The sequence below is a fragment of the Vicugna pacos genome, chromosome 36 (genome assembly GCF_048564905.1).
Source record: "Vicugna pacos chromosome 36, VicPac4, whole genome shotgun sequence".
NCBI classification, from domain to species: Eukaryota; Metazoa; Chordata; class Mammalia; order Artiodactyla; family Camelidae; genus Vicugna; species Vicugna pacos.
The window spans coordinates 511,576-625,077 of record NC_133022.1 but is presented as its reverse complement, the minus strand read 5'-3'; the positions used below and the strand labels follow the sequence as shown (position 1 = coordinate 625,077).

At 52.3% G+C, this 113,502-nt stretch overlaps 1 protein-coding gene across 5 annotated transcripts; it reads right to left on the bottom strand.

Moving 5' to 3' along the window:
- Positions 1-352: 352 nt before the first annotated feature.
- IKZF1 (IKAROS family zinc finger 1) lies at positions 353-85,600 on the bottom strand. Of its 5 annotated transcripts, none has more exons than XM_072955505.1 (8): positions 85,353-85,600; positions 72,211-72,264; positions 64,781-64,900; positions 23,790-24,050; positions 18,010-18,177; positions 14,489-14,614; positions 9,920-10,054; positions 353-4,338 (listed from the first exon to the last, which is right to left on the bottom strand). In XM_072955505.1, exons 2-8 carry the CDS (start codon positions 72,248-72,250, stop codon positions 3,623-3,625), a joined length of 1,566 nt encoding a protein of 521 aa, XP_072811606.1. In that variant the 5' UTR covers positions 72,251-72,264; positions 85,353-85,600; the 3' UTR covers positions 353-3,622. The 5 variants fall into 5 exon arrangements, with proteins under 5 accessions (XP_072811606.1, XP_072811607.1, XP_072811608.1 ...); XM_072955506.1 differs by lacking the exon at positions 85,353-85,600 and adding an exon at positions 81,614-81,739; XM_072955507.1 differs by lacking the exon at positions 85,353-85,600 and adding an exon at positions 76,249-76,375.
- Between the last annotated feature and the right edge of the window lie 27,902 nt (positions 85,601-113,502).

The window sequence follows — 113,502 nt, the reverse complement described above, 5'->3', positions numbered from 1 at the left end:
CTTCTCCAGACGGGCTGGAGGACCTGGGGCAGAGCCGGGGAGTCTGCGGCACTGAACCCCCTCCCCCGGCCCTCCCCAAGTGTGCAGCTCTGCGAGCAAAGCGCCACTAGGGCGTTATGCAGGGTGCTCTGCGCAGACGGCACCTACCACCTCCACCCCGCCTCGGATCCACACCCAGAGATCAGAGACGGAGACTGAGGGCCCCAAGCCCGGCACAGCTTGGACAGCAGGTGGTCAGTCTGCCAAACGAGCTGACGCCGCTGCGTGCAGAGCATCCCCAAGGACCCCCAGCCCCCTGACCGGGACGTCGCCGCTCTGAGGCTAGCGTGGGCTTCACGGGATGGGCCAGACAGAGTATTCGTTGTCTTTATTCGCTCTACCACTACAGACGAAGCATTTCAAAATGTGTACAAAACTCTACTCTATTCCTCCAGAGTGGGTGGGGCGCACACCCGTCGTTCACAGCGAAACAGAAATAATTTAACATGATCATAGAGGCAGTTTTTTTCATTTACAGTCCTGTACATGAATTTGCCAGCTGAACACTGAAAGCTGCTCTGGATACAAACGAAGCCGACCTTAACAATCACCACACACAACTTCGTAAAAAAGTGTATTAGAAAGGGCTGGCCACGTTATTGCATATTGAAATCTGGTTACATGTGTTCACAGTGAATGTTACGTACCAACAGCATTGTGCTTTTTTTTTTTCCTCTGATGTCTGTATATCTTAAATAAGTCTAATCTTGGTTCATTTCAAAGTTAAAAACACACACACACACACACTTGAACTGAAGGAGAGATGTCTGGGTTTGGCATAGAGCTGACCTTCCGCTTCTGCTGGAACTCAAGAAGTTCCTTCATGTTCCTTCATGTCTCGTCTACACAAGTCCACGCCGTCTCGCTTTTGTTTCGGCAAGAAGATGACGCTGTGAGAGTCACAAGGTAATCAAAGCAAAACAAGGAAAAGAAGCACAAAGATAGAAGACAAAAGACACAAAAGAACTCCCGTCTTCCCATCTCCTTTAAGGTGTTTCTCCATGAGGCTCTGAGATCTCATTCCATGGCTGATGCTAAATTGGAAGTGACACACGCTGGTACCCGAAGTGATGCCCTTTGGTGACAAAGCAATGATCACGCAATTTTTCTTCAGTGAGTCTTCAACTAAGACAAGCCCTCGTTCTCAGGCACAGGATGCAGAAGGACCTGGGTAGGGAGCTCTGCACGGATGGACGCTGGGAGACCGGGGAGGGGCGGGAACGGCAAACGGGGATTTCTTCTTGTGATCCACAGATCCGTGTGCCACCAGCGCCCCTCTTTCTGCAGATGCTCATTTTAAACCCCACGAGAGTGCACGAAACCTGGGCACACTTCGGTACCCAGCGGTCCCCTCGACACACACTCACACCGTCAAACAGCAGAGCAAACCACAGAACAAAAGGGTGTCAGGTCATGCAAAATCCTACTTTTTTACCAGCTAGAAGGAATCCTTGCCAAGCTTTCGGTACAGAACCTGGTCAGCTCGCAAACATAATTTAATTCTTTGTCGACATGATATGCAACCTTACTTTTAAATACAATACTTTCAAAGAGAAATGGCGTTACAGTGTAAAACCACAACAAAAGATGGGTAAATAAATGGTCATCTTGGCTGTAAAAAGCAGAGGGAGGAAGGGGGAAGCACTGGAGAAGAGAATTGCTGTGGCCACTATTTACAACTGTGCGTTAAGCTTTTGTTTGAAGCCACGGTGGGGGGGAAACACCTCCTTTCAATGAACTGATGGATGGGAAACACCAGGGCAGGCAGTACTGGCCAGCGAATGGGAACCTACGAAGTCTCTCACCTTGAACCTGTTCCTCTGACTGTAATTGTCAACAGGTCAGCTCTCAACCTGCTCCTTTACCCAGGACATCCGTGTGTCAGTACCTCAATTATCACAATGCTGTCTCTTTCCAGTTTCAAAATCGCCATAGCGTTCTGGAAGCAAGGGGACCCAAGACTCAAGGATGCGTCATCTCCGGGGAAGCCGTCCCTTCAACAAAACTCAAATGCACCCGAGCAGGCATGTTTCCAAAGAACTTGTCTAGACCAGCGGTTCTCTCCAGGGAAAAGCTTTTGGCCCCCCGGGGGACATTTCTGGTTGCAAACGAATGCTGTAAACATCAGAAATTGGACAATTTTCCTGCCTATGAGCCAGAGAGGAACGTACTTAATGTACTTAATGAGAGAATCATCCAATTCTATTATCTTCCTGGTGGCGATCAGAACCACAGACACCTTTGTGGGGTGTCAGAGAGCAATTAGGGTCCTCACCTGCCTCTGTCCTGTCATACCTCAAGGGCTGGTCACGAGAGTGTCCTGAACACTCCCATCCCCCAGCAAGAATGGGTTCAGAGCTTACGTCCTTACTGCAGAGAATTTCGGATTGTCTGAAAGTTTAGTTTCAAACAGGGAGCTGCTATATGTCAGCGACGTCTGCTGGCTTTCCTTGACCTGAAAATGAATGGTCACCCTGAATCACTCTTCTCTGGGTTTTAACGTGAGAAGATCATTCACAGCGGCCAGAGAGAGAAATCCACTGATGGGAAGAGATCCAGGCCCACGGCTGGAAGCCAGACATCAAACGAGGTCTGGAAGGGGCCTTTGGCGGGGGAGAGAGGTCACAGGTAGATCCTGTCCCGGGAAGGAGTGGATAAGCAAGGAAATCAGTGTGGAATTTAGACTAAAGGTTGGTTTCTGAGGAATGCCATCATTTGAGAGTTTCAGAAGGAATTCAGGGCCAAATTTCAGGGCTGGTGGCAGAAATGTAGTGACAGCCCTTGGGGCCATCGAAGGTCTGGCGATGTACAAACAGACCACAGTGGTGTCCGGATGGGCCCACAGGAAGACTGAGTTCACTCTGCTTGGCCACGGGGACAGAGTCACAGCCCAGGACTTTGGAAACTGCGAATGAGTCTGAAAGGGTCTCAATCGCAGCCTCCCTTGGCCCCAGTAGCCACTTTCCCCCAACAGCGAATTTTCCTGCGCAGAACAGGACCTAGAGTACCACTCGCTTTTAGAAACTGTGGCCTTTGGCCCCAGCTACACACACACACACACACACACACACACACGCGCGCGCGCGCGCGCACGTTTCCAGGCTCTGCTGTGTGGGGCGCCTCCCGGGCCGGTTCACCGTCACGGCCACACCTGAGGGGTTACGCTCCGATGCTGGGACCCTGGAAGCCACACGTGCTGTGTGCATCCCCCTGCGGAGGCCGGGAACCGGTTCATTCCTCCCCAGGCTCTGGCCGGCTTTTAGAGAATTCTCTCCGGAAATGCCACGCGGTTTGGAGGGCAGGGATCCAGGGCGCCACAGGGGAGGGGATGCCAGCCAGCAGTGTCCAGACACATCCAGGAAGAGGTCGGTTTGGCGAGGAGGGGGGTGGGCTGGGGGTGGGGTCCGAGTGTAACCCAGCATCCAGCACGGAAGCCTCCGCGTCTCCCCAAGCAAGAGAACGAAGGAAAGGGGCGCAGCGAGCAGTCGAAGCGGAACGGCGTGGTCCGGTGCCGGCAGCAGCCGGGTGGGCGGGGCCCGCTGGCGGGGCCCCGGGCGCGGGGCGCGGGGCGGCGGGGGATGCTTTAGCTCATGTGGAAGCGGTGCTCGCCGCGCGTGATGTGCGACGAGAACTCGTACCTGTCCTGGCTGTGGTGGCCGCACATGTTGCACTCAAAGGGGTCCCGGAAGCCGTGGCAGCCCATGTGGATGGTGTACATGACGTGGTCCAGGAAGAGCACGCGGCACGGCTCGCAGCGGTACACCTTGAGCGGCTCGCCGGCCGTGCCCAGCACGCGGAACGCGTCGTGCGCGCCGTCGGACGCGGCGCGCAGGGCCTCGTAGGCCGCCTGCTCCTCCTTGACGGACAGGCCGTTGCGCGCGTGCGCGCCGATGTGGTTGGTCAGGTAGATGAGGCCGCCGCGCTGCTCCTCCGCGTTGCTCTCGGTGTCCGTCGAGTCTGGGCAGCTGTGGCTGGGCGACGCCTCGCGCTCGGACGACGCGGCCTTGGCCTTGGAGAGCAGCAGCAGGTGCTCGGCCGCGCTGTCCTGCGCCGCGGGGCCGGCGCGCGCGGGGCCCCCCTCGGCCAGCGGCTTGTGCAGCGGGAAGAGCGGCCCGAGCGCCGCCACGGCCTCGGCGCCGGCGCCCGGCGGCGTCTGCACGAGCGGCCGCAGCGACTCGGCGCCCAGGTAGCTGATGGCGTTGTTGATGGCCTGGTCCATCACGTGCGTCTGCATCGCCTCGCTCTCCTTCTCGAAGCCGGCGCCGCCGTCGTACGGCAGCTCCGACAGGCACTTGTCCCCTGCGGGGAGACGGGGGGGGGCGGTCAGGCGAGTCCACACCGGCCGGCGCCCCCCCCCCCCGCCCCCCAGCCCCGCGGGGCCGGCGCCCCCCGGGCCCGGCGAGGCCGGCACAGCGCCGCCCCGAGGGCCCCTGGCACCGGGGTCGGCGCTGCAACCAGCCAGGCCGGACACGCGATGCCCGAGGGGGCGGCCCACACACCGAGCGTCGTTTAAGCAGCGCTTCCTCGGGGGCGGAGCGCGTGCTTCGCGCGCGCGCCCCTGGGCTCCATCCCTGGACCAACCCGCGCATACTCAAGCGGACTGAGCCCATCCCCACGTCTTGTTAAACCGCTTTTAAAGTTTAATTTAAGGTGCCTATTTAGATGAGCGAATGTATTGTATTTGTATGTATTTTCAATACCGTGTTCTAAGTAATTTGCCGTAACTGGTCCGTGTAGCATCAGTTCATTTAATTAAAATACTTAACTATAGGATCATTCATGAGCGATGCACTTATTCCAAGGGCTACGGCATGACGGATTTATTAAAGTCGTAACTGTAACACCCTGGCAGACAGCTTAATAAAAATACAGTAACTGTATACTCCTTGCGGGGAACAGGGAAACGGTAGAGGGAAATGGTGTCAGCCTTGCCCGTAACACAAGGCGGGCTCGGCCTTGTGGCGGGAGGAGAAAGGGTCTCACACCGTTCCCACATCCTCCCTCGCTTCACACCCCACCCTCTCCTTCCAGTCATTAGCAGCCGTGGACCCCGGGCTGCGCAGACAGGTGGCGGAGAGCTGGGAGCAGACCGAGGATGCTACAGGCAGTGGGGTGACATGTGCTTGTTCTTGCAAAAAGAAAAAAAAAAAAAAGACAGAGCCTGAATGATGCCCCAAGAATGACTGTCGAGGGCCCACCAGCAAGTTTTGCCTCAAGACACATACGCTCTAATATCATGGTTCATAGCAGAAGGCAAGCTTGCTTCTGCCAGAACGCCCCACACCGACACCTTTAAGATGTTAACATTAAGATGGGACATTAAGATCTGCGGCTGGTTCTTAGCAGCAGAAGGGTAAACTGCTCTATAGTTCACTAACTTAATTATTATTGTTATCAGTGACCACTGATAATTGTCCAAGAGTCTGCCCCATCGCACCTTAAGGTACCATTACGTCTAATTTCTTGCTTTGAAGTGGATGTTTATTGCACAATGGCCTGGCTGCCTTTCAGTCGACTCTCCTGGTGGTCCAGAGGATGCACAGCCTGACAGCAGTGCCATGGGACCCTGGATGACACAAAGAGACTTGCCAGTGGCCAGCCACGCCCTTGCAGAAACCGAATGGAATGGACTCTCTCTGCAAGTTGGGTGGCAGGGGTCAGAGACGTGGTGCTTCTCTCCACTGAAGCTTAGAAGTTACAGAATATTATCAGAGAAACCGTGTCATCGTCTCCTGTTTTTGTGCTGAGGATTTAAGCATCTTCTTACATTCACCCCAGCGGGATCTCAGTCCATCCTTCCCCCAAACCCCGGCTGGGAGAGGAGGGGAGTGCACTTTGCGGACAATTTTAATCAGTACAAAAGTGCTTACAGCCCCCCCAAAGTGACGCTTTCCCACTTAACCGCCTCGTGTCTCCCAAAGTCATGGTTCTGTGTTTTCCCAAAGAACCCCTGGCATCATTTGCTTTTGAAACCAGGAATCAGCAAGAAACGGAGGTAGGGAAAAAACAACGTGTATTTCAGATTAACGTGGCATATTGGCATATTGAAACCTCCCACAGAATCTATCTTCCTTAATATGCTACAAGGGGAGAAAAACCCCACAAAATTCACTTTGGCAAGAAGCTAAAGAAAGGTACATATTCCAATGAAATATATACTCATAAAAAAAAAATCAAAGACCAAAAAAAAAAAAAAAAGAAAAAGAAGAAAATTCTGGCACAACATGTTTAGCAAAGCTTCCCCGCTGGTCGCACTTACAAAAATCTTAACTATAAACCAACAGAATGCCCAGCAATTTCCCTAAAATCCCCATATCTGCAGAGAATCAATTCAGATAGTGTCTTTTTCCACTTCTGATCAAAAAAGCAGCTGACACTTCTGCTGATGGGAACCAGGTGACCCTGGACTAGTGAGTGGTGAGGCTGGTCTCCAGACAGGAGACAGGAGTTAGGCCCTCGATGCTACATGCAGAGAGGAAACAGCCCAGTGTCCAGAGTAACCCCCTGCAGGGCTGGAAACCACACTTCTCAACCAGGGACAGGGAGAAAGTCCTTTATCAAAGACTGCCCTTCGCCTCCCCTGAACTTCCCCCAGTCCCATCCTTGGTATCCTTTCAGGATTTAGAAAAGTTAACGTAAGGGGTTAAAAAAAAATCTGATACAGTGGGAAGAACGCTGACATGTATTTCCTATTCATCCAAGGGAATAAAGAAGAGAAACACAGACCAATGAGGCCATCCTAGGAAAGCAGCTTAGTTCAAGGAGGAGAAGAAATGCCTCATAATGGCTTTGTGGCATAGATTCAATTTAAAAAAAAATACTGAAACACAGCATGCTAAAGCAACAGAGTAAGGCGAAAATGGTGATTTTGGATCTCAGGAGATAAATGAAGTCCAGACAGCATTATTATAGTGTTATACATACGTGGGTTAGAAACAGCAAGACACAGAACATAAAGTACCAAAAATGGAATGACTGATGTAGAGGAAAAAACATAAGATACTACAGGGAATCAATGTGAGAAAGACAAAAAAATAAACTTAGAGAAATGCTAACAGATGTGGAAGACAAACTCTCCAACATAAGGACAACTGGTATCTCTCACAGCAGATGGAACAAAAGATATGTTTATAAATTAAAAAAAAAGACTTTCCAAGAAATAGAAGAGGAAAAAATAAAAGGAAATCTCCAGATTAAAATGTCAGGGAATTTTTTTTTGTTTGTTTAATTCAGAATGCAGAAACACCAAGCCATGTCCGAGTCAGGGTGTTTAAACTCTCCAGGCGTGCAGAGAGAACATGGAAGTCTTGCCTTCCATCCTCAGGGCAAAATTTAGAAAATTCTCAGGGGAGGAAAAAAAAAGTGACCAGCATCATATACTCGCCAAGAAGTTCTTCAAGCAGAAAGGCAAAAGCAGAGAGCCTCAAACGCAGAACAGTGGAGGAAGCAGAACATTTGTAGAAGCTTTTTGAAAAGTCCAATGAATTAAGGGATTACTCAAAAATAAATGGAAATAGTAGGGCAAGAGCTACATCTGAGCCTTGACTTTACTTATAAAATGAATAACAAACAGCTAAACTACTTGGAGAACTAATTCAGACTAAAATGTGAATAGTATGCAGCTGGAAAATGTAAAAATCATCATATAACCGAACACTGGGAGGCAGAGTAACACCCTCGCTTTTCAGAGCAGAGACTCAGCTGACATTGTCTAAGTGGAAGCAAACAGATTTATTCTTTAAAAAATTTATCTTTATTTATTTATGTTGGTGGGGAAGGGATTAGGTTTATTTACTGATTTATTTTTAATGGAGGGACTGGGGATCAAACCCAGGACTCCACCACTGAGCTATATGCTCTGCCTCCCAGAATCAAATAGATTTAAAAATGGTTTGAAGATCTTCGCGTTTTTCACAGCACAACTTTTTAATCGTAGAGAAATCCTTTACAAAAGGATATCTTTCTGGGAGGAAAAATCTATTTGACGACAAGCCAGCCGTCCAATTTTGTTTGGTGCTTACCAAACTCAAATTCAAATCGAAATAACAAATCCGCCTCTGAAATTTAAGACACATCTAAATGTGACACTTTCATTTGAACCAGCATTTGTCATATGCCAGCGTCTTTACGGAAGTCTTAACTTCACGTTTATCGATCCACCTCTGCGTTGCATCCACTCACAATTATAAGCAAGAAAGATAATTTCCATGAGGCTCAGCTACTCTTAATGTTGGGCGTTTTCTGGATGATGGATTTTGTGGTGATTTTCAAACATCTTTGCATTAAAATTCTTGACATTCACCATGCGTCATTGTAATAATAAAACAGTTTTTTTTTAACTTAAAGAAGAAGAAACTATACCAAGGAGGTTATGATGGGTGGCAGGAAGCCGACCACAGTCATAGTCCTCTTTTGGTTCCTCTCTGTATTTAAAGCGTCTTCCCACCCTCGCCACGTGGACTCAAGACAGCAGTTAGCAATGCTGAGGACTGCTGTCCCTTTCCTGATGGGCGTTGTCGGTCACATGCACCTGTGTCTGGGTATCTCAGAGCATCAGCTCTTTGACGACACAATGGTGAGGGAGCTTATCTACACTCATGCCCAAGTTCAAACACTCTATTCAGAGATTGTGTGTCAATAAAGCAAAAATGTATGCCCCTCTGAGCAAAATCATACCGCCTTATAGGTTCCCCACCACCATCACCAAGCGGACATCGGGGAGGAGCCGGGGACCACTGCCTTCTCACCGCAGCCTGGCCACCTGAGACCCCACCCCCGCGGGTCACCTCCCTCCTGCCCTGCTGGGGAAATGGACCGCCCGCCTCATGCTCACGGCGCAGGGGCTCCCATCCACGTGGGGTCTCCTGGCACTGTCTATCTGGCCGGTGGGTGGTTCGTAAAAGTGTTCTGCAACAGAGTCCTAATCCTCTCCCCTGGACGTGACCCTCCCCCAATGGCATGACCCTCTCCCCACGGTCCTCTCCCCTGAGCATGACCCTCCCCCCATGGTCCTCTCCCCTGGGCATGACCCTCCCCCCACGGTCCTCTCCCCTGGACATGACCCGCCCCCATGCTCCACTTTCCACGTTATCTTCATGGTATTATCATCACACTGAGGGTTTCTAAATGCTCTCACAGCCTTGCTGTTCATCTGTGTGCACAAAACCCTGTGAGATGCGTAAAGAGGGGGCCAAGGCTCGGAGAGGTTGAGTACCTTGGCCACGGTGGTAGTGCAGGCAGGTGGCTGCGCCTCCCCTCCACTGCCCAGGTGTCCTGCTGCCTGCACTCCACTGTCTGGCCTGCATGGGGGCGATGGGTGCGTGTGTCTGTCACCCACAGCGGACACAAGCCCCTGGAGGCAAGGGCTGCCCCGCCCTGAAGGCACCGGGCACCGGGAGAGACGCGGTGGCGAGAACAGCCACCATGGCTGTGTCTCCTCTTTACCGGGCACCTCCTGGGCCAGCTGCTGCGATGCTCTGCCCTTTAAACCTCCAAAGTCGCCCATGTGGGGATATTATGAGCTTCTTGTGAAAAATGGGCACCTGATGCTCAGAGAGGTTGCTCAGGTCCGGGGGGGGGGTCCGAGCCCTGTGCGCAGCACCCCGGGCTCCCCCAGGTGGACACCCAGCGCCCACAGGTGACTTCCCCGGACGCTGCAAACCCACGTCTAAAAAAAAATCCTTGGGAGGGAGGTTTGTTATTTTTAAGAAGCCTATTGGAAAAAAAAAATGAATTCCAAAATGGTACGCTTACCAAATTTTGCTTTTTTAAAAAAAGGAGCTACTTTTTCCCTCTCTTCTACCCTCCACTCATTACGGCCTGAGGCTAAAAGCACCCGCGTGGTGGTGGTTTTAAGGGACAGCAAACGTTTAACTCTTACCAACAAATTTCTGAGGCATAGAACTCTTACGTTTGGCGACGTTACTTGCTAGCCTGTCCAGCACGAGGGAGCGCTCTGGTCCGATCTTGCACAGGTCTTCTGCCATCTCACTGTGGTTGGTTTCTTCTTTAATGACTAAAGACAGAGACAGTTAGAGAGGCCGGTTTAGAAGCACTTACGGTGAGAGGATTCGGTCTCGCCCAGCGTTCGAACTGACATCGGTCTGATCAGCCCTCAACTTCTCACATCCTCCCCCCAGGCACCGATCCAGTCCATCCGGACAGCAGCAATCTTGAGGATCAAAGGACTTTCAGAGCTGGACGTGATGTAAGGGCCCCATTCTAACGACCAGCACCACAAACTAAGATGCAGAAGGCACGTGGCCACCAAGATGCTTCACCGACTCCCGGCAACGCGGGGAGAGGGCCCAGAGCTCCGGGGCCCTGAACACGCAGCCAACCGAAGACCCAATGACGCCGCCCAGCAGGAAATCGTGAAACTGGGGAGGCGGGCGTTGGTTCAGGGAGTGTTTCCAGCCCAGCCTTACTTCTCTGAATCCTCCCTTTCTTTCCAGAACTGCGGACACAGCTTTGAATCCCGCACAGTCCGGCTGCATCCCAGCTTTCTTGACTGGATCTCTGGAAAGATAACTCTGTCATCTCCCTGCAGTGGATCCTCACGTGTAAGAAGCGAGAAATGGAAACTGATATTGTCTTCCCAACGGCCAGTCAGTTCTTCTGACACCGGTTCTGAAGGGTCCACTTGGACCGCATTGCTGTGTGCTTCCTCCTGGCTCAGCCGGGATGTGCTGACCCACCCCGGGGTCTTTGGAGGGTTTACCCGTCTCAAGCGTTGATTTGTCTGTTCTTCAAAGACGTCTGTGACACAGCTACATTTTCATATAGCATCATCCTTCTTCTTTAAAAAAAAATGCCACTACCCTCATTTATTTTTCCAGATACACTTGCCAATATTCCACTAAGATGGACAAATCGATATCACATTAAACCCGGCCCAGATTCCAGAGGACGCACGTGCCGTGTCTGCAGGCTCCCCTGTGCTCGGCCTCGCCTCAGGATGCTTTGCTGGACTTCTCACCATGCCCTGCACGCTACCCGCTAAGATCGTTGCTAAAAATTTTTGTGTCTTCATTGCCTCATTCTGAATGTCGCCTAAAAATATATTTCAAATTGGTTATTACCAATGGTATGTGCGACTTTTCCGCTTTGGGAGTGTGTGTTTCCTATTAAGTGGGCGAACGCAAAAGCCCACACCCTGATTTACAGGAGGGGTATGTACTAAATCTATAGAATTCAGTTCCACTGGTTGTGTTTTGACTTATCAAATTAATACGTTCTCTCTCTTTTTTTTTTTTAAATTGAACTGTAGTTGATTTATAGTGTTGTGTTAGTTTCTGGTGCACAGCATAGTGATTCAGTTATACATATATTCCTTTTCATTATAAGTTATTACAAGGTATTAAATATAGTCCTCTGTGCTATACAGTAGGACCTTGTTGTTTATTTATTTTATATAGAATAATGTGTATCTGCTAATTCCAAACTCCCAATTTACCCCTCCCCCCACCCCTTTCCCCTTTGGTAACCAGATGACTGAATAGAGAAGTTGTGGTATGTATGTATATACAATGGAATACTACGCAGCCATGAAAAAGAATAATGCCATTTGCAGCAATGGATGGACCTGGAGATGGTCATACCAAGTCAGACAGAGAAGGACAAATTTCATATGAGATCACTTATGTGTGGAATCTGTAAGAATGATACACATGAGCTTATTTGCAAAATGGAAACAGACTCACAGGTATAGAAAACAAACTTATGTTAATATGCCTTCTAATGTGTCTACCTTCTCTGCAAAGTGGGGCATGGTGGCCTGCCCAGGGAGCCCACAGCCCCTCCAGCTGGGTTTCCTGTCTGCCAGGGCACAGGCCCTGCTGAGAGCTGAGACCCTCAGAGCCACCACAGTGAGGGACAGTGAGCCCAAAGCCCACCGACCATAGCTGCCCCAGCCTCTGATGAATTTCCCTCTAAGGGCTGGCAACACAAGCCGGGCGCCTTAGGCTCAAAGGAAGCTTATATTTTCCGTAAAGACATTAGGAAATACTAACAGATCACCCAGAGCCTTTTACAAAAAATTGTATTCAGAAAAGTGACATCTTTCCTCCCTGTTTGTACTTAAACCAAAAGAGTGGCCTCAACCGAAGGCGGACTGGAGAGGGAAGAGCCCTTGGGAGCGTCCACCTGAGCGTTCATGGGGGCTGGTCTTGGGGGTCATGGAGAGGCCGGGGGATGGGAAACACACAGAGGGCAGGGGTCAACCTGCCCTGGCCCCGCAAGACCCCACCCACTGGGGCCCCGAGTCCCCAGTGGTCAGGTAGGACTTGCACCAAAGTGCTTGCCGGAGAGAGTCTCACCCAGCAGTACCTGCGCGCGGGGAGCCTGCTCGTGGTCTGAGTCTAGGATGCAGCTCCCTTGTGTGAATTCCAATTGTCGGGTCACCAAGAGAGAATGACTGCATGGTTTAGGGTTAAATGGATCCCAGCGGGAGGGTGACATCTAATGTGTACACTCCTGACAGGGCAGCTCAGGGGGGAGAACCCAGTTTCGGGGTCCATCCGGCAGCCTCAGCGTGAATGTTCAGCCAGGTGCATGGTGCGAGCCTCTGCCCCCACGCCCCTCTCACAGCCTTTCCGTGGGGCTGGCCCAGGCGGGAACTGTCATCCTCCTAAGGGATGAGCCCTGGGTCACGGTGGTCGAAGCAGATTCCGAGACGGGCCTCAAATCTGGGTCTTGGTGAAACCAACTCTGCTTGTCCTCTGGGGGAACCTCTCCAACCTGCTGTGATGTCACGGCTTGTCACCTTGGCAACGAGAACGATGGAGAAGGCCAACCCCCTCTGGGCCTCGGGGCCACTTTGTCTCCTCAAGTCCACGTGTACAGTTTAAGGGGGAAATTCAGATTATTGTATTCGCTAGGACTTGGTATTTTCGGTAATAAGTCCTCAGCGAATTTCTGTTGAGGACATAAATGGCTTATTTAAACGTTTACTCGCAAGACCCATTAACTTATTTTTTACAAAGACAATATCTGATTGTTCACATTTTATTTGAAAGGAACGTAATTAGTCCCTCATCCCTCAGCCTCCAGCCCTAGGATCTGGCCACACATTATTCCAGCGATGCTGATGATTTTAACGTCTAGCGTTTCCTCTTCAGCTAAACCTTCAGCAGCTTTCCATTCCAGAAATAGACCTGGGACTCTGAAGGAAGCTAAATGGTAACGTAACGGAATCTGCCCATTTTACAGGTAAGAAGATCAAGGCCCAGAGAAACCTGTTAGCCCCAGGTCTCAGGCAGATCAGCAGGGGGGGACAGCGCCATGATCACAGTTCCCTCGAGGCCAGGACTTCGATTTTTACAACTCGTTCTAATTCTGACCACTCTCTCCGTCCGCTCCTGTCTGCTGTTGGTAACCCGAGCGGTCCCGAATGTACTTCAGAGCATTGAAGTAGACTTTAAAAACGGTGAGGATAGTAAGTTCATGTTATGTGTATTTTACCGAAGAGCAAAATGAAATAAAATTTGAAATTTAAAAAGAATCCTCCAAGAGCTGCCTGCTGGATTTTCCTTTCTGAGTCTTTTTTTTTTTTTCAAGTCAGAACGTTGGAATAAGACGAGATAAATTCTCCGCTGTTGACTGAACGTCCACCCCTCGGTCCAAGGATGGCTTTTCCAGGGGTCGGGCTAAATGAGTCGTGTCTTGAAAGAGGTTAGCTTCCCCTGACCTGCTCAGAAGGTTCTTATGTCTTAGGAAGTTAGGAAGGTGTCTCTGAGGACACCTGCCACCTTTCTGAGTAAATCCAGCCTCCTTCAACTCTCTGTCTCGACATCTTTCACTTCACATCGTCTAAGATGAGAACCAAGTGTCATCTGGTGATGCGTCGCACAGAGAAGCATTCGTGCCCAGGGGGCCAAGGCAACCTGCCCCCTGCGACAGCCACAACCCTGCAGATGCTCAGGGTCCCCCAACACGGGCACCCCACGTTCCGTACCAACGCGTGAAAAGACAGCCCGAAAGCTCTCATGCGACCCACCTCATGAGAAAAACAGTCTTCAAACCAAGACTTCAGACCTTATTTTGAGGACAAAGCACAAAGAAGCAATTGCTGCTCCAGGTTTAAAAAAATATAAAAACCAAGGAGGGAGGGTCTAGCTCAGTGCACGAGGTCCTGGGTTCCATCCCCCAGCACCGCCATTAAAATAAACAAATGAATAAACCTGATTACCTCCCCCGCCACCAAAAAGAAATAAATAACATTAAAAAAAATCAGAAAAAAAAAATTCCCAAGCTTTCAAGAGGCTTCCCCAGATTTCCAGAGCGCGGGGGTTTCGGGCCAGGCGCCCTTTGTGGGGGATGAGGGCTTGGAAGGCTGGAAGGCGCAGTGTGCGCCCAGCGGCCCAAGCTTCCCCCGACCCCCGCGGGGACGGCAGGTGGCCCTGCCCCCGGCGGCGTGCGGGGGGCGTCCCCGTCCCCGCCGCCCGCTTACCTGGGTACAGCGTGCCCGGGAGGCCCATGCTCTGCAGGTAGTTGTGGCAACGCTCTTTATGCTCCTCCAAAGAGCTCCGCTGCTTGTAGCTTCGGCCACAGTATCCACACTTGTGCGGCTTGCCGACTGCGGGAGACACAAGTGCGTTTAGGAGCCCCGTTAAGGGTCGGCGTCACGGGTCACGGGCAAGGCACGCCATACAGTGACCACTAAAAAGTCCGCAAAGTGCAGCATAACAGAACTAACTCTGCTCTTGATTGCTCAAAGCATGAAGGACTCGGTCAGAATTACTGAATTTAAAAATGTCAGTACCCAGGGGGCCCCCGATTGTACCAGGAACTGCCGTGATCCTTGTGTCATCTTACTGTGCCCACTGTCCGACTCGGTCGCTCTGTACGTGGGGGAAGCAAACGCGGGGTTTGTCCCCGGGGTGCTGGGCAACAGGGCAGAGACGCCAGGACCGCCCCCGCCTCGGCCGGATGCATGGGTCCCCCCCAGAGTCGGACTCCCATCCTGGGCCAGGTCTGGCGTGACACTGGTGCCGGATCTAAGGCACCCAAGGTGACTTCAACTCCAAGGCGTTCAGGTCTTTCTCCAAGAAACCCTCGGTGGACAAACACACTTTAAGGACATGAGCATTTGGCTTCCAAAATGTGTTTTTCTTTTCCTATCTTGGAAACACTCTGTTTTTTTTTTTTTTTTTGCTCCCCAAAGAACTTCAGGATGGCGTGGCTTCTGGATCAGCGCTGTCCAACAGAACGTACCCTGTGGATGGCCGTGTCCTCTCCCGGCACCATCCAAGACGCCAAGATGTGGCCGCCAGCCAGCCGTGGCTGCCGTGCCTTCCAAGGACGGCTGGTGTCCCTGAGAACTGAAGTTTACATTCCCGTTCGTTTTAATTGATTAAAATGTAAAATTAAACACCACATCTGGTAGTGGCCACGGTACTGAGCGGTGCCAGGACAGGGTTTTAAAGCACCTTCCGTTTCTTATAAGACACACATTTCCATCCAAAACCAGCATCTTTTACTTCCTTCTCCTATTGTTAGATGTCACATGTTTGAGAGCGTTATGTAAAAATCAATGCCCCCCAAATGGGGAACGTTTGGTAAAACAGATTAGCCAAAGCTTGTTTGGTTAAATAGCTTCCTTAGGTGGACAGAAGCTCCGGTTTAAGCCGACTAAGACAAAACCCCAAATCTGGAACATTTAAGAGAAGGAAAAACGGATTTTTCTTTATCTGGAGAAAGCACTTCATCCCAAATGTCAGAGAAACAACATTGAAATAAACAATGTTGCCTAAAATTGTACAATTTTTTGAGTGCGGCCTTTGGACACTAACTGACTGTTAACTAACCCACTCAACGTCCTTTCCTAGAAAGGCTGTAACTTTAGCAAATTCCTGTACACGTGGCCTGGTGTCTAAAGGCACATTTTTTTTTTCCTGATTATGTGATTGATTTCAACTCTGGAACGTAAGACGTTCACTGGAAGCAACTGAACTGCAGTAACCAAAGTATATCCACTCTTCTGCAGGAAAGAAAGTCTTTAGCTAAGCTTGCAACTCCACCCTCCCAGGCCACCCAGGCCCCTCTTGTTACGGGCGTGGGGATCTCAGGCCACCACCGGTCGCTGGGGGAAAAGCGGCCCGGCTGGTTGTGGTTTGTAGCGGAACAGGGGTGCGGCCAGTGCACCACGGAACAGAATACGACCCCGTCTGGCTCTGCAGACAAAGGCTGGAGTCCCCACTTCGTTCTAGAGGAAGCATCGTGTAGTGTGCCAGTGGTCCACTCAGACGGCAGGCTCGCCAGCAGCCCTGGAGCCACAGTTATCAGCTCATCCGTGGATGCATGATAGAAGTAAACTGTCCGAGGCCGACCGCTGCTTCGTGTGACGGCTCCAGACACTGGCCACACCCGGGGCCGGCCTGCCCGGATGACGTGAGGGAGCCAGGATGGCCCACAGCACTGCCTTAGATGCTTCCAGTGTCATGGCAGGACAGCGAAGGGGGAGGCATCGCGTTAAGGGGGGAGGACTGATACTCAGGAGAGATTCCTGTTGCAAAGCGGGGTAAACCCAGATGTCATCGGATTTTCTCCCAAAGGTGGGGGGGGCGTGCTTCCTGCCAGCTCCAGTGTGGAGTTACCGTCCCCTGCGAAGGTGTGGATGTGACTCCGTGTGAGTGGTCCGTGTGACAGTCTAGTCCCAGGATCGCCCGCTAGGCTCCACACACAGACCACGTGACTGTCACATCTGTGGCCTCTCTGAACCTGTCTGTCACTTAGCTCTCTGCACCCCCTCACCTCTGGCAGGACAGCAGGCATGCTCCTCCCTGCCCACACGTGCACATTTGCAAATTGTCCCCCTTTGGGGGGGCCGCAAAGCCCCCGATGACCCCCTGCAGGCGCCACGCGCGGGAGGAACATCTCGTTTTCATGATGCTCATTAACTGCCTGCCACACACTGTCTAGCACTGACGTGTCACTGCCATGTTGCACCGTCACCTCCAGGCTCACTCACAGAATTCCACGTCCGTCTGGAACTTTCCCAAAAGCCAGCTTTAGAAACTCACCTGTGGGCACGGACTCAGGCCCCTCTTTCTAGCGGACGTCTCCCCGGATGCCTCCCGCCCAAGACCGGCTGTCCCCTCCCCGTGCTCCCGCTGTCCCCTCTGACGCGTGTGCGCGTCGTGGTGCCCGAAAGCTCCATGGGGAGCTCGGTCAACGTGACAAGGAAGTGGAGCCCGGGGAGGGGCCCCCAAACCCCAGCACTGATGACTCTCATCATGTTTGGGGGACAAACCTTCCCCAAGGACCCGCCACCCCCTGCCCCCAGGGCTGCCCGAAGGCGGTGACGTCAGATATCCCTGGGGTGTGTGTGTGCGTGTGTGTGTGTGTGGGTGAGGGGAGGTGACATGATCGCATCTGCTCAGCGGTGGCTTTGTGCTCACAGGCTGGGGTGCTTTGAAAATTGTGGGGCCTTCCTGTGACCTCACTGAGGCTCTGATTTTTCCAGATGCGTTTCCTAAAATCTGGTAACAGCCCCCGCCGCTGGCCTCTCCTGCTGAAGTCCCCCCGGCCTCCGGTGTGACAATGAGACTCAGGCCCAGGTGGGGCGGGCCCTCAGGTACCAGGCGGCCCCCAGCCCTCGTCTCCGTCACCTCTGCGGCGAAAATGACCCCGGTGATGACTCCGTGTGAAAGCACTGCGGGTGGCTTGATGCTGGACGTCCAGGGCTGTGTTTGGGAACCGTGGGGGCCTGGGCCGCAAAAGCGGAGCCGGGAAAAAAGCCTTTGCAAGGGAAATCCACTCACCTGACAAGGACGAGGCCTCTTCTCTGAGGTGAGACTCACGCGTGTGCACGTGCACGTGTGTGTGAGTGTGAGCTCCCCCCCACCTGTTTCCTCTGTTTACCCGGGAGGTCGGGGGACCGGGGACGGGCAGCCAGTGCTGTGCTGTGGGGGGCTGCGTCCTGGACCAGGCTGGGCGATGCTGGGTGGCGGCCGCGCCCCGAGGACCTACCGGAGTGCGTCCTCAGGTGGCCGGTGAGGGCGTCCCGCCGGCGACACGCATAGTTGCACAGGTGGCACTTGAAGGGCTTCTCCCCGGAGTGGAGTTTGATGTGCCGGAGAAGGTTGCCTTTCTGGGTGAAGGAGGCCCCGCACTGGTTGCACTGGAAAGGCCGCTCTCCTGGGGGGGGGGGGACGGGAGGGACAGCCGGTGAGGACAGAGCTCGGCGCGGGGAGGACGCTGCTTCCCACGGGCCCGGTGACTTCCACCAGCCGCGGGTTTGATGGGACACGCGGCTTTCAGACTCAACCTGCCAGCAGCTCCTTAACGCTTCACTGGTTGGGTCAATTTGATCTGAAAATCTAATTTTTTTCCCCCCTAAATCAGAATAGCACATCACAATGCAAATTCAAACTCATTTAAATAAAGTGACTGCTACGTTTTGTGATGAAGAAGCACTCTTCCTGATCAGCAGTTTTGGAATAAACCAATATCCAATTCTGCGTGTTGTGGCATTTGGTGGGGTTTTTTTTAATGCGGCTTTTTTCAAAGGGTCTTTAAAATATGCCACTGAAGCATCGAAATAAAAAGGGAACTCATTAAAAATGCATTTCAGGATCAGAAGTTCATTTCAGCGTTACATTCTTATATTTAAATGAAAGCCACTTCATTATAGCAGTTATAATAAGTTCAATTCATTTACATTTTCCCTGTTTTTTCCCTTTCAATTTCTCCTCCATTACCTGTCTGTCCCTACGCGGGCGAACAGGAAAGAGACACAGAGGGAGAGAGAGCGAATGAAACGAGAAGCTGAGGGGCCGGGAGGCTCTGCATCGTCCAAAGAAATGTCCCTCACCTCCCCAGGAAGGTGCGTTTAAACCCCAGCTGCATGGACATGCCTGGCTTTTTGCTTCATTCGGGGTCCCCCCAGACCTTTAAGGTCTCATGGGTCCCCCTATAGCCACTGAGGACAGTTGCATTTTCAGAATGCATTTCTAAGAGATGCGAATTACTGGTTCAGAGTCCTCACAGGGGTGACGCCGCTGGAGTGGGGACCAAAAAAATAAAAAATAAAAAAAAAATAAAAAATATAAAAGGCCCCAAAAAGCAAAAAGACCCAAACCACTGGAATCTCGGGTCCCCAAACCCTGCACGGTGACAAAGTGGTAAATGTGTGTCTGCCAACAGGAAAGGATGCTGCAAAGGAGTCAGCTCTTGGAATCTACGTCGGTGAGTGTTTCTGTTAACTCTCACTGAAGACAGGGGTACGTTGGTCCTCAGTCAGTCAACACCTAAGCCCTTTCAAAACCAAATGTATTTTTTTTTTCTTTTTAGAAGAAGAGCTGTCTGCAGGACCACACTGTGTGGTGTTGAGATTCCATGAAAAGGCATTTCCCTAGGACAGTTTCTCCTTTGGGGGGTGGGGGGGGAAGAATGTGTTAAAATGTATATTTAGCCATTTCCCCAATTAACGTATACGATTTTGGGGAACAAGACAGAACCCATCCAAAGCAATTTAAGCAGAGGGATACTGGTACTATTAAAACAGGTGCCAGGTTAAATTTTAACAGTCTGTTTTGGTGCCTGAATTTCATGTTTAGCCTCATTTTTACTTTCTAGCGGGCTGGGGAGCTGAGTCACGGGAAAATTGATGGATCCTCCAACCACTCACTCTGGGAGGGGAGGCCTGGGGCGTTGGGAGACCCCATGCCATGAAAATGCTGATGCTAAGCATGGGGGACACTCCTGGTGGCCAGCGTGGCGTGGCGTGACCCGCACGCACCGTCGAGGGCTCCCTCCGTGCTGGGCGCCTGGCTTAATGGCTGCAGGGACAACCTGCAGTGCAGCTGGGGTCTGTGCAGGACAGAGAGTCAGCGGGGACAGCAAGGACAGGGCGTGACAGCCGGGTGCCCCTTCTGCAGAACAGGGCGGGAAGGACAGACAGAGGGGACCGTCTCTTCGAGAGTGAAATCTGTCTTCTGATTTGAGTCAGTCTGTAACTGGTGCCTTGCCTGGCAAGCTTTCCTGGAAATCTGTTTCTGATTGCCTGTGCTGGCCTGAATCCCTACACGAGGCTCGGGGACTCCTGAAGGGAGCCTTCCCCGAAGTGACAAACCCCCTCGGGGGTTTCCCTTTGCAGGTGTGAGCAGGAAAAGGGAGCCGGGCCCTGGAGCCTGAGGGCAGAACGCGGCCCCGTCTGTCTGTCGTGCTCTCGTTGGCCAGCCGCCTCCCTCCTGCAGGTGGCCAGCTTGCTCACGGCAGCCAAGTTACATCCAGTTTCTCCAAGGCTGTATTCCGTTTTATTTACGTGGGATGAGGACTTCCATGGCATGAATTCAAAATTCAGTTTTTCACCCCAGGGACCCTACACAGAGCTGCCAAGTGGCGGGGACTCTCTGTAAGGATGGTTCAGCTCCTGCAAATAACTTCACGGGGTCAAAAAAGACAGTCATCATGGGACTTCTGGGCGTGTATGAGAAGAAGGTGAATTGAACAAAGTACACGGAACTGCAAGAATTCGCTTGGGTCTAACGCAGCCACGCCTCGGAGCAGCATTCCAGTCCGATGCTGTGTTTATAAATCATGGTGACTGCGCCCTGTCGCCTTATAGATGGGGACCGAGGGGGCTCCGGGCAGCCCAGACTAACCATAATCCGGACACTTTCCTTGGCGTTTATTGTTAAAACTCAGATCATTTAGGAAATTAAGTTTGGATCTCCGCCTGGCAGGGATTCCCCTGCCCTGCAAGCTGCTTCCTACGTCTCTGGCCTCTGGTTCTCCCACTAACCCCAAGAGGCTGGGGGGCAGGAGTTACGATTATGCTTGGGTTTCAAAAAAATTGAAACTGAGCCGCCAGCCTGGGGAAGTGAAATGGTGGCACCAACGGACCCTCACGGAGCTGGCGACATGGGACACCGCCCCGGCATCCGGGAAGGACACCCGGGGACCGGCAGGTGCAGGTCCCGGCTTCGGGGGGGAAGTAAGGTGGCCCCTAAGCTCCCAGACGAAGAGCCCCCTGAAGTCACGCTGTGCACGGTCCGTTACCCAAGCGCGTGCCCCGCCGCCCACGGATGCTCCGAGCCTGTGCACCCCGGCATCCTCTGGGGTTGCATCAGAGTCTGCGTTTCTTGAAGACTTGAAGCTTTGAGAAGTGCTGCTCTGGGGGTGCTTTTAGGCCTAGAGGGGCCAGGGCAGAGTCGCTGATGAGCAAAGCATGCGCTTCTCGTGTCTTCCACTCAGATGCCAGGAAAACGGAAAGCTTTCTAGCACGTCTGTTTATTCAAACCAAGTTTGGCCAAGATATTTCTACACTCTGACTCCGTAATTACATGAGGGGAAAAACACTGGGACGAGAATTTAGAGGTTCTCTGTTTCAGGTTTTTTTTTTTAACCCAGAAATCAAGGCAAGAACCATAAACCTGTTGTGTATGTCCGTGTTTCTGGGATTTACTGGCCTGTCCTTGCCGCTTAGCTGCCACCTGGGGAGGAGAAGGCGGCAAGCAGCGAATGCTTCTCTGCATATCTGAACTTGGCAGGTTAATTAAATGCAATTCTTCTTCTTTTTTTTTTTTGTTTAATCCAGGCAGGCAGTCATTATATTCTGGCCATTTCGTATGCCAGGATTTCATTCATTGATCAAATATTTATTTAAGAGAATTTTCACTGTACAGCCAGGCTTTACGTGAATTAGCAGGAAAGTAATTCATTTGTGAAGGCTATTCCTCCGTCAGGAGTGTATTAGCGTGGCTCCCGGTGTATTCTGTTAAGTGTCCATCACCGGGAAACCCACCTTCACCCTAATTTCCACCTCATTACAAAGGGGGGGTGGGTGGGGGGAGCCTGACCACGCACGTGGGGCTGGACGTGACGGGGCTACTTCACCGGGTAATTGGAGGGTTAAGGGGCACGTTAGGGAAAGTCAGGCTTGCTTGGCTGTAGAGCTTAAATTTTTATTGAAAATGAATGTTTTTTGAAAATAAATGTATTTTACAGGTTTTCCAGCTGCACGACAGCCAGCAGGTTGTCGTCTGGGGGAACCTCCTGATTCAAATTAAAAAATGATCTGCATTTCTGGACAAACCGGTATTTGGGCTCAATGGATTTTCTGAATTCCTGCTTCATTTCCTGATAATCAGAAACCTGTCTATCCCCACATAAGACTTGTACGAAGCTGTGATTTTCAAGTCTTCCTCCTCACGTCCCTGGGGCATCTTTTAAAGTTTGTTTTGCCTCTAAAGTCTGCTTTTTAATCTGGTTTTTTTTTTTTTTGCCCTTCTCTTGTGGAGAACAGTGGTAGACACCGGCTTTGTGCTGACCTGCAATGCCATCCCGTAGGCAGCAATGTATCAGGGCGTGTTTTATGTCCAAGCTCTCAGTGACCACTGGACTTGGCGAATTGATTGTGTTTTGCCCCCTTTAAAAGTTTTAGGGCAGAAGGGCAACGTTTCTGTTCAACTCAAAAGACACCTCGTGCAGGCAGTTAAAGGTAAGAGGCGAGAAGGTGACCTGTTGATACTGTATTTTGAACTCTCCAGTGCCATCAGGGATGACCTGACAGTCCCGGTGGAAGAGAACGTGACAGGCCAGCCACCAGGACTGCACACTGGGGGACGAGGAGGGGACAGAACCAAGACCCTGGCTATATCCAGCCCCCAATGTGAGAACCTCTCAGGAGCCTGGGCGCAGCCATCAGACACAAGGCTCTCTCCCTTGTTTGTTTTTGGACACAGAATACTGTATTCTCTGATACGTGCAAAACCTCCATCACATCATCTACTAGACGGGGGCTTTGGGTGTTAAGTTCTTTACCAATCTGAGGTGAAAAGCGATGGCAAGCAAGCAGTCTCGTTGGAAGTCTCGCCCGCTGCAGGATAAGCCGTCGGAGAAACTGAGCACTTCCTGAAAGACTGAATTTTGTGGCCATTCCTTCATTCAACTCGTGCTTCTAAAACTCAAGCCGTGTTCATTTGCATCCCTCCCCAAAATGCATGTTTGACCCATGACTGCTCAGTGGAAAAGTCTGAGGAGTAGATTTCAGCATGTCAGTCTCCTCCCGTTTCATCTGGTTTTGTTTTCTTAAGGGTGAGCCATTTGGCACATGTGGGGTGACAGCGTCCCTGCCGCTGTCCAGCGGGTTTAACCTCACGGCCCTCGACAGAACTCGCGTGAGGCTGTTACCTTTTCTGTTCTGTTTTATGGCTTTAACTTTGTAGGATTGAATTGATTTTTTTTTTGTTCTGATCAAATTGAAGTAAGTATTTGTTTTTGTCACCTCAAAGCAGCACGTGGACACAGAAGGGAAAAGTGGGCTGAAGTAGCCAGTCTTGGCCCCCAGGCCGCCTCCCTGGCCTGCCAGATTGGTGACTCCCAGCTCCCCAAACAGAACCAGGAGCGAAACATTAAACAGAACTGGCTGCCAGAAAGCCTCATCAAATTTAAAAAACTCGACCACCGTCCAGTTCGCAGTACAATTTTATGGGATGGAGATCATATTAAAATAATGGAAAACAGAAACAAAAAAAAAAAAGAAAAAGAAAAAAGAAAAAAAGAAAAAGACCCAAGAAATCAACAACCCAGGTGTCTTTTTGGGTATGGTGCCAGGGAGGGTGGATTTCAGGTTCGGATTGCTCATGTAGGATAAGAAAGCTACGCCTCGCTCTGACTGGGAGCCACTGCTATGCTGCCAGTCAGTTGGCAACAGGATCAGAACACTTTGCTGAAAAGAGCATTTCCTCTGCTACACCCCACGGACCTCTCCAGGCCGCCAACGGAGGGTCTACGCCAGGCCTTACCCGTGTGGCTTCTCTTGTGGACCATGAGAACATTGGGGCCGATGCAAATTATCCCACAGACATCACACTTTAGTTTGCCGTTCGGAAGTCGAATGCCTCCGGCTCCTGACAAAGCTTTGTGGCCTTGGGCACTGTGGGAGCCATTCATTTTCTCTCCCGAGGCATCAAGCATTCGTAAATCCTCTGCACACTCTTCACCATTCATTTCACAGGCACGCCCATTCTCTTCATCACTCTGAGTCTCTACTTTAACATTACCGGCTGAAAGAGACAACACAGGGTGCCGCTCAGTGTCATCGCAGGAACAAGGCAAAACAGCACAACAGCAAAAAGAACGACCCAGTGGAAGCAGAGGGCTTCTAAACGTACAGCAGGGGTGACCGTGCAACCTGTGAGACCGTGGCCCCGAGCTCCGGGCGTAGCGACCCACCGGGAGATGTCATGGGTTCGGGACCACTCGCCTGTCCTTTCCAAAGGGCTGAATGGCAGAGTGTGAAAATGCACAAAAAGCCGTTTTATCAATTCTCGCTTTCAAGTTGGGGGACCTCTGAACACGTTCAGGTCACCGGGTGCACAGGGACAACCTTGTAGCACCTCCGGAGTGGCCTGAGGCCAAGTTCTGTGAGCCAAAAGCACCACTCCCATCAACAGGTGAGGACTGATCACATGACTCATGACTTCTCAGTGGAAACGTCTGAGGAGTGGATTTCAGCGTATCAGTCCCTTCCCGTTTCGTTCGGTTCTGTTTTCTTAAGGGTGAGCCATTTGGCCCATATGGGGTGACAGCGTCCCGGAGGTGTGTGTGACCTTGTTTGGCAAAAATCCCTAGAAAGTGCTTATCAAGCCTGAAAAAAACCTCACTTTCCACTGCTACCTTTTCTGTTTGTTTGTTTCATGGATTGATAAACGTAGGGACACAACCCAGTGAACACATACTCAGATTTCTGACCACGGATTCCTGAAAGAGTTCTGTTCTTTCGTTTCTTTGATGCACCATCATTCTCCATCCCTTTTATCACATAATGATAATAAGCCATGTGTCCTAAAGCAGACCCATGATTTCTTAGGTTTTCTTCCAGCTCCTGAAGGGTTGACGGGGATGGTTTGTGAACGTAAGAGGTCTCGGCTAGCTTTTCAACAAGAAAGACCTGTGCACGTGTGGGGCGAAGGGTTCCTCCCACCGAGTATAGTAACCACCGTCCACCCTGCTCTGTTTCCCCAGCGTCACAGTCAGGGTCATGATTCACGCCATGCACGTATTTTTCTTGGTAAAGGAAACAAGACATTTGATTTGCATTCTTCTGAAACGCTGATGCATGGCTGAATCCAACGCTGGTTGGGATAACCTGCAGTCACGCTGAAAGCCGTCATTTCCATCAGAGTCAGTAAGATTAGTAAGAGGAAGTAGGTACACTCTGCCAAGTAAAGTAACCAACGGGACCGACAGGAACCACGGTGACAAAACCTTCGCCCAACGTTGTGAATCATGGGGCTCTCCGAGCGTGGTCCCCGGGCACCACCACCAGCATCTCCCGAGATCCTGCCCAAGGAGCAGACTCGTGGGTCCACCCCAGACCCACTGAACCGGAAACCCCAGGGGTGGGCCCCGCCCTGGTGTTGCCACGAACCCCCCAGAGGATTCCAACGGACACTCAGATGGGAGGGAACCTGTGTTAGTAACTCCCCCCCAGGTTCATTTCACTCAACACATGCCTCATGCTGGGGAAGTCCAGAGCCCAGACTCTGAAGCCACAGTTTCTGGCTTGGAATCTCAGCTCCTCTCTCTCTCTCTTTTTTTTTTTTTATTTTGGCAGAGGGTGTAGAGGATGGGTAATTAGGTCTATATTTTAATTTATTTTAAGGGCAGTGCTGGGGATGGAACCCAGGACCTCATGTACGCAAGGCACGGGCTCTGCCCCTGAGCTACACCCTCCTCCCAGCTCCACTCGTCATAAGCTCTGGGATCTTGGGTAAGCCTCGTAGCTTCTTTATACCTCGGTTTCCTCATCTGTAAAAACGATGGGGTAACTGTCAGCCGTGGTCCAGTGGGGGCACTGAGAGGACACAGTGGGTGAAGAGATGCCGAGTGAGCTTACAACACTGACCAGCATGGCACGTGACGTCACGTTTCCACAGAAGGGGCGTCCGCCTCACCCCAGGAATGGCCACCGCACTGTAATATTGAACCCCGTAATATTTAACAACAGCCCTATAAGCAAGGCACTGCTACCGCATTTCACAGCTGGAGGAGCTCCCGCACAGAGACGTCGAGCAACTTGCCTGGGGTCACACAGCTGGCAAGCGGCGGAGCTGGGAGCGGCTCCCGCGCCCGCGTTCCCATCTGCTCTCCCACCCAGGATTCCCCCGAGCTCTCTGGAGAGAAGACTTGCAGACAAATGCGTGAACGGAACCATTGAGCTGGACCACAGCCCTCACTGTGGGCAAGAAGATTCCAGAACTGCAGGGCCACCTGTTCCCGTGCGATCCCTGCATCCCGGCAGACTGTCCTGAGACGTCCAAGATTCCCAGGAGCGGCCTGCATCTCAGCGGCCGCCTGCTGACCTCCCCCGGCCTCCAGAGACAAGGCACCGAGTCCTGCAGACACGGCGGAGAAGGGAGACCAGACAGCCAAGGATGCCCCCGGCCTCGGTCTGAGCTCTGAGCTCTCCGGACTCGCGTTCTCTGCCACGTGCTGGTTAGCTTCTCAGGTGGAGGCTAATTCTACACCTAAAAGACCTCTGCACCCCTTAGCCCGGGACTACGTTTAATCAGTCCATCGGCTGGCTTTTAAAGATGAGATGGGGCCTTCGCAGGGCCCAGTGGAGTGAGTTACTGGAGCCCAGACGCGGGGCTGCAGCTGGGGGACGGGGCCCAGGCAGGTGGACGAGCGCCCGGACAGCCCCCTCGGGATGGTCCTCCGCTCGGCTCCGCACAGAGCCGGCCCCTGCTTTCCCCCAAACGCACATCTGCACAGGCTCACCTGCCAGGGGCCCCCGCTGGCCCTGCCTTATTCAGACAGACAGGTGTTCTGTGACCCTTCGGGGCGCCCTGTGGCCTGTGTCGTTGGGGACGGCGTGGCGCCTTCCGGGGGAGGAGCAGGGAGCAGGCAGCAGGGACGCAGCGGCGGGCTTTCAGTGCTGACATCTCCCACGCTGGCAGAGGAGGGGACGGGTGTCAGGAGGGAAGGGGACGAGGACAGAGACAGCCAAGGGCAGGACAGAAGTCGCCTTAAACATCCCAGGGGCCCTCCAGCCAGAAGATTGACACCCGTCACTCATCTGACCAGCGGTTCTTGAAGGCATGTCTTTGCCATTAACCATGCCAGGCGACATCTTCTCCGAGAAAACTGTATTAATAGAACCAAAAAGAGGCTAGGAGATGGAAAGGCGTGGGGGGAGCTGGTTGTAAATTGCAGGAACAGGCAAGGTTCGAAGAATAAAGTTGAGGATGCTGTGATGTTCTAGGTTTCCGAGAAAAAGTGTGCCGACCGACCCCCAGAGCGTGGCCCCCCAGATCAAGGGACCATACATAAGAGGGGCTGGACCAAGGGCTCCTTACAAGAGACGCCACGCCAGGGCACGATGGGGCAGCTCTGTGGCAGGTGAGAGAGGGGACAGGACGCCTGCGGGGGTTACAGGTGAGGAGCATGTGGCTGCGGGCATTTCCGCTGCAAGCACGTGCGAGTTTTCCCTCCATGTGGGGAGAGATGTGTCCATCTCCATGGACAGATGCAAACTAGGCCCTGATTCTGCCCATCAGGGAGGGTGTCTGCAAAAACGGGGTCTCTCATCCGACGAGCAGGAGCAAACGGGCCACGGGCTTATAATTTTGGAGATGACAGACATCCGGGCGTAAAACTACCCTAACATGAGGCAGACACAGTCCAGGCCTCAAAAGGTGAACTTCACAGACACACGAGCCAGGTCCACCTGCGTTGAAGTGCACGCATTGGACACGTGAGCTCGGGACAGGGGTCTCTTGGCTTCACTTATGTCCGCGTGAAAATGGCTTTGAGGGTTTTAGGGGACGGAGAGCTAGGGCAGCGGTGTGGTCCAAGAAAAGAGGGCGGAAGATGCCATCTGGGGGCCTGGGTTAGTGGACAACCGGGTCTCCTGCACTGGCCAGGCAGGACGCCTCCTCGAAGACAGGCGAGCATGGCCCAGGCGGGTCAGCGGGAAGGAAGGACATCAAAGGGACACAGAAGCCGGTCCCCGGGGACGTCGAGGGGACGGGACGTGCGGGACTCAGAGAAACACGCCTCGCGCTAAGAGGGGTGAGACCCCGAGCATCTCGAGCAAGCAGGCTCCAGGAGGGAGGGAGGAGGTGGGGTGAAGGAGGGGTGGCCTCCACAAGGCGGTGGCTTCATCCAAGCCTGGCTGGCAGGCTCCCCTGCAGGCAGCTTGTCACTCAAGGAGCCGCAGAAGGGACGGGCGCTCGTGTGCAGAGGGCTGGCCCTTGTCCCTGCGTGTGACTTGTGTGGATCTGGGTGCCGGGGGTACCCATGATTTTGAGGCACACAAGCTGCAGAAGTCAGGCACCAGCGGCTGCCCGGACCAGGGAAGGGGGAGAGGGGACGGATGCCCGAGGCGACGCGGGGGACTTATTTGAGCTGCCCGTCCCTGGCACTGTCGTAAGCAGACGCCCGGGGGCCCAGCCAAAGGGACAGGCTGGCTTCTGACTCCCCTCGCTGAGAAGGCCACGTGACCAGGCCTTCAGTCTCCTCCCTTCAGACCCGCCCCGGGGGTGTGTGTCAGTTTCAGGAATGAGTCAGTCCCCCTCAACTTGGGTCCACCCCACGGCGGCTGTCCCCATGGGAAGTGGCCAGGGCTGATGTCAGCCTCCTCCCAATTCCCAGACCCCTCCCTCCGCCCCATCTCCTTGGACCCCAAGCTGCTTAGCGTCTGTGAAATGTTACACTTTCCTGAGTCGAAGGGTCATGCTTTTAAATCTTTTATAACTTCATCCCCCACCGCTTAGAAAAATGTCCGGCTCGGTAAGGTGCCGAATCGAACCGATGAAACATAGAACACGGATCGGAGACCTCTGGACCACCCTGGCTCGCGTCTAACCCGGCAGCTCTCCCTCTGACTACCGAGAGCTGACGGACAGGGCCCCGTGTCACTATTTAATCACGTGAAGACTGGGTGTCTTCAAACCCTGAGCCGAAGCCACGTTCCTTCACAGAAGCAATTCAGAATTAGGAAAAACTAAAGTCTCGCCGGCGTATGTTTCAGAGGCCGCGTTCACAGCGATGGTGTTAGTAACAGGACGGTCTTCAGGGCACCCTCCCCGCCCCCGGCCCCGGAACCTCAGCACATGGGCAAGTTTGGCACGGAAGATTCTGCAGAATCCGGGTGATTCTGGGTCAGCGGGGCCAGAGGCCCAGATTTGCCGCCAAGCATCGCGTGCAGTCACGAACGATTAAAACGTTTTAACGCAAAGGGCAGCCCCCGCCTTACAAATGGATGGTGTCTCCCCTTCATTCTCTTTTTCCTTTTAGAATGTTTCTTTATACTTAATTGCTCAGGTAAATATTTGGAACTCAGACTGCATTTTCCCATTGAAAAGACATTCCCCAACTGGCTCTGCAGTACGAGTTGAGGCCATGTGAACCTGGACTGCTCAATATTTTCAACGGCAAAACAAGAAACAGAAATATTCCGGCCACCGGCCACCACCCAGCAACACATTGAATGCAACAACAATATTTAAGGTGTAGCCTGAATGAGGATAACAGAATGAAGCTTTCAGGTGAAGACATGTTTCTGCGCTGCCTCTAACGGATTTAGGAAGACTTTTAAGCATTTTTAAGGCTCATAAAACCATTTATTCTAACTTATGAAATGTAGCGTTCTTTCTCCTTGCAGAGATGCATGATTAGAAATACGTTTATCCTCTTGAAGGATGGCCGTTCCGACCAGCGTGAGGTGGCACCTCGCTGCAGTTTTGATCGGCATTTCTCTGACAATTAGCGACACTGAGCATTTTCTCATGTGCCTGTTGCCCATTTGTATGTCTTCACTGGAGAATTGCTTGCTTAGGTCTTCTGCCCATTTTTGGACTGAGTTTTTGTTTTTGTTTTTTCTTATTAAGCTGTGTGAGCTGTTTATATATTATGGAAATCCCGCCCTTGTCAGTTTCTTCTTTTGCAAATCTTTTCTTCATCTTTTAAAAATATTTTTTTCCTATTCATTGAAGAACTGCTAGCTTGGGAAGGGATAAACTGGGAATTTACAGCTTGCAGACATTAACTGCTATGCATCAAACAGACCAACCAGGTCCTCCCGCAAAGCACAGGGACCTCTAGTCAACACCCTGTAGTAACCTGTAATGAAAAAGAATATAAAAATATATGTATGTGCACGTATGACGGGGACATGACGCTGGGCACCAGAAACTGACACAGCACTGCCAACTGATGATACTTCAGTAAAAAAAAAAAATAAAAGATACGTTTGGCTGCTGAAAAAAAATGTTTACCCTTCTTTGACGTTTTAAGCTTTTAAGTGGAGTGAAATCGGGGGGGGGGGTAGCGAAAAGAGGTGGCCAGTTTGTGTTATCAATTTTCAAGTAGTAAGAAAAAGAGATGAGGGGTCAGGAGGGTAATTCTCCACCGTGACCTCTAGGTGGTGATGTTGGCCCCAGAACAGCTGGGTTGCTGTTTGGGGGCGGGAGGTGGGGGGTGTGGGAATGCGGAGGGGGAGGGTTACAATTCGGGTACTCGGGAGGGGATGGAGAAGGAGACAAAGGGGTGCTTATACACTGTGAACCCAACTGTGTAATATAGAGACAGGCAGTGAATCAAAACATGGTCACCTGCAACGCCTCCAGACCCTGTATCTCTGTCCACGCCGTAAAGTGGGGTCTGAGGTTTTCACCAGAGGGTCAGCTTTGATGGTGCCAGATGCCCGAGCCTTCCTCAGACTTAATGCAAACGCGTCTTGGAAGGTATCACCTTGCTCTTTTATTATTATTATTATGTTTGGAGCGGGGAGGTAATTAGGTTTCTTTATGTATTTTTTTAAATTAATTTTTTGCTTGTTTTTTTAAGTGGAGGGGCTGGGGATGGAACCCAGGACCTCGTGCATGCTAAGCACGCGCTCTGCCCCTGAGCAACACCCGCCCCACTCTGGTATTAGCTTACTCTCAAGCGCACTTGACTTTTTCTCATTTCTGCAACGTGACTGTCCGTCTCGAAATTGAGATTATTTCTCTGCCCTGGTACCCTGGTGTTTTAAGTCACCGTATAGGCACACTCGCACATATACAGAGACACACGCACATTTATACAGACTTACGCATACGTCTCACAGTAAACATGAAGCTGTTGTTTTTCAGCGAACTCACAGAGACATGAGGAAGAGAAAGATCTCTGCAACTTTTACAGACTGGAAAAGCAGCCAATCGAGGTTATGAGAAAACGAGACGGCTCAGGCTGACAGTGCAAAACCTTGCAGGTACCAAAGAGTTTCTGATCACCGGGATGTCACAGACCTGTCTTAACTGTTACTGACATCTTTTAGGACAGTGTGTACTGTGAACGGTATTAACACGCACCATGTGCTTTCTCACGCTGCCTTATGATAATGCAAAATTCCCTGATGCAGAGTCTGGAGTCCTAAAGGGGGCAACCCGCTTGCATTGCTTTAAGCACCCGGCTCCCTGCACCTTTTAGAAAAAGCACTCCTCACTCCTTCAAATACTCCTTTAGGGATGTTGCCCAAATGTATTTATCGCCCTCTCTCAAACCTAAAAAGGCAAAATGAAAGCAACATCTGCTTTTGGTCCGACAGCTCAGATCAGGAAGGTCCCACCGGCCGCTGCTCGGGGGGCGGGGACCACGGGCTAACGGCCGCGAAGCCCTGCGATGTGTCCCTTCTCACTTCTGAAATGAGCACTGAAGAGCCACAGGGGGAGGGTGTGTCTCTGCCTCCCACCCTACAAGCATGTAAAACGCATCTTGAAAGCACGTCGTGTTGCTTAAGGGTGTCAGGAAGTCCGGCCCTCAGCACCGCACTCCATCCACAAAAAAGCAGAGAATCAGAACATTAAGAACAAGACGGTTTAACAGCATTTGCAGAGCAATAATTCTGTTAATACTATTGTCACTTCTGCCCTCACTGTTACCACCCTGCCACCACAAAAGGCATGCTTTCTACACCCATCATTTTTTTTTTTAATTGAAGGACCATCAGTTACAATGTGTCAACTTCTGGTGCACAGTGTCATGTCCCCGTCATGCACATACACACATACATTTGTTTATACATTCTTTTTCATTAGAGGTTATTACAACATACTGAGCAGTGTTCCCCTTGCTTTTAACAGTCTAAAACCTTGTGTACGTACCTCCTTGTGTTGTCATGCTCCTGACGGTAGACGTTTTAGTGAACAGCATGGTCGATATTTAATTTATCTCATTTTTTTAATCAACTATGAAGGCGGGTGATGGAAAAGCATGCATTCACAATATTTACAGGATGGACACGAGTATGAGATGAATACACACGACCGTTTTCCAGAAGCAAAGTGTATACTTACGAGAGAAAGAACTGGGAATTATCACACAAAAATCCCCAAAGCCGTCAGCCGCATAGGCAGCTGCAATAAAGAAGGAAAAGAGAAAACTGGGCTGTAGCAGCGTCTGAGAGGGGGAGCGAGAGTTTAAAAGAAAGCATTATTATTATTATTTGAAAGGAATGTGTTATTACTCAGGAACAGGGCTGGACTTCCCGGAGGGCCGCGCCCACGGCATTAAATCACGCAGATGGCGAGCCCCCTCTGGTGTACTGGGGGTCTTGGGACCGCCAACCCGGAACATTCTAGAACTCTGGGACACCCGCCAGCCAACCTGGGACAGGTGGGCCCCAGATCCCAGCATCACACCTGAGCTTCTCCCGGGAGGCACCTGCCTTTTCAAAAGCTGTGTGAACCGTCACAGGCTGTCCGCACAGCCGGGGTTCCCCAAGGAGCTTTTTCTTAGAAGGTGTTTGCAGAAAATTTAGAAAACGTTCAAGCCACGTATTGAGTGGGGGAACCATGAGTGTCTCCGTCCCCCTCAAAACGAAATACCGATTTCCGCGGGTCGTCTTTATCAGCTGCCCCCTTAAATGCAATCATCACCTCAGATCTCCAAGTTTCTGCTCCGTTTTGTAGGTCAGAGCTTTCCCGCGTGTGCCTGTGTCCTGAGACTTAACAGATCTGCACACACGCACGCGCACGCGCACACACATGCCGTCTTCCCTGCAGAAGTGACTCCCCAGCGACTGAGTTACGTGCACAGAGTAGCTGCTCAATTAAACGCGTTGTATGACCCACTGTATTAAGAGTTTCCTGCAGGACACAGACCTACTCAGATTTGCTTAAAACCAGTCTTTTCCAAACTTCTCTGGCCAAAGATCCTCCCCCGCCATTTTTTTTTTAACCGTGAAGAATTTATCAAAATATTAGGATAATGGGGAAGCATAGTCTGGGCTACACTTCCAAAGCTATTCCCTGAAGAACCTCGATTATTTGGTAACAAAACCTTGTTCTGTGATCATCCAAATGACACCGCCGCTACCCCGTGTCCCGTCCACAGAGCCGTCGCCCGGGGCCCCCCTGGGTGCACCTGCGGTCCAGGTGATGCTGACTTCACAGCGACCTTTGCACTGAGCTGCAGCCTTTTGTATCGACTTCTGGCATCTCGGTCGCTCTGGGTCATGGGGGCGCCAAGCCATCGCAGACAAGGAGGGGGAGGCGAAGGGAGGCGCTGACCTTTTCAAAATCACGGCCATCACAACACATGGCAGAATATAAAATTCCCCAGTTAGGTGACGGAACAGCCCCACTTCCCTGGGACACCACTGAGATCCCTGACAGGGGAGTCGGGCAACCTCCAAGGAGCCCCTCCGCGACGGGCCGTGCGTGCTGGTGACAGGGAGCAACGCAGGGAGGCGTGCCGGTCACTGGTCCACCGTCGGACGAGTGAAGGAGCGACGGGGCGAGACCTGAACACCGTTCATCTCAAAGCTGCGTTAGGGGGGAGGGTGGAGCGCGTGCTTAGCGTGCACGAGGCCCTGGGTTCAATCCCCAGCCCCTCCGTTAAAAAAAAACCCAAAACCTAACTACCTCTCCCACCTAAAAATAAAACAAATGAGTAAAATACACATTTAAAAAATAAACAAAAGGTGCCTTTCTCGAAAGCGTTCAAGTGCAGAGGTCTTGGGGGGCCAAGTCACAGCCCTGAACACACAGAGTTCAGTCGGAACTCCTTCCCTTCCCCCCACTACTGTTTGATATAAATAGCATTACAGGGCATCCTTAGACGCTGAATGCGAATTGTTAATTTTGTTTTTCCAAGAGAATCAGTTGTTTGGTTTGGGAGACTTGGAATTAAATGGAAAGTGGTTGCCCTCAAGAGTTGACGCTGTTAAAATTACAAAGAGCTTAAATAAAAAACACAAGACAAAGCTGTAACCATCAGGTCCCGGCACCTCCCTGGGGAAAAGGCGAACTGAGCCAGTCTCTCTCGCTGGTGCTCCCTCCGTGCACTGCAGAAGGATGCGAGGAGCCGCCCCATCCTGTCGTGTCCGCCCAGTCCCTCCCCATCCTGCCTCACTCTGTCTCGTCAGCCTGGCACCTGCTGGGAGGCAATCATTGGCCTGGGGTTTTGCAAACATCAGGGACTCGGGGAGCACTCTCCGTAAACCCCCTGCAGCCCTCGCCACGGTCCTGCGAGGGTGGCCACATCTAGGTCACCCGCCACGCGCTCTCCCGGAGCGGCTGGCCCCAGTGCCCTGGCCCGGGCGGCGCCCGCGCGCCTGCTGAGCCCTCGAATCGGCCGCACTGCCCCTCTGCTCGCTCACGTGGGGCGGGGAGCCCTGGCCGGGCCGGGCCTGATGCGCCCCGCACCACAGCCCGGCTTACAAGTCCAGATCTTGTGCCGAAGCATTTGTTGTTCTCAAAATGGGAGAGAGGAGGTCTGTCCCACGTTCAAGATGCTGGCGATCGCGGTGGAAATCTGGTGGCGATCACACGCAGATCTGAATCTGGGAGAAGGCAGAAAGGCGCTCTGACTTCCCCACGCACTCGTCAAGGCGGGTGAGCCCAGCGGTCACGGGCAGATCGCTAGCCTCCCGTTAGGCTGTGAGGGTCCATCCGCCGGGACCCTTGGAACGCCTGCAGGGGTAGCACTGCAGGGACTGGCGCCCTCCCCCGTCACGGCCCCAGCGAGAGGGTCCCCAGGTGAGAAGGCGGCAAAGGAGAGGTCCAGGTCCAGACCCCTGGACCTTGCTAGGGGTGGGGGGTGCTGGTCCTTAAGGCGCCTGCTGTGCTGGGGGAGCTCCCAGCTTTGTCCGAGGAGAGCGCGAACGCCTCCTGATCGCTCGCACCAGGAGCGGGTGTCCTTCCAGACTCACAGAAGGGGGAGCTGCAGCCTGAGCCCCAGACACGGAGCCCCGGGGTGTGGGGTGACTCTTGAGCTGGACCGGTTACACCCCGATTCCCACTCGGCCAGCCCCTTCCCTGGGACTCCAGGGGCCCCGGCGTCCGAGCCGGCCCGGGGTCCTGCACGGCCCCGGCACCACGGGGCACCGCTGGGTGCTCGTGAGGAAGGAGGCCGTGACGCACCGGTGTCCCCGACTGCGGGGATGTGCTGGACTCCAACCCGCCCCGCGTCCTTCCTTCCCTCCGCGTCGTGCCCGGTTCTGGGCCGGCTGTGTCTGCAGCCCAGCTCTGGGCTCAGATGAAGAGGCTCCAGGCACTGGCTCCTCTCTCCCCACTTCCTCTGCTCCTGCACAGGAGACGGGGCTCACCCCAGGGTCATCGAATCGGCCAGCTCCTTACTGTGACCTCGGAAGACAGCCACCGTTCTGGAACATTTTCAGAAATCCACGTGCATTAAAGCAGGGCTTGGAAGGGGTAAGGCCGAAAGAATCTGATTTCCTCTGGGTGCAGCTCCCAGGGCGCCCGGTCAAGCCAGTAACAGGGAGTCACTCTCGCCAGTGCTCCGGCCAGCGGACAGCGGCCACCGGCACTCGGGTGTGCGCATCCCAGCACACGTGGCCTGCGCGTGCACGCGCTTGTGCTCTGACACGCCCCCTGGATGCCTCTGCCTCGGGCCCATGGCATCCCAGCCGTCTCTGAACCTGGACCCTCATCAGCCTCCGGGAGGGAGGGGCAGCCGTGCCCTCAGACGCAGGGCTCCCCTCCAACGCCCAAACACCCTGGTGGGTCCTCGCCTGCCTCCGGGGAGAGGGGCCGAGTGACCTTTTCAAGGCCTTCACCCACCCGCACAGGGGTCTCAGGCTGACCGCCAGGAGGAGGGACAAGCTGGGTGGCTTCAGGTGGAATGGAACAAAATGGCCCAAGTCAACTTCGCTTTACTTCAAATTACAGCTGTCAGGTCTGTGGTCCAGAGCAGGCAACACACACGGGACTGAACGGGGGCCCTGACGGGCAGACGATGGGGATGAGCCAAACTCCATCCTCCGTCTCAATACAGCCCAGCTGGGCACCCGTCCTGTTCTGTCTGTGTTTCATCAACACACTTTTAATTGTGCACAGCGAACATGGACAAGCTCTGAATGATAAATCTCTAACTTAGAAGGGGGGGGCACTGAAAAGCAAAGACTCTCCTTCTGAAGAGGAAGACGGCAGACTCGCAAAGGATGCTCTGTTCAGGGGACAGCCTCATAAGTCACGGCGTGGACGCCCTCAGGAACCTTCCCTTCACCACCTGCTTAGACACAGCCCACCACTGCTCGGGGGAAGTATCTGCACGTGAAAACAGATTTAGGGATGTGTTCTGAATCTTACACCCTTCCTGCCTTTTCCTTTAATTTTTTGAAGAAAAATTTCTTTTGGGGGAGGGGGTGGGTAAAAACAGCATTTACCTATTCAAAGAGAGCCAGTCTACGGAAACACCAAGAAGAAGGGTCTAAAACTGACCCCCAGCTTCTACAATTTAAAGAAAACCAGGAAAAGGAGAAAATGGGAAAAAAAAATTTAAAAAAACCAGAGCAAGAAAACCGAGTTCTCTGAAAAGAGAGAAGAAAAGGACATTTTCAGGCAACACACAGGGTCTGAAGGAAACCGAGGTGCTGGAGACGTAATGAGAAGCCACGAAGGTCTTATCATGAACCAGGGGACGTGGAGACCCCGTGAGGGCCTGGGGACAGGTGAAAATTCGAGCTTTATTTTGTTTTTCCGTTCCAAATCTTGCTCCAGGGAGGGAGTAATAAAAACACAGTGGGTCAGACAGGCTGGAAGAGCAAGGGAGGGAACCTCTACCAGCTAACCGAGGCCGCACGCAGGAGCATGGCCGGTGTGGCCGGGTGGGGGGCCCGGCGGAGGACAGTGGGGACCGCCTTCCAATGTCGAGGTCCCGTGAGGACAGGGGGGACCAGGGGTGCTCCCCGTGGCCGTGGGGCTGGGGTTCCCCGGCCACATGGAGAGGAGGGATGGGGGACAGGTGGTGCACGGCCGTCTGGGCGTCTGCGGGCACGCGCATCAGTGAGTGTGACTGGGCACACGTGGCAGATGTGGCTTTCCCGTGCTGGCTCTTGGAGCACTCAGGCTGAAATCCAGCCCTGCCAACTAAAGGGGGTGCTTCTGGCTGTCAAACATGCCCGGCCTCCTGCACGGTCGCCATGTGAGCCTTTCACACACAGAGGAGGCACAGGGTGGGCTGCCCTCGGCTGTGGAAGGGGCCCGGGGAGGACTGCCGGCGGTAACCCACAGTGCCGCCTCCTCCAGGCTGCCCTCCGGACTCCGCAAGCACCCCGGCCATGCCCTCCCGTCCCCGCGGCTGGCACGCTGTCAAGCCTCCAAGATCCCAGGAGCCCGGGCCCTGCGTCAGGGAGGCCAGAGATACAGTAATCTCCCTCAGGACACACGGAGGGCGGGTCCCCTGCTGGGCCTCCCTTCCAGAAGCTCGGAGGGGGTCCCTGCCAGAATTCCAGGCAGAAGGTGACTCAGCAGACGAGGAGGAGGGCCTGGGGGAGGCCGGGACAGCGGCCAGGACGCAGCCTGCACGCGGTGGGGTGGGCGCCTCGGGCTGTGCACCAGGGCTCAGCCGTGTGCGCGCACATGCGTGTGTCCACGCGCGTGTGTGCACGTGCCAGTGGCAAAGGTCGTGCAGATCTAGCAAGGCAGCTCAGTGCAAGTCTCCAGCGTAACCATCCTGCTCTCACGGGGACTCGCACCCCACAGGACAGCAGTGCCCGGGTCTGAGCACCGGCGGGCCTCCCCCTCCCCACGCCGGTCACACCGCCCCCAACCCAGCCGGCAGTGAAGCCCCTGCTTCCCCCGCTTCTAAACCGGGGAGCATCCTGCACACAGTGGGGAGACACAAAGCCAGGCACGGGGCAGCGTCAAGCTCTCCAGGATCCGGTGGGAACGCCTGCAAACCTGGGGAGCCAGATGCCAACACTTTGCACTTTCTGCTCTTCCCTGAAGGAAGTCTTTCGCGCTTGTCCCTTTCGTTTCTCCTCTCCTGCCTCCCCGCTTCTCATCATGGCCTGACTTTCAGAGCCACGTCCAACAAGCACTGTTCGCCCGCAGAGCGCCGGTCCAGGGCAGGGCGCTGACCACCCACCCCCAGGACGATGAGATGGATGTGGACAAGGCGCCCCTGGCCCCGCCTCCCTCTGCTTCCCGGAATCTCTGCGACCCCAGACAGTCACCAGGCCACAGGCCCGGTCCCCTCGGACGTGGCCCCGGCACACAGGTTGGCCCAGGTCTCCGTGCGCTGGGAGGGGCGAGGGCCCAGTGGCCACGGGCCACGGACGCGTCACAGGCCTCCCTCATCCCTCGGCGGCCGGGACTTTGCCGAATCCCCGCGCCTCTCGGGAAGAACCTGAGGCATCGCGGTGTTCCTGGTAGGTGTCAGCTGTTTCCTAGGATCAGGGCCTCTCCAAAGGCCCGGCCCTCCCCTCACGCCACACTTCTTTGAAATAAGGAAGGTCCCCCGCTTCTCCCTGGCCTGCCCACCCCCGCCCGCCCAGCTTTATGATTCAGCTGTGTTTACTGAGAAACACGTGAGCAGGACCAGTTTAGGTCATGCATTCTTCCCATTTCAAGTCCACGCCACACCGAGCGCGCCACGTCTCGGGGCAGGGCGACCTGGCCCCCACCCCCAGCTGTGCCCCACCCTCGGTGAGCTGTCACCGGGCACGGTCACTGTGAGAAGTGCCATCTGGAACCCCTCTTCTTCCCTCCCTGGAGCAGCCCCATGAGGACACCCGGACCCCACTTTGCAAACGGAGAAACGGGGCTCAGACAGGCCGCCTGCTGGCACCGGGGCAGAGGGGGGGCCCCGGTCGTGAAGCTCGCAGGTGCACCCCTCCCTCCTGGACGTCTGCGACCCCCGGCTCGCCTGGGCCAGTCCAGGGCGCCATGTGTACCCACCGGATGTGAGGGCTCAGATGAGAGGGTTGTCCCAGAGAGATAACCTTCCTCTGCTGTCCCTTGAGGGCTGACCTGGCTTTTGCCGCCCGTGAGCTGTGACGGCCCCCAGCCTTCAACGGGTGGCCTGTGTTCCAGCATCACAGAGGGTGGGCACAGAGCCCGGGGAAGCGGGCAGGGCTCCGACCAGCCCCAGAGGGCCCTCCTCGGAGCAGGGTCGTGTCCAGCGTGGGGAGAGCCTGGCGGGACGGGCGACCCTGCCTGGACCCCAAGCAGGACAGCGTTCAACACGAGAGGCAAGAAGGCGGCCCAGTGGGCACGCAGGGCAGGAGTGTGGGTGCAGGGGTCCTCCCAGGGGCTCAGGATGTGGAGGGGGAGAGGGACCCAGGGTCCGGAGGTCTCTGGAAGCTGAGATGGGGTCCCCAGGCCACAGGGAGCCATCGAGGCTCAGGGCGCCTCGTGGTGGGCACTGGGCAGGTGTCAGGATGAGACGCTGCGGGAGGGGAGGCAGGCACAGGGGAGCAGACGAGGCCAACGCCCTGCAGACGGACGGAAGGAAGCCAGGAGCCCGCGGGGAGGCCTGGGGGACAGAGGGTCGGGGGTTCTGGCTCGGGAAGCCCCCTCCGAGGGACCCCAGGTCCTGAAGCAGAAACACACGCCTGCAGCTTTCCGCAGCCACCTGGGGAGCCCGTTAATGGGAAACTCTGGGCTTTAGGGGAAAAGCATTCCAGCTTTCGCCAGAACCTGGGTTTCCAGAGCCCCACTTCTGCATTCTGCCCCCTTCCCTCCTCCCGCCTCATCCAGAAACCTCCGGGATGCAGGCCGCCAGCCCGATTGTGACACTGCGGCCTGTGTCATAGCGTAACTGCGTTTCCACATCCTCCTGGCTGCGCTGTAATAGCCCAGAAGGGGAAGCAGGCGAATAACGAAATACAGGGATGCGGGAAAGAGGAAGCCAGTGGCAGCCCCGCCGAACGCCGAGGCGCCGGAGCAGTGACGGCCGCAGCCCGGCAGGAATTGCAGCTGGCGCTCCGCGGGGCGTGCGTGCACATGCTCACATGCACAGACACAGACACACTCACACATACACACACACACACTCATGCATGGACACACGCACACATGCACGCACACACATACACAGAGACATGCTAATACACATGGACACACACAGGCACACGCACACACACACATACACACGCACAGACACACATGGACACACGCACACACTCACATATACACACACACCCTCCCCTGCAGAGAAGCCCCCACTCCAGCTCCCACGCCAGCACCATCTCCCGGCTGGCGGCCCGGCCGGACAGTGACAGGCCTGCTCTCAGTCGGCCGGCTGGGGACGCCGTCCCAGGTCACCTGTGTGTCGGCCCTACACGGTCCCAGACCCGGAAGCCCCCCCGAGTTCGGAGGCCGCTCTGCCACCTCCTCTCGTGGGCAGAAGCCAGCGTGACAACACGGCGGGACCGCCCTGCCCCATGGCCACATGTTTAATTCTGGAGCTGGGAGCCAAAGCAACGTCAGGAAGTGTAGGTGTCTTCAGGTGGACCCTGCTTGGGCCTCCAAAGGCGACGTTTGAAAACGAAAACAGGCAAAGAGGGAAAAACATGAAGTCTAGGGAGAAACAGGCCAGAAACCGGGTGAACCCGCTTGCGGCATCTTCTGTCCCTGGAGATAACGCGCCATTCCCGCCGGACGAGCTTGGAGGCTGCTCAGACAAAAATCCTTATCTGGCATTTCCAGGGGCACGTGGCGAGGGGGTGCGGGCCGGCGGGGCCCCTCAGCCTCTCCTGCCCCCCGAGCTCAGATGGAAAGCTCCCTGGCGGGGTGGGTTTGAAAACGAACGCACCGCGCTCCCTCGTCCTTATTCTCCACGAACTACTGTTGTTCTGGTGGAAACCCACTGGTTATCTCTCGAGACTTTCCACGGACTGGTCCCCTCCCAGGGCCGGTCCTTTCGAGTTCTCCCTGCAAGCTAACACGCTGCATTGCCGTGCATCCAGCACGAGAGAGACAGGGTCCCGAGGGGACCCGGGGCCCCTTCAGCCTGGGGGCTGGACCGCATCCCGGCACGGGACGCTGGGGATGCTGACGGGGCCGGCGCGGGGATGCAGGCCTGGGGGTGGCTGTCCTGCGCGTCACCCTCTGTCCTGCGGGCCGGCCTCCCAGCCGGCGGGCGGTCGTGCCCTGACCACCCCCGACAGCCTTGAACACCCGGCCGCCGCCCACGGCTGCCGTGGCCCAGAGTCCTCTCAGCCCAGAGACCCACGTGAGTCTCTCCCTGGAGGGGGGGAAGGAGAGCTCTGGAAGGGGCAAGGCCCCAGTCTCCATCCCCACCCAAGGCCCGGCCCGGCCCGGCCCCCTCCACACCCCATCCTCCAGGCTTCCTGGCTGAATTGTGCACCGCACACCGGTCCCATCTCCCCAGGACGCCTTGGACATGGCCAGCCCAAGCACGCCACCTAAAACCAAGACACAGCGTCTCCCTCCCCAGGCACACTTCAGTTTATCCAACATCTCTCTGCGCCGCGGAGGCGGCCACACCCACCCTTCGGACAACAGTCTCTCCCCAGGGCACTATTTCCTCTCAGCGTCCTTTCTAGTCCCAGGACAAAGAGCAGGCGTGCTCGAGAGGGTCCCTTGGGTTTTGGTCAGTTGGTTCCACGTCTCGGACACCGGGGATGCTGGCCCTCCGCCGGGCAGCCCTCGGCCAGGGCGGGGCAGCGCGCGCAGCCTGGCGCCCAGGGGCCCTGCAGGGGTGGGGGCCCGCCCACAGCGGGGGTCTGCACTGCCTCCCTCCTTCCTTCCCGCCCAGCCCCTTGCACCCTCCCCAGGCTCATCCCTTCAGTGAAGTGAGCTGTCGGCTCAGAGCACTCACGTCCGGCCGCTCTGGAGGGCACCGGGCCGGGAGGACCACCGATCTCTTCCCGGGGCCGGAGCATCCGAGAAGGAGCTCTTCGCAGGCACGAAGGACAGACCTGGTGTTTTGTAGCCTGAGTTTCAGACAAACACGGGGCAGCGCCGTCCGTCCACGGGAGATGCTCCCGGAGGGAATTCCGCCTGCCCTGCCTCCTTGTCACTCAGAGTTTTAACACGACCCCCTGCATCCTGGCTCTGGGTCAGGCTGGGTCCCTGGCGGGAGCGGGTGTCCCTCCTTGTAACAGACAGAGAAACACACAAAGGAGGGCTGACACTTTCAGGTTTGGAGGCTCACTGACCCACCACGGAGCCGCTGAGGCCAGACAGACCCCGTCTCAGACTGAGGCCCCCACACCCTGGCCTCGGTGTCCCCATTAGAGGACTGGCTTCCATGTCAGTTGCTGCGTTTGGTGACATCAGAGAGCCCCACGCGTGACGGCTGGACAGACTTCCTTCTCTTCTCCCCACCAAGGGGCAGTGCAGACGGCGCAGAAACCCAGCCAGAGTTCAAGGCCAGACGGACGTGTGCAGGCGGGTGGGTGACCGGCTCCAGGCCCGCCCTGCGGAGGGGCAGGGGTGGCCGAGGGCCTGAAGGCTAGCACGGCGTGGGATGGTGGAGCCGAGAGAAAGAGAGTCGGGGTCCTCTCTCTCTCAGGAGGCCTGGATGCCTGGGAACGCGGGACTGCAGCTTCCAAAGACGCAGAGGACGGCCCTGTGCCCGTCCGGTGACCCCACGACTCCCGCGACTCCCCACCCCCAGCCCCCCCTAGCCGGGGCCTTTTATAGCAAGATTCTACCTTCTCCGCAGGGAAGAGGGATTGGGGAAGCCACAGCCTGCCTAAGGGGCATATTTTCAGGAAACACAGGTATTCACAAGTCTAAACGTTGATAAGATGGAAAAACAGACACGGCGTGGAATTCACGGAAAGTTTCACCCGAGATCTGTCAAGCTGAGGGCCGAGAATAATGACCTTTCTCATAAGGTCATAAGAAGACGTATTTGCCCATCAGATAAAGAACGATCGCCAGCCTTTCATTTCGACGCGGGGGCTTCAGGTCTAAGCGACAGATGCACGATGAAAACTTAAGTGGAAAGGGTCTGAATGAAGACCAAGGAGGGCGAAAAACTCAAAAATGCAACCGTGGGAACTCGAGCATCTCCCGCTGACCTGGCCCGCAGACACACAATACTGCACATGCAGCAGAGACACAGCACGTGTCTTCTGTAGAGCGCATGGAAGCATATGCAATGCCTTGCAGTCACCTGGAATGAAAAAGAATGCGAAAAGGAACATATATGTACGTGCGAGTGTGACTGAAACACGATGCTGTGCACCAGACATCGATGCACATTGTAACCGACTATAATACAAAAAAAAAAAAAAAACCCAAAAAAAACTTTGAACTCCAATGCATGTGTTTACTCCTCGGTGAGTCCCTCTGCCCTCCCCGGGGGCGTCTGTCCCCTCACCTCCTGCACGGTTGTGGCAAGAGGAGATGGCTCTTCCTTATCTTAACACCCAGCAGATTCGAAGTCGCAAATGAGCAGGTGGAGGAAGAAGCCAAAAATGGCCTCCCAACAGATAAGGGAATCCAAAGCCAGGGGCACGTAGGGACCAGTGATAAGCTCTTTACACACAATGACAGGTTCTGAAGCGACGCTCGGGACCGACCCGGTCGGACCAGGGCATCGGGAAGTTTCTGGCCCCAAGAGGAGTACACATTTGCCACCTGCACCGTTACGGAAACCTGGAAGCCATCACCCACGACGCTGCAGGCAGGCAGGCCTGAGGACTGTTTGCGGGAGGCGTAACTGGTAACAGACCCCCCCACCCCCACCCCGGCTCACGGGGTTACAGTTTGCAAAGTGCGTGCCCGCCAGTGGTCGCTCTGCAACATCAGAGCCAAGGCTGCAAAGAATGAGGACACTCATGAACTCACCTACAAAACAGAAACAGAAACAGCCTCACAGACACTGTAAACAATTTGATGGTTACCAGGGAAAAGGGGTGGGAAGGGGTAAGCTTGGGAATTTGAGATTTGCAAACGTTAGCCACTAAATATATAAATAGATTTTAAAAAAAAAAGCAGTCTCTGCAGAGCACAGGGAACTATGTTCAATATCTTGCAATAACCTTTAATGAAAAAGAAGATGGAAAGGAATGTATGTGTGTATGTGCATGGCGGGGACATGGTGATAACACACCAGAAATGGACGCATGGTAACTGACTGCACTTCAAAAATAATTTAAAAAGGTTATTCTTAGCAAAAAAGAAAGGAAGCTTGAATTAATAAGAAAAGGTGAGAGTATTTTCAAGATATTCTTATAAGGATCTCAGGGTGTCCAGCAGTTTCTAGAAAGATTTCTCATGCAGAGGGCTTGAGTAAGCTGAAAAATCTGGTCACAAAGGAATGCTCCTTCCCCGAAAATTCTAGAGGAAGGGGATGTTGGCCGAGGGGGCCTGGGAGCACAAATAGGAGTGTCAGATGTGGGATCAGGCCCAGCCATCACAGGGGTTCCAGAAGCTTCTGCAGCAGCTCGCTGCCCCGTCTCACGCGCGGCTGGGACAGCCCGCTCTCCTCGCACATCCAGTCCTGTGCAAAGAGCCTGCAGGTGCGACTACAGCTCCGTGCAAAGCATGCACGATCTTACAGAAGCACCAAAGGGGTTGCTGTCGATCACCTCCAGGGTCCTGCTGCCAGGAAAGCAGACATGGAGGAAACACAGAACATTCTGAGATTAAAAACAGGAAATGGGTGGATTCAGTGCCCCTTCTGGGAAATGATGAAATGAAATGTGTTTCAACCTGAAGGGGTAACCATGCAAAACTGAGTTTATCGAGGTTATGAAAACACACGATTTCTCCTGGCCATAAAGTGACTTTTAAAAATGAGCCGTAGCAGCTCCTAACGTGGTTAAATTCACCCCTTTCTCGTCATCAAACCAGAAGGAGCTAAATGCTTGAGCCTTTTCTACTAAGAGACAAAAAAAAAAAAAAAGCTTGGGTCTTTTCCACTAAGAGACAAAAAAGGGAAGGTGGCTAATGGACATCTGTGATGTGCTGGGAATTTTAAGACGCTCAAATCAGAACTCAGCAAGTTTCCGATTGGTTGGTTTTGTTCAGAGACGCACGCACAGCCTGAATGGATCAGCTAGCCGTCGTGTGAAAGCACCAGCCCCTCATGCTAGAAAGACAGCTGGTATTTTTAAAAGCAGGTCCTTAACAGCCAGTGAGCCAACCACAGACCTGCCTCTCTCCAACTGCTGGTGGCCAGCGCGCTGTCCGGGCTGGGCCCGCTGTGACCTGCCGGCCCCCGGGGACGATGTGACACCAGCGGCCCCAAGATTTCTTCTCCCAGCTTGACACACGGCGGTTGTGCCATCGCCCCAAAGATCTCCGCTTATGAGTAAATGATGCAAAAGCGAGAGGAAATGAAAGAACAGAAGATGATGGGAAATCTAACAGCGCAAGTGTTTTTGCACTTCACTGGCACGTTTCTAACGGCCGAGAAGCAGGCAGTCATCTGCGCAAGGTGGGAAGGCCGTGTCAGGGGTGGGTGGGTGTGGTGGCTCTCAGCAGCCCCCTTGCCCTCCCGGCTGCCGGCCCCCCAGTCCCGTGGCGGGGTCTCTCTCCTGCTGCAGAGTCACCTGGAAGCAGACGCTCTCTGGTGGTCAGCGGGGAGGATCCCCGGCCTGGGGGCTCAGAAGTGCCACCTGCTCACTTCTCTCAGTCCCCAGATGCGCCCTGAAAGTCACGCGGGCATCTCCACCGTGAAAACCAACGGAGGTGGCCACAGTGGTGACAAGGGGGGGTCTGCACGGCCTTCCTGAGAAACAGAGCGTGGCCGTGACAGCTGGGACCCCAGGAAGGCGCCCCCGGGACGCTCGGGGAGGAGGGGCGGTGGCCTCAAAGCCACGTGCTTGCCCCGGGGACTCACCCCGCCCAGGGTCCCCCCATCACTGCCATTTGCATCCATTACCCAGGGTCTGCTCTGCCCAACGCCTCAATTTGACCTGGGGACTGTTTCCTTTGCTTCTCACGTGGAGTCTTGTCCCCAGATTTTGTATTTCCAAACCTTCTTTCTGGATGACTTTCCAAAATAAACAAGACAAGCCGCCTTGTTTCCAAAGTCTCGACTCAAACTTTGCCCGGAGGGTCCATGCACCCCAAAGTTACTGCACACAGATCCCACAACATGACTTAAAATAGAAGCATGAACGCCCTCGATGGAATAGGGTTCCAGTTCGGGGGACACAGGCCACAAGATGTCTTGAGGAAAGGCAAGAGACTCGCTGGTTTAAACTGGCAGTCACTGGTGGGGGAGGCAAAGCCAGGGACACCCCCCATCTCAGCCCACTCGCCGTCACCCCCACGGCTGTGACTGTCTCAGGAACACGTCTCCGGGAAGCTGTGTCTGAGGCCAGACCACGCAGAGCCTGGAGCCACGGGGACACTTCCCCGGCCCACGGTTCTGTCCCCCGACCCAGTCCTCTCTCCATCAGCCTCTTGAAAGTCTGCTCACGTCTTCCAAAAAGCCTACACGCTTCCCATCAAAGCTGACTTTGCCCCTCGGCTGTTATGGACTCCTCCCTGCCTCCGAGCCCCACTTGGACGGCAGGACAGGGCTGTCCAAGGTGCCACTCAGCTGGTAACCTTGAGTTTCACCTGGTGACCTAGCTCACAAACACACAGGCTTAAACTGAAACGCTAAAACCGAGAGTCAAAAGACTGAAAGATTGAGGCTGTGTGATCTGAGATCAGTCACTCAACCTCGTTACCTGCATAAGCAACCCCGTCCCCCCGGCCTGGGGAGGCGGGATGACTCTGGGCACTGCCCGCCCCCTCGAGGCGCGGTTGGGGTCTGCAAATGTGCTGGGAACGCGGCTATCCAGGGAAACAGAGAGAGAGAGAGAGAGGGGAGATGCCCCCTGCCCACCTGTCCCCACCACCGGGCCCCCTGCCTCCCTCCAGCCGACCGGACGTTATCCAGGAGCAAAGCCAGCATCCGCAGAACGCGACGCGGGTGCATTTCTTCCCGCGGGTGGGTACCGTCACTGGGCGGCACGTGGCGGCTCCCTTCTGAGGCTGCTCTGCCCTGGCCAGCCCTGGCCCTGCTTTCTTCCTTTCTCGTTTTCCTTGTCTGCTCCTGCCCGAATCCGGACGGTGGCCGGGCCCCCCGCCACGTGCGCAGAGCCCCCCCGCCGCCACTGCGAATGATGCCCAAGGCTTCAAAACCACCGCAGTCCTGTCCTGTCCGTGGCGCTGTGGGATCGGGCAAGCAACACCTTACAGAGGTGTTTCACCTCCAAGAAGGTGCCCCAAGTACCTGTTGCTTAATGTACACGTCCCACTCTCTTTTTTCTCTTTTCAAGGTGAGAATTTTTGCTCCCAGCCGAAGTGCGGGGCGTCTCACACTGTCGCTCAGCATCACTGCTTTCCTTTGTCCTGTGAGGATCCCCCCTGAGTCCCTTCCGTGGACCCTGAACAGCCATTTGAAGACGTCAAAGAAGTTATTATTAATTTTTTTTTTCTGACAAACTCAAGAAGTGAATTTCTTTCCCTGTTGAACAGTCTGGGGGGCGCAGCCCAGGTGGGTGGGCAAGTGGACAGATACATCCCTCTGAGATGGGAATTCTCTCACAAACGCCGCTGGCATTTCACAGCGAAATCCTGGAGGCTGGTCTCTCGCCTTTGTTTTCTCTGTTCTTCCTAAATGAATCGCATTCTTCAATGGCAGAGAGACATGTCTCCGTCCCTCCCCTCCCTGCTCCTCTGAGGGTCTTCGTACGTGAGCCTTCCTGACCCACAGCGTCGGGAAGCGGTCCCACCGGTGACGCCTGCACGAACCGTCACAAGCAAGACCGTCCACACACCTGGTGCCGTAAAGCACGCCTCCCACCTTGTCTCCCTTTCCCTTGAGCTTTGGAGGAAATCCTTCCTTCGCGATGGTGTATCTCCTGCGCGCACAGGATTCGCCAAACGACGCGATATCGACCCCAGGCGTTTCATCGGAGCTGCGGAAATTTGGGATCGCAGGAGCTGATCCGTTTGCTCAAAGGCAGCATTTCCATTTGCAAAAGTCAAAATTCAACTCAACTGAAGGTCTGACAGACTCGGCGGTTTTTAAGACTATCTTTACCGGGGATAGAGGCGGGCGGAAGGCGCGCTCCAGGGGCGCATTTTTCTGCGCTCGCTTCGATGCACGGTGTGAGCTTTGCCCCTTTTAAGAAACTTGCAAAAAGTCTGTTTTCAACGGTTTAAAAGTAAGGCTTTTTGACCTCAGGCGTGGTTGGCTGCCAAACCGTCATGGACCGATTTCTTTTATACGAGCTGTCCTGACAGCAGGGCCAGGGATGGGACAGAGTGGCATCCTTGGCAGCCCAAGTATGCTAATTTCATCTTCAAAAAAATCATCTGAATTTTTTTTTAAAGGCTACATTTTCAGCGGGCTTTGCATCAAGGTGCAGTGGAGCCAAGCATGGAAAGGGGAGCCATGCTCTCATTCGCAACCAAGCCTGTGTTGGGCACAGACGTGCGTTCCAAAAAGACCCGGACACTGCACCAAACAGGACCTGAGAATCCAAACACCAGAGGCAGAGAGGCAAGATGAGGGGCGCAGGCATCTTCAGAGCTGTCCCTGCGAGAACGATGCCCAGGTCGGCCGCCTACCTGGGTCTGGGCTGCACGAAGCCAACCCGAGCGCGTGCACGCACACCCTGCGTGAGGGGCCGTCGGCGTCTGAGCCTGGAAGGTTCTATCTCCACGCGGCTCCCTGCCCTTTGGAGCTGGACTAGGAATGTTCAAAGCACAGAAGATGCGTTTGAGGCCCACGTGCTTGTAAACCAAGAGCGGCGAGCCCTGCTGGATCACACGCCGGCTTCGGCAAGCCGCCTTCCCTCACACCCTCTTGGGGAGACACCAGGACAAAGGCTTCCTCGTCCAAGGCCAGCCAGGTCCTTCCGGGCTGGGTTCCGGGAGACGTGGGCACACTGAGCGATGCCCAGGGGAGTGTGAGAGCACGGGAAGCAAAGGAGACGTGGTCCCGTGTTTATTGCATCCCACGCGAGGGAACCAGGAAAGGGCCAGGAGAAGGGGGTGTGCAGGGGGGCTAGTTTCACTGTCCCCAGTGGCTGGAAGGACCCTTGTGCTCCGGAGAAATTACTGATGCTGCATTTGCTGCAGGGACGGCTCCGGACAGAAGCAGATCCGTTCAAGGACTTTCTAACAACCAGTGTCTCCCTAAACCGCACACCGGCCGTCTCATGGGGTGTCTGGCAAGGATGCTGAAGGCCGCGCTCATGACGCCCAGGGGGCTTCTGTCTGGGGGGGTTTTGTGAGAATGGGAATCCGTCCGTGCAACAGAGCATGGATCAAACCGACAGGCACAACTACTGCATATAAAAGACACAAACAACATGGACCGACTACAGCACAGGGAACAACACGCAATGGCTTGTGATAACGTATCATGGAAAAAAGTCTGAAAAAGAACGATATATATATATAAATGCATAACGGAATCACCCTGCTGTGCACCTGAGACTAACACCACATCGTGAATCAACTCCACTTCAATTTAAAAAAATGTTTTGCCCACCATGGGGAACATGGCCAACATTTTAATGGAAAGTAAACTTTAAAAATTATATGAAAAAACAAAATCTGTGTGCATGGCTGCTTCTGCGGGTGTGGGGGGTGGAGGAAGGGGTCCTCCCTAAATCAGAACCTTCCCTAAATTTTCCTCATTTCATTCACATGCACACAGATCCGTCTTTTCACTCGGGCAACGGACCTACTGCAGTTAACAAAAGGCGCCGTGAACTTCAGTGCAACCGGGCCAACATGCTCACGGTTACGTAGCAGACTCCACACCCCGGCAGAACTGCCTGTGGGACAAGAACACAGTTTATCTGTGTTTTTCCCCTTTTCACTTTTTCCCCTCTCTGCTCAGCTGCACCCTTCCTCCCTCCCACCAGCAGGTAGACCCCTGGAGCCCCTGAATCCAACCTTTCTCGGTCGCCCCTGTGTCTCGCGGGGTGCCTGGGACAAAGGAGATACTTACAAAGCATTTTCCTCATTAACCGACCCTCCAAAGCTGGCTTGCTCCCCTGCGCCCTGGAATGCTGACCCCGCTCAGAAGCTGGGCCGGTCCCTTGGCTGCACACCCGCCGCAGACGGGGTGCAAGGTCCCCCTGCAGGTGTCTGCCGTCTGGCCCACCCCTTGGGGACCCCACTTCTCACGCATTTGACTCCCCATGACAGCGGCTGGAAGCTGGGAACCGATTCAGGGATGGCGCTCTGAAGCTACTAGCATCTTCACTAATGTGCCAATTAACTTTGTGATTCCTTTCCAACGTTCAAGACTGAAGAGGGAAAAAGGAACTCATAATCTACACCTGTACACATTTGAATAAGACGGTGCGTCACCGGAGGGCACACTAATGGTCTCCGAGATCCCCATGATGCTCTTAATCCAGGTTATTTGTCTCTTAAGGGCCCGGAGAAGGCCAGACTCTGCAAAGCAAAGTGTAATTCCGCAGCACAACTGGAAACATTCGTTTCCCTCTTACTTTCCGTGTATATTCGATTTAACATTTCGAGGTGGCATTTTATTTCCCCCCTCGACTGTGTAAGCACTGCTTCCTTCCCTGTGTGTTAATTACTGCTACTTGATGGCGAAAAGCTTGACTTTGAACTCTCAGCTCTCCCCAGAGACTTTCTACCCCTCCAGCCAGTCTCACGAACAGACCCGAGAAAGAGGATTTTCACAATCCACTGGATCTGGTGTGATCTGAGCTCATCAGGGTTCTGGCTTTTCCCCCACGGTGGTACCAGGGTGGGAAAGCCATCTCAGAAGAGCTGCCTGCAGGGGCCGAGCAGTCCAGCTGCGCACAAGGTCCAGGCACAGGGAGCCCGGTGCCCTCATGTGGGTTACACGGAGGCGTCACCCACGGGCCCCGCGGCATCCTTTGCACGTGGAGCGCTGATGGAGCAGGGGAAGCAAGACGGTCATTGTCCCAACCCAGCCAGCAGCGGGTTAAGGGGCGCTCCCAGCACTGCCCCGCACAGCACACGCTCGGGGACAAGGGCAGTGCATCTGCGGATGACGGCTGCGGAGGCCGGGGACGCCTGCCCCCATCACGGCTGCTCCAAACCCTGCAGCGAGCTAGACCCACTGTCGTCCACAAGGTCGTCTTTCAGGGCAAACTGAGATGTTGACCCAGAAAACAATTCTCGCTACTTTACCATTAAACCTTGTTTTTGGACAAAGCAATAGCCCCCCCAGGATTCATTCCACACCGTGTGCAAAGGTCTGGGGGTCCAAACGGACTCTGGACTGTTTCTAATAGGAAAAACAGGCCTTGCCTCAAATATTCAAGTATCGTGTTTGGGGCTCCAAGGGGCATGATGGGGGTGGGGGGTGGGGACTGCAAAGTGAGTGTGGGTGATGGGAAAGCCTGGATCCCCCCAAGGGCGTGTTCCGGGCACGTGGGCCCAGGGGGCGCCGTCCTGGCCCCCAGCCCCGCCCGCCACCCAGCCTCCCTCCGCCAACACTCAGCTGAGCCAGGTGTGCTCCCTGTCACCACGACTCTGCCTCCAGGGTACAGCCGTTTTGTGCGGAGAGGTAGTTCTTGTTGCCAAGCAACCAGGGGACCCCTGTCTGTCCCGCTTTACAAGCAGCGAAAGACCAGAGCAGTGACCTGGAGACCCGGGTGGCGCCGTCTTCTCTGCACCGCCGTCCACACTCCCAGTTCGGGGTCCCCATCGCGCGGGTGTGTGGTGCCCCAGGGTGCCCGAGCAGCCTTTCCTTGAAACCTCTTTAGTTTGTTCCTGAGCTAAAAGGTCTCCATCATCGGTCCTTGGCCCCAAGTAAGAGAATCTTGGTGAAATTGTTTCCAAGGTCAATGTTAAAAGAAAGGAGGGAAGAAATACAGGCAGGAATGGAAGGAAAGGAGAAGGGAGGGAGAAGGGGGAGAGATGGGGAAGGAGAGAGAGAAGGAAAGATGAAAGAAGAAAGAAAGATGGAGAGAACAAGAGGGGAAAAAAAGATGCAAAGACACTGAGAGCGGCGCAACCAGAGCCCAGCGCCCGGCCTGCGGCCGCGGGCCGCGGCACGCTCAGGAAGCCCGCGGCCACAGGAGCGCACGCTGTCCCCCGGTCAGCAGGCACGGGGCGGCCTTGCACAGGAAGGCTGGGGTCCTGGGCCCCCAGCTCAGCTCGGTCGGGTGCGGTGGGGGGGGGCCCATGCATGGGCATCGGGACCCGTGTGCCGAGACGGAACACCAGGCTGGGTTTCTCAGGATGCGGTGCAGGAGGCTGGCCACTTCCCTCTCCCCCATTAAAATGAAAAAAAGAAAAAGAAAAAGAGAGAAAAAGCCTCTGCTTTACCACCTCGGCTTCGTGGCTTCCTCGGGTCACAGAAGCATATTTTGGGATGTGATCGAGAAGCTGGCAATCCCCACAGTTGCTGCAAACGATGGCGCAGAGGGGAGGGTACCCGTTTTCGGAGACCTGGTCACTCGGTGCCCCTCTGGTGGGACCTGCTTTGTGTCCATAAAACCATTGCCTGGTTTCAAAAAAATTCACAGGGGCCTCCCACTCCCCCAAACCGCCATGGCGGGTGCAGCAGGATAAGCTGAAGGGATGAAAACAGAAACTAAAAACAACGTGTTTCTGGGCGCAATTCAGCTTCTAGGCTAAAAAATTACATTTTGCTCTATTCTTGAGATTTTGTACTCCATCAGGCGTCTACAAAACTGAGGTTGGTTTCAAAGAGCGACAGCAAATAAGTCCAAACGATGGACACAGTCAGGCTGGAGCGAGATTTTTCCATAAATCAGAGATGGCCAAAGCCCGAACGCGAAGGCCCAATTTCACATCCGTTTGGGGGGCGTTGAGAAAGTGTTCTGAAGATGAAGCCGATTTTAAAACCACGTTAGGGAGCCGACCAGTACCCAGTTTCTGGCTAAGTGTCAGAAAAGGTTGCCTGGGACATCATGGCACACTTGTCTACACAACCGCGGGTCCGCCCCATCCAACAGGGTGCCCCAGACACGCGTGGCCTCTGAGGACTCGAAACGCGGCCGTTCCAAACTGAGATGTGTGTCAGCACAAAACACACACTGAGTTGCAAAGACTCAGTACAAAAAAAAAAAAGGGGGGGGTAAAATACTCATTAACGATTGTCTATATAGAGTGCATGTTTAAATCATATTTGGAGAAGACTGGAATTTGACACAACATTGTAAAATGATTATAAATAATAAAAAATGTTTAAAAAAATAGATCATATTTGGGGAATACTGAGTTAAATAAAATATATACAAGTTAATTCCACCCGGTGTCATTTTTCTTTCTTTTTTTCTTAAACAGGTGTGTTGTTCAGCACGTAAGTATTTGAAGATTTTTCTATTGTCTATTTTTTTTTTTTTTTAGTTTTTTTGGCGGGGAGAGAGGTAATTAAGTATATTTATTTATTTAAACGGAGGTGCCGGGGATCGAACCTGGGACGCCGTGCGTGCCAAGCCCCTGCTCCACCACCGAGCTCCACCCTCCCCGTGTTACTATTATTTTTAATGGAGGTGCTCCATCCGTAACAAGAAATAGATGTAGAAATGGGGAAACCAGACAAGTGAACACACACACGGCCCTGAACAGAATCTTTCGCACCTACAGCTACACTGAAACATCAAAAGCCCACACATTAGTAATAACAATACTGCTGTACGATTGTGAGTGCAGGGTTTACAACGGCCCAACGACCCGGTTATCTTCTGGGATTAAAACCACTTCACTTAAAACCACAGCACCGTCTGCTGATGACAAGCGTCCCCGAGACGTCTTGGACTACGATGCTCAGATTAACTAAAGTGGGGCCACACCGGGTAATAGTAAACAGCCCTGATTTACCATGAGAGGGGACAGAAGCCATCGGAAAGCGCTCTGGGGCCACCGGCGAGGTCGCGTTTGTATGGTTACCCTGTTTAACTGGAGAGCGCAGTGAAACTGCGAAAGCTGCCAACTTCTGCCCGATTCCAAGAATCATAGCCTGGACCATCACGGCGCTGGCCTGCAGGGCGTTCGTAAAAGTCCCTTTCTCATTTCTGCGGGACTTCACCTCGAGTGTGACAGTCCTTCATCCCGGAAAATGAGAAAGGCCACTTCGGCCCCGCGCGCTGTTCGGCGCAGCGGGGACCCCGGGCTGGGGGCCGTCCGTCCGTCGCCCCCGCCAACACCGGCTGTTCCAGGCTTTCCGGGAATCAGTCCCGCGTGGTTTCCGTGGAAATGGGCAGCCTGGGGCCGCATCCCCTGCAGGGAAATTACTGGCCGGGGGCCTGGAGGGGCCACACCCTAGACAGGGCGCCCGAAGCTCCCTGCAGCGAGCTGGACTCCCTCCTGGAAACAGGGCACCGGATTCTCCACTGAACCCAGCCGCCCCAAGGTCAGGGTCAGGTGCTTTGAGGCGGGTCCCTCAGTGGCAGTGAGCCCCTCACGGGTCTCTGAGTCTTTGCAGAAAACGTGTCGTGGCAAAACCACCGCACACTCAGGGACACGGACGAGGTCGCCCCCCAGATCCGCACACACGTCTCACCCAAGGATCTCGATACAGAAATATCTTGGAGAAGACCAAGTTCAAGGCCACGTTTCGAAGGACAGTGCGAGGCCAGGATTTTCCCGGAAAAAAATCATTGTGATTTAGCAACGTCTTAAGAGAATGCAGACCAGCCTTGCTTTGCCTTTAAAATTCTTCAAACCCGAAGAACCACAGTAGGAATAATCATCATGTCTCATGAATGAGACATAGGAGCCTTTCCTGGTCACACTCCCCCAGCCACAAAAGTGACGTGCCTTAAGGCGGTGCCTTCCTTATGAATCCGGACAGTCTAGTCGGTCTGACACGTCCAGAGCCACTTGGAATCAACTCTCGCTGGACAGACCGTCTCTCCCCCGCCCCCTCCCCCCCACCCCCACCCAGCCACCCGCAAAGGAATGCCAGCTTCCCCTTGGAGCTGTCGAGACATGAAAACCATCGCTGAGCCACTGTACATGCAGATAAACCAGCTCTTAAAATAAAATAAAATAAAATAAAATAAAATAAAATAAAATAAAATAAAATAAAATAAAACATAAAATTCCTAACTGACAGCATTTGCCCGTATTCCGTGCCGTCAAGCCTTTCGACCTTAGAGGGTTCCAGGCTTCTGAGAGGTGGACGGGAGCCTGGCAGGTTGTCTAACAGTGGGCACGTCCCCCTGCCCCGGCTCAGGGACCTGACACACTCCCTCCTGAGTTTCCTGTGAGCTCCGCCCGCCCCCCCGCCCGGCCCCCCAAATCCTAGCAGGCCAAGGGGTCACAATTTTGAGCAGATCTGTGGTAACTGTAGTTCCTGCGAAGACCGTGCAGGGTGCTGGGTGTATCTGGCAGGAACAGCAGCCCGGCCTCCACCCTCCCCAGGCCGGGGGGTGGCTGTGAATCCAGGAAGGCCGCTTCCTGGGGGCGCGGCGGCCCCGGCCCAGCGTTTTCATCGCACCAAACCAGGGCCGTGGAAACTTCACAGGGCGATGGTTAGGGCTCAGCCCTGCCTGCTCAAACCTCTTGGCTTTTGCATAAAAGGAGGGGAAGCGTTTTTTTTCTTTTTCTTTTTTTTTTTTCTGGGTTATAGTCACACTTCCCAAATCAGAAAATGTTCTAACCAGCCAGCAGGACAGGTGGCAACTGGCAACCACAGTGTAGAATCTTTCTCTCTCTCTTTTTTTTTTTTTCCATTTCTTTCTGAAACCCCATGTAGAAGGAAGGTTACCGAAATGTCGGTTGGCTGTTTAACACACAGACCTCAACATTCTTTCAACACAGATGGAACACAGCCGAAAATAAAATGGGGACCAAAAACCTAGGACAGAAAACACCGTGTGTCTTCTTGGCTCGCGTAGCTCAGAATCCGTCTTTCTTGGCCTCAGTACAACAACGAGGTTTAACGTTTCTGGTTTCTGGTTTCTGTTTGTCAAAATGGGCAACTTTTTGCAGTTAACGTGCTCCGTTGGAGCCGGGCTGGGAAGGCCAGGCGGCAATGTTTTGATTTTTTCTCCTGGTCCCATTTTTTTTTAAAGGTGATTCCCTTAAAAAAAAAAATCCATTCTTCAGATTCTGGGACACAACAGACTGTATTAAAAATTCTTCGACCGTGAGCCACAAAGTGTGACGCTCACGTGCGGGGGACACGCTGAACCATGTGACGATGGGGCGTTTGGGTTCGGTGGGGGGAGGGGAGGGCTGCAATCTGGGTTCTCCGCTGGGAAGTGCGTGGGGGCCTCGGGGCGCCAGGAGGACCCGGGTGGGGGGGTGACATGGGTGGTGACAGCCCCCCCCAGTGGGAGGGACAGTCTCAACCAATGAAGGTCCCTCTGCCCAGAGACCAACTGGGCCCGTTGAGAAACAGGGGCCTGGAATCATCCCCTGGAGGGACCTTAAATGCAGTTTAAGTTCCGGACGCTGGGCTGCCCAGGTGGCGGGGACGCTCTGAGCAAACCCCGGAGGGGCGCTGTCTCTGCGAGGGCCACCCTGGGCAGACACGCCGCTGGGCAGGAGGGACATGGGGGGCCCCTGCTCCCTGCGACTGCGGAATGAGACCGAAGGCAGGAGGGAGAGGCTCAGGGCGACAGCTGGGGACACAGGCCAGGCCGGGACAAGGTGGGGTCCCCAGCCCCACTCCTGTTGGAACCTCCAGCATCTTTCAATGGTCCCCTCTCACACAGGTCACCTGGAAAACATCCCCCGGCCCTCAGCCTGCTCCCACCTCTCGTCCCTAAGGTCGCCTTCTGCCTGTCTGTGCTCCACACCTCACCAGGCTAGGCTCCCCTACGTTTAGACCTGGCTGCGTCTGGGACATCCATCACCACCCATCTCCTGCCAGCACCTTTTCCCAGCACCCTCCACCCACCCTGTCTTCTCGCCTTCCTTGAACCCTCTGTCCCCGTGACTTCCACACAGCATTTCTGTCCAGAAACTGCACCGGAATCCACTCCCCCTCTGCCTCCTTCCTTGCTTTTTCTTCCAGACAATCACATGCAACTGTCCCCAAGGCCCTGGTGCGCCAGTCTCTCCCACTGACCTCCTGGCACAGATAGAAGGGGCTCCCCACCCCCGGCACGCACATCCTGCCTTCCACACAGCTCCTTGGCTACAAACCGTCCCCCGACTTTCAGGTCACCCCGACCCCCTGTGCATTTCTGGTTCTGCTCAAGCCGATCGCGGCCGCCCCCGCCACCACCGGGGGAGTTTCAGCCGTGTCCCTCCCGCGCCCACACTGACGGCGTGGACACACGCCGCAGCCACTGCTGGGAGAGCCCTCTGTGCCGCGGCCTCCTGGCCAGCGGTCACCAGCGCGATCTTTCCAGCCGGCAAGTGTGAAGGGTTGTCCCCCAGAGGAAACATTTTGAGGGGTCCCCTATGAGCCCTGCCAGGGCCGGCTGCAGACTCCACCCACCCCCTGCCCTTCCGCCCACCCACCTCTGGCTTCCTGAGGTCAGAATGTGACTCACCTCCTCTGCCCTGGCTCAAACTTCAAGCCCCTAAGTCCCCCGGCCCCCGACCTCCCCCCATCCTCCCCCGACTCCCCAGGCCAGCGAGGTCTGAGCCTTTCCTGTCCACATGCTTCAAAGGAACCTCTGAGTCCCCGAGAGCGAGGAGGTGCGATCCCGCCCTGCTGTGCAGGACGGCGGCCTGGACATCTGTCCCCAAGCTTCACCTGCCCGGAGCCGCAAGGCTCAGCAAAGGGCCCAATCAGCAGGATGTCCTCATTTCTTAAGGGCCGGAGAAGCCACAGTGTGGACCAAACGCTAAGCCGATACAAACCATATCTGCACAGTGAACTCAGCTTGGGCAGTGAGGGGAGCGGGGCTCAGAGCAGCCTGGTCCCTGCCCTCCAGGTACAGGCAGGCTGGGACATGCTGGCCCTGGGACGACAGGACAGAGCCAGGCGTAGGTCCCTCGGCCCTGCGCACCCCTCCTGGTCCTCCAGCCTGTGTCCCAGTCCCTCCAGCCGCTGGGAAGCACCTGATGTCGGCTGAGACCCTTCGGGGGCCTTGCCACACTGCCCGTGTTTGCTTTCTTAGGAGATGCAGGCGTTTTGTGGGGTCACCACAAGTCACCCGCCAGGAGGTGTTGCGGGCAGGCGTCCACCCAGGCTCCAAATGCTGCAGCCGCTCTGGGAGCCAGTCGCCGGCTGGAGGTGACGCTCACCTCCACGGAGGCCTGTGTGAACGACCATCTACCTTGTGACCCGCCTGCTTGGCCCTTTTCCTATTTCAAGGTGACGGACAAGGTGCCTCCGTCACCGCGCAGGGAGGGAGCCCGGCGGGGCCAGCGAGGCGGGGACAGCAGAACCAGGGACTGACCGTCCCCACCGCTGGGTCCCAGGCACAGAGGGACCCCTGTAAGGGACCAACTGCCGTCCCTTGTCAACTACTACACACACACACACACGCGCGCGCGCGTGCACATCAGTTTCATTTTTCTGCAAGGAATGTTTCTAAGCCTCGGCTGCCCGGTGCCACCTGTCTACACCGAATCCTAGGACAGGACGGTACCTGACCCAGCCCACAGTCACTAATTTTGAGTGTACCCACATGTCACCATGTTCTGCAAAGACGATGTTTTCCAAACGTTCTGCACTAACCTACAAAACAGGGGTCACAAAAACCTGTGACATTTACTTTCGAATGGGAAACAAGAAAGCTACTTTGTATCTCTCTCTCTCTTTTTTTTTTTTTTTTTTTTTTTTTTAAGCAACGGCTGATGTTTGCAACCGGCATCATGTTGGTTTGGCCCTGCCGTGGTGACATCCCGGGATGACGGCAGCGCAGGATGAACAGCACGTGGGTTTTCAGACCTACTCCATCAAATCCACCGCAGAAGTCTTCAACTAGGAGGACCCAGGGAGTAACACAGGGAGGTGCACCGGTGTCTAAGTGACACGTTTGTAGGGATCCCTCAAAGGGAAATGAGAACGCTGGACACCAGGACGCCCAAGCGCTGGATGAAGGTCTGGGAGACGCCCTCACGGCTGCCAGCGCATCCGAACGCGCTCCTGCTCAGCTGCAGCCAGCGCTCAGATGCTGCAAGATAATGCTCCTCCCGAGCTCACACGGGGTTTGTCGGTTCAGAGGAGATGCGCCACACAGATAGGGACAGCTTCCTCTAACTGCTGATGAGATAAGCCAGCCCAGCATCCGTGCTCAAAAGCCAGCCGCCCCGTCTCCCGTGAGACCAAAGCCCGCTGTTTTCCATCGTGAAAACCTCTCCAGCGTCCCCCGCTCCCCGGGCCGCGGAGGAGCCTTACGGCCCTCGGAACTGTCTCCGTATCCGGCCTGGAGCTTTAAGATGAAAGTAAATCTGGCACCAGAATCACCGATTGAAAATGCGCTGGCAATTGGCACAGCATTGCCAACTGACTATAACTCAATAAAATAATATTAAAAGTAAATCAATAAGAATGCACGAATTCACACTTCAGTCCTCAAAGTCATGACCGAATGAAGGGTTTTTTTTACTTCAAGTGAATGGACCAAAAGAGAAAAAGTATTTTTTTTTTTTACACATTTAATCATTTTCCTGGATTCCGGGGGTCGGTGGAGGGAAGTTAGGAAAATCCAGATTTTTTTCTACTTTTTTTTTTTTCTTAGCATGTTTGCCAGGGTGAATGGCACTGTGGTCAAACCCTTCGAAGGGAAGGAGATGACAGGTGCTAATTCAGGTTCAAGAATGCTCAGGAGTGCGGAGCTGGGCTCCGGACACCACGCTGGGGGACGCAACCTGCAGAATCAGGTCCCACAGCAAAGCCCGGAGAAACGATGGGGGTCCCCTCCCCACTCTGGGACAGGGCACGTCCGTGAGTAGAGGCACAAGGACATTCCAGAAGGTGACAGGCATGGACAAATGGCAGGTATACCCCCTGCATTCAAACTCAAGCTGACCCTCATGCTTCCCTCTGCACCAGCTCATCTCAAGTATCCATCTGTGTAGCCAAGCCACGTGGGGAGCCTCGTTCGACCCCAGATCAGCCTCGGTCTTTGGCCTCCTGCTAACGCAGCTGCCCCCTCGGTGCCGGTGTGAACCATCTTTCCCTTTCAGACCCACGGCACTGAAGAGCTTCCGCCCCCAGGTCCTCCCTATAAATCCACCCCCAGTCCGCACCTTGCCCGTCTTCTCTCGCAGGGTGGCCATCCGCCTTTCCGGCCTCTCATCTCCCTTCTCCACGTCTGGCCTCTCCCTGGCTCCTCTGCTGCTGCCCACCCAGCCCCCCAGCCTGGCCTGCTGTCTACAGTCCTAGGGGAGGGGGGAGCTCCCACATTATCCACGTCCTGACTTGGGTTTGGAACCAGCCAGCCCACAGCCTCCTCTGCAGGTCTGTGTGCTCCCCGATAACACTGGGGACCCGGCATGGGGGGGCCTTGCTCAATTTTAAGACCCGGAAACCCATACAAGCAAAGGGAGAGGGCAGGGTGTGGCTCAGCGGTGGAGCGCATGCTTGGCACGCACGAGGTCCTGGGTTCCATCCCCAGTCCCTCCATTAAAAAAATTAAAATAAAAAAAAAGGTAAAAACAAGAAAAAGGGAGATGAAAGCAGTAACGGGCAAAAATGTATGCAATGCAGAAGAAAGAAATTTAAGGGCTATTGGCTGAGGAAGAAAATCACTAAAGGTTTACTATTTGCTCACGACATTTATCTGCTCTACTGGACGCCAGCCCGGACATGATTCATGCTCGAGACGCTTTGAAGAGCCCCTGGTCACCGCCTGGCAGAAGAAATCTGAACCCATTTTCCCCTCTTCGAGCACGCCTGCCGAGGCTGCCGGAGCAAAGCTGGGGTTGCCTTGAGAGGCCGCCACGGACATCCCCAGCTGCCGCCGGAGTCACGCACGACCACTTCAGAGAGGTGAGATTTCTCTCATTCCTAAAGAGACCACTTCAGAGGAACAAGCCATCGTCTCACGAAGCAGAGACTGCCCCTATGACTAACGCCCTCCCTGCCGGGAAGTTCTCCCCCGTGTCTAACTCAAAGTCTTCACGCTGCAATTCAGCTCCTTGCTTCTCTTACTGGAAGAAACTGGAGCCCCGCGAGGGTGCAGCCTTGGCCTGGTTTTATTTCTCTCACCTCTTTTCTCCTGTATCTTTTTTTTAAATTTCTTCAACACCGGGGGAAGCCTTGAGGTGCAAAACCATCACCTTCCTCATTCTGGGAATGGCCCACCCTCCCTAAGACGCGCCCACCCCTGCCCCACAATCTTAAAGGGTTGATTCCCACTGTTTCCCTGACATCTTGCTCCTGACTCTCCGGTCTGTTCTCCTGGTTGAGATTAGATTGGTGTAAAACGGATAACGAGGGCTCCTCGCCTTTCAAAAACATCTCTTTTCTCGTTCTACCGTCACCAAATGCTTCCCCACCTTTTACCAGCGTTTGGCCTCTCGCTGTTCCGGGGACATTCCGGTGGAAATTTCTCCCGGAATAGCGGGCATCCGAGACCTGAACCTGGGTCTGGGGCCAGCCGGCCCCGCCATCTCTCTCCTGGTCTTGCCCTAGTCTAGCTCCCCCTGGCCTTCCTGGCTCTGTTTCTGGTTTGATTCTTCTGTGGCTCAGACTTTCTTAGCAGCTGAATTCCTCTCCTTGGGCTGCTGGGCGTCCACCCTCTTTCCCGTCTCTCCTGTGAGGCTACAATGCTCACAAATCTTTGAAAGATCTTTTTCTGCCCTTTGTCGTCCTTTTTCCTGGCTGTCTGGTATTCCATCTTCAGCAAAGCAGGTTTGCATTTTTTTTTTCCATTTAAGCCACTCTGTGAGACGTGTTTGGATCCGGCTGCCGGTTTAAAATGAGGGCGGGGGGGTGGCTCAGCGGGAGGGGACTGTCAGCTCCATTTTCCCTCTGCCCTCCCCGCCCCTGCACACACCCTGCCTCCTTCCCAGTCCTTCCTCTTTGCTCCTCCGCAGGGAGGAGTTTCTGCTTCCTGCGCTCTGTCCTCTGACACCCCTCTCGCCTTCTGCCTGCTCCCCGTAGAGCTGACGAAACCCGGCTGCAAGCGCAGTTCCTTTTCCTTCAATCTACTAACTCCCCGAGCTCTAAAAACTGCATCCTGGCACCTCATGCATCAATTTGTTCAGCGCTCCGGCTCATGCATTACCTTAACAACCAACCCATGACCACATGCAGGAGTTAGCTGACTTCCTGCAAAGGATGGTTTCTCACACACCAGTTCTCTGCAATGCCCTCCCTTGCTGGCTTGTCCCCGCAAACCCCTCCGCCCTCTGCTGCGGGGCGTCCTCTGGGCTTCTGTGCTTTCTGGTCTCCAGGCGGTGGTCCATCTCTCCTTTGCCACCTGCCCCCCCCCCGAATCTGTCAAAGGGCTTTCCCTGCCCGTCCATGTGGCTCCGGCAACCTCTCCTTACAAGCCAAGAAAAGAGATTTCTCGGGTGTTTGGAGCTTTGCCACCCTGAAGTTCCTTCTGTATGAACTTGGCGCTGACCAGAGACGTGCGTGGGGACAGGTCACGCGGGGCTGGGGTGGGGGGCACTGGGAAAGGGACCGCCGGCCATCACAGGCCAGCCCCAGCCCAACGGCCACAGGGGCGCCGGGTGCGCATTAGGAAGGACCTGGCCGGAGTGTCACCGTGAGAGCGCGGCCTGGGGACCCGCAGAAGCGCCCACCAGGGGCCTGACGGCCTCTTACTGGGCAAAGAGCCCACAAGTTGAAGTCCGCACGGGGCGATGCGCTGCGGGTGATCGCAAGGATGGTGAGCGAGCGAGCGCCGTTCACTCTCCAGGAATCGGCCCGACTTTCAGTTCTCTAAAGGATGCCCAAGCCCTGCGGGGATTTTGGTGTGGGGCACCCCAGTTTCTCCCTAATGACCCCTGGAGCCCTGCCTCTGACGCCTCGGCTTTGGTTCCTTTAAAGGGTTCGTGGCTACATGTGCGCACGATCTCTCCCGGCTTCTGGTCCCCCGGCCCCTCTGTCTGTCCAGGGTTAGGGGGGCGTGTCTGCTGCCCGATGTGCAGGGACACAGGGAGGGACCCACCTCACCAGTCGTCTCAGGCACTGAACACCGGCCGCCTTTGCAAATGTTTACCACGAACACGCACCACCATCGGCTTAATGCTTCTCTTTACATTTGACTTTTGAATTTATGTAAATGGGTTTTGACGGGAAACTTTGTAGCCGTCATAAAAACCAGCCTCTCTCGGAATAGACAGAAGACAGTCTTAGAAATAAAAGCATCAGTTACAACAAAGCTTGGCCTTCCGTGTCCCTGAAATGATGTGCACGGAGCAGAGGAGAAGGCCACGCCCTGCTCCCAACCCTTTCTCCCACCGACCCTCCCACCGGCAGCAGCCACTTGGAGCAGGGACAATCGATTTGCAAAGGCACTTATTCACTTAATTCAGCTACACCCAATGGCTTTAGCCATCAGCCTTGCCTGTTTGTACAGTTAATTGTAGAGCTAACTTCAAAAAAAAAAAAAAGAACCGTTGTGCATAAAACCTACGTGGTTTCTAAGACGCATGAAAACCTACAAAATCCGTTTCTTGGTTACTGCATCAGCATGTCGCGTCGGAAAAGCACTCTGGTGGTGATCATAACCCTGAAAACGTCACATGTGCCACCCCGCTTGGCTGTGGGTCTCACGCGGCCGATCCACATATGGATCTGTTCTGCCTCGGTTCCACCTGTGAACCCTTCAGGACACTCTTTTCTGCAAATAAATGGCTCCCGATACCGCAGTGTCTTCAATCTTTTTTTTTTTTTTAACCATTTGCTGACCCCTGCTCTATTTTATTTATTTGTTTTTTTGGAGGGAAGGAATTAGGTTTATTTATTTATTTTTGGAGGCAGTGCCGGGGGACGGAACCCAGGACCTCGTGCATGCTAAGCACGCGCTCTCCCGCTGAGCTACCCCCTCCCCGACAGTTTTTTTTCCTCTCTTAAAAAAAAACAAAACAACAACAGATATTTCAAGGAACTGTTGACTCATGAGCTGAGGAGAATGGGGTATAATGGAGTGAAAACTGGTCTTTGAGTCAGAAGCTGAGTCTGACTCTGGCTCTGCTGTTTGACCTTGGTGAATTCGCTCAACCTCTCTGGGCCTCTGTTTTCTTCTAAGATTTCTAAACACGGAGCACAGGTGAGTTAACGGCGGGGGGCGGTGGGCGAGATGGCAAATACGGAAAAGAGACATAAGTGTCCGCTCGCCGAGATTATCTGGGCCTATGTTTCACATTAAGAAATGTCTGCTTATCAGATTTTCTGGTTTTGGTCCAACTGGACATTGAAGAAACAAGGATGAGAGAGGTTAACATAAGGTGGCCAGATCCGGCTGCTTCTAAAACCAAAGCTCCAAAAATGAAAGCTCTTTTGCCAGGACACTTGAAATGTGCACTTTTCACAGTCTACCACCCATGTCTTCCTGCAGAGACCAGGGGACAGACGACCCCAGCTAGGGGGCTGGGGCTCCCCGACTCGGTCACTTTGCTCGGGGACACGCTGAGCCGCGTCTCCCGTCCTGCTGACCTGTATTTCGGGGTTTGAGGGGAAGCACCAGGTCAGGTGACTCACGCCACCTGACCACTCTCTCTGGGAGGATGTAAAGGGTCCACAGCTCAGGGGACGCGGCCGGGCCACTTACCCATGCCTCTCTCACTCTTGGAATTATGCTGCCCTCCGGACGTGGTGGACAGGTCCTCGGGGACCGGCATGGGTTCCTCACCGTCGTCCGCAGTGTCACTGACAGCAGGGCTCTCCTTCCCTGTGGACACATGGAAGAGCTTGAGTTCTGGGGCACGCGGTCACCCCGGAGGGTGGCGGTCACTGCGCACGGACCGGCAGGGAGACCCCAGGTTCGAGGGGACGGCATGAACTGCTGGACGGAGTGAATGCCTCCCCGTGGGGGTCAGCATCCATTCTCCTTTTCATAAAACAGTGTCGTTGCCGAGCCCCCAGACAAGAGAACACAGACGCGAAAGCCAGCTAAATCCGCTGCGACCCCGGCACGATGACCACGCTTGCAATTCTGGTGCGTGTGTACGTGTGCACACGCACACGTGTAATTTCACATCAACGAAGACGCTCAGGGATGTATTGAATTTGTGCAATGAATGTCGTTTTTCAGACATTCTCATCAACACCCTTCTGTGCCCGTGACCACAACTGTATTGCCCATGTCGGTGGAATCCTTTATGTAAATCTTTCCTCTGCTTTTGACCTTTGATTGTTTTTACATCTTTTTTTTTTTTTTGGGAGATAGCACTGCGGTGGACATCCCCCCAGCCGGCCTTTGCTGGCTGAGTAATCACCGTCGTGTGACTCCTGGAAGGTTTACGCCTGGGTGCAAAGCATCTTTGGAAGTTTGGTCCACTTTCTCCCTCCTGCAGACCTGCCCCTACATCCTCACGTTAGCTTGCTTTCCAGGCGTCCTGCTCAGGGCTCCACGTTCTGGGTCCACACCCCTCTTTTTCCCCAAAAGCTGGGGAGCACTTTGCCAGCTGCCTAATTCCATGAACTCGGGGAGACAGGAACAAGCCCAGGCAACCCCACGCCTCCCGGAACACGATCTCCCCTCCACCTGCACAGAAAGTCCACGAAACACGAAAGCAAAACAGAACCCACAGGGAAGTGGCTTATCCTTCGCCGGCAGGATTTTGCCAAACGCAAAACGCCTGAATGAGAAAACGTGTCTGCAGAAGCTCCCCAAATGGGAACCTCACTCCCACTCCCGGGAATCGGGGACTTGGTACCAAATATCCTGCTTCCTTCGAAGCTGAGCCTCCGGCATCTTCTAACCTAGATGGAACCTAACATCGAGTTGGGAGACGTAAACCACGGGCAAGGGAAGAGATGGAGTGGAGCCCGGGTGGGTACGGAACAGCCCATCGGGGCGCTGGGGAAGGCCGGTTGACATGAAGGTCCGTACGAAGTGACAGGCTGGGACCACGTGTCTGACGGCTGGGCTGGCCACGTGGCTTCACGCACAAAAGGCGCTTTCCACGCGGACACCCGTTCCTGCAGGAGGGCACACAAATGAGGCCCAGCAGACACGGCGAGGCAGAGGGAGCCATTCCCGTGCGTTTGACTAAACCGCCCGCAAGACCAGGATCAGCCCATCGGAGGACGGGCGGGACCCGGGCGAGGGTCCCCAGCCCAGGAGACGCCCCTGCCGGGAATCATTTGAAACAGGACCCGCCAGGCACCAAGGCGATGCTTTGCGGGATGGCATTGCGTTGCCTAGCAAATGCACGTCACAGTTGCACATTCCAGCTCCACGGTCGTTACCTCAACTGGCATCTTTTCAGAGACAGCATCATCGGGTGCACTTGGGTGGCCGATGCAAGATGAATTGTTAAAGACGGGGCCGGGCTCTGAGCTCCTTCCGAGGGAAAACCAGAGGCCAGAGAGGAATTGATCAAAAGTCCCTGTGTTACGCTCACGCCTCGTAACTGCGCGTTGCATCCATGATACCGTCAATGCCCTAAACAGATGATTTTAAAAGTAGAAATAGCTACTTTTCTGGTAAGAAAATACACATTTGTGTCTGTGTCTAACAGGATCACTTTGCTGGACGCCTGAAAGTAACATTGTAAATCAACTACAGTGCAATAAGAAGAATTTTTTTTTCTTAAGTAGCAATAGCTAAAGTCTTGGCCTTACTTTTCACCCATTTCAAAAATGGGGAAAAGAAAGCTCTGATTACGAGAATGAGGGATGCACGTGAACCACCTGCCAACCCTTTTTTCCGGATAATTTCCTAGAGGAAGGGTTTTCCTACTTTGAAGACTTCTTTTTGCTTTTCTTGGGTAAGAATAATCTTACACAGAAGTTCAATATACGAAACTTTTTTTTCTTTCTCTCTTCCTTCCTTCCTTCCTTTCTTTTTGGGATAGGAATAATCTCACACTGAAGTTCAAATATATGAAACTAGGTTTCTGTGCACGGTGGGGGCATCATAGGCTGGAGGGGCTGGAAGAGCGAAGACCCAGGCCACTCACTTCCACGAAGACCCCTCCCCGAAGCTGGCCTTGGAGACCCACGCCAGCCTAACAAAAGGACCCGATGACTCAACATGCAGAGTGTGGGGTGCGCACACGTGCCTTTACGATGAACCAGTGTCATTATTACAGGTGGGTGGGAGCCACAGGTGCAGGCACTCAGTGGCATGGCTGTGTTTCTTTATCGCGGTCTTTCGGTGGGTGATAACTTTGGAGAACTCTGGGGTCAGCTCAGATACAAAAGCCTGCAGGAGCCAAGGGTTGAGCAGAGAGAACCGGCACTCATCCGGGGAGGGAGTGCTGTCTCTCTGCTCCGTGCATGTGCAAATCCAGCCCACGAACCTGCCTGCAAATTGAGCTGACCCGCTGTTTACGAACAAGACCAGCGACAGCGTGTCGAGGGTGCTGGACGTGCTCTTCAGCCTGGAGGGGCTCCGGCGCGGAACGAGGTGCCAGCTCAGCCCAGCCGCTCCTCTGGGACCACACGGGGGAGGAGAAGGAACAATGGTTCTAAGAGGCCCCGGGTCGGGCTCATCGATCGGGGCTCCCCGCGCAGGAGCAGCGCCCGGGGACGAGGAGGAACAGGACTGTCCGTCTTGGCACAGGTGTGCCACGCACCCAGCAGAAAGTCAGAACTGGAGAAGGCAGCTAAAGCCACTAATTTAGGAAGTGTGGTATCTTTTTACCTCTTAGGAAAATGACTGAAACTTCTCTGCTCTTTATGTTTACTTCCCCTGCTTCTCATGTGTCACAAAAAGCCAGGTGCCCACCATGTGCCCTGCTGTCACCCACCTCGCCGCCACTCCGTGATGCCTTCTAGCAGGTCCTCTGATTTGCCTAAAAGCCCCAGAGTCTGAGCACTGTCTGCTGACACATGAATGGCTTTTGTACCCAGTGACCCTCAGACCCTTTAACGGCTGGAGATTTACACGGCGAATGTCGGCCACTTAGTCAAAACCTTCACGAGAAGCAGCCATATTTCTTGCTTTTAAAAAAATTTACCCACATAAGTGCTTACAATGCAAAACCACAGGGAGATGAGAAAAGATAAAAAAAGTCAAGTTATTAAATCAGGTTGACCCATTCCAGATAGTGAAACAGTGTGACTAGAGCGGGAGGGCGCAGCTCAGGGGCATGGCGTGGGTTTGGCATGCGCGAGGGCCTGGGTTCGATCCCCAGTCCCTCCATTAAAATAAAAATAAATTAAAAAAACCTAATCACCTCCCCTCTTCAAAAAAAAAAAAAAACCAACGGCAGAAAAAAAAGAAAAAAGTCTATTAAAATAAAAAACACTATGACTAGAAAAAAATGTTTAGAAAAGAACCAAGTGGCAAAAAAAAAAAAATCTATTTAAAAAACCCAACAGTGTGACTAAGAAATATTTTTAAAAATTAAAAAAAAAAAGAGCCAACAGCAAAAAAAAAAAAAGTCTATTAAAACAAAAACAAAAACAAAAAAACACTGTGACTAGAAAAAAATGTTTAGAAAAGAACCAAGTGGCAAAAAAAAAAAATCTATTTAAAAAACCCAACAGTGTGACTAGGAAATATTTTTAAAAATTTTAAAAAAAAGAGCCAACAGCGAAAAAAAAAAAAAGTCTATTAAAACAAAAACAAAAACAAAAAAAACACTGCGACTAGAAATTAGCTGACCTGGGGTACAGCTCCGAGCTGGCTCTGGTGGGAACACGGAATCACTCGCCTCTTTAAGACTCTGTCCTCAAGAGTGAAATGAGGCTGCAGAACGTGATTTTGGCTCTTCGCTCCCAGGGCCGTTGTGAGAATGAAAAACCATGATGCGTGAATGCTGATATACCCAGGCAGCTCATGGGATGATTCTGTAAACTGTGACGTCCTGCAAAATCAGACACATTTTCCCCAGGGACACGTGCGCGCCGCGAGACGCACAGAACTGCAGACGGCAAGGCGCCGAGCAGGTAGAGCCACTCACTTACGAAGCCCAGTATCTTTTGACTTCTTAGAAAAATGAAAGGAACTTCTTGCCGGTCTGTATTTACTTCCCCTGCTGCCCACGTGTCACAGGCAGCCTTACCGATGAGACGTGTTTTGGAGAAATCAGAGGAGAAAGTTGTCTAGTTATCTCATCAACAGCCAACAGATAATTTCTCACGGAGACTACAACGCACCTGTTGCTCCTGTGTCCCTAGTGTGTGAAGTTTTACAATCTACAATCACCCAGGTTAATGCAATCCCTGGGGGGGTGGATAAAAATGTTCGGAAAAGAGCCTCTCAGCTCCAGAGAAGAGGCGGGGAGCCTGCCCAGAGCACCCTGTCTGGCCCCCCCTCCGGGATTCTGCTCAGTTACTGAAACTCTCCGAGGCCCAGCGCCCTGCGAACTGAAGCTGGGACCAGCATCTCCTTCAATGGGGTCTTGAAAAGCCGGAAGGAGTCAAACGCCGAGGGCAGTGTTTGGTCAACAGACGCTTTCAGTCATCGTGACTCACTCCACCACGTCCCTGGTCGGATGGCACAGGGCTACACACAGCATCTCTTGTCTCCTGCTTCCAACAAACACAGCACACTGCCGTTCAGAAAACATCCCAGCTTTAGGGCCACGGGACCCGGGGACCCTCTAAGATGAAATGGCTCCAGCCCCTCCTTTTCCAGGTGCCACCACAGTGGTCCAGGAGGCCAGGCAAAGGCTCTGGGGTCCGAGGCAGAGGCAGGGATGGGGCGCTGACTCACATCTCACAATCCCATTCTCCCACAGGTCGGCTCTTCCCTGAGAAACCCCGACAAAAAAAATCACGCACTCGTGGAATAAATTATTTGGATAAAGTCCTGAGAAAGAAAGAAAAACTTACCAAAAGAACGAACAAGATGTGCCCTAAAGGAAAGCATGTCTCGTCTCCCCTCCAAGCCCATTTCATAGCATTGTCCCAACACTGGAGGGGACAGAGCGGTAAATGTTTATCGAGTGTCTATTATCTGCAAGATGAGGGCTCAGTCCACACGCAGGGCAAACCTCAGGGAAGACAGAACCCGGTAGATTGAATAAAAAAGTCAGATACGAAGTATTTCTCTGTTTCTCGAGTGACTGTTTTGCACGGAGCAGGTGGACCGCCACGACACTGCTGACGCTGGAAAAATCCTTCAGCTCTGGTGGCTGCAATTTTATAGGGTCCCACCTAGAAAAATCTATTTTTTTTCCGTAAACCGATTCAGGGCAACGTGCAAGATGCCAGCTTAGAAGTTGCCCAGGAGGAAGCAAAGTGTAGGCAGGAGAACAGAAACCATGATGGGGTCTCTCTTCACCTTTGCAATGGTTAGCGCCCCGTGTTTCTGACACTCCAATCACCGCGCACCGTGGTCTGCAATCCCGGGGGTTGGAACCCACTTCCCTGGGGCAGGACCAGGGGCTTCAAAGAGCCAAAGGTCTTTTGTTTTCGTTTTCGTGTTCGATAGTTTGATGTCCTGTACTTCTAAAAAGGATGCGCTTAAGGGAAATAAATTCAAATCATGCTGAAAAGCAGAAGACAAAAAGCCAGTGTCCCTCCCTCCTGCCATAAGCCATCCTTTCCTTCCATCCCGTCTTCCGAGAGGAGGTCCAGATTAAATACATAGCACTCCAGAATTTTCCTAAGCAATTGTTAGCAGCCCGTGTTTCTGACATGTATGTGCAGGCGTGTGCAAAGCATCTCTGTGTGTGTGCACGATTCGTTTCCATTTTAAATAAGATCACACGAGGGGGAGGGTGGAGCTCAGCGGTACAGCACGTGCTTAGCATGCACGAGGTCCTGGGTTCCACCCCCAGCACCTCCACTGAAAAAATAAACTTAAAAATGTATATATAAATGAACCTCCCCCTCGAAAAGTCAAAATTAATCCTTAAAAAAAGAAAAAAGATAGAATGAGATCATACTTTGCACACCATCCTGAAACACCCTGTTTTTTTTTCACTCTCACGTACATTTTGGGTGTCTTTCCACACAACTACATTCATGCCACCCTCCCTGTTAAGAGCTGTATGGACGAGGGCGTGGAGGTACCAACGTTTTCCAGTGTCGGTCCCAACGCTGCCGGGAACGTCTGTTGAAATACTTCGGGCAGGTGGGAGGGGAGGTGTGTCTCGAGCAAGTTCCTCCAACACGACTTGAGGTGATACAGATAATGTGAAACCTGAGGGCCAGTCTTCACTGTTGCCAACTGTCCACCAAGCGCCTCGATGCCACCGTGAACAGCCAGCCTTCTGCTTGGTCTTTTCAAAGCCCGGAATGATGGGAGCGGGTGGCCGGGAGGCAGAGGAGGAGGGGGATGGCTGTGGTCTCCAGGTGGGGGGGACCGGCCTCTGCTCTCCTGCACACCACACGTGCGGTCCTGGTCTCCATCGTGAGGACCGACTCAGCCCGCGAGGCAGACCTCAGGAGCAACCTGGGGACCCGTGGGCACAGGCTGGCCCCGCCCGGAGGACAACACAGGTCATTCTTGCCCAGAGGCCCACCTGGGACTGACCACGAGCCCGAGGCCCTAACATGTGAGATGCTGGAAGCCCCGAGGCTGCTGACAGCCCTGGGGTCCCTACACCTGAAAATCCGGGGGCCGGGCAGGCCCGGCTGGACTGGCTGGTGGCCCACCCTCCTCGGAGTCGCCGAATGTGACCGGCTGTGGTCCAGCCTGGGGCTCACCCCACGACCGCCGACCCCGGTCCTGGGTCTCCCATGATGGGAAAAGCTACATCCAACATGGCCCGAAGTAAACATACGGAGATGCGTGTCTCATGCTGCCTTCTCCTCCCTCCCACCATTCACTCTTTTCCGGACACCTCCACTGGCGTGTGTTTGGGGGTCTAGGGCCGACCACTGAGTCATCGTCCCTCCCCAGGAGGACCCAGCCTCACTGGAACCTTGCCCAGCGGTGCTCAGGCTGAACGGGAGCCCTCATGTCATCACCCAGGTTCCCACACTGGGATCCTGTCTAGGAGCTGACGTTGAGCGTTGACCCCAATCCCATCTCGGTCTTTCATTCTGCACAATCAGCCCTCCTCCTGCCCCGGGATGCGGCGAGCGCCTGAGGTCCAGAGGCCCCGTGGAGCGAGGGGTCCCTCAAGGTCTCACCTGAAACTTGGGACATGTCTTGACCCTCATCCGCGTCCATCGTCCTCAGGTTATCTGGAGAGGGAGAGAAAAGAAGGGTGTTAGCGGAGAACAAACGACGCGTGAGATGGGAGACAAGGAAGCCTGGACCACTTCATGACAATGATGCGCTTGCTTCCTCCAGCCCTCGCTGGAGTATCAGACGGGCGCAGACCCTGATCCTTTTAAAAACAGCATTACAAAGATTTATAAAAATATCATTACCGGCCCAGGAGGACCAAATTTGTTATTTATTGTTAATTTCCAACTGCATAATAACCCAAAATGCAAACTGACTGCAACAAAATTAAGCAGAAAATTAAATGGCCCTGGGTCATTGTAGGCACAGAATTCATTCTCTTGGCTGATCCACAGTTATGTTCTTTCTAATTTACTGAGCATGCATCGATGAACCTTGAGTCAGCTTGGTGACACGCGTACAATCAGCAATCAAAAAACGAAGCAATTTGTTGAAGAATGTCTCATTTACCCAGGCAGGGCTGCATATCTGAGCAGCTCCCGCGCTCCTTCCATCAATAATGCATACACCTCCGGCCTGGCAGATGGGCCAGGCGCCAGCTTCCCTCTTTGTCCCCCTCCTTCAGGGCCCTCGCCTCCGACTCCGCCAGCTCCCGGATGGACGCCAGGGGGACGGTGGCCAGACCCGGCCGGGAGGGCGCCCAGACCGTCCCGTTTATTTTGCTGACAGATGGCTGCAAAAGGACACAGCCAGCCCGGAGGAGCCGCCCTGGGTGGGTGTCCCCAAGGCTGTGGTCCAGCCCCCACGAACACCAGGGAGCAGTGGCCGCATGCGCCTCCCAGGACGCAGGTGCCCGCGGTGCATGGCAGCTGGTGGCTCCGTGGATAAGAAATGTGTGGCCCAGCAGAAGGTGACCTGAGCAAAGCCTGCTCACTTGTGCTCTGCTGGGCAGCCTTCGGGAGAGGTCCTTCCCTAACCAGCAAAACCGAGTCTGTCTGTTGGGTCTGAATTGGGTCACATTTTCTGCATGTCTCGGTGGCTCGCACGTGTGGATCTGAGCTTTCCAGCCTGGACACCGATGGAGGGGGCAGGGGCCCTCCCGTCTCCAGCCTGGTTGAAAGCTCTGAGCAGACAGAGGCCACGTGTGTGTGTGTGTGTGTGTGACCGTTGTCACGGGGCACATGGGCACACAACCTCAGTTTCACCAACACCGGCCCTTGTCATGAAGAAGGTGTGAATTCCCGGATGCAGACGGTTTCCCTGTACTTCTGAAAGTCCCTGCACCAGCCTGAGTCATGGCACGAATTTCCAAGGCAAGTGTGTGCCTCGGGGGGTGGGGGCAGCCGAGACCCCACAAGGGAAGAGGGTTCCAGGGCCTGCCTGCGTTTCAGCCCCAAGACTGCGGGTCCACATCCAAGCCAAAGCCAGGGAAACACAAAACTAGCACCTGTGTCGCCAAAAACCCGTTTGTCCCAAGTCCCACCTCCTTGGACAGCAAGAAAGGCAAAAACCTGTGACTCTTCTGAAACCCTCAGAACGATTATAAAGAAATAAGACAGACTCAGATGAGGAAAATTGTATTCCCCGTGCCACGTGGTATGAGATTCAGTTTTCTGAAGACAAATGCAATATTTTATGGTCAAATATCGCAGACCAGCTCTAAAACAGCCCCATGATGACTGGAGAGCCTTCGAGCAGAACTCAGATCTTCCGGCAACAACTGCTATGTTAACCCCCCTTTCTTATGATGTTGGCTTTGAGCTTTTTGGCTGTGGAAGTGATAGAATTTTTTCACGACTCTATTTTTTAATAAAGGGAAATGAATGCCCCAAATTTCCACCACTTAGAGAACTACATTTTTTTCTGTGTGTGTTTATTTATAAACACACAAGACCTTTTTTTTTTTTAAGAACAGCAGGGTACTGAACATATTCCAAATAAACCGGTGTAAGATATTTTTTCATTTCATGCTACACGCATCTTTTTATTTTACAAATATGCATTAATATCCAAGTTTTCCATGAAAGAGACTGACTTCACCAGTATCCTCTTGGAATTCAAGTAATTTCCAGTGAAAAGGGAAAAAAATGTTCCCTAAGCTGAGCTGAAGGTGCCCCATCTCAGCCCCGCGGGAGAAGGTGTCCCTCCTTCCAGAGACCTTTGTCATGGACCCTCCGGGTTTGCTGGCAGGACAGACTCTGTCCACCCACGCCGAGCCCCGCTCCGTGCATCCTCCTGTTCACGCGGGGAGACGTGAGAACACGTCCCAAAGTGGCAAACTGATGCTCTGAGCCCGTGGACGGGGTGCAGACCAGGCACCGTGGGGCGGGGTGCAGGGAGCGTGCGCACACACGCATCCCCAGGGAGCAGGGGCGAGGGTGCCTTCCTGGAACCCGCACCCCTCTGTGCTCCGGACAGTGGGGGTGCGAGGGGCGGACCACGGCGAGCAGAGGACACTGGATCTGAGCCTCAGGCCTGTTCCCATTTCCACTGAATGTCCGTAACCCCACCCCCACCCCCACCCCCATCACACGCAGCTCCGTTGGGTGATCAGCCTAGCTTTGATTTTCATGCACACCCTCTCCCCACCCTGCCTGACAGCGGGGCCACTGCACCCTATTATGGGGTCCCCCCGTTCTGCATTCTCCCAGCCCCCCCACCCCCGGGCCTGCCCTCCCCTGGCCCGCCTGGTCTGACATCACACCGTGGGGTGGAGGGGTGGCCTGACAAACTCCCACAAATTTCCCCAAACTCTACATTTTTGTATCTCTTGGGACCAAAGGGTACTGACTTTTTCTTTTCTCAAAGCGACTCTGCTTTGGCACAAAGACCAGAGGAATAATGCACCAGTGGAAACCTGTCCGAGGGGAAGGAAATTCCTTTTCCTCCAAGACCGAGTGACCAGGGCAGCCCTGAAGGCTCTCAAGAGGGACGTGACATAACATTAAGACGTTTACAAGCCAAGGTCTGCGTTTCTTTCCAATGGAGGGACTGGGGATGGGACCCAGGAATTCCTGCGTGCCAAGCACGTGCTCTACCCCTGAGCTACACCCACTCCCCTCCCCGCTCCCCCAGCCCGAGCTCTGCATTTCTCTTCCCCACAAGGAAGCAAGGCCCAGAGTCAGGTGGAAAACGGAATTCAGGCTTGATCGGATCTCAGAGTAAAGGAGTTTGCAGTCAGTTAAGAGGGGTTCATCCCCAGAGCCACTTAATAACTTGTTTCTGGGAACCTTCCTGGGAAGGGAGGCGGGTCACTTCACAAGCTCATTGCAACTTTCTGCTCCACCTGCGAGGCCCAAATGGCTGGAGGCCAGAGAGCCGCATCCAGAGCGCAGGGAGCCCGGCCCAGTCCGTCCCTCGCTGTCACCGCGCACTTCTTACAGACATGAATGCGTTTATTGTCTCCTCGGAGCGGGCCGTTCTGAGCCTCGCACAAGGAGAACTAGATGGAGAGATAAGGGCGCTCCACGTGATGGAGGCGGTGGACGGCCGTCCCTCCAGGAGGGCCCAGCCTGGCGTCCCTGGGCCCCCACTGAGGACTGGCCACTGAGCTGAGGTCCGGCCCCCCTCCCTCCTCTCCCCCGGCCTCTCTCTCTGGAGCGGGCACCTGGCTGGGTTTGGACAGTAGGGGATGTAAGGATGGAGGACAAGATGGAGCAGAGCTGCAGGACCCCGGTGTCCTCCAGGAGACCTGGCGCTTCCCTGGGGACAGTGAGACCATTCAGAGGCGCCCTCTCTGACCTCGCCTGCCTCTCCTCCCCCCGCCCCACGGGGCCTGGAACCTGGCCATCTGCGGGCCAGAAGCATCCAACAGCCCTGGGCAGTCCAGGCTTCCGAGCGAGGAGTCTGGGCCCGTGTCCAGGACCGTCCTCCTTTCCAACCCGCCTGTGAGCAGGAGCTCCAGGAAGAGCTCGGGACAGACCGGGGGGCGGTGCTCAGACCCTCCTCCGCCTCCTCCCGCCGCGCCCCTCGTTTCTTCCCCACGAACGCCTCCTCTCCCCGCCCAGCACGTGCTCTGAAGCGCCACGGCCTTTCCCTACCCCCAGACCTGAGTCTGGATCCATGAAGCCAGAAAGCTTGTGGAGAACCACAACCTGATGATTTTCCAATTCACGAATTCACGGCAAGGAGAGGATGAAGTGGCTGGGAGGCCAAACGTGCTGTCGTGAGCCACAGGCGGTCGCTCAAAATCATGGCATCACTGGGGGCACAGAGTCCTTCCATGGGCTTTTCAAAAGTTCCTTCTCTGAGATGTAAACAGCACGAACTACGTTTTCTTTTTAAACAAATGTCTTTCCCCGCCCCTGATACCATATAGGCAGTTTTCTGTCCAGTAATATTTCAGAACACTTCTTGAGCACCTAATATATGCCAGAAAATCACAGTAAACAGAAGGATGTGGTATTAAATAGTTTTCCTGAAGCGACTACCGTGCACCAGGCATTTACCTGCTAATTCCAAGACCATGAGCATAACCCATCTTGTCCGCTGTTTTATCTCAGTGCCTGGCAGTGTCCACATTAGATCTCACACTCAAATCCTGTTTTCCTAAGCGTGCATCCTTAATCCATGCAAAGAAACTGCATCAGGACTCTTCTCATGCAATGATCTCTATTATTATCTCCACTTTACAGATGAGAAAACTGAGGTTAGGAAAGAAGTAGCCTGCTCTAGGCCACACGTCTACACAGACAGCAGAGCTGAGATCTGAACCCATGACCACTGGACGGTACCATTCTTGCCCGCCGGAACCTCACAGCCCCAGGAAACTGGTCCCAAATCTCAACTAAAGGGACAAGGATGCGTTACCTGCATCTTCATAGAAAAATAAACATGTGCTTTGTAACACACTGCAGTTCAGGCAGACTCCATCACAAAACTTCCATGATGCAGTCACATTCTGGCCATTCGGTCAAACGTAGGCTACTAATTAATTATGTCCCCTCCCTGATGAGTGAGGTTGCACCAGAGTTACGTTCAGGATCATTTCCGCATTCACCCGATGATGCTTATTTTGAAGGGGGAACAGGGACCAAGACCATAATCTATTTAACATGCTTTGCGTCACAGATGTCTTTAATAAAACCCACTACGCCTGCCAAGAGAGCATCCTTTCATGTTCAGACCGGTGGACTTTCTTTTTGCAAACCTATCGCATCACCGTGAACCACCCTGTATCTTAAGAAAGGGAACGCTCCCGGAGAAAGCACATGTGGGGTCTTTGTGTCCGGTTAGGGCAGTGGGGACCGGATGGGTTTTCCTTAACAACTGAACAAAACAGGTCAGGAGAACCCTCACAACTTCTGAACACTCTTATTTCATCGCTGATTCCTTTCGGCTTCCCCAAATGAGCTGCCAATCCACACAGTTGTCACCTTTACGCCGCCGCAGACATGCTGGCTGGCCCCCAAGAACAATGCAAACAAGATCTAAACAGGATGGCGGGGAATTCAGTTTGAATTTCACCCTCCCCCCACCCGTCCCCCATATTTAACTGAGCCACAGGAAAAAAAACGCCTCCTCTGGTGGTTTGTTCTGCTGTGAACCAGCTCTCTGAGGGCAAATTAGCTCAGATGTGCAATTCTGTCCTCACATTTTTCCCCCCACCGAGGGGCAGGCACTGATATGCAAAAGAGGAAGGGGCAGGGGAGAGCTGAGGAGGCCCTTCCAAAACACAGCTAAGAACTCTGCCATCTGAAGACATCCTGCACGAAAAGGTGCTTAATACAGGAGGAAAATGAACCACAAGAGTGTTTTTCAAAGCCATCATGGGGCCACCTGTCTCAAAGTGAGGTAGGGAAAAGAAAGAAAGAAGAAAAAAAAAAGATGTGAGATATTAGAAATTTGAAAAGGGGGCTGGAGACAGGCTCCTGGGTTTACAGGTCGCTCTCAGGATGGGTGGATGTCAGGTTGGTCCAGGAGGGGTCCGGGTGCAGCATCCCTGCTGTGTGTCCCTCCCCCGCCTCGTGCATGCACCTTGCAGAGACCTCCGCGTCCCTGAACCACGGGCTCTCCAACCGCTAACAGCCACCACTGCGTCTTCAGCAATCCTGAGGGAGGCAGACGTGCCCCCAATTTACATACACTTTTGTAGGACTTTTCCTGATCACGGCTGTCATCAACAGGCCACTTTCTATGTAGCTTCCTCAAATAGAAATGCCTTTGGCGCTTCATCACTCCAGTACAAAAAAAAAAAATTAAAAAAAATAACATCTAAGTTTAGAATCATTTTTTTCTGGCCTCTTCCCGATTTTAGAAGACTTTATGCATGGGCAGCAACTGGAAAACAAAAGTGAGACCTACATCCTAAAAAAAAAAATGCAGAAACTGCCCCCAATACACAGATTTACACAAAATCTCCCCAAAGTATGGACCTCCCGTCATTATCAAGAAGGGACACAGGAGCCTGGAATTAGTTGTGTTTCTATCATGTTCGAAGATATTTTTTCTTCATTAGAAAAAACAATGCAACTTTAACTTGCTTCTGTACTTCGCAGGGCAAGACGCTGTCCTAAAGAACACAGTGTTCTCATCAAGACTTCTCAGCAGGGAGGTTGTCCTAACATACAAGTATCATGTTCTCTGGATGCGTTAAAAACTCTGCATTAAAGGCAGCAAAACCCAGCTGCACATCCGTGACATTCCAAAGCGAAACACGTACTTGCAGGACGAAGTTTCCACCAAGCCACGAGACTTCTTTTTAAAGCTGCATGTTCTTTCGACCCGAGGAAGTAAAATTATGCTAAGCCTCCCAGGGTAACCTGGTTGCTTACAATGTATACATATCTGTTTATGAACAATAACTGAAAAGCTGTCGCTGACTTTCCCACTGAGGACATCGTCTTAGGTGCTGTCACGTTTTTGTTTGTTTGTTTGAGTGACTTAGTTGCAAACCTAGATGCAAACAGAGGGAGAGAATGTATTCTAGGCTAGCATCTGATTCACTGAAGCTTAAATCTCCATCTACCTCCTATTCAACAAAACATAAAAGGCTGGTCCGGCTCAGTCTGTAATATGGGGGATTCTGTCTGCGCTCCGGAGAGGGGTGGGGACCAACCCCTGAACGGCTCCGTAACCCTCCCCAGGTTAAGGCCACATGGTTTTCAGGCCCATGGGTAATTCTCCCGGAAGGACTTGCATTCTGACCTCAGTTCTGTTCACAACACCCACACAATATTATCACCTAGAACAAACTGAAATAGAGCAACTTCTTCTCAAAATGCTTAGAAAAAAAAAAACCATCTGTGTTTGCTTTTCCAATCGATTTTCACCGTCTACAGAACATAGATTCAAAACGCAGGTTTCCTTAACCATCGCTCAGTGTCTCAGAAGCTTCAGTACGTGGGGGATTTCCTTCGCTCACCCCGGCTTCACACGCTTCAGCCGAAGTCGGGTTAAACCGTGTCTGGGGAGGCTCCGGGCACCCACGATCTGGTCACAGTGATTGCGACGGACGACGCACACAGGATTATTTGCTATTCTGAGCTGGCTCTCGGATGGAGCAACCCAGCAAAGCACGCTCTAGACTTCCATTTCTGTCTGTGATGGACAGAGCTCAGCACCAAAGCCCGCAGGGCCCTGAGGACAAACCCAGCACCGCAGAACATGTAACAGGGTCCGTGCGGAAAACGATGTCCCAGAGGGTGGCGGGCCCAACCAGGACTGCTCGGGGCGCAGGCTGTAACCCACAACCTTTCGTCTGCATCGTCTTCATGCAAACCCAGGGGGAGGGGGGTGTCATCAGTGGAACCTCACAGAAACTTACAACTTCCTCATTCACAGGGCTACAGAAATCAGCTTGTCTCTATTTATAATCGGGCAGAAATATTCACGGGAGCAACATGCAGGGAAAAGATCTGAAACAGTCCACTCAGAATTCTTCTGCGGCCCTTAAGTTTAAATTCTTTCTTTTCAATATTTGACTTTCAGTGATTTTATTAATTTATTTATTTTTGCAGCAAGCTGCATTTCTTTTACAAAGGCCTGTCTGCTCCAAATTAAACTGAAAGAAAGTCTTTTAATGCAGGTTGAACACCCATCAGTCTAGGCAGAAGCGAGGAAACACAGAAATGCACTAGGAATTTCCAAACCATTTTTTTAAATTTTATTTTTATGGGTTTTTTTCTTTTTTTTTTCTTTTTTTTTTTTTTGGTGGTGCCAGTGGGATCACATGATTCTTAAATGGTAATTAATGGCCTTATCTCTAACAAGCTGAGGTCATTAGCAGTCGGATTTTAATGTAACGAAGCAGGGTACACAATTTCTCAATCTGCTGTCACCGTGAACCTGTTCGAACAACACTTTAATTTTCTGCCCTGCACAAAACTCAGCAGAAAAGGAGGAGGGAAAAAGGTCACTTTTTCAGGCTAAAAGTGGGCTCGCGCCGGAGGGGGGCAGCCACTGGTACTTTGCAGTTTCCATTAAGAGCCCAGGGGACACTTCAGAGTGCCTCAGAAGTCAGCTTATGAAAGATCAATGCCTCATTTTCATTCCTCCTCAAGATTCTAAGAGAAACATTTTTTTTCCCCAATCAGGTCGAGGGGAAGGATCTCATGTCCTGTTCCCTTTGCTCCATGTTTGCCCGTGAAAACCTGATGTAACCCCCAAAATGGGCCCGAAACTCAGGAATCCAAATTCATACTGGAACGCATCGCTTTAGAAAAGGACTCGGATCCGAACCACGCTGTTCGATTTTAGACAGCTTCAGACTGCCGGAAAAGCGCCTGGGAGTGTCTGTGACCTCCCAAACGGGGACACAGACGTCCATGTCAGCGTGGATGGGGTCCCTCAAAAACTGTGTAAGCAGTTCTTAGTGGTTTCAGCCCAAACCCCACACTTGGAAGAAAGGCGGAGGAGAGTCAGAGGCGGAGGGGCAGGGAGGATGGAAGGGCTGGGGGGCCCCAAAGGAACAGCCTCGGGTCCCCAACGCAGCACACCCTGGAGGCTCGCTCCCGGCTGCCCGTCCATGGCAGCCAGCTTTTGGTGCGAACACCGGCAGGAAGGGGACTCAGATTTCCTCCAGCAGTGAGCCGGCTGCTGAAGAGACATGAATCATTGCACACTTGAATGAGAGAAAACGAAGCGGGCCCTTCGCCACTAATGAGGGCCTGCTTGAAGCCATCCGTTACGCAGTGGCCCTGGGCCACCAGCCATCAGGAGGTGGCGCGTGGGACCATCCGAAAGCCGAGGGAGAACAACTGGCGCGTGATGGGGCTCTCCATCACCCTCAGACAGCCCCGCGGGGTGGGGGTGCCCGGCAGGTGCTGGGACCCAGGCCGCCACCCGCCGGGAAGACGGCAGGTGGCCCATCCAGGCTGAGGCAGCAAAGAAACCAGCGACACTCACCGAGGAGCCGGCGCCTCCCAGGGACCCCGGGAGGGGGCTGCCTCTCCCACCCAATCCTACCTTTGAGGGCTGGGGTCTGCGGACCCCGGGCTGCCCAGAGCCCCCTCGACTCCGCCACCGGGAAGGGACCCTCCGTCACCAGCGCCTGGCCCGCACTCCACTGGGGCGGAGAGGAAGGTGGACCGACTTGCCAAATATGCAAAAAAGGAGGGAAGAGTGTTTTTCTCTCAGGAAAACACGGGCAGGAAGGGAGCTTGAGTTTCCTGTCCTGACCAAATCGGGTTCAGAGATGATGCGGACGTCGGTGGCTCCGATGGGCTCGCGGGGGGCGGGAGAGGGAGCTTTTACTCAACAGGCAGCGTGAGCTCCCCCGCAGGCCACGGGAGGAGGGAAACAGGACCAGGCCTAGGGCAGGGATGACCAGTGTCCCCCAGGCCCGGGACTTGGAGTCCTCACCACGTCTAACTTGGCCATGGGAGGCACACAGGACGTGTACCTGTTCCCTGCAGTAACACTGGAGAAGGAAAAAAAAAAACCAACTGAACAGGCCCCCCCACCAGACCCTTCTCGGCAGAGACCCCCAGCGACACACACCACGCAGGGCCGGCCCTGCCCACCTCTCCACTTGGGATCCTTCTGCAAAGCCTCTTTGGTTTGCTGTTTTGCTTGTGACCCTGACCGCAGCCTTCCCTCTTAACGTCTCAGAGCGCCTCAGACATGTTCTTTAGAACAGCACCCAGCATTTCAAAACCCTGGCAAAGACAGGCGAGTAAAACAAACACCCTGAACGTGGAAGGGCGTGAACAGACATCGCGGGAGAGGCAGAAAGATAATGGGGGCAGGGGAGGGGACTCATTTATTCAACGGCCAGGAGCGCCAGTCACCCGGGTCTACGCGAAGGAGCCAGCGTCAGCGTCTGGGCCCCACCACGCTCAGAGCTGCTGCCCTGGCCTGGGATCCGGCCCCTGGGGGGCCCCACTGCCCGCTGCCTCCTCGGCTGCACTTGAAATGTGTTTGTCCAGATCCCACTTGGACGGGTGCCTGTTTTGAGCGAAAATGGAACGGTCCCTCCTCGTAAGCCTCGAAGGATGCATCGCTGATTGCTCCCCGGTAGTGGAAGGACAGTCCACACGTCTGAGGGCCCTGCACACACCAGTGGCCCCACCGGGGACCGGGACTGACATTAACCATCTCGTGGCCACAAGCAGGAGTCACAGCGCCCAAAAATTCATGTAGAAAGAGCAAGGAAACCATCCAAAAGGGTCTTCGCTCTCTCGCTCCCTGGGGCCTGGAGCACCTGACTCCCCGTTCCAACAAGGCCAGGAAGCCATTACTTATTTCACAGCGAGACGACTTCATAATTACAAAGATTAGGGGAGAGGAAAGAAAACAAAAATGCCCCTGGACGCGGCCACGCTTGACGCATTCGGGGCTAACTGCCGGCGTCTGAGGCAGACACCCCTCAAAGGGCTAACATCCTTGGACCAACGCTCACCGTTGCACAAGTCGGAAAACCCGCCTTGTCTTAGCAAAAGGTGAAAAGGAAGAAATTCCAAAAGGGGGGGTTTTATGACTCAGGTCAGGTGCGTCTGATGCTGAAGGCCCGTGGCACCCAGCACCCCCCCCCACGCGTCTCTCCCCACGCCGGGTGTGCACACGCTCGCATAATGTCTTTATTTCCTGTGTCTATTAATACGCACCAGGCTGCACATAAGCGGCGTGTGTGTGGGGTGTGGCTTTCACAGCATGGCTCGTAGTAGACAATGTATATAAACCTCGTGTCCTCTCTGACCTCAAGAGCTTGACGTTCACACTGACCATATCCTACCAGGCCAACCAAACGGGGACACACACACATCCAAGTCCCAGGGCGCGGGGTGGGGGGTGGGGGTGGAGGGGGAAGGTCCCCAAAGCAAAGGGCACCTCTCCGCAAACTCTGAGTCCCCAGGCGAGTGAGGAAGACGCAGAGCTCCCCAGCTCGGCTGGTGGCAGGCCTCCTGGCCAGGAAGTTGGCTGTGATCTTAATTTTTTTTTACAAGAGAAATGGCTGCAAGACTCTTTTCTCCTCGGGGCAAACTTCTCAAAAGACGTAAGGCGCGCACACACACACACTTTCATTTACGGACCGGACGGCGCACCCCCCGAGACCCTGATGAAGGGCTGTCATTACTACGGTGCTTCTGAATTCCAGAGAATGCCGAGTTTTCCAAGAAGCAGCCCTTTAATTAAAAGAAGGATGAAATGAAGACATAAGCCGGGTGGGGCGTCTCAAACTCCTCCCTTCAACTATCACCACGAAACAGAAGGGGCAGAAAACCTGACCATTCAGCTCTGTAATATGTTTGTGTCTTCAGCTCTGGTGGACTTTGAGACCGAGAAGCACTTTTTTTCCCCCACGTTAAAAAAGGAATAAACATGTATGTCCATGGGAAGTTCTGATAGCAGATGCATTATATCAAACCCAAATCGCATAGTATTTTAAAATGTGACACCACCGTTTATATCCATGGGGACAAATTATTTTATAACACTCTCTGTATGTCCTAAGGTACAGGCAAGTATATTCCTCCTGGCCACAGATATTTGTGACTGTTTAAATTTTCAGCCACCTAGCAAATAATCTGATTTGTCCCCAAAATGATTCTGGCACATTCAGTGTAAGTAACACCAGATGTCAATTTAAAAATCCCGTATCAAAGGTGAATCCATCCAAACAACCTCATCAAATAAACATTTTCAAACAAACGCTCAGAGCATTTCCTACAGGTTGTGGATTCCGATCAACCCATAACCAAAGTGAACCAATCCTCAATAGCCTTTAAATTTCCACCAAACTTGAAATATTATGCGTGATAAATATTTTCAACTTCCATAATTTTTTTTTTTTTGCTTTTAACAGAAGTTGATCCGAGTGGTAAGGAGATGTGTGTTCAATACAGGTTTGTGTCTCCAAGTTTAAACCGAGGCATCTCAAAGCTCCTCGGGGAGCAGGGTGGGAGCCTGTGAGTGTGTGAGAGAGGGAGGCACACACACGGCCTGGAAACGCACTCCGGCGGCCGCTGCCGCCCAGACAGAATGGAAGCTGCATTTGCAAGTGCTGTCTGCTCAGACCCTGGGAATGGTGACCCTTTCCTTTCACCCTCATTTCATCTCATCTGTGCCACACTCGGTGCCTCCAAGTTAGAAGGAAAAATACAATCACAGCTTCAGGAAGCTTCCTTAGGAATCAGCCAGGATCCCTGACAAATCTGTAGAAACACATTTCAAACAGAGACGCAAGGAACCCGGTGCCTTTTCACCGAGGGGTTTCGTAACCGCGAGGGCCAGACATGGCCCTTGGCAAAAGTGCCACCAACTTTTCCACACCGGGGTCATTCCTATTTTGCAAAAAGCGAGTTCAGACTCGATCGACTTACTTTACAGTCGGTGCACAAGTGCCCTCGCCTCGAAAACAAGACAAGAAAGCTCGCGCTGAATGACTTTATATAAAGGCTGACCTCCGCGATCTCACTGCATAAGCCTGCATCAATTTAAATACGGTGGGAGCCAGAAGGTCCTCCTCATGGTGGCAACGGGGCGGCTCAGAAGTGTCCCCCTGCCGGCCTGGGCCTTCATGCAGCATGAAGTGGCCGAGGCTTTGGCGAAAGTCGCCGCTCTCCCCGTCCCCAGAGAGGAGAAGCGGACCGGGGCGAACCCAGGCGGCACCCACCTGCGCCCCCTTTCTTCCCCTCGGTCTCTCCCTTTCCGTCCATCAGCTGCCCCAAGTTTTCCTACTGAAATTCCATCGCAAAGCACTCACGTGGACTCGGGCGTCGCACTTCGGGGGGGTCCGCAGCGGGTCCTCAGAGCCGGGCTCGGCCGCCCCGCCGCGCCAAGGGTCCCGCGCGGGTCTCGGCTGCGCCCCGCGGGGCCCCAGGGACCGTCGCCGCAGTCGCCGCCCCGGGCGCGGGCCGCGCGGGCACTTGTCAGAGCGCCCGGCTCGCCGGGCCGCCGAGCTCTTCCCGGCTTTCTTTCACAATGACTTCCTGAAGTTGCTCACTCGCACGGTTCCCCATTTCTCCGCCGCGCTCCCCACCCCCCCACCCCACCCCCCCCGCCGCCGGCTCCGACCCGGCGCCCGCGCTCCCGGCCGGCCGTCCGTCCCGCGCGCACAGCGCCGCCCACGGGCCGCGCTCCGGGGCCCCCTGCGCGCCGCGCCCCCGCCGGCCCGCGCTCCCCACCTGCGGGGCTGCGCCCGCACGCCGGCCGGGCTGCACCGGGGCGGGGATGGGAGACGCCCCCGGAGCGGGGCGCGGGGCGCGGGGCGCGGGGATGGGAGAGGGACTCGGCGCGGGGCGCGGGGCACCGAGCGACACATGGAGCCGGGCACGGAGCGGGGCGCGCCGCCGGCCCGCCCGCAACTCCGGGGCCGCGCGCACAAACTTTACCGCGTGGCCGGGTCCCACGTACCCCCGCCCCGGCGGGGCCCCCGGGGCGGCGGGGCGCGCGGGCCGTACCTGCTGGCCCTCCGCCCGCTGCCGCCCGCTCGCCCGCGCCGCTCCCCCCACCTCCTCCCGCCCCGCGCCACCGCGCTTCCCCATGCCAGCGCCGCGTCGCGGTGGCCGGCGGTGGCCGGCGGTGGCCGGCGCTCCCTGGCTGGGCCCCCGGGGGCGACACTGGCCGCCGCGCCACGGGAACCGCGCTTAACCCTCGGACCACGCGCGCGGGGCGGGCGTGCTCCCGGAGACCCGCCGCCCCGCGTCCCGGGCCGTCCCTCGGGGCACCCGCCTGCTCGCCCCGCCGGGGGAGGGGACTCGGGACCCCGAGTAGCACTTTCCCCAACGTCTGGGGACGGACGCCCGCTGCCCACCCGGCCCCGCTTCCCTCGCGCCGGGGCCACTTGGCTGCCAGGCTCCGGCTGCGACCCCGGGCGCTGAGTGCCCACCCGAGGGGGGTGGGCAAAGCCGATCCTCGGCAAGTCAGGGGAAGGTGCCGTTCATTTTCCCAGACAACCAATGGAATACCTCTCGCGTCTTCCCTCCCACCTGCTCGAGGCAGAAGTTAGGATCGCGCCTTCCGTCTAGGCCTGTGTGCACACGCGAGTGCGAAAGGGCGGCAGCGGGGGAGCTGGTGCGGCGGGCAGACCTGGAGCCCGGTCCCCGGCGGGCTCGGTGCACCTCGGGCCTCCCCCTCCCCGCTCCCCGGAGCCGCGTGGAAGCGGCGCCGTGTGTCGGTTCAAACAGGAATGCCGGCTCTGACGACGCACCTCTTCGCCCTCCGCGAGGAATCCATCATTCTGACTAGGCGGGCCCCACCCGAGCAGGAGTCAGGCAAGGGTGTTCAGTCTGAGCAGAAGAGGGGAGAGCCAGGAATTCTGCAAATGCACCCCGCGCCCTCGCGCGCTCTAGGGGAGGGACTGGGCTGCGGGAGTCGAGGCCCCTGCCCTGTGACACTTGCAGGGCGCATCATCCGTCAGGGACTGACCAGTGCCCGTTGCATCGCTGTGGGCAGCACACCTGAACCCAGGGTCGTTCCCGGGAAGAGGGACACAGGGCGCCGTGGGCCTTGAAGGGGAGGACGTGCGGGCCTTCCTAGTGCCCTGAACTGCCTACCGGCCAAGGGGCCCGGCAGTTGAGTGTGGCCACCAAAGGCGGTGGCCAGTGTGAAGAGGCTGCAGGTGGCAGGGCCGGGCACCCTGATGACCTCCAAGCCCCTGCCATCCCGACCCCAGGAGAACTCGCTTCTCCCCTCCATGAGCTACAAACAGCGCCACATTCTCCCTGGACCATTTAAGCTACAGGATTCCTCCTCGGTTGGTCCTGAAATTCCGCCGTGTTGCGCCCCAGCCAGTTAACTCCCTGCTTACGGCCAGAGGAGGCGGGACTAGTGAAAGGTTCTTTGACTTAATTCCTGGACCTTCCCTTACCTCTGTGGCCTTGGGCAAGTTCCTGAACCTCCCCGACCCTCATCTTCTTTATCTGCAAAAGAATTCAATGCTACTCCATCTTTAAGGGTCCTTGCCAAGATTAAATGAGGCAAGAAACATGGGGTGCAAGGCCCGAAGGGACGCTGATGGTGCAGTGGAGGGGTTGTGACACACGCCTCCAGTTCTTGGATAAGAGCAGTTCCCTTAGCCACCCCCCCCATTCCGCCCCAGGCTTCTCTCTTTAAACAGGTGCCATGGTCCCCAGCAGTGGGGGTCAAGGACTCAGACGTGGACTTCTGGCCAAGGCAGATCTACCTAAGACAGAAGCGCAGGGGGCTAGGAGCCCAGATGGTTTGGGCTGTGTGATCTTGACGAAGGACCTTAACCTCTCTGAGCCTCTGTCTCCCCATCTATAAATATAATTATTAACCAGGGGGTCTTATCAAGACGGGGAGCAAACAGAGAAAAATCAGTTTCCAAACAGGTGGAGCAGAAGGAACGAGACAGCAATAAAAACCCACTGGAGGAGAAAACATATCAGTGGAAATTGAAACCGGGTGCTCCTTTTAAAAATTGTAATTCTAAAGTTGTTTTCTTTCTTTGGCAATATACGTATCTAGCTGTTTTCAGAAGGTTAGAATGTTTAATAACAGCTTAGTTTATTCAGCCAATGACTGCTACATTACCACTTTTTTTTCTTTTCGAGGTAATCTTTTCAGAAGAATAAAGAATGCCTATAAAATTAATCAAAGGCTACTTATTCAGAGCTTACTGTTATAATCAGGGAGGCAGCTCTTGGCACTTCTGTTCTGGCAGAGATGACAGGGGATTTTAAAATCTTTTTTTTTTTTTTGTATGTGGAGGTACCGGGGATCGAACCCAGGATGTCGTGCATGCTAAGCATGCGCTCTACCACTGAGCTATACCATCCCCTCGGCAAAGGGTTTTAAAGGAGTGTGGGTTTTATGGGGTTAAAGGGCGAATGAGGTGAAAAGATACAGTGAATAGTTCTGTTTCTTCCTAGCTTTGTGAGTCTTGGCAGCTTGCTTGACCTCTCTGAGTTTGTCATGTGTATAACTACAAAGAACATACCTATTTTCCAGTGCTGGAATTCACTGGAGTTAAATGAGATAATGTACACAGGAAGCTAGTATCACGATGGCATTTTTCCTTCAATTAAAAAAATGTTAGACAGCAAAGCAATGAGCATCTCTTTTTTTTCCCCCCAGTAATTGGGAAAGAGCAAGTATATTTAAATAACAGGAAAAGTGGGGGTTTTTTTGTGGGTAATAAACAAAATTCTATTCACCTTTCTGCAGTGTGAACCTGATACACAATGCTTGTGGTTTTGCCTGAAAAGGACTGTCGACTTGAGAAGAAAGACTGAGGGCCTGGATGCAACTTCCAAAAGAAGGACTCTGGCACTTGAGTTTCTTTTTCCTGGTTTTCACGATCTCCAGCTTCTGCTACTTCTGCTTTTGCAAGCCCGCAGGTTTCCAGGCTGGGGCGAGGGCCTCGACCTTCTTTCTCGGAGTTCCCCCCCTTGGGCTTGGCTCGAACCACTGGCTCCCACCTGCTCCTGGACACAGAAGGGGCAGGACATGGGGGCGGGTCCAGCTGGTGGGGCCTGGGTGGGAAACGCCTGGGGTCCCAGAAGGAGACCCCTCAGGGTGCGCCATGTCCTCTCTGGAGGTTCTGGAGAAACCCAGCAGGGCCACTGGTCACTCACAGCTCTGGCGCTAGGTTTTGTGATGCAGTTGACAACCAAATCGTTCCCGCTTCATCGTAACGCTTTCACTGTCTTCCCTTTGGTGTTTGTGAGAAGAATACACATAGATTCTCAAAACTAGTGGCTTTTTTTTTTAAATCAGTATCATTTGGTTAGAAGAAATTGAAAAACCGAATCAGATAGTATGATCTGGAGAAGATCGAGGTACCCGAAAAGCTTTTGGGTGAAACGGTTTTGAAAATGTTCTGTGTGAGTGAAAGAAAAGTAGACGCTGGTCTGACCTGAACAGGGGAACATCGAGAAAAGTAGAGAGGTGGGCGTCATGCCCCAGTTGATGCCGTGGTTTAGGAACGGGGCTGGAATGCTCTTTCTGGAGGTGTCACACCTCCTGGTGGCGTGCATTTTCTCATTATTCAGTGACCAGGTGCTGACAGAGCACCTGCCACGGCAGGTGGCATTTGAGTGACAGGCGGTCCCCAGAAAGCATAAGATGTGACCTTAGCCCTTAAGGGTTTCCCGCTCTCAATCCAGTGACGTGGCCACAAATGCACTGTGATGAGAAACGTGGTAAATTCAGGCACAGAGGGTGACGCCACTCGGTGGACAAAGCCTTCTGCACACGCGGAGGGAGGCAGAGGCCGTAAGGGAACTGTCTTGTCCACCTGCGGGAGCTTTAAAAGAGCTTTCGCCGAAGACAGAATTGGCCAAAGACGAAGGGTCGTATTCGAATCACATCCCTGTTGAGCCCAGCTCTGTGGAGAACATTTCCAGACATGAATTCCCATCTCACGGTGCCTCCAAAGGCACTAAGTTCAGAGACGGCGGCTTGCCTGGGGCTGGAGGCGAAGGGACAGGTACTGGAGCCAGGCTGTTTGTGTTTGAGATCTCCGTGCCTCCACTGCCTCATCTGTAAAATGGGGTTATTAAGACCTCCGTCAGGAATGTTCCCCGTCTGAATGAGCTGGGGCATGGTAGGCGCCCTTGGATGGATGCTCACTCTTTTGAAGTATCCAGTTTCTAAGTGGTTGGTCTGGGACGCAAACCTTGGATCCCTCCTTTCAGCCGAACCCACTGCCCCACGCCCTGTTTTCCCAGCAGAGGACTGAGCTCCCCGCAAGGACTCATTAATGACCTTTGAGACGTCCTTCCCCCCTTGGTGGAAACCGTTTCTCTCCAGTTCCCTTTCAATTTTTAAAATCTCCCCTAAAGGCCAAATTGCCTGCCTTGGCAGCACCAGACTTGGCCGAGGGATCAGATCAATGTGTCGAGGAAGGATGAAGCTTTGACAATGAGCTTTGCAGTCTGCAAAGTACATAGAAATTGAGACTGATTATCTGTGCATTGTGAGAGCAACTTTCCTCTTTTCAGTGTGGATACATCGTAAATCTTTTCTATCCAGGCTTTAGAGGAAGTGGGGGTTGGAAACCTGAAGGCCTTGCTGTGTCTCCCAGCCCCGTATGGGGCCACCGTAGGAACTCAGTTAAGTCACTGCTCCTCTCTGAGCGTCACGGTCCCATCTGTGTCTGCAGCGGAGAAATTCAGTCCTGCTTCGTGGAGTTGGCTTAAAGCTTGAATGACAGCGTGGGTATAAACCGTCCGTTCTGGTGCCTGGTTATCCGCGTTCGTTCCCTCTCCTTCCTTCCCCCTGATTGGAGGGGTCCTTGAAGATCCTTGGAAGGCGCCATCCATCAGAAAGCAGCTGAGGAAGTCAGCGGGCTGCTGGAAAGGTCTTTGGGACTAAGTTGCAACTTCACCGAGTTGCAACTTCACCAAGTTGCAAATAGATTGTCTCTGTATCTGAGCAGAGCTGGGAAGAATTCATTCAAAGCGGTTGGTACAGAGCTTGGCTGGTACCAGGACCAGCCAGTCAGCATTTATCCAGGGCTGTAGAGTTTATCAAAAAATGTCCATAAACGTTTCCTTTGGACCTGATGGTACCGGTGGCAGCACCGTGTTCAGGGGGCCCCCTTTGCCGGGCCTTCCCTGCTCCTGCTCAGTTCCTGAGATGCTGGACAGAGGTTTCAATGTTACATCTCTCCTGACCTGTGCAGTTCAGACCTCCCTCTGAAGTCACGACTCACATATCTCACCCGGAGGTTCAATGAGCATCTCATGTTTACCGTGTCCCCAGCTGAATTCCCGATCTCTCCCCTCCAACCTGCTCCACTGCAGCCTTCTTTGTCTCATCCAACAGCAGCTGGAAGTCGCCGAGGTCAAAAAACCTGGAAGGCACCGTCTATGCCTCCTTGCCCGACCGTTCGATCCACCAGGACCTCCCTCTGGCTCTGCCTCCGACAGGCGTCCAGAATCCACGTCCTCTCATCTCCATGGCAATCACACTGGTCCCAACTACCATCACCTGTTGTCTGCTTTTCTCTTCCGTGAGCGTCAGGACCGGCTCAGCATGTTCACTGTTCCCTGGGTACCTGTCCACCTGCCCCTGCTGGCTTCACATCTTTGCTCAGGTGTCACCTTGGCTCAGACACTGTCACCACCACCCTCTGTGAGGTACAACGGCCCTCCCTGAGCCCCATCCAAGGGTCTCCTATGCTCCTTTCTTTATGTTTTTTTTCCCCATAGCCCCGTTTATCATCAATGTGCTGCCCCATTAATATTTATTTTGTCTCCCCTCTAGGAAGACGGAGGTGCATTCCCTAGTTTTGTTTCTCAGCGCCTGGAACAGCGGCCAGAACACCGAACGTGAATTCCCATTTCTCGGTAACTGCTTTCGAAGGGTTTGACTTTTCCAACTCACGAAAACCAGTTTTGTCTTTAGGGACTGCTTTTTCCTGGCCCGAGCACTGCAAGAGCCGGTTTCTCCTTGTCCCTCCGTCCGCCCGGAGCGCCAAACGCACGCACATGGCGGGACGTCACCGTCCCCAGTTCAGCCCCGAGAGCTCCACGTTCCTTTACTTCTTGGGTCTACAGAGACTCTGACAATTTGGTTCATGCTGTCATCCTAAGCATGCATCATTCTGTTCATTTTCAAGCTGTTTTCCAAGAGGGAGGCACAGGATAATTTGAAAACACGACCCTTGAGGTTTATAATGAACCGGTTCTAATGCTGTCCTGGGTGTCCAGGACTGTAATCCTTTCCACTCCTGCTGGATAAGAACACAGATACTAATTTACAAAGTTGGCGATTTAGGAATTATTTAAAGATACAATGTCTTTGGTGGCTCCTCGACGTCCAACGCCTGTGTATCCTTTTGGGATTTCCTCATAATATTCTGGTTACTTGGCCATGTTTCTCTGATGAAGAAAAGAAACTCATTTTCTGTGATATGCATCTCAGACCCTGGCAACTTTATTTCCACTTCAGAGCTCAAATACACAATTTCCTTCAGCTTAAACAGCCTCTTGCAATTAAGCTGGAGGGTTGACTTCTCATAATATCCCTTTATTTTCTCCGATTAGACCTCATGAACATTCTCCGCCAGGCAGCGTGTTTGCAATCGGTTACAGCAGATGACCCTGAATTTGGGGAGATGGAATAATGTGGTGTGGATTTGCTGTCAGCAAGGGGCTCCTGTTGGAAAGAGTATGCAGACTCGAGAGCCCATCCCTTGGTACCAGTTGAGATGAAGGATCTCCATGTTTGTAGGACAGTCGATGACCATTGGGGACACATCGGAAGAGGACAACTCAACTGAGTGACCTGCGTGTAAAACCAAGGGGTTTGGCTCTGCTGGCAAAGCTGCAGAGTGTGGATGCACATTGATGGATCGTCCCATCAACACTAGACCCACAGACACTGCATGTTGGTTTAATTGCTTTATTATGAGATTCTTGGTGATGCAAAAGTCAGGGCCGTCTCGCTCTTGCTCCCCCAGCCTGTGAGCGGCTCTGTGTTTGCGTCCAAGGGCAGCTTTTGGCACTGTGGATTCCAACGCCATTAAGCCTGCGAGACACGGACGCTGCCCCCCAGTGATTGATGCCTGGACCCAGACTGCCTGACGGAGCAGAGTTCCCAGAGCAAGTCCAAGTTCAGCGGTCGATAGTCATACACTTAGCAATCGCCTCTCCATGACAACAGCGCTTCGGGGCTCACCACCAAGGCACGCTGGACCCGTCTCTCCCAGCACAGACTTCCCGTCGGTTCCTGGACCTCCTGTTGGCTTTGGTGAGGATGCCAGCCCAGCCGCGTGGGCAGGACTCGGTGACTTGCATTTGCATGACTTCTGAGCTCACCAGCAGAAAGCTCTCACCTGTCTCCTCCCTGGGAAGTTGGACCACAGCATCACTCTCACTTTGTGGAAGAGGACACTGCGGTGAAGGAGCCTCCCAAAGTGAGGAGATTGGGGGAGGGGGACAACAACCAAAAAAAATCAAAAAGGCTCCTTCTAGATGGTCCCCAAGTACCGTTTGACACCTGACCTTCCGAGGGGAGGTGAGCAGTGTTTGGAGCACTCAGAAGAGTGGGGCTTTCCGGAGACACTCACCCCGAGTGGAACCCACTCCTCCCCTTGTGATGGTTCTAGTTTGTGCTCTGAGTCTTTTATTTTTAATTGATTGAGGCAGAAGAGCCAATGGGGCCTAATCCTTGCCCTGCCTCTCCTTGGTGGAGTTAGATGGAGACGTGCCCATGGCCACTGCCCACCGAGCCGCCAAGACTCGGGCGCCATAGCCTTGCGGGGACGATGGGTGGTGCGTTTGGAAGAGAAGCCTGCACGCCTGGCTTCTTTGCTTCCTCCAGGATAGGTTTGCAGTCGGATGATTTCCTGCATATAATAAATTTAGGAGCCTCCCACAGTGCAATTGACAGGCAAGGTGGAAACTGTCAGCCCCCCTCCCCGCCGTGATGGAAAACTTCTCAAGGTTTTCCCAGCAGTGCATTAGGAGGCTCTGTAAGAAGCCACTGTTGTGCGCGTTCTGAGACTTCACGTCTTCCATTAACCAGTTCTGAGACAGAGGACCAGTGTCTTCAGGTCCCATGCTGTTGCAGTACTTCACAAAGATTTTAACCCAGTTGCTAAATTGCTTGCATTTGTTAACCGTACAAAGGGGCCCCCTCCCCGCTGATGGAGCAAAAGTAGATGTTTGATGAAGCAGATAGCGCGGCGTGCTTGCTCCTCCCTCCCCATCGGGCTGCGCTAAGGGGGTAGGTTTGAAACTGAGCACTCAGTTCATGCCTTTCACGAGGGGAGGGGAGAGGGCATTTAGCAAGGTTAATGATGACAGAAGGAGGAATTGACGCCCCGAAAGAGAAAGACTCGTTCTAGCGTTTCGTGACAGTTCACAGACAGGTGTCGTGGGCTAAGTGAGTCTCGTAGACGCGGGGGTGATGTACACCGTATATGCATATGGATTAGGGGAAGCAGACTGTCAAGTCGCGGAGTGTGCGACCGTCAAAGGCGAGACATCGCTGCAGAAAACCCGGGGAACCCACTTGCTATTTATTTCTGCTCTTAAAGACCCAGCCCTGTTGTCTTTTCACAGACAAAGGACCAAGTGCTTAAAGAGCTTCAGGCAGGTGGAGGGGAGGGTGGAATCGGAGCTTTGGGTTGGACCCGCCTGAGGACATCGGGGACGGTAACCTCATCTCCTGTGACGTCCACTTTGTGTCTTTTCGCAGAGGCACGCCATCGTCCTCTGTAGACTTCGGCTCACCCCGTAGGCCCGAATCTAATGCCATCTTCCTGATGGCCAAGATGAGGGGTTGCAGAATTGTAAGGGCTGAGCAAGTCCTTGGAATCAGTTTGACAATGCCGGTCAACCCCCCGCCCCCCGAGGTGACGTTAGGCTCTGTCCCAGGATGAGATGCCTTAGAGGAGCATGGCCGGCCTTCCGAGCATCAGTGGAGGTCAGGTGGAGGGTGAAGGTGACGAGCCAGGGACCTTCAAACCAGGTTGGGTTTGGAGGGCAGAGAGCGTCACTCAGAAGAGCCAGGAGACCCGGTTTGGGTCACGCTTCCCTCTCCACCCTTGGGCGGTCATTCAGTTGACCTTCTGAAGCCTCGTCTCCTTCCGTCGTTAAGACTGGGGTGGCTGGCGAGAGGCTCACTGTGATCTTGCCGAGCTGACACTCCATGGGCTGACTTTGGCTTTGGCAGTGTGTCTCCGCGGGCTTGCGTGCAACTGAGAACAGCCTTGCTGTTGGCCCGTTATCTCTAGGTCTACCCTACTGTGTCTTCCAGGGCCCGGCCATCCCAGAAGACCCCAGGCATTGAGCGCTAACTCTGCGAAAAGCAGTCAGAACCCAGGACACCCCTTACACGGGTGCAGACACGACCACGACCTCCATCTCCTACCAACCTGCCAATGACCCTGGATGGTTTGACTTCAGGACAGTGGGAGTGGGAGTGAGGAAGTGAAGGACTCTAACCTGAAGCAGACATAAAACAGGTGTGCCCTGGAGTTAAGGAGCCACCTGCCTTCGGTCCGGGCGGTGCCCTCGCGGAGAAGTTTTGTTTCTCGCCTGCAGCAGGATTTTCCTGGGAAAGCGCTTCTTAGCAAGAGAAGGCAGAAATGGACGACCAGACTGCTTAGGAAAGGCTGCTTGTTGCATAAGCAAAGGAAGAATTAAGGAAGTTGAGTTAGTAAGGATATCGATCTGGGGGAAATTCTGAACAGGCAGCTGGTGACTAGCAAATGCTTTGGGGAAAACCCATGACTTCCCCAGATGCCTTGCAAATGCCTACAACATGGAAAATGTAGCAGGGAGACCTTGAGAATTCAGCACACACCATCGCTTGAATTGGCAACGCTGAGCGGAAACTGAAGGGGGGGCAGTAAAAAGGCGACTTGCACCTGCCTTTAGGTTCAAAGGTCTACAGCCCTCTGATGCTCAGAAGAGAGAGTGGGATGACTGTGTAGGGACCATCCGAGTGAAGCAAGAATCCTTTGTAGGAGAGGAGAATCTGATAAGGAAGCTAGAAATGTGTGTGAGAAGCGATGCAAAGTGCATGGAGGAAATTGTCTCTGCTTAGACAGGAAAAAAAATTAGGCATGGCCTCAGGGAGCTGACCCGGGGATGGTGTTTTGACATGAGTCTGTGTCATTCAACAGGGTTTCACGTGGTAAGTGAAATTTTCTTAGAATGAAAGGCGGATGGGCAGGGCGAACGGCACGTGGCTACGTGGCAAAAGGTTCTTGTTAATTCGAGACGTGTACTGATGTGTGGATGGATGAAATGAGCTGTGCTTTCACATACCCCAGCAGAACAGAACAACACCAACAATAATCATAAATTAAAAAACAAAAGCAGTTGAGAGATGAAGCCAGGTTGGTAATATCTTTGATCATTGTTAATGGAGGGGTGATGGCTCTATGGGGGTTCATTATATTTTTGTATCTATTTGAAAATTTCTGTGACACTGTTTCATAAGAAAGAAAGAGAAAGAAGCCAAGGGGACCACCGTTTAAGTACAAGAGATATTTTGAGATAATATTTGCCGTGAATAATGAATGAAGGGTTACGTCTGCTCATATACAAAGAGCTCTTGCAAATTAATAAGAAAAGAAGAAGAAATAACTCAGTAAACAAAGGGCAGGGAACTTAATTATACAACATACCGAAGAAATTAAAAAGGCCACTGAATGCAGGGAAAAGATTCAGCTTTAGCAGAGGTTAAAAACTGAAAATTAAAATAAATTGTGGGATCCGGCTCTTTGTTCCTCGCATCTCAAAGACTATTGTCAAGGGGGTGAGAAATTGGGGCTCCTTGGTGGCATTCAAATGATGTGAATCCAGATGTAAAATATGTACTTTTACTTTGTAACTTCAGGGAACACATGCTCAAGAAATGTGTGTGTGTGTAATGTTCCTTGGAAAATGAGGCTTTTAGAAACAGAAATTGAAAACAAACTCAATACTCATTGCAAGAGAGGATTAAATTTGATACGTTCCCATACACGAGTACTTGGGAGCCGTAAAAGTAGGTGTAAATGCTTTTCTGAGATGCAAAGCCATCCACAGTGCACAGGTGAGCGAAAGCTCAGATTGCCACAGTTTCAAGCAGTTCACAGATACTCCACACATACGTCCAAAAGGCTCTCACCTGTGGGTGAGAGGTTTTTGAGTAATTTATAGTTTCTTCCTGATAATTTTCTGTATTCTTCCACTGCATTGCATTATTCCTCATTAGTAATGCTTAATGTTATCAACAAAGCTCTGTACATTTAAAACGTGTAGCTGAGACAGCTCATTTGATTTGCTTCTTAGAATTAAAAAAAAGCATCAAGAAGAACGTAGGTTGAGTCAAAGTTATGTGGGAAACGGTCATAATAATTGATTCATTCTTAAGGAAAAATAAAAATATATAGGAAGCAAAGGCTGCTTTGAAAATTAATTTGAATCTAAGACATACATGAGTCCGAGAGAGTTAGGGGCACACATTTTGACATCATGACTAACAACTGTATCAGAAAACTGAAAGACAGTTTCTTGCACACTGGTGAAAAAAACCTTGACCTGCAAAATTTAGAAGAACTCATAAATACATCTCCGGCAGAATTTATGATGAATCTAAGACACGTTTTGCACCCCCAGACTTAACACATGCTTATGGAAGCCAAATTATCTAAAAAAAAAAAAGACATACTTTTCAAACCACTATAATAAATAAAATACTGTTTTAGAACATGAGATGAAGGTGAGAAACATTCCAACTCCCTCCTTCCATGGACAAGAAGCTTAAGACACAGAAAAGCCCTATTTTTACTAGTTCCTGAAATAAAATTGACTAAGGAAACATTTAAATTATGCTTTCGAAGCATTTGGCTATTTGTGTGTGTGTGTGTGTGTGTGTGTGGTCAAATACAAGTAACGTAAAATTTACCTGTAACCAATTTAAAGTGTGCAATCCAGAAGCATTAAGTACATTCAGCATGTTGTGCAAACATCACACTATTTCTAGAACTTTTAAAAAAATATATATTTTTATTGGAGTATAGTCAGTTTCCAACGTGGTGTCCATGTCTGGCGCACACCCCAGTGCTTCAGTCATACGTGGACACACAGATAATTCGTTTTCATATTCTTTTTCACCATAAGATATTTCTGGAACCTTTTCATCACCCAAGGAAGCCCCATATCCATTGAGCAGTCGCTCCCATTCGCTGCTTCCCCCAACCGCTGGCAACTGGGAAACTCCGTTCTCTCTCCATTGACTTGTCTATTACGGATAATTCCTACGGACGGAACCATACAGTGTGTGAACCTCTTGTGTCTGGTTACCTTCCCTTAGCGCCATGGTGTTGAGAATGACGTTCATCCGGGTTGTAGCGTGTCCCCCCGTTCGTTCCTTTTTTATAGCTGAACAGCATCCCAGCCTACGGATATTTTGTTTATTCATCTGTTGTGTGTGTGATGGACCATTTGGTTTTAATCTCACATGCTAATGAGCTGGATGGTTATTCCAACTATGTTGGGGAAAGGGCAGGGAATTCTAGGACTCGGGCCCCCACCCACTCTTGGACCTTTTAAGGTCAGCCTACGAACAGTCATGGTGCCCGTGGCTCATGGTCAACTGGAAGTCAAGTCTCCCGCCATCTTGGTTGTAACCAGCTTGTCCCCAATGGCTGTGTCCTTGCTTCAGTGGCTGAGCTCTGTCCCCACCCCACCCCCACGTCAGAATGGCTGGCTTATATGGCAGATCAATGCGGAACTAACTGAGGAACTGGTAAACCCTTTTCCATAGCAGCCGCACCATTTTGAATTCCTACCAGTCGTGTATAAATGTTCCAATTTCTCCACGCCCTCCCTGACCCTCACTCATTTCCAGTTTTTGAATTGTATCTACCCTAGTGGTTGTGAGGTGATACCTCTTTGTGGCTTTTGTCTGCATTTCCCTGATGACTAATGACGCGGAGCGTCTTTTCATATGTTTGGTGGCCATCTGTGTATCTTCTTTGGAGAAAGGCCTGTTCAAGTCCTTTATTCATTTTCAAATTGGGTTGTGCATCTTTTTGTTGTTGAGTTATAAGTGGTTTTTTTAAAAATAAATTCTGAATACTTTAGATCTGCACATGTACTAGACTTTATATATTTTAGTATCCAGAATCATATCAGATACACGATCTGCAAATATTTTGGCCCATTTTTCACTCTCTGGATAGTGATCTTGATTTCTTGATGCACAAAATTTTAAAATTTTGACAAAGTCCAACTTACCTGTGTTTTTCTTTCATTGGTTGTGCTTCTGGTGTCATATCTTAATGTCACTGTCATTGCATTTTGAGATATTCGGATTTATCCATAAGAGGAACCCTGGTGTGTTTTATAATCCATGATTATTTACTTAAATGTATTTTCTTTCCCTGAAACAATTTTATATTAAAATGCCTGTTACCATTTTTTGTTATTGTGTTTAAAAAGTGCAAGTTTTTCATCCAGTTGATAAAAATAAAACTTTAGTGTAAAATTAAGAAGTTGGGAAATTTTCATTAGTTTTATTTGCTTCCTAAAAAGCAAAACAAAACAAAAAAACCTGTCACCTGAAAGCTAAAACTTTCTATGTTAGAAAGATGAAATGTAGGCTATAATTGGAAAGGAAGCTACTGAAAAAGTACTTTTGAAAGTAAAAGATGATTTTATTCAGTGCAACTGGATCCAATGGCTTGTATCCTCTAATACTCAAGAAATTAGAAGTCATCACGTATTGAACTGTGACTTATTCATTGAGGAAAAAGATATAAACATAGCTTCCAAATTTAAAAAGACATTCAGGATGCCTCTAAAAATAATAATGAGTTTAAACAATGTCATTTCAGAGGCTCTGTGACTAGTGACAAATCCAATCCTTGAGCTCAGTTTGGTTTTAGTTTTGTAAAATGGGGACGTAATTTTAGTTTTGGAGAAAACGGATCCAAAATAAAAATGAACTAACAAGGAAGGCCTGCAATAATTCCATGCAGAAACACCCTTACCGAGTCTGCTGTCCGAAACCTCATTCGAGCAAAAGGCATGGATGTACAGACGTGTCACCGAAGAAGGGCTACAGATGGAAAACAAACGTATGAAAAAACATTCGACATCATGTGTCGGTAGGGAATTGCAAATCAAGACAACAACATACGTATTTAAATGATCGAAATCTGGAGTACTGACAACGCCAAGTGCTGGTGAAGAGGTGGAGCCACAGGAATGTCCTTCGCGGCGGGCGGGATCGCAAAACGGTACAGCCACGTTGGAAGCCAGCTCGACAGTTTCTTACAAAACGAAACATACTCTCATCATGTAACCCAGCAATTGTGCTCTTTGGTGTTCACCCAAATGAGCTGAGAACATCACTCCACACCAACCTGCACGTGTTTAGGTACAGCAGCTTTATACAGATTTGGCAAAACTTGGAAGAACCAAGATGCCCTCCAGGAGGTGAGTGTTTCCATGAACCGCGGTCCATCCAGACCATGGGTGTTACTCAGCACTAAAAAGAGATGAGCCATCGAGCCACAGAAAGACTTGGAGGAATCTTAAATGTATATTATTAAGCAAAAGAAACTGATCTGATGAGGCTGCATATTGTGTGCTTCCACCTACATGACATCCTGGAAAAGGCAAAAATATGGAGACAATTTAAAAAACAATCCTTGAGTTATCAAAGTTTAGAGGGGGCAGAGAAAGATAAATAGGTAAAACACACAGGATTTTAGGGCCAGGAAACTACTCTGCATGATGCTATAATGAGTGGATGAGGGAGAAACCAAGGTTCCCGGCTGGGCTCAATGTGGGGTACCTCTCTGCTTCGGGGAACCGCAAGACATCCTTCTTGCCTTCATAGGAAAGAAACAAAGAAAGCAAAGGAAATGGAGGCAAAAGTTTTACGTAAGGCAGCTCGAGTGGGCCTCTGTTCCTGGCAACCTGGAGAACTTTACTTACGGTCCTAAGAGAGAATCACTCCCGAGCGTGAGTTACTGCCCCTGTTTCTGACCTCAAGCAGTTGGCTTCCTTCAGACAGTGCTTTCAAAAGAGATGACTACAGCCGCCAAGACAGATAAATGGAATCTTCAAGTCCCTCTGCTTGAGTCTATGACCCAGAATATAGTAGAAGCTTCTGGAGAGAATGAGGAACTGGGTGGAAACAGGTTGGATCACCCCAAGGGAAACGAACAGAAGTGTCCACACACACAGGAAGTGGCTGTCCGGGGAAGCAGGGATGTCTCCATCCTGGAGATTTCCAGAAATAAGAGAGCCACTTGCCTGTCTGGGACACTTGGAAGAGTCCAGGGGAATTAAGTGACCCTGGGTCATTCCTCCCCTTGGTTTCTTGCGTCTGCCCTCTGGGCTTGCTTTGTGGCTGTATTTGGTGCCAAAGGGTGAGGTCCTGCGTTATAGGAATTGGTTTGGCCGGCTCTGTGGGTGAAAGGTCATCTTCCGGGATCCATCTTCACCGCAGATTTGATGAGCAGACCTTTGAAAACTCCCTGCTCTGCCGTCCCCTGGATTCTGGTGTCCTAGTTGGCTCCTCGGTCATGCCATGAAGATGGTGGGAGAAACAAATGAGTCAGAGAAAAACCATGAAACCAAGTAGGAAGTTGGAAAAAGTGAAATTTTACTGTGCATTTTCTGGCCCTTCACTGGTCTCCTTCCCTGGCCGGGATTCATCCTGAGAGACTATTTTTACTCTGTTCCTGACCCAGCGAAACCTTGAGGTTCTGCAAATCTTACCAGATTTAGATTCCATTCGTGTTTTCTCTGTAACCTCTTATTTCTGGGAAAGAGAGACAATCTGAAGGCGAAACTGTACCTCGTTGCATGGGCTTTGGTCCCTTTACAGGAGGACAGCGTGGAGGGTCTCTGGCTGCTCCACTGGGGAAGGAGCCAAAGAGAGCCCAGCCTCTCCTCCAGAGGTTCTCGATCTAACCTCTTCTTGAATATTCCACAGTTGCTGTCATCTCTGAGGCCCTGACTGAGGGCTTTCAGAGCTGGGGGAGAGGCAGGTCAAAAGCGTGCCTTCTCCTCCTGGTGTCCAAGTCGTCTTGACCCCATATCAGGGCTGTCCCTCACACAGAGGCAGATGCAGGCTGGTGTCCTCAGGAGGAAGCGGCCCGCGGTGGCACAGTCCCCAAGCGCTCAAGAAAGAAGTCTCCCACGCAGAATTTTCCCACACTCAGCACCCAGGGCAAGGAGCGGCCCAGGGGCGCAGCCCGAGTGCAGCGGAAATTACCAGCTGTGGGTAGCCGCTGTGAGAAGGGCAGCTGTGCATCTCACCCCTCGGATCCTTCTAGATGGAAAGGTCCTCGTGCTAAACCCAGTTAGCAGAGGGTTTTCAGAAGGGCTTGAGGGGAAGGGAGGAAAGAGACGCGTTCTTAGGGACATCGTTGTGTTGCATCTATATCACAAATACGGTGGGTGCTGAATTTCTCTCTCTCCGTCTGTCTCCGACAGCGTCAAAGCAGTGCATGCTGCCTTGTCTGAACTGAGTGAGACCTGATGTCTATTTCTGGTTCTGCCAACTGACTCCCGGGTGACCTCAGTCACTTCCTCTCAGAGTTCCCCTCTCTGAAAAGGACTTCAGAATATTCTTACAGCCAGTTGGAGCCCCCAAGCTGAGAAGAAGCTGGTAGACCCAGGTCTTGATCGCTGCATGCCGAGCCCAGGTGGACTGGATTTAGCCAGGGGCAGGGGAGATTCGGGGAGAATATTCCTTCGTCATTTTCATCCAAGTGAAGTGGCGTCCTCTTGCCACTTTCCTCGGTTTCACAAAAGCCTGTGGATGAGCAATCCGATTCCATCCAAAGCTGGTGATGGAAGAGCCCGGGAGAACAGTGGTGGGACTGGGGAAAAAAACTGGAAGTGAACTTCAGCTTCAGGAGAAGTATCACCCAGATGAGTTCTGAGCGTTGGCCCCAGGTTTTGTGGGGCTTCAGCTGCATGTAAACCAGGAGGAAGAGGGTGGAGCTGATGTGTTCTCAGGTCCTAACAGTTTCTGAATTGAGGTAAAAATATTTATTAACTTTATGTGTTAAGTGTGCATATTTTAACTTCTATGGTGACCACAAAAGAAATAGGAATAAGGTATGTAACTTTCCAACTATTAGTAAAGAAAAAAAAGCACTGAATTTAAAAGGAAACAAGAAAATACTTTTAAAAAAGCAGAACACAGAAAATGCAAAATGATAGAATGAAATCAGAATATGATGCTTCTTTAAATAAACTTCAATAGACTAACTTCTCTAATTGAGATTCAACTAGGTTTTGAGGGTGGCCTTCAAAAGTAAACCAAGGTGTATGCTTTTTATAGTGGACACAGGACAGAAGATTTCCAAAGGATTGAAAAGGAAACTGTGGGAAAAGATAACAGTAGCCAAAAAGAGACCAAAACAAAATGCAGCTATATTCCTATCAAACAAAAGAGACTCTAAGGTAAAGGGAATTAGGACAGAATAAGAAAATTACTACATCATCATCAGGAAAACATAACAATTCTAAACTTGCAAAGTAAGAAACAGCCTCATAAGATAGAAATATAAATGCACACACAGGCCTGGAAGGAAAAATAGATAAACATACCATCATAGTTTTAAGCAGAGAGATGTACCATGTTCATGGATTGAATAACTCAGTATTTTAAAGACGTCAGTTTTCCAGATTGATTGAGGAATTCAATCAAAGCTCTGCCTTTTTAAAGAATTTGAAAGGATGTTTCTAGTGTTTATGTGGAAAGGATCCAAAAGTTTAGTGTAGCCAAGACAATAATACAAAATAGGGGACCATATTCGTTGTCAGATAACAAGAATTATTATGAATAATGTAGTGATTAAGATGGTCTGTTATTAGTACAGAAATAGTCGAATTGATCAATGGAAAAGAATATAGAACCTAGAAACAGAATTATGCATAAGTGGAAAAATTTATAATGGAGCTAAAATTGCAAATAATAGAGAAGGGAAGATTTTTCAAGAAGTCATAATGAGGGAATAACCCGTTATCTACATAAGGAAAAGAAATGAAAGTTAACCTTTTCCTCAATCCATTCCTAAAAAATCAAACCAGCAAAGACCAGATTGTGAAGCACCACACTTTTGTTTCAGAAGCAAATACAGAAAACTCTCTTCTTGATCTTAAGGTAAGGACAGTTTTGACATGAACAGCACATTTTTGTGACACATTTTAAGAAGGAAAAAAAATGTTTTTTTAAAGCTTCTATAAAGAGAGTGAAAAGGCAAGCTTCAAATTCTCTCACAAATACATAAAAATACATATAGTCATTTCCCGAATACATAAAGAACACACACGACTCATTTTCAGAACGTGTTAGTAACTCCTACAAATCAGGTTTTCAAAGTGGATCATGAAGCAACAGAAAAATGACAAAAGGCTTGAATAGGCACCTGCCAAAGGGAACGTACATGGCTATGAACCCATGGAAAGGTGTTCAGCCTCCCTGATAATTAGGTCACCGCAAATCAAAGCCATGCTGTCCTATCACCAGACTGGAAAAAGCAGAGTATTCAGAGCATACACACTAGTACCACTCTTTGTGGGAAAAAAAAAAAAGCTGTAAGAAACCAGAAGGTCCACTGGCAAGTGAATATTTTTTTAAAAAACTGTGGCATGTGCTTACAACGGGATACTTCGCTGCGCGAAAATGAACTAACTATAAGTTACAGGTCAATGTGGATGGAATTGACACGTTGTAACTGACTGAACTTCGATAATAATAAAAAAAAAACGGATGAATGTCATGAACTGATTCTTGGGAGGAAAAAGTAAGTCACAAAGACTGTCACAGGGGTACTTTTATTCCTGTGAAGTCCAAAAGCAGATAGACTATTAATAGATGTTGAGAAATGAGAGTCATTTCCTAAGGAACATAGGGAAATAAACTCAGATTTCAAGACTGCGATTTATGCTGAGCAGGGACAGAAGGAGATGAAGTTAGGAGATGACCTCAAAGTCATGATGATACTTGTTCTTCCTGAAGTGCCAAGTGAGGTCATGGCTGTTGGTTGGGTATTCCTTATTCTTTGTGTATATTTATAACATTGTATCTACTCAACAGTTAAGAAAAATTGAAGGGGGAGGGTGTAGCTCAGGGGTGGAGCACGTGCTTAGCATGCACGAGGTCCTGGGTTCCATCCCCAGCACCTCCATTAAAAAAAAAAAAGTAAATTTTAAAAAAAGAAAGAACAATTGAGGATGTCGTGAACAATTCTCCAGCTTCAAGCATTCAGTTCTGCTTCACTCTGGTAAAAAAAAAAAAAATGTGTAATTGTCTATAGTATTATTACATCATTTTTGACTTACTCATTTCCCAACTGATGTAACTTTAAGGATTGTGTTTCCCAAGTTTTGACTCTTGTCATGTAACAAAATCTGAAAATGGATTTTAGTTTTTTTTTTTTTCAGAAAAGGAAGTGTCTTTTTTTAACCAAACAAACACGCCTATGCCGGCTAACTCCTCCAAAGGGAAGATCTGACCCTTGGGCATTGGAGAAGAAGGAAGAGAGTGCAGAGGGGTGGTGGGGAAGGCAGTGACCCTCGCCGTGAGGATCTGCAATCCTGGTCCATTATTAAGACACCGAAGAAGTTCTGCCCGCCTTTTATTCCGTAGTGGTGAGCTGGACCCTTCGTTTTGCTGAATGTTCTTCAAGGCATCGGCTGCCCCCGTGCAAGTGTCTCTGATGCCACATTCTCTTCTCTGTAAATTTAGAATGCCTTCTTTTCCCCTGGAAACTCCGCTAGAGTTGCATTTTCAAATTCTCTCACAAATACATAAAAATACACGCAGTCGTTTCCCGAATACATAAAGATCACACACGACTCATTTTCAGAATGTATTAATAACGCCTACGAATCAGATTTTTAAATCGAGTATTGGGGATGACAATGCAGGAACTGGGGATTGGATATATAAAGAAATGAACAGGAGAAGGCGTAAGAGATCTACGTTCTTCTGTATCAGTCTTTGTAAGGATGCCCAGGACCGGTCAATTCTAGGCATACAATCCCCTCCCCACCCCACTGCCACCTCTACGATGCTTTCTGAACCTTGGTTGATTATTTAATTTGTTGACCACCTAAAAGAGAAAGAGGAATTTATTCAATTTAGAACTGTTAATAAATGAGTTCCTTTATTATAGACAACTCAGTTATTTTTTAATAGGTTGTTGAAAAGATGGTCTGAGATGCCATTTAAATAAAGATATTACAGTAGGTAATGGGTTACAGAAACCAAGAACACAATATCCAAGCAATTAAATAACCATGAGGAATAAGATTTCCATTAGACATGCCTGGAATCAGAGCGTTGCCACGTCCCCCGCTTTCCATCAAGAAGACCTCTAAATTCCCAATTTAAAACGGATACCTTTCAAGCTTGCGAATTACAGCTGGTATCTGAGTAAGAGAATAAATTGGGCCGGAGACTTAGCCATTGTCCTCCCGTGCAGACCTGATTGCTCCTGCGAGGTGATTAAGAATTCCGGGCTAATGTTCTGGAAAGAATGAATTTGCTGTTATAGCCACGTTCCCGCGTCATGGGTGCCTCTGCAGTTAAAAGCGCGATCTCTGAATTCAACATATGCTCTGGGAAGGAGATTAATTGCGTTAAGAAGCGTTTATTAGAGGAGAAATAAATAGCTTTGGCCAATTAATGAGATTGATCAGCCCAGCCTTCAGAGAGGGTCAGGGTGTTGGTTTTGAGGTTCGGAGCCTGATGGGCGATATTCCAGGCGATGCCAGGCCAGGTTTGTGAGCTGCGTACACTTACAGGCACAGAGTAAGTGAAGTGTAAAAGAGAGCAATTGAGCCACCGTACGGTCAGATTAGAAAAATGTATCTCCTTTGCCTCACCTTTCCCTTCTTTTTCTTTTTTCCCGTCTCCCAAACATCCCGCGTACGTAATCCCCTATACTGGCTGCCAAAGCGGTTTCTTTAAATGCAAAGGTTCAGTATTACCATGAGATGCTGTTTGTCACTGTCCGGGCACTGGAAATGTGTGGGTAGCTGTTTTTTAATTTTCTGTTTCAAAAAGAAAAATAAATTTTAAAAATCCCCTATATATATATATATATATATATATATGTATATCTATATAAACTGAATCACTATGCTGTACACCAGAAACTAACATTGTAAATCAACTAAACTTCAGTTTAAAAAAAAAAAGAAGAAGAACGAAAGATAAAGGAAAAAACATCCCATTTGGACAATCTGAAAATGTGTCAAACCTTCTGCTTAACTCTTGTGGGAATTTCAGTTCCCCAAAGAGGATTCGCCCTCCCTTCCAAGGTCATACAATAACTTTTTTTTTTCCAAAAGTGCTATGTCTGAAGCTATGCGAGTTAAGGAATAATTAATTTGTACGTGCATTTAAATATGTATCTGTCGCATGCAGTATGGTTGCTTCCTGTATGTCAGGCAAGGAAAGTTTGCCCGAGGATGGACTCTGTTTAATTTCCCAACGCCAATGTGTTTTCGTTCCACAGGCATCGATCAGTTTGTTGGCAGTAACTGTGATTATGGTAATCTCAACTCTGGAAACATGGACTGAGTCAAAACGGACCTCAGGGGTCCAGGTACATCACGGTGGTCCAAGTGGCCTGCAGGCTTGTGTCTTCAGTAAAAGCCGCGATCAGCACCAGGCAGGAATGGCAGGCACCCTGGGAGCGCTGTGGGAGGCGCACTGCCTTGGTCCTGCCCCGCGGTCAATCTTTGTTCGTGAAGGAGAGACCCCGGTTAGAAGTAATTAGCATTTTCTGCTCATCGGCTACCGTGCGAACAGCTTTTATCATCATTGGATTCCCATAAAACCTCTAGCAGGCAGGTGGGTAACACTGAGGCTCAGAGCAGCTGGCCAGGGTGAAGGTAGGACTTGAACTCACACGTATCCTGGACGAGCTGATTCTTCCCTTTTTGCACCGTTGCTTCCCCCTTGTCCTCGCAGCCCAGCTGAAGGGGCTACTGCTGTCTCCTCGTTTGTACATCTGGCAACGGGGACAGGCTCTCCCCCCACTTCTGCTTCCCCCTGCGGGTGCCTGACACTTGCTGCCTCCCCACCTGGGATAAGGCACCGTGGTTAAGAGCGTGGAGTCCACGGTGAGGCGGCCTGAATTCCCATGCCGTCTCTTCCTCTTACTTGCTGTGTGTCCCTGGGCAAATGACTTAGCCTCTCTGTTTCAGTTCCCTCATCTGTGAAATGGGGATGATCCTGGCACCTCTCCATCCTCGATGATTAAATGGATTTGTATTTGTGAAGCACTTCAGAACACGCCTGGCACACAGTCTGGCCTAAGTCAGAGTGGCTGTGAGGCTCAAATAGGCACGAAAGGGATTTGAAGGGTACCTGGCACATGGCGGGCACTTAAATAAACATGTCATTCTGTAAGAACGTAATGTGCTCATTTCCGCACAGCTCTTCCTGTGTTTTCCCCGTCTTCAGAGGCAAGTCTTTAAACTTTGCATGGCGGCAAGAGGAAGTCTTAGAAAGCCCACTTTGTGACCCCACGGGTCCTTCCAGGACGGGGCAACCTGGATCTGCACCCCTCTGCCCCCCACCTTGGTTTAAGCAAGTCCGTTTTGATCGCTGCTGTGTTAAGAGTTTTCAAGGACAGGGTCCTGAAGATTTTCCCTTTCTCAGATTTGCAGGTGCTCAGTGAAGGTTTATTGGATGAATACATAAAGGTTGAGTCCTTATTCCACAATGGGGTCTGGAAGCTGGAGCGGCCGCCACTAGGACCCTGTGGTGGGTGTGTGGGCAGGAGGGTCCAGCCCCCCGAGGACTGCTCTTCCTCAGTGCCCAGTGGGCCTTGTGGCTGCAGGAGAGCTGGTGCATTGCTTCAGAGACAACGGCCAGAGAGGGATGGGTTAACTTTCCCTCCCACTTCCCGCTGAGCACATGGCACCAGCCGGGCAGAATGACCCGTCCCGGCCGTAACGGACGGGATTTGCCATTTGGGAGAGAGACAGGTGGGTCTCAGGCCCCTTTGGTGCCTCCATCAGGGAGAGGGGCTGCGTCGGATACAATGAAATGCGTAAGTCTACCAAAATAGCAGAAAACTTAACCCAACCCTCATTCTTACGCTTCACCTTTTTTTTTTTTTAAACAATTTGGAAATCTTGGACTACGTCTATATACGAAGCAGCACAAAGAGACAGTGCCATTCAGGCAAAGTTCTGCAGAGAACGCCGTGTTCCTGGTCCCCCTTCTTTACGTTTGGTACAATGATAGTTTTTGCTATTATTCTGTGCCTGGAAAATTATCACTAAACATGGCAACGTGGCCTTCCAGGCGGAGTGCCTTCTAGGTGTGGCCTGCCCAATTTGGAAAGCTATAGACGACAACTCCTGAAAAGGGTTTTTTGTTCGTTTGTTTTTTTGTTTTTAACTTTTTTTAAAAATTGAGATATAGTTAATTTCCAACTTTGTGTTAGTTTCAGGCGTACAGCAGGTTGCACCCACACATCTGTGTTCTTTTTCAGATTCTTCTCCATATTATAGGTTATTACAAGGGAGGTTCTTCGGATTATATAAAAACATGTAAAATTATAAATAAATAAAATTAAATAAATAGATAAAATTATATCAAAGACTATGGAAGTTGCAAAGTGTCTCCCTCCACTCCTGCTCTGCTGGAAAAGCCCTGGAAGGGAAGTTTGGGTCCCGGTTTTCACCAGTGTCGTGAATTCTCAGGCCCCCATCATTTGCAGGTGCCCCTCGGAGCACCCCAGCTCTGGCCCCTCTCCTGATCCCCCCGAGGGGATCTTTCTGGCGTAGCATGTTTTACCCCAGCTGAAAAGGATTCTCTGTCCCTGCGTCTGCAGGTGACTGACACTCCCATTTTACGCACAGTCACCACTCCTGCATTTAAACCCGTGAGGTTTCACCATTTAACCATCTCACACACACCCCCCCTCCAGCTACACCTGCACAGCTCAGGCCCTCTGCTGATGGGGATAACGGATATGGAAACAGAGTTTCCAGGCGCCCAGGCTGGCGGTGGAGGCGCCCACCACACCCCTTCTGAGAAGCAGAGTGAAGGACCACAGAGAGCGGAGGCAGCACCAGGGAAGCGCCTCCCTGACTTAACTCGGAGTTCATTTTCAGTGCACGCACAGGTCTCCTAGCTCGTTACACATTTATTACCCCGTAATGCACCTGGCAGCTCACACTAGGTGCCCGGAGCTGTCCATAACAGGGCTTGCGAACCATTTGAACCAGATCTCCCTCATTCCCTCGGCAGCCCCATTAAGCTGAAGAGGAAATTATTCATGGTTCTGACTGAGATCAACGCCCCAAACGATGCAGGTAAAGTTGACCAACAGGCGCTGGAAAGACAGAAGTATTCACGAAGTGGAGAAAGGCTTGCTCCTCCAAAAACATGTGGCTTAAACGTCATCTGTATGTGTTCCCGGGTGGCACCCCGTGATGCCGGGACCGACCTGCTGGAGAAGGATGGAGCCTGGGGAACTAGGGTGGTGAACAGGACAGACAGACGTGACCTTTAGGCGAAGTTCTACAAGGAAGGCTGTTTTCTTGGTCTGTCTCCCTCCTTTTGCTAATAATGAGAACAGAGAAAAGTTTGATCTCGGAATTTTTGGATTTGGCCGAATGAAGCCTGCACCTTGGCCCACTGACCAAGAAGTCCAGAATTAAGGACCCATATCTCTTTCCGGCTGGTGTGGGAGCTGGTTAGGAAGCCGGAGGCCCTCCCCGAGGGAATCCCTGCTCTCCGCCTGCAGCAGGTGACCACGGTCATTTCCGGGAGAAGGTGGGATGTGTGCAGGGGTTGTCACGGAGCCCTGCCCCCACCAGTGCTGCTCAGAGATGAGAGCCCCGTCTTCAGCTCTGAGGTCAGCCTGGGGCTCAAATGTCCACAATGCTTTGATTCATGAAGGGCTCAGATTTATCCAACTATTTTATTTTTTATTTATTTTTTCGGGGGGAGGGGTAACTAGGTTTATTTTTTCATTTATTTTAGTGGAGGGACTGGGGATTGAACCCAGGACCTTGTGCATGCTAAGCGCACGGTCTACCACGGAACCTCCCCCATAAAGGGCCCAGATTTAAAACGGTGAATTTGAAGTTCTTCTCAGTATTGAGAGTCAAGACTTTTCTTCCGCAGGGAATACTCGCCAATTGTAATTTGATTCTGTGTGTTGGGCCCGCAGGTGACCCACGCTGGGCCAGCTGGGCCAGCTGGGCCGTCCCTGGACGTTCCTGGCTGCTGCCGGAGCACAGAGCCCTCGCGCGCGCAGGGTGAGGGAGCTGTCAGGTGTCTGGCCAGACCAGCTGTGCTGTCGTCAGCAGAGAGGAATGTCCCCTGCTGGGGGGAAAACCAGACAAACCATGCACCGAGAACGAGACCTGGGAGCTCAGAGAAGAAGAGAGAGGGAGGGTGGCAGACAGCATCCCCTGGCCAAGCCTTGTCCACGCCATCATCCGTCTGACTCCGTGGTCCCATTTGTCCTTCACACCTCCAGGCGACTCTAGCATCTATTTGTTCAGTCATCAAGCACCTTTTAAATAAGACATCTCATTCATGTTCAATTCAAATTGGGTTCCTGTAACTGGAGACTCCTGAGAAATATGCTAAAAGGAAAAAGAAATACCATCCAAAAAAACACACAAAAAAGCCAAATGGAGAAATGAATCTAAGTTAGTCTGGAAAAATGGATGATCTGGAGAAAAAAAAAAATCCCAGAAAGGAATAAAGAGGTAAATGTATGTATAAAAAAGTTTTCTTCATTCCTACATTTTGAGAGCCAATGGAGGAAGCCATGAAGAAAGCAAGTAACAGATCTATTACATAAAAAAATAGGAAATTTCCATCAAGCGACTGCACAGTCGCAATAAAATTAAACAGGAAAACAGACTGGAAAGCATTGTCAATACATGTGACAGAGATTTAATACGGATTCTCACAGAAACTGGTGGAAAAAATTAAGATTCCAACAGAAAGTTGGGCAAATTTCATGAACAGGCAATTCGTACAAGTTGATTATATGGATCCAAATTCTGGAAGCTGGGGAGAAAAAAAACAACAACCCAGAGATACAAATGAAAACAGTGCTGTCACCATAGAGCATATATTATCAAAGGACCAATAATGACACAAATTATGCTGGTGTTGGCATATTTATCACTTTTTGACAATCGAATAGATTCACACGCTCTTCTAGAAAATGATTAAAAATTCTCACCGAGCTTCCTAACGGTGTTAGGATGCCTTGGGCAGAGACTCCTGTTCTTTGAAGGGTATAAGATAAGAAATGAAAGAATTTAAGGGCTGTAGAGGAGATTTTGGTCACCAGTAATGAAAATCCAGCTTCAGTAAGCAAAGGACTGGATATTCCCAGGTAAGGTCCTGGGTACAGACAGTTTTTGTAGCTGTCTCGGTGGAAGCTTTGAAAGAGGGTCTTTGGGTCTGGCTACGAGCATTAATTTTCTATTGCTCTATGACATATTGCCATACAATCTGAATCTTAAAACTATTCCTATTTTTTTCTTTATTCTTTTTTTTTTAGCACACAGTTTTGTGGGTCAGAAGCCTGGTCCCCGCAAGACTGAGGCTGAGATCGATGTGTCCAGGGAACTGAGCTCCCGGCTGGGGCTCTGTCTGGGAAAGGCTTTGCTTCCCAGCTCACTCCAATTATTGACAGCTTCGCTGTTTGCATTTGGAAGACTGAGGTCCCCGTTTCCTCCCTGTCTGTCAGCAGGAGACCGTGATCGACATCCATCAGCTGCCCACGGTCCTTGCCACCAGGTCCTCCCCAGTTTCAAGGCTGTTTGGAGAATCTCCCTCATGCTTTGAGTCTCTCACTTCCTGTCTCTTTCCTCTAAAGCCAGATTGAAAGCCGTCACGTCCCACCAAACGATTTCTCTCGATTAACTCAGAGCCAACTGTTTAGTTAATCTTCGTGCCATCTGCAAAATCCCATTTTCCATATAACATAATATAGTTATGAGAATGGACACCTCGTCACACTCACAGGTTCCACCCACATACAAGGGAAGGAAAACATATAAGGGAACGGGTCTTTGGAAGTCATCTCAGAATTCTACCTACTACATTGTCCACCTCCCACTCTGCCTCCCTGTCTAGATTAACGGTCTTCCCGGGAAACAGGTGCAAAGCAAGGGCCAGGCTCACACTTCCCCAGGTGTGCACCCACACTCACAAGAGGGTCTTCTCTTCTCAGAGGGGGTGGGTCCATCCAGTGGTCCACAGACTTATCCAGGTAAGGATTTCGAGGTGCTCTCCTTCATCACGGGGTCAAGAAGAGATAAAGCTAATAGTTAACCTCATGACTGAACCAAAATGTAAGTTGAACAACACTGAGATGCAGTTTAAGAGCTATAAAGTCAATAACAGTTAAAAAAAAAAAAAAGCCCTGTATCTTATCTAAACAATATAGGAAATGTATACAC

Bases quoted from the DNA above. Each gene is read 5' to 3' on its own strand.
- IKZF1 (XM_072955504.1), bottom strand. The intron at 14,615-18,009 runs GTAGGTCCTCGG...TGTCTCCCGCAG, and splicing joins CCACCTGAGGACGCACTCCG to TCGGCAAGCCGCACAAGTGT. The intron at 10,055-14,488 runs GTAAGCGGGCGG...CTCTGTCTTTAG, and splicing joins CCCGGGCACGCTGTACCCAG to TCATTAAAGAAGAAACCAAC.